This window comes from Symphodus melops, assembly GCF_947650265.1.
Source record: "Symphodus melops genome assembly, chromosome: 7".
In the NCBI taxonomy this organism is placed as follows: Eukaryota; Metazoa; Chordata; class Actinopteri; order Labriformes; family Labridae; genus Symphodus; species Symphodus melops.
Window position 1 is genome coordinate 26411196 of NC_136697.1, and position 120613 is coordinate 26531808.

Genomic DNA, 120613 nt, shown 5'->3' on the forward strand with positions numbered 1-120613 from the left:
GGACAGATGAAGAGAAGAAGAGTGAACCTTTAAAGCTGCCTTAATGTCTTGAACAAAAGCAGCAAATGCACTAAAAGATGGCATCAATGTAAGCTGCTTGGTTGATTTAAAAATAGGATCATAACTCACTGCTGCTGTTTTTAACGATGGTTTTATCGTCTCTGCTTGCTTATTTTCACATTACTCACAATTGATGTCATTTGTATTTGTTGTTTTTGTCGTCTTTTCGGTTTAATTGTACTTGCAACATCGTTATAAACGAGGGTATTTCTCATCATTTCTCATGATTAAATAAAGACTGACTTAATGAATGAATGAAACAGCCACAAACAGCTTCATCCTCATGTTTCCAAACGCAACTCCTCCAGGGAGGCAAAAAACGCCGCTGGATATTGTTCAGTTCTTCAAAATTACAGCTGATTCCAGCCGACGAAATACCAAAGTTAATGTGCAAATATCCGTGGTCCCAATCGCTTTTATTTCCCCGTGAGCCACGAGGGCGTGAAGGAGTTTTGGGTGCAGGGTGTCTTGATAGAGGGAGAAGTGAGTCTCTGCCCTCAAAAGATGGACCCAGCTTTAAGTAAACAGCCCATGATGATCTCATTTGATTTCCCTCCAAATTTCCATCCTTTATGTGCCCTTTGAGAGAGGATGTGATAAAGGAAAAATAGGGGAGGGCGTAGCAAGTGATAAAAAGAAGAAAAAAAAAAAAAGATCTGTGAAATACAATGCCGCCTCACGCCTCGAGTCTCTGAACCTGGCTGCAGATATCGTGCTCCCATGCATGATCGAAGTGTAGCTCAAAGTCTGCATGCCGAATTCCTCCCATAAACATTTATGTTGCTTTGAAGACTGTGAAGGGCAGCGAAGTTCCCTGTCAAACTTTAGAAATGTTTTTTTTCACTTATACGCCAACAGGAGGGGGGGGAGGGGCGGATTATCGTCATGGTAACACGAGAAAGGGTCGAGCGCAAACTGTCGTGCAACGCCGGAAGAACATCTTCCAAACTAGCGTTGTATGCTGAAGCGTTAAAACTAAACCTCCGTGGGGACTAGCGAAGCCCGGACAAATGTGAACTTTTGTTTATTTGATGTACACAACAGTAAGAGCATGTAGCGGGAAAAAAAACATCTTTACCCAGCAAACTGTATCTGAAGAAGAACGCTGAAAAAAAAAAAAAAAAAAGAAGCAAATAGTGAGGAAGAGCGTGAGAAGCCAGGGTTTTGTTTTCCATCTGACACTGATGGATAATTTAAGCCTGGATGAAGCAGCGTCTGGACAGTCCAGACCTCTGAGAAATCCTTTGGATTAGCTGGAGGAAAGCGCACAGCAACACCAACACGCCACCGCTCGCTCGCATCCCTGACAACACCGAACACACGGGGTGCAGCAGGAAGAAGTCTCCCGTTATATTTAGTCTGTTTGCAATACATTTAAGGATTTATTGTTTTTGGGCCGCATGTTAAACTATACCAATTTTAAAGAGCAGCCTTGTTTGAAGTTTTACCATTTATTACTTTATTCAAATAAGGGATTAAAGAGCAGACAGAGGAGAGTTTGTTCCACCTTATAAAGGCGTTTGTAATCCTTCAGTTGACCTTAAAGTCAGCATGAAATTAAAAAATGAATATTTTCAAGTTGTTTGTCATTTCTTTTCACACCATAAAACAACCATATGTAACAATAAACACCAAAATATGTGTGTATTGCATTTGTTTCGAGAGGCAAAACAACAAGAGAAAGTTACATTTCTCGCGAGTTCACGGCGCAATAAACTGAACTGAACTGTACGAAAAAACAAGTGGAAATAAAACTGAGGCGATGAAAGCGTTTTTAATTCTTTGAAATCACTTTTTTTTATGGGTCTGATTGATCGTCCTTGCATTATGTCCCGCTTTTACGGTTGCACATCAAATTAATGACGAGGCAAGATGCACGCAGCCACTTTGAAGATATGTTGTTTGCACATAAAAGTCGCTTTTCATGCAGTTTTTAAAGAATATTATAACGGCAGAGCTCCTTGAATGAAATCACTGAATCACAGTTTTTGATTTGAATCACTAATCCTTGAAAAAAAAAAAAAAGTTAAATTCCACTAAGAATGACCTCATCTCAAGGCCACAGTTTGCTTTTCATAAAGTCATGTTTTTCATAAAGAACATTTTTTTGCTGCGTGACTGTTTCACCTCGCTTTGTGTGATCAAGGTTTTTCTGCTGATAACTAGCACACAGTGGCAGACTGGAAACCAGCTTCCATGTTGGAGCGCTGTTGAAAAAAAAAAAAAAAAAAAAACCCTCCTCTGCCTCCTCACCAAGGCCTCCCATTCATGCTGCTGGAAAAGCTCCCACATGCTGTCAGTGGAAACACAAGGGATGACCGTGGGTGCCTCAAAAGAAATTTTGAAAAAAAGGGAAAAGAAAAGAAAAAGAAAAGCTACTGTCAAAGCAGGCGGGGAGAAACAAGTTTTAAATAGAGCAGCTGGGGGTTCCAACATGTACATCTTCTAGTCCCATATTAAGATCTCGCCACAGTTTGATGTGTGGTAGGCTTAAACAAATTAAATGGCACTCTGTTTGCACTCACATTTTCACTGTTGCTCCTTCAGCCAGGCAGGTTACAGTTGCACCGTAGTATTTGCAGAGAATTCCCCTCAGCGTCATCTTCAGACTGGTTTTTTTCCTACTTTTTTCTCCTTCTGGCATTTGCCCTTTTTTTAAGCGGCAGGAAATACTAGGGCAGGAGAGTGGGGATTACATGCTCCAAAAGGGCCTGGGGCTGGATTTGACCCCACAGGGCAGATGCAGCGAGGGCGTCACCTCTGCACTTCGGGCAAACTCCCTTAATACTAACACAGCTATTTATCTCAGTCTTTAAAATATAATAAGCAGCATAAACTTTAACAAACTTTAACTCTTTATTTTAAGGTTGAAGGCTTCATTGTTTACATTATAGTCATTGCACTTTGTTATAACTAAGAACATTATTTTAAATGTTTTCATTACCAAATGTCAGGCTGACATCTTACACAGTGTAAAGCCATTTAATAGTTTGAAATGTTTTTATATTACAGTTCAAATATTGAAATGGAACAAGATTTTCAGACAAAATTAGCATGCATAATCACATCAAACTTAAACAGCCATTCCAGTTTTTGCACATCTGTCCGCCAAAATATATCAGGTTTAATGGGCATCTTGGGTTTAAATATGCAGTAGACAAGGCTGAATTACCAGCTGGGAATCGTGGACCAATGGGTGCCTTCAGACTCCACAGTGGTGTCACTTATTTAAAGTCCATAATTCATGTTTTGAAGAATAAAGATCAAAAAAAGAAGATTAAAAGACATTTTTCTTTTAAAAATAAAAGATGCCATCCCAGAATGGGATCAAGGAGCACAAACTCCTGGGATGTCTTTGAAATACATTATTGCAACACTCCCATTATATTAGTCCTTGCAGATCAATAAGTCACAAATTGGTCGCAGTAGATAAAACAACAATAAATTAAAAAACGCCCAATATGAAGGCGTATAGGCTTAACAGTATTTTTAACTTGCTTGTGTAACCTGGAGAAATCACTGGGTGAAATAAAATCATCACTATGATGCAGAGATTCTATGATGAAGTGTTTCTGTTTTTGAGCAGTCTTGAGAATTGTGTATAATGAAGTAAATAAAATGCAGTACAGATTTGAAATAAGTTAAGTGGACTCTAGCCTCCCTTTTAGATAAACTGCTTAGTTTTATTTATTTCCTTTATTTGAGGTACTTTTAAAAGATTGGATATCTGGAAGAAGAAACCTGTGATCTAAACACGATCTTTTAGCGACATCTGCTGGACAAGAGATTATATTACATTCAACGTCCCATAAAAGAAGGGTTAATTTCTGACGTTTTTATAAATTCAAATCACATCATTACACAACACTTAAAATTGGAAATGTTAAATTTACATTTAAGTATTAAAATGTAATTGCCCTTCAAAAACGACCTATGTAAATCTCGGTTTGGTAACCTTAGCGACATGACGTACAGCCAATCACGTTGTGTCTTCTTCGTTGTCTTGACCAATCACAACCGAGTGTGTTTATGGGTCGATGTTCAGCTTGCGAATGTTAAAAAAAACCCAGGAGAGCATGTCCTTGTAGATTTGTATAGCAAAGAGATGCGCGTGACTGCACAGTTTATGACGTTGAAATCTGCGATTCGCGCAGTTCTTACAGCCGTTACTTACGCTCGCGACTATCCCAACGTGTCAACAGTACTTCACACACGGACAACGACCCGGCGATGCTTTACTTAAATAATGTCAACTCACTGACGACTTTTAATACATACTCTGTGTTTTTATAGCCGAACATATTTGGCTGTAGGTATTTATTAAATTATTCGACAAACTGACGACAAAATGTTTCGGCAAACGAAGACCGTGCTCCAGAAACTTCGATATGTGAGGTAAGTTAGCTAACGGGGCAGTCCATATAATCACTTATAATGTGTCTTTTAAGGGTTATTTATTTTGTTTTATTATCGCGACATTATTTATTCACTGAATGTGGAGTATGATTTGCTTTTGTGATGCACTGTGACACGTTAAGTCACAAGTTATTTTACACACGTTTTACATTTAAATCTCTAGTACTACTTGTCAATACTAAATGGACATTTTAAGTTTCATTACAGGCAGATTTAAATACCTTAAAGCTCCCTCTAACCCCTCACAATACCCATCAACATGTATATAAAACTCATCACACTTTCTCATTCATTACCCATTTTAATACATATCTTATGATTTATCTAAAATATTGACTGAAAGAAATTACAGAATAGAAAATGTGCAAAGTTTCTGACAAGCTGCTTTTAAAGAGGAAGCAATAGAAAGATTCATTCATTCATTCAACCTTTATTTAATGACCTTTAAAAAGTTCATTTTTACTCTTTAAATCTTTCAGTCATTTATAAACTGAAGACTGATGTGGGCTTGTTTTGTGCTACAGATACAGATGTGTTGGACTGTCACCTTTAAGTTCATTTTAACTGCTCAGCTTTGTTCTGTATTTATTTTAGTGTTAAATGAGGTAACGTCAGAGAAAGCTTCCTCTCACGGGGAGGATGTGACAATTAAAGAGTTACCCATTGCTGTACAGGTGAAGGCAAGACATCACTCATCATATTTTCTTGTCTTTGTTTTAGTAGTTGTGACGTCTGGTGAAGTTTTATTTTTGGCTTTACGTTGACCTTGAAGTCCTCTTTACAAAATGGTCCATGCTTTACTGATGTGCAAGACAGTGTGCATTGTTTTATTTCACCATTCAACCCTGCTAAGTTAATGTACCAGAAATCCCTCCTCTGCCTTAAATATATACCTGTGCTTCATATCAGCTGTTTAACACTGTGATACAACAAATGATCCAAACATTGATTTCAAAGATCTTCATTGGTCCTCACAAGGAGTAGTCTTACTATCAGCTGTAACCATAAACTTCTATTTTTCTTCCCAGCTTCAACGGGCAGCAGAGTACCTGGCGTCTAAAGAGCACTTCAGCGATTGACAGGGCTCGCCAGTACCAACCCGGACAGAAAATCCATGGATTCACAGTCAGAGAGGTGTGTGTTTATGTGTTTCAAATACCAGAGCCAGAGTTTCAAAACCTGGGTGGTGTATCCTCCTCCCACAGCAGTTTACTCTTCTATATTATTCAGTGTTTCTAAGTATACAGCTAAAACATTTGGTACTTTCATTGCATGCATAACAGGAAAGCGTTTCAACAGTCACACATTAATGACCTACTAAAAGTTCTTCTGACACTCGAACACTCTTTGTCTAATTATCTTTGCATTGAATTTGCTTGATTAGCAGGCCAGTTAAAAGCTTTTGAAGAAGTGTTTTATGAGCACTCGAGAGGTTGAATTAGTGGGTAAATGCTCTTCATGTAAATTTAAGTTTATTATTGTTTTATAGTTGAATGTTTCTTTATGTTTTTATTGACTTTGTTCTGCATGCAAGGTCTAATTCTCTTGCTGAGACCGTGAGCCTCCATGAAAGATAACTGGTCATGTTGTTGTTGTTTTGACAGGTTGTTACCGTCCCTGACTTGTTCCTGACCGCAGTGAAGTTGACCCATGATAAAACTGGAGCTCAGTATCTCCACGCAGCCAGAGATGATTCAAATAACCTCTTTAGGTTGGTTTTAAGTGAACACTACTTCTTTTCTTTTCTTTTTTTTTTGTAGGTTTTACCTACAAGTACCCCAAGTATGACGTTGAAATGTAAATCAGCAAACCTGCGTCTCTTAAAGAAACTTTTTTGCTCTTTTCTTTTTCAGTGTCCAGTTCAGAACGACCCCCATGGACAGCACAGGGGTCCCTCACATCCTGGAGCACACGGTGCTGTGTGGATCTGAGAAGTATCCCTGCAGAGACCCGTTCTTCAAGATGCTGACCAGGTCCCTGTCCACCTTCATGAACGCGTTCACAGGTACAGAACACTCAAGCGGTCTTAAAATGGTTAAGTTGCATCACATAGATTTACTTAATGAAAAACTAAGACGGCTAACGCTAACAGCGGGTTAGCGAACGATTATAATTCCTGTTTTAAAGATACCTCATTGGACAGTTTTACATTTGGAGGGAAAGAAACTGACAGAGAAATGTTTACAGATGAATCATAGATTTATTTTCAAAGAAGTTCAAATCTTTACATCATTACAAATAGTCGATGGTTAGCGATACAGCACAGATAAGAGAACAAAAGTCATCACTAGCACTGACAGCCTTCATGACTTAAAGGTCACATATTCTCCTCTTCAGGTTAAATCAGTGTCAGAGCTCCTCTAAACATGTGTGTGAAGTGTGTTGTTGTAAATCCACTCTGATCCTGTATTTGATCATGTCTATAAACCCCTCTATTTCAGCCCTGCTCAGAACAGGCTGTTTCTGTGTCTGTAGCTTTAAATATGTAAATGAGCTGTGTCTGACCACGCCCCCTCTCTGGAAGCAACATAGCGCCTTTCTGAATAATTAAAGACGCTTAACAAAGATGAACAAGAAAACATCACAAAGAAGAAATAATCTGAGAGAAGGAGGAAACTTCTGTTCACCTTTTTTTCTTTTGAAGACGAGTTAGAGAAGCAAGCGTGCGTGTAATGGTGAAAGGTGAACAGAATGACTACACACAGGTCCATGTCTGCTGTGGATTCAAGGAAAACGAGGGAGCTCAAAGAGACAGGTCAGAGGAAGGTCCCACGTCCACATATGATATTCAAATCTAAAAAGTCCAGAAATGTGTCTTTACTCTTTTTGTTAAAGTATCGTAGTATGTGTGAAAAGTAAAATCAACTTTCTGTAGAAACATGAAAAAAAACACAGATGTGAACACATTATCCCCTGATGACTTCTGTCTACTTCAGTTTAAACAACTCAGCAGAATCTCCAATATAACATAGCCTGAGTCCAGCATGTAGAGGCTGAGTGAATGTGGTCTGGACTCTGTGGAGGAGAGTCATGGTTTCAGAGATGTTGTAGAAGGACAGAATACCTGCTCTGTGATCCAGGTACACTCCTACTCTGGAGGACCGAGGACCTGAGACAGGAGTCCTGACATTGTTGTAACAAAAGATATAACTGTTGTTGTCACAATCTAACACCCAAGATTTGTCATTACGTCCAAACCAACATTCAACTGAGTTCCCTGCTCTCCTGATATTCTTGTATGTGACTGCTACATAAACTCTTCTTCCTCTCCACTCCACCTCCCAGTAACAACGTCCAGTCAGACTCTCTTTACTCAGGACCTGCCACCAATCAGTGAATCTGTCTGGGTGACTAGAATAAGACTGATCTTCACTCATTGTTGTTACTTTTCTGTTCCCGTTAGATAATAACAGCTGTGTGTTTGCTGTGTTTGGATCCAGTGTGATGTCACATGAATATCTTAAGAACTCAGCTCTGGTCTTGGGCTCTGGTTCTGGTTCTGGTTCTGGTTGTGACAGTAAAGCATCCACTTGAGTCAGTGTCTGTGAGATGTTTGTCCATTTGTCTGTCAGGACGTCCTGTAGTTTATCTCTGACTTCTGACACAGCTGCTGTCACGTCCTCAAAGTACCTCAGAGGACGGATCTTGATGCTGGATGAGTGTGTAGATTCACTGAGTGCTGACACTGAGGGGTAGTCCTGTAGAAACTGGTTGTGATCTTGTGTGTGTGAGAGCTTCTCCAGTTCAGCGTCTTTCCTCTTCAGCTCAGTGATCTCCTGCTCCAGCTTCTCCTGACGCTCTCTGACTCGACTCACTTCAGTTTGCTGCTGGGATCTGACCTGCTGCGTCACATCAGAGCGTCTTTTCTCCATGAGACGGATCAGCTCAGTGAACATCTTCTCACTGTTCCCCACTGTTTTATCAGCAGAGCCATTGATAGCCTCCTCCTCCTGTTGGAGCAGCTTCACATCTTTCTCTCCGTCCTGGATTCTCTGCTGGATGTTTTGTCGACTCACCTCGAGCTCTCTCTGCTTCTCGCTCCTTTCTGCTGCAGCTGAGACTGTGTCGTGACCTTTGTGTTCATCCACAGAGCAGAGATAACAGATAGACTGCTGATCAGTGCGACAGAACATCTTCATCACCTCATCATGACGAGAGCAGACGTTCTCCTGGAGCTTCTTGGAGGGCTCCACCAGCTTGTGTTTCTTTAATGGAGCTGCTTCATAATGAGGCTGGAGGTGATTCTCACAGTAAGAGGCCAGACACTGCAGACAGGACTTACAGGCTTTCAGTTTCCTCCCGGTGCAGAAATCACAGGCCACATCTTCAGGTCCAGCATAGCAGAGATCAACAGGAGCAGCTTGGAGTCCAGTCTTCTTCAGCTCCTCCACTAAAACTGCTAACATGGTGCTTTTCACCAGGACAGGCCTCGGTGTGAAGTCCTGTCTGCACTGAGGGCAGCTGTAGACTCTCTTCTCATCCTGTGTATCCCAGTGGTTTTTAATACACTTCATACAGTAACTGTGTCCACAGGGAATAGTCACCGGATCCTTCAGTAGATCCAGACAGATGGAACAAGAGAAAGCCTCCCGGTCTAGCTGAACTCCTTTCTGTGCCATTTCTCCTCCCGGTAACAACGACTGTCTGAGTTTCACTTCCTGAGAAATCAAACTAGTTTGACCTCTGATCTACACAGCATGTGTTTGTTCACAGTCTGCTCTCGCACATGTTGGTTACACCCATCCTCAAACATTAGATCTGATGTGGAGAGAAGGAGGAAATACACGTCAGAGTGGAGCTGGCTGTGTGTGAGAGCAGGAAGAAGAGGGAGGGGTTAACAAGCTGACTCATGTTTCATGCCTCTGATAGGGCCGATTCTCTACATGAATACATAACCACTCTCTGTCTCATGGAAGCAAACTCATAAGCAAACATGTAAAAATAAACTGTAGTCCCACATTTCTATCATGTAAAAAGAAGTGAATAAAACACAGAGAATAACTGAACAGGTTCTACAACTACAGTCAGAACGGAGCGACCTGTGAGCACCAGCATTACAAGCTGTCAAAACCTGAGAGACCACAGGGAGGCGTCAGAGAGCCACTGAACTTTATCTCCATTGGAAGATGTGTTTTCACTCACTGCTGGTTCACAAACTGTATTTACATTAAATACATTGAGCTGACCTTTGCTCCTTGTTTTTGTCTGTCAGATGTTCAAAGTGATGACTGAAGCAGATCATTGATATTGTCTTTAGACAAACTTCACCTCAGATTGAAGTCATGATCCTGTTTCAAAAACAAACCTGACTCCTACTGCTGCTTTAATGTACAAAGACTCCTCTTAAAACAGTCGGCTTGATTTTGTTGCGAGAGCGCGGGGATCTTTAGACTTTAGACTTTTTAGACTTTTTATTTTATTGTCCCCGAGGGGAAATTCTTTTTCACCGGTGTACAGTTTTAAGGGCAGCGCGCCGACAGAGGGTGAACACAGGGAGATACATGTGGGACAACAGGACATACAGTGACAGGACATACAGTGCATGTGGTTATGGGGGGACCGGGGATTTGGACTGAGGTGGATTTTTATTGAGGGCTGTAATGACTGCAGGCACCAGGCTTCAGCCGTATCGCGCCCTCCTGCACAACAGGGACCTGTACCTGCGCCCAGAGGGCATGATGGTGAGGTGGCATTTGAGAGGGTGGGTGATGTCCAGTGCTATTGTGTGTGCGATGCGTGTGATGGCCTTTGAATTGAGTTCTGACAGGGTGGGAGTGGGGAGACCGATTAATTTGGCTGCAATGTTTGTGACACGGGTGAGTTTGGTTTGGTTTTTGACAGTGAGTCGGTTAAAGAAGCAGGAGAGCAGGATGGGCTGGACGATGCTTTGATACAACAGGAGGAGGAGGTGGGGGGCAACATATAGTCCTTTGAGTTTCCGGATGGCGTGCAGTCTTTGGTGGCTCCTTTTTTGAATGTCCGTTGTGTGCTGGTCGAAGGTGAGATTGTTGTCTAGAGTGAGTCCGAGGTATCTGAAGCTGTCAACAGTTTCAACTGTGTCGTTGTTGATGAGGGTGGGGGGCTGGGGTGATGGGGTGCCTATTATTATTTCTTTTGTTTTGTTTACGTTGAGATGGAGGAAGTTATGCTTACACCAGTGTGAGAAGTGAGTGACGGTGTTGTGGTAGTCTGTGGTGGAGTTATTGTCTGATAGGATGGTAGTGTCGTCAGAGTACTTGAGATAGGTGGTGGTGGGAGAGGGGCTGGTGCAGTCGTTGGTGTACAGGGTGTAGAGGAAGGGGCTTAGCACACAGCCCTGGGGGGCTCCGGTGTTGGTGATGAGTGGGGGTGATGTGGATGTGCCTACCCGAACAGCTTGCCGTCTGTCGCTGAGGAAGTTGTGCAGAAGGTGGATCAGAATGGGTGGAGTGGTGAGTTTATGAAGCTTCCGGATGAGCAGGGGCCTTTGAATGGTATTGAATGCGAAACTGAAGTCCACGAAGAGGATCCTTGCGAAGGTGCCTCGGGAATCTAGGTGCTGAAGGACAAGTTGTAGCAGGCAAGCAACAGCGTCCTCTGTGCCCCTTTTTTCCCTGTAGGCAAATTGGAGACGGTCCAGATGAGGTTTCACCAAAGGGAGGATGACCTTCAGCAGCAGTTTTTCCAGGCATTTCATTAGTATGGGAGTGAGGGCAATGGGGCGGTAGTGATTGAGGTCGGAGGATCGTGGTTTCTTGGGTACCGGGATTATTGTTGCGCTTTTCCTGAAGAGGGGTATTGTAGCAGTCAGATATGACTCAGAGAAGAGGAAGTGGGCAATAGGAGCCAGTTCTGTGGCACAGGTCTTCAGCACCCTTGCTGGGATGCTGTCGGGTCCTGGGGCCTTGGATGGGTTACACCGGCTTAGCTGGTGGCGCACTTCAGCGACTGTGAAGGGGGCAGGCTCATTGGGATCTACTGGGGGGAGAGCCTTGAGAGCTTACCTGCACTCTTTGGAAAAGTCCTGTGTGTCGAAGCGGTTGAAAAAGGAGTTCAGTTCAGTGGGGGGTTGGGTGGCGTGAGATTTTGTTTTGTTGTGGGTGGGTTCGTATCCGGTGAGGGTACTTATCTCTGCTAAGTAGTTGGCGTTTTTAGGAATAAGTTTAATATCCTAGTTTGTTGCTCTTATGTACTACTTGACTTTTGAAACCTCTACTCTGCCTCACTTTGATTGGTCGGTCTGGGCCGAGTGTGAATCTCGTCAGGAGGACCAATAACTGCCTTTCATAAAGATATCGCTGCTGCCTTGAACTAGAACATCACTATTGGTTATTAGGAGCGGTTAAAGAAATACACAGTTTATTCAGCTTTTATACCTTTAAAGTTATTGAGTTATTACAGTGTTGAAGTCATTCCCCTCTATGGTCAGATCATAGGCTGTTAATACTGGAAAGGCCTCCTTCACAGCCGTTACCTGGAGGGGACTCTCCTTGGGTCTCTCACACCCTAATGGGTCCAAACCACTTTAAATCAGAGTGTCCCTCCCCAGTCTATGTTTTCCTCTCTGGTATTGGAACAATGGGGACAAAAAGCTTCTGACCTTAGTCTTCTATCCCTTTGGTCCGTCGTGGTCCAACAAGAGGAAAATATAAGATCTTAAAGGAAGAGGGTTTTTGTTGGAAAGTCCTTACAATGGAAGGTTTCCTTTTATTTTATAATAACACAATTGATGAAATACAGAGATTACAAAATAATACAAATCCTACAAAAGAGTGCTATTCTCACAGTGAGTGACTAGAGCTCAATAAAAGAGAATATAAATCAACTGATCACAGGTGCAGAACAAGTGGAGATTAACAGTCAAGTCCCAAAAAGGAAGACTGAACCAGAGAGAAGCTTTTGCTTCCCTCCTATATACTATGGCCGACTCTCAACATCTACGTCATGACAGTTTCAGTTTACATTTTGGGTTACTTCAACAAGAATGTAGCAAAAACAAGACATCTATATTTATCTGTGTGTTTCTCATGCAGCTGCAGGACACTCCCTTATCTCTAACAGGGCACTTCTACCTACCCCACTATGTGAGCAGTCCATGACCCCCAATAAGATTTACAGCCTGCACTTCCACAAGCGGTTTTATGACCGCCAACTATTCTAACACATAATAATAGGACACTCCTTACAATGTTATAAGTACACATTATGCATGCAATACATATGTCAACTTTTTATGATAAGGTTTATAAAAGTTAAAATAAGACTTTTGTGATTAGCTAAGTTCAGCCTGAACTCAGCTTGAGTGGAAATTCTCCTGTGAGGGGGTAAAAGTGTCAGCCGAGCTTTCAGCTGTTGACAATGAGCAGTCTCACTTGCTTCAGACCGGTGTGGTGAATCGTCTGGGATCTTTCAACAATGGCTTTAGCAGCGACTTTAGTCCCAAAGTTTCTGTCGAACGGAGACGGAGCTCCTCCCTGTGACAGGAGAGATCGCAATCATGTTTAACATCATCACAAATCCTGTTTCAACAACAAACAAACGTCTGAAACCACAAAAGTATATGTTACATTTTGAAGGTAAAGTGTGTGTGTGTGTGTGGGCGACCTGCTGCATGTGACCCAGGATGTTCTTCCTGCAGTCAAACACGCCGCGGCCCTCCTCCGTGTACAGCTGGTAGATGAAATCAGTGGTGAAGTTCTCGAACTCCCTGGGCATGTAGTAAGGACGGAGACCTACCGCCTGCAGCTCGATGTCTTTGCTGCACGTCGCCTCCTTCACAGTAACATGTCCATGGTGGCTCCATCTGGTGTTAATAAACAGCACGAGTCCTCCTCCTTTCCGTTAGCCGCTGCGTTTCGTGTCTCTGTCCGCTCTCACTGTAGTGAAGCCCGGTAGATCCACGTTAGCGTCCGGGCTGTTTTGAGTCAGCCAGGTTTCTGTGAGGCACATTAAACTGCACTCTCTAAATGTCCGCTTGTTCCTCACGAGAGCAGCCAGCTCGTCTGTCTTGTTGGTTAGACAGTTTACGTTCCCCATAACTATCACCAGAACCGAGGGCTTGTACCTCCATCGCTTAGCCGCTAGCCTAGCCTTTAGCTTCGCGCCGGCTCTACAGCCTCTGTACCGCCGCCTCAGCTCCTCAGGTATCGGGTGAACGATGCCGGCTTGTCCCGCTGTCCAGAGTGAGAGCAGCTTCTCCCTTGAATAAGAAAGTTTTCCGCTGCTATTTCCACGAAAACACGAAAAAGTATCCACAGGATACATAAAGTTATACACTGAAGGTGTACTATAAAAACTATGAAAGTAGAAGTTGGCACAGAGCCACAACAAACGATTCAAGCTGTGGATTCAAAGAAAACGAGGGAGCTCAAAGAGACAGGTCAGAGGAAGGTCCCACGTCCACATATGATATTCAAATCTAAAAAGTCCAGAAATGTGTCTTTACTCTTTTTGTTAAAGTATCGTAGTATGTGTGAAAAGTAAAATCAACTTTCTGTAGAAACATGAAAAAAAAAACACGGATGTGAACACATTATCCCCTGATGACTTCTGTCTACTTCAGTTTACACAACTCAGCAGAGGCTCCAACATCATAATAAAACCAGAGTCCAGCATGTAGAGGCTGAGTGAATGTGGTCTGGACTCTGTGGAGGAGAGTCATGGTTTCAGAGACGCTGTAGAAGGACAGAATACCTGCTGTGTGATCCAGGTACACTCCTACTCTGGAGGACCGAGGACCTGAGACAGGAGTCTTGACATTGTTGTACCAAAAGTCATAACTGTTGTTGTCACAATCTAACATCCAAGATTTGTCATTACGTCCAAACAAACATTCATCTGACCACCCTGCTCTGCTGATATTCTTGTACGTGACTGCTACACAAACTTCTCCTCTCCTCTCCACCTCCCAGTAACAACGTCCAGTCAGACTCTCTTTACTCAGGACCTGACAACAACCAGTGAATCTGTCTGGGTGACTAGAATAAGACTGATCTTGACTCATTGCTGTTACTTTTCTGTTCCCATCAGATAATAACAGCTGTGTGTGTGCTGTGTTTGGATCCAGTGTGATGTCACATGAATATCTTAAGAACTCAGCTCTGGTCTTGGGCTCTGGTTCTGGTTCTGGTTCTGGTTGTGACAGTAAAACATCCACTTGAGTCAGTGTCTGTGAGATGTTTGTCCATTTGTCTGTCAGGACGTCCTGTAGTTTATCTCTGACTTGTGACACAGCTGCTGTCACGTCCTCAAAGTACCTCAGAGGACGGATCTTGATGCTGGATGAGTGTGTAGATTCACTGAGTGCTGACACTGAGGGGTAGTCCTGTAGAAACTGGTTGTGATCTTGTGTGTGTGAGAGCTTCTCCAGTTCAGCGTCTTTCCTCTTCAGCTCAGTGATCTCCTGCTCCAGCTTCTCCTGACGCTCTCTGACTCGACTCACTTCAGTTTGCTGCTGGGATCTGACCTGCTGCGTCACATCAGAGCGTCTTTTCTCCATGAGACGGATCAGCTCAGTGAACATCTTCTCACTGTTCCCCACTGTTTTATCAGCAGAGCCATTGATAGCCTCCACCTCCTGATGGAGCAGCTTCACATCTTTCTCTCCGTCCTGGATTCTCTGCTGGATGTTTTGTCGACTCACCTCGAGCTCTCTCTGCTTCTCGCTCCTTTCTGCTGCAGCTGAGACTGTGTCGTGACCTTTGTGTTCGTCCATTAAACAGAGATAACAGATAGACTGCTGATCAGTGCGACAAAATACTTTCATTTCCTCATTATGACGAGAGCAGACGTTCTCCTGCAGCTTCTTGGAGGGCTCCACCAGCTTGTGTTTCTTAAAGGCAGGTAGTTCATAATGAGGCTGGAGGTGATTCTGACAGTAAGAGGCCAGACACTGCAGACAGGACTTACAGGCTTTCAGTTTCCTCCCGGTGCAGACATCACAGGCCACATCTTCAGGTCCAGCATAGCAGAGATCAGCAGGAGCAGCTTGGAGTCCAGTCTTCTTCAGCTCTTCCACTAAAACTGCTAACATGGTGTTTTTCACCAGGACAGGCCTCGGTGTGAAGTCCTGTCTGCACTGAGGGCAGCTGTAGACTCTCTTCTCATCCTGTGTATCCCAGTGGTTTTTAATACACTTCATACAGTAACTGTGTCCACAGGGAATAGCCACCGGATCCTTCAGTAGATCCAGACAGATGGAACAAGAGAAAGCCTCCCGGTCTAGCTGAACTCCTTTCTGTGCCATTTCTCCTCTCGGTAACAACGACTGTCTGAGTTTCACTTCCTGAGAAATCAAACTAGTTTGACCTCTGATCTACACAGCATGTGTTTGTTCACAGTCTGCTCTCGCACATGTTGGTTACACCCATCCTCAAACATTAGATCTGATGTGGAGAGAAGGAGGAAATACACGTCAGAGTGGAGCTGGCTGTGTGTGAGAGCAGGAAGAAGAGGGAGGGGTTAACAAGCGCTGACTCATGTTTCATGCCTCTGATAGGGCCGATTCTCAACATGAATACATAACCACTCTCGGTCTCATGGAAGCAAACTCTATAAGCAAACATGTAAAAAAAAAAAACTGTAGTCCCACATTTCTATCATGTAAAAAGAAGTGAATAAAACAGAGAGAATAACTGAACAGGTTCTACAACTACAGTCAGAACGGAGCGACCTGTGAGCACCAGCATTACAAGCTGTCAAAACCTGAGAGACCACAGGGAGGCGTCAGAGAGCCACTGAACTTTATCTCCATTGGAAGATGTGTTTTCACTCACTGCTGGTTCACATACTGTATTTACATTAAATACATTGAGCTGACCTTTGCTCCTTGTTTTTGTCTGTCAGATGTTCAAAGTGATGACTGAAGCTGATCATTGATATTGTCTTTAGACATACTTCACCTCAGAAAGATAGATAGATAGATAGATAGATAGATAGATAGATAGATAGATAGATAGATAGATAGATAGATAGATAGATAGATAGATAGATAGATAGATAGATACTTTATTGATCCCGAGGAAAATTCAAGGCATCCAGTAGCAGTATACAGACAGGCAGGACACAAGACATTAGTTACAATACACACCCGCTGTCCCCCCTCCCCTCTGTATACAATAATCCCCCGGACAAGATTTAACAGCCCCTATGTGACTAAGAGTAAATATAATTACAAGTTAAGCCTGTGCAGTTAGCATTAGCATTAGACTTAAACTTATATAGCATAATGTACATAACCTGTGAAGGACAGAAAAACATGTGCTGGTTAAAAGAGACCTGTAAACAGTTAAAGAGCCTTAGAAACAAAGTGCTGACCTTCTAGAAACTAGCTACATGTGCATGTACAGAGGTGTTTGAGGTAGTGCCAGAGGTGTGAGTACAGTCATTAAACAGTCAATGCAGGGATGCAGACTGGGCCATTAAAGTACTCAGCAACATAAAGGAGCTTTATGGATGAGCTTTATGTGTCACATTATTATTTTTTTCTTGTTGCCTCCCTCGTCAACAGCCAGCGACTACACCATGTATCCGTTCTCAACCCAAAATGGAAAAGACTTCCAGAATCTTCTCTCCGTCTATCTGGATGCGGCTTTCTTCCCGTGTTTACGAGAGCAGGATTTCTGGTGAGTTCTGACCGCTACTTCTCTCATATTGTTTTTTATATTTGTTTTATTTTACTTGATAGCATTGGGTCGCTAAAGTAAGCCGACGAATTGTAGCCGAGACCAGCTGGTGGAATTAAAACAACAACACGAGTGCTTTTTAAGACGTCGCTGACGACGTGGATCGACGTCCACATTTGCGTTCGGAGGATATCTTACAAACCAAGACCCTTCAGAAATCACTTGTTTGTAACAGTGTGTGATGAGAATCCGCTCTCTGTAATTAGTTCACTTCTGTTTGTGTGGATTCTTGCAGGCAGGAGGGCTGGAGGCTGGAGAATGAAAACCCAAAAGATCCCAACTCCCCCCTGGTGTTTAAAGGCGTGGTGTTCAACGAAATGAAAGGAGCTTTTGTAAGTCCACACTTTCCGAGTCACCGTTTTACAACATTGGGAACAAAGACGCTCAGAAAAATAAAGGCTGGGTGACACGAGGCCCTCGACAAGTTACAGATATGAGATGAACAGATTTGAGACGAATTGAATCGGTGAGTTTTTAACGTTTGCTTGTGTCTGTTTTTTTTAAAGTCCGACAACGAGCGCGTGTACGCCCAGCACCTCCAGAACAAGCTGTACCCGGACCACACGTACTCTGTGGTGTCCGGAGGAGAGCCTCTCGCCATCCCTGACCTCACCTGGGAACAGCTCAAGCAGTTCCACGCCACGCATTACCATCCCAGCAACTCCAGGTAGACACACACACACACACACACACACACACACACACGTACACCGTTAGCCCAGAAGGGACATGAAGAAATGAGAGCAGCTGTTCAACAATAATCTGTTAATATGAGACACACAGGAAACCTCGATGTGTCCTTCAGGTTCTTCACGTATGGAGATCTGCCGTTGGAGCAGCATCTGAAGCAGATCGAAGAGGAAGCCCTGTCCAAGTTTGATCGCATCGACCCGAACACGGCGGTCCCCCCCCAGCCGCACTGGAGCAGCCCTGTGAGTTTCATCAACCCGGACACGCTCCTGTAACTTCTGTTTAAACTCTGAAATGTGTTGATTAGTCATTTTGACGTCACTGTGAATTCTCAGAGAGAGGACCATGTGACCTGCAGCCCGGACGCTCTGGCCCCTGATCCGGCCCGGCAGAACACGCTGTGTGTGAGCTACCTGCTGGGAGAGTAAGATCAAAAAATATATATATTTCTTTTTTTATTCTGCAGTAAGATTAAGACGCCACAAAAGAGCCCCCCCCCCATCCTTCCTTCTCCTTATTCACGTCACGTTGACTTTACAAAAACCGAGAGTCTTCCTCAGCACGGAAAAGTTTCTGACCTGTCCCATCATTCAGAAACATCTAAAGAAAAAAATCTGTTTTGTTTTTTTCTCGCTGCAGCATCACTGACACGTTTGAAGGATTCACCCTCAGCCTGCTGTCGTCTCTCATGATCTCTGGACCGAACTCGCCCTTCTACAAGGCTCTCATCGAACCCAACATAGGAAGTGACTTCTCCTCGGTTGTAGGGTGAGGAGCAACACAGGACTCCAAAGTGACAAACTAGAGCCTCCTTTAGGCCACGACCTCCAGGATCCAGAACCACGTCTGTTTGATCCTGAGGACAGGATGAGGGAATGATGCCCCCTGGAGGATTTTTAACGTTATTGCTTCAGAGTTTGGAAACAAACAGCCCCCACATATTTTACAGCCAGCAGCGTAGATTTGAATTATTGTCAATCCATGCGACTCTTTCAATCTGTTTATTTCCTCTGACATGAATTTAAAGAGTTTTAATGACGACAGCTGGCTCCTCAAACGTCACCCAACACCAGATAAGCCAAGAGAAGAATTTACCTGCAGTAGCTGGGTTCAACCTGTAGAGGGCAGGAGGATTCATCAGTACATTAAAGGAAGAGTTGAACATCTGAGTAAACTGTTGAACTCATGTGAGGGTGAGCATCAGTCTGCTGAGCCTCGTCTGCTGCAGACGTGTGTGAGTAGAGCTTTGTGTTGTTGTGTGTGTGTGTGCAGATACGACGGCAGCACCAAAGAGGCGTCGTTCAGTATCGGACTGCAGGGGATGGCCGAGGAGGACGCCGAGAGAGTGAAGGGAATCATCAGCCAAACCATCGACGACATCATCGAGTGAGTCCCACGCTCCTCCTCTTTGTGTTGAAGGCTTTGATTAAACGTGCTCTCTCCGAGGCGTCACCTTGTTTTCATAACGCCGTCAACAAATGTGATTTTAAAAGAGATTAAAAAAATGGACTCTCTGGACTTTGTAGTCCAGAGAAATCCTCTGAAAACAACAAGAGCAGAACAGCAGTAGGGTCTGCTCACACATGAAGGATAATGAGTCGTATGGTGAGATGTGACGACTCCTCCTCGTCACCGACAGGAGCGGCTTTGAGGAGGAGAGAATCGAGGCTCTCCTGCATAAGATCGAGATCCAGATGAAGCACCAGTCCACAAACTTCGGCCTGTCTCTGGCCTCGGTGAGTTCACCAACACGTGTTTACAAACCTCCATGTGGGAGCTTTGAAAGGAGATGTTCTGATTTTCACACTTTGGAAGATGTTTGATTCTTTTTTTGTCCTCGCTTCTTTATGTGTTTTTGTTTTTAGTACATCGCATCGTCGTGGAATCACGACGGCGACCCGGTGCAGCTGCTGCAGATCAACGACAGCGTGGCCAAGTTCAAACAGACCCTGAAGGAAAACCCTGGCTTCCTGCAGGACAAAGTCAAGCACTACTTCAAGGTGCGTCACTCTGGGAGAGGACTTACAATATGTGACATTTTAGACTGAAGATGGTTTGTACCTGTCGGATCCAGACCAAGAATAAAGCTGTCACTGATGCTGCCTGAAGGCCAAATACTGGGTCTGTTCTCCAGGTCCACCTCAGCGGGTTCACATCCTTTCTGTTCCCCCTTACAGGAGAACACTCACAGACTGACCCTGTCCATGAGTCCAGACGAGGGCTACGTAGAGAAACAGGCCAAAGCTGAGAAGGAGAAGCTCCAGAGGAAGATCCAGGTTCTGTCAGACAGCGACAGGAAAGACATCTATGAAAAAGGTACAAAGTGCTGCTCCTCCTCCTCCTCCTGCTCCTCTGATCCACACTTATCAACTCATGTCTCCTCTGCTCCTCCTCCTCCTGCTGCTCCTCTGCTCCTCTGATCCACACTTATCAACTCATGTCTCCTCTGCTCCTCCTCCTCCTCCTCCTCCTCCTGCTCCTCTGCTCCTCTGCTCCACACTTATCAACTCATGTCTCCTCTGCTCCTCCTCCTCTGCTCCTCCTCCTCCTGCTCCTCCTCCTCCTGCTGCTCCTCCTCCTCCTGCTGCTCCTCTGATCCACACTTATCAACTCATGTCTCCTCTGCTCCTCCTCCTCCTGCTGCTCCTCTGATCCACACTTATCAACTCATGTCTCCTCTGCTCCTCCTCCTCCTGCTGCTCCTCCTCCTCCTGCTGCTGCTCCTCCTCCTCCTTCTTCTCCTCCTCTGCTCCTCCTCTTCCTTCTCCTCCTCCTTCTTTTCCTTCGTCTTCTCCTCCTCCTCCTCCTGCTTCTCTTTCGTCTCCTCCTCCTCTTCCTTCTTCTCCTCCTCTGCTCCTCCTCCTCCTGCTCCTCCTCCTCCTCCTGCTGCTGCTCCTCCTCCTGCTGCTCCTCTGATCCACACTTATCAACTCATGTCTCCTCTGCTCCTCCTCCTCCTGCTGCTCCTCTGATCCACACTTATCAACTCATGACTCCTCTGCTCCTCCTCCTCCTGCTCCTCCTCCTCCTGCTGCTCCTCTGATCCACACTTATCAAATCATGTCTCCTCTGCTCCTCCTCCTCCTGCTGCTCCTCCTCCTCCTGCTGCTCCTCCTCCTCCTGCTGCTCCTCTGATCCACACTTATCAAATCATGTCTCCTCTGCTGCTCCTCCTCCTCTGCTCCTCCTCCTCCTCCTCCTGCTTCTCCTCCTTTGTCTCCTGCTCCTTCTCCTCCTCTTCTTCCTCCTCCCCCTCCTTCTCCTCCTCCTTCTCCTTCTCCTCCTTTGTCTCCTCCTCCTCTTCTTCCTCCTCCCCCTCTTCTTCCTCCTCCCCTTCCCCCTCCTTCTCCTCCTCATTCTCCTTCTCCTCCTTTGTCTCCTCCTCCTCCCCCTCCTCCTCCCCCCCCCCCCTCCTCCTTCTCCTCCTTTGTCTCCTCCTCCTCCCCCCCCCCCCCCCCCCCCCCTCCCCCTCCTCCCCCTCCTCCTCCTCGGTGAAGGTCTGGAGCTGCTGGCTGCTCAGAGCAAAGCGCAGGACGCCTCCTGTTTGCCGGCGCTGAAAGTGTGGGACATCGAGCCGACCATCCCTGTAACTCGTGTTCAGATCAGCACAGCAGGTACGGCGTTTCTCCAACATGAAACTAAAGGACTGATCACCCAGGTCCACAGAGCGTGTTCAATAAATGTCTCCTCAGGCGGCGTGCCGGTCCAGTACTGCGAGCAGCCCACCAACGGCTTAGTGTACTTCCGAGCCATGTGCAGTCTGAACACGCTGCCGGAGGAGCTCAGGCTGTACGTGCCGCTCTTCTGCAGCGTCGTCACCAAGTACGTTCATCTGATGATCGGCCATGTTCTGCCTTCCTCTTTACTCCTGGACTCGTGTGACATCATTGTCTCTGTCCGTTTGACCAGGATGGGCTGTGGAGCTCTGGACTACAGACAACAGTCCCAGCAGATGGAGCTGAGGACCGGGGGAATGTCCGTCTCCACCCAGGTCGTCCCCGACTCCACCCAGCTGGACATGTACGAGCAGGTCAGTACCAGCTGCTGTAGGGAGCTGAAGGAGCTCAGGGTTCTGGACCGTGGTGGTGAGGAGGGAGCCGAGCCTGATCCGACTCTGACAGACTGTCAGAGAGAAACGTGCAGACGAAGCTCGTGGTGACGCAGGTGTCCTTCTGTTCCAGGGCGTCCTCCTGTCCTCCTCCTGCCTGGAGAGAAACCTTCCTCACATGTTCCAGCTGTGGAGCCACATATTCAACAGGCCTCACTTGGACGAGGCGGAGCGCCTGAGAGTGCTGGTGATGATGTCAGCGCAGGAGTTAGCCAACGGGATCTCGTACTCGGGCCACATGTACGCTATGACGCGCGCAGGCCGTCACCTGACTCCAGCAGGAGACCTTCAAGAGACGTTTGGCGGGATGGAGCAGGTAACCGAGACTCACGCCGTGTTGTCATGGTGATTTAAGTTTTAGTTTTTCCTCCCGCTTCATATTTGATCCGTCTTTTGTGAAACAGCCGTCTCGTGTTCTCACTTTGAACTTCAGGTGAAGTTCATGAAGCGGGTCGCTGAGATGTCCGACCTCAGCCAAGTCATCCGAACGCTCGTCAGGATCAAGAAGCACCTTCTCAACCCCGACAACATGAGGTGAGAGAGAGAGAGAGAGGTCAGAGGTCAGATTTGGGCGTGCTCTAACCACGAGACCACCGTCGTCTCCATGGTGACAGCTCTGTGTTAAAGTCCTGTCACTGCGTCGTGGTTGTCGGTCACGCTCGTCTCTTACAGGTGCGCCATAAACGCGACTCCGCAGAGAATGTCGGACACGGCAGCTCAGCTGGAGAGCTTCATGAAGGACGTGGCTGAAAACAGAAAGGAGCGCCGAGCGGTCAGGAGTGACATCATCGAGGTAAACTGTCGACGAACAAATCAGAGGGAGAAACCAGTCACAGCTCAGATTAGATGATGTGTTCTCTTTATTTCTTTATTTTCTAAAGAGGCCTCTCGACCAATCGGACGACTCGGGGCTGAGTCGGAAACTCATCTCTGTAAGTTTCTCTTCTATCATCTCTGTATCTCTGGCTCGCAGCTGTTTTCAAAAAGTCTCCTCCTCCTGCTGCTTCTCCTCCTCTTTCTCCTCCTTCTCCTCCTCCATCTGCTTCTCCTCCTCCTGCTTCTCCTCCTCTTCCTCCTCCTCCTCCTGCTTCTCCTCCTCCTCCTCCTCCTGCTTCTCCTCCTCTTCCTTCTTCTCCTCCACCTGCTCCTCCTCTTCCTCCTCCTCCTCTTTCTCCTTCTCCTCCTTCTCCTCCTCCTCCTGCTTCTCCTCCTCTTCCTTCTTCTCCTCCTCCGGCTCCTCCTCCTCTTCCTCCTCCTCCTCCTGCTTCTCTTTCTCCTCCTCCTCCTCCTCCTCCTGCTTCTCCTCCTCTTCCTTCTTCTCCTCCTCCTGCTCCTCCTCCTCTTCCTCCTCCTCCTCCTGCTTCTCTTTCTCCTCCTCCTCCTCCTCCATCTTCTTCTCCTCCTCCTCATCCTTCTTCTCCTTCTCCTCCTCCTCCTCCATCTTCTCCTCCTCCTCCTCCTGCTTCTTCTCCTCCACCTGCTTCTCCTCCTCTTCCTTCTTCTCCTCCTCCTCCTGCTTCTTCTCCTCCTCTTCCTCCTTCTCCTCCTCCTGCTCCTCCTCCTCCTCTGTCTTCTTCTTCTCCTTCTCCTCCTCCTTCGTATTCTCCTTCTCCTCCTCCTCCTGCTTCTCTTTCTCCTCCTCCATCTTCTTCTCCTCCTCATCCTTCTTCTCCTTCTCCTCCTCTTCCTGCTTCTTCTCCTCTTCCTCCTCTTCCTCCTCCTCCTCTTCCTTCTTCTCCTCCTCCTCCATCTTCTTCTCCTCCTCCTCCTTCTTCTCCTCCTCTTCCTGCTTCTTCTCCTCTTCCTCCTCTTCCTCCTCATCAGCTGTTTTCAAAAAGTCTGCACGGTGCTTTTTTTAAAACCTGTTTCCTTCATTCTGTCTCACGTGTTCAAACATTTCTCATATAAAATAAATGAAGTGAAGTTGAAGTGTCAGGAGGAGACGCGTGGTGAGTCCTGAAGCTGAAGCAGTGCTCTAAATAAATCCCTGTCGTGGTCGGCTGACATCAGATTACAAAGCAGATTAAAGACGATGAAATGATGGAAAAGACGAGGAGAGCGACACAAAAATAAACCAAGAAGGAAACTTAACAAAAACACCAAACAGTCCGTCATCGTTCACGTGCATGATGCAGTCAACACTATCGTGTGTGTGTGTGTGTGTGTGTGTGTGTGTGTGTGTGTGTGTGTGTGTGTGTTCTGGTGTTTAGTATTTGCTCACCTGCTCCTCTCAGGACTCTGCAGGTGTGTCTGCAGCTTCTCATTTGGTACAGTAAAGATGTCTCCTCCTCTTCCTCCTCGACCTCTCAGGAGCCGAGCTTCCAGTCGTGTCAGATGAAGACCTTCTTCCAGCTGCCCTTCCCCGTTCACTTCATCAGCGAGAGTATTCGCACGGTACCTTTCTGCCACCACGACTACGCCAGGTAACCTCACCTGAGTGACATCACTTCCTGCTCTTTGTTTTGACTTAGACTTCATCTTCACTGTGATGAATCCTTTTTTGTTTTTCTCTTCTAGTTTGTGCATCTTGGCGAGGATGATGACGGCTAAGTTTCTGCACGGAGAGATCAGGGAGAAGGGAGGAGCCTACGGGGGCGGGGCCAGGATGGGAGGAGGTCTTTTCTCTTTTTACTCGTACAGGTGAGAGGCAGCGACACCGCGCTCGTCACAGTGTGAAGACGCTCTTTGTCCGCCTCCATTTTAATCTGATTTGAGTTGATTTGCAGGAAGAGATTTGTTGCCAGTTTCTGAAATAAGAGCTCATTGACGAGTTTAAACACAAGACATCAGAAAGCATCATGACAGGAAAGAAGACAAACATTAAAATAGAACATTTAAAAATCTGAAAACTTAAAATATGGTCAAGTAAAAATAGTTAAAATAAAATCTGTTTTTTATTTGGATTTCATTTATTTATTTTTTATCTTTTTAAGCTGGATTTTATTTATTTATAGTGTTTTTTTAACCTGGATTTTATTTTATTTCTTTTTTTTATTTTTAACCAGAATTTATTTTATTTAATTTTTTATTATTATTATCTTTTTTTTAACCTGGATTTTATTTTATTTCTTTTTTTTATTTTTAACCAGAATTTATTTTATTTTATCTTTTATTATTATCTTTTTTTACCTGGATTTTATTTTATTTTATTTAATTTTTTTAACCTGGATTTTATGTTATTTCTTTTTTTTATTTTTAACCAGAATTTATTTTATTTTATTTTTTATTATTATTATCTTTTTTTTACCTGGATTTTATTTATTTATTTTTTTTTTTTTTAATCTGGATTTTATTTTATTTGTATTTTTTTTTTTTATTATTTCTTTTTTTCCCTGGATTTTAAAGAGCTGAGAGTTTCAGCAGACCTGCAGTTTTCTGGGAGTTTGTTCCAGATATACGGAGCATAGAAGCTGAACGCTGCTCCTCCATGTTTGGTTGGGACTCTGGGGACAGACAGCAGACCTGGACCAGACCACCTGAGCGGTGGAGTCTGAACCATGAAGCTCTTAATAAACCCGCAGCAGGATTTGAATCCATCTATAATCTCTCCTCTGACAGACTGTGTTGACCTTTTGTTTCTCGTACTTCTCTCAGGGATCCAAACTCGCTGCAGACCTTGTCTGCGTTTCGTCGAGGCGTGGACTGGGCGAAGTCGGGACACTTCAGCCAGCAGGACATCGATGAAGCTAAACTGTCCGTCTTCTCAGCCGTGGACTCTCCTGTGGCTCCGGCAGACAAAGGTCCTCCCTCACTGCTCTTATCTGTCTTCAGTTCGTGTGTCCGCCGTCGGCTCTGCTCACTCTGTGTTCGTGTTGCAGGAATGGGACGCTTCCTCAGCGGCGTCACGGATGAGATGAAGCAGAATCACAGAGAGAGACTTTTTGCTGTCACTCATCAAAGTCTGGTGGACGCGGCTGAAAGGTAACAACTCTTTACGTCTCCTCACATGTTTATTCACCACATCCAGTGTTGACTCTGTTTTCTTCCCTCCTCCCGCTGCAGATACCTCGGCGTGGGTCAGATGACGTGTGGCGTCGCCATCTTGGGTCCAGAGAACGAGGCGATTAAAAAAGATCCATCGTGGATCGTCAAATAATCCAAACTAACTTCTGAGTTTAAGACTCGACTGGACTGAACAAGCTGAAGCGCACAATATGAAGAGGACTGAGAGCTGATCTTCACTCTGTATATATTTAATGAAATATATGATCATGTTGTGTGTGTGTGTGTGTGTGTGTGTGTGTGTGTGCTCGGTTTCTCTTTTAAAAAGTGTCATCAAAACTTTCAAACTTCAGTCAGGTGTTTTTTTTTTGACTCAGAAGATTCATATCAGAGAAGTTTAGTCCAGTTCAACAAACTAAGTCTGCTGGTTTTTGTGCACGCCCCACGAAGATCTAAGCCTTCAAAATAAGAGCGTGCTAATAATGATGGTGAAAATTGAAGTTTTAACGATTATTTTTTGAAGTCTTTGAACGCCTCAGGTTAAATAAATTCACCTGTTGGAGGCTCAACTCAACAGATTTAAATCTCCTTTTCTAAACTCCTAAAGAAGTATCTGATACACGTCTTTAAATAAATACAAAAACAGCGTGACACTTTTTTTTTTTTTTTTTTTTGTTGCTCACAATAAATGCTTTATTACTCTGACAGGACGATCACATGTCACCGCCGGCACATGAAGGTAAAACATCCAAAAAAAACTTAACAGCACCAGCAGGACGCTTACTAACAAACACCACCACGAGGACGTGACACACACACACACACACACACACACACACACACACACAGAAAGCCCAGAGTGGATAGAAGCAACAACAACAACAACAACACACTCGCACACAGAAACACACACACGGCTCGTCCTGTAGGTCTGACCAATCAGGAGGGTGGACTTTTTTCTTTTTTTTTTTTTTAAAGGTGTTAGACTGACAGCGTGTGATTCTCCTCTCTCTCTCTCTCTCTTTATCAGCAGCTTTCAGGGGATTACACATAAATATATTTTTATTTATATATTGATATATTTGAAGGACGGGGCTCAAAGTGCTGCCGAAAATAAATTAAAATCAAACGAGCTCGACTTGAGATGCGAGTTCACCAAACGTTTGCTCGGCTGATTTCAGACAGACGGAGATGAAGCGACGTGTTCTTGCGTCCTGGTTCAGGACGTAACGAGGAGCGCTTGAATAGAACGTGTTAAAGTCTGGAATATCTTTGAGAAGGGATCTATAAAATACTACATCAGCTACGCTGGCTTGTTACAGAAGGAGCTCGTCTCCAAATCAGCCTCCAAGCTGAAGATTCAAACCTCCACTTTAATTCATCTGCAGTCAATCAGTCGTCGTGTGAGCAGCTGGCGCCGTTTAGTCGAGCGGCGTTCTTGTCAGAGTTGAAGCTCTCGTCTTTCAGCGGCAGTGTCGGAGGTGGCGGAGGGGGGGGAAGGGGAATGGGCGGGGCTTCAGATGGTCGCTGAGGTCTTGCTCTCTTTCGGGCGGATCCGGGTCACGTGTTCCAGCTGGCCGGAGTCGGACACGTCGTAGCTCGTCTTGTACTTGGCGAGGATTTTCATCAGAGGGCGGATCAGCTACGCTGGCTTGTTACAGAAGGAGCTCAACAAGTCTCATCAAGTCATGAATGAAAGTTTAAATTCTTTTAGAAATGTGTGTTTACCTTGTAATCACAGTAATGACGGGAACAAATAGCCTGGTACAATAGAGCCACACCTAAACAGTCCAATAAGGAGAGTGGTAGTGTCTGAAACAGTGAACACTTTTCTATATGAGACACATCTCTACCCATGTGCAGCTGTAACTCTGACTTTTTAGAAGACTAACATCCCTCCAATAAACCCTTCATTGTTTCAGTCCAATCAGTAAAAGTCTTTAAAACAAGACGTCTTCTGTCTTTTTACTCTCCACTGAAAGTCTGTTTAAAACAATCGCTCTTTAATTTCATGTCATTTTATTATTCAGACAGTTTGTTCCTTTGATTTTCTCATGCAGTGTCTTCCACATATCAGCAGCATAAAGACGTATTCTTTGTCTCTTATTTTTGCTCTGATAATATTTCCTTCAGTGTTGCGTTGTTTTTAGATGATTATACTTCATGTTTTAAAGACACCTCATTGGACAGTTTTACATTTGGAGGGAAAGAAACTGACAGAGAAATGTTTACAGATGAATCATAGATTTATTTTCAAAGAAGTTCAAATCTTTACATCATCACAAATAGTCGATGGTTAGCGATACAGCACAGATAAGAGAACAAAAGTCATCACTAGCACTGACAGCCTTCATGACTTAAAGGTCACATATTCTCCTCTTCAGGTTAAATCAGTGTCAGAGCTCCTCTAAACATGTGTGTGAAGTGTGTTGTTGTAAATCCACTCTGATCCTGTATTTGATCATGTCTATAAACCCCTCTATTTCAGCCCTGCTCAGAACAGGCTGTTTCTGTGTCTGTAGCTTTAAATATGTAAATGAGCTGTGTCTGACCACGCCCCCTCTCTGGAAGCAACATAGCGCCTTTCTGAATAATTAAAGACGCTTAACAAAGATGAACAAGAAAACAATGAAAACATCACAAAGAAGAAATAATCTGAGAGAAGGAGGAAACTTCTGTTTACCTTTTTTTTTCTTTTGAAGACGAGTTAGAGAAGCAAGCGTGCGTGTAATGGTGAAAGGTGAACAGAATGACTACACACAGGTCCATGTCTGCTGTGGATTCAAGGAAAACGAAGGAGCTCAAAGAGACAGGTCAGAGGAAGGTCCCACGTCCACATATGATATTCAAATCTAAAAAGTCCACAAATGTGTCTTTACTCTTTTTGTTAAAGTATCGTAGTATGTGTGAAAAGTAAAATCAACTTTCTGCAGAAACATGAAAAAAAACACAGATGTGAACACATTATCCCCTGATGACTTCTGTCTATTTCAGTTTACACAACTCAGCAGAGGCTCCAACATCATAATGAACCCTGAGTCCAGCATGTAGAGGCTGAGTGAATGTGGTCTGGACTCTGTGGAGGAGAGTCATGGTTTCAGAGATGCTGTAGAAGGACAGAATACCTGCTGTGTGATCCAGGTACACTCCTACTCTGGAGGACTGAGGACCTGAGACAGGAGTCTTGACATTGTTGTAACAAAAGATATATCTGTTGTTGTCACAATATAACATCCAAGATTTGTCATTACGTCCAAACACACATTCAAGTGAGTTCCCTGCTCTCCTGATATTCTTGTACGTGACTGCTACACAAACTTCTCCTCTCCTCTCCACCTCCCAGTAACAACGTCCAGTCAGACTCTCTTTACTCAGGACCTGATGATAAATAGTGAATCTGTCTGGGTGACTAGAATAAGACTGATCTTCACTCATGAATATTACTTTTCTGTTCCCATCAGATAATAACAGCCATGTGTTTGCTGTGTTTGGATCCAGTGTGATGTCACATGAATATTTTAAGAACTCAGCTCTGGTCTTGGGCTCTGGTTCTGGTTCTGGTTCTGGTCCTGACAGTAAAACATCCACTTTAGTCAGTGTCTGTGAGATGTTTGTCCATTTGTCTGTCAGGACGTCCTGTAGTTTATCTCTGACTTCTGACACTGCTGCTGTCACGTCCTCAAAGTACCTCAGAGGACGGATCTTGATGCTGGATGAGTGTGTAGATTCACTGAGTGCTGACACTGAGGGGTAGTCCTGTAGAAACTGGTTGTGATCTTGTGTGTGTGAGAGCTTCTCCAGTTCAGCGTCTTTCCTCTTCAGCTCAGTGATCTCCTGCTCCAGCTTCTCCTGACGCTCTCTGACTCGACTCACTTCAGTTTGCTGCTGGGATCTGACCTGCTGCGTCACATCAGAGCGTCTTTTCTCCATGAGACGGATCAGCTCAGTGAACATCTTCTCACTGTTCCCCACTGTTTTATCAGCAGAGCCATTGATAGCCTCCTCCTCCTGTTGGAGCAGCTTCACATCTTTCTCTCCGTCCTGGATTCTCTGCTGGATGTTTTGTCGACTCACCTCGAGCTCTCTCTGCTTCTCGCTCCTTTCTGCTGCAGCTGAGACTGTGTCGTGACCTTTGTGTTGGTCCACAGAGCAGAGATAACAGATAGACTGCTGATCAGTGCGACAAAAAACTTTCATTTCCTCATTGTGACGAGAGCAGACGTTCTCCTGGAGCTTCTTGGAGGGCTCCATCAGCTTGTGTTTCTTAAATGAAGGTGCTTTAAAATGAGGCTGGAGGTGATTCTCACAGTAAGAGGCCAGACACTGCAGACAGGACTTACAGGCTTTCAGTTTCCTCCCGGTGCAGACATCACAGGCCACATCTTCAGGTCCAGCATAGCAGAGATCAGCAGGAGCAGCTTGGAGTCCAGTCTTCTTCAGCTCCTCCACTAAATCTGCTAACATGGTGTTTTTCACCAGGACAGGCCTCGGTGTGAAGTCCTGTCTGCACTGAGGGCAGCTGTAGACTCTCTTCTCATCCTGTGTATCCCAGTGGTTTTTAATACACTTCATACAGTAACTGTGTCCACAGGGAATAGCGACCGGATCCTTCAGTAGATCCAGACAGATGGAACAAGAGAAAGCCTCCCGGTCTAGCTGAACTCCTTTCTGTGCCATTTCTCCTCTCGGTAACAACGACTGTCTGAGTTTCACTTCCTGAGAAATCAAACTGGTTTGACCTCTGATCTACACAGCATGTGTTTGTTCACAGTCTGCTCTCGCACATGTTGGTTACACCCATCCTCAAACATTAGATCTGATGTGGAGAGAAGGAGGAAATACACGTCAGAGTGGAGCTGGCTGTGTGTGAGAGCAGGAAGAAAAGGGAGGGGTGAATAAGCGCTGACTCATGTTTCATGCCTCTGATAGGGCCGATTCTCAACATGAATACATCACCACTCTCTGTCTCATGGAAGCAAACTCTATAAGCAAACATGTAAAAAAACTGTAGTCCCACATTTCTATCATGTAAAAAGAAGTGAATAAAACACAGAGAATAACTGAACAGGTTCTACAACTACAGTCAGAACGGAGCGACCTGTGAGCACCAGCATTACAAGCTGTCAAAACCTGAGAGACCACAGGGAGGCGTCAGAGAGCCACTGAACTTTATCTCCATTGGAAGATGTGTTTTCACTCACTGCTGGTTCACATACTGTATTTACATGAAATACATTGAGCTGACCTTTGCTCCTTGTTTTTGTCTGTCAGATGTTCAAAGTGATGACTGAAGCAGATCATTGATATTGTCTTTAGACATACTTCACCTCAGTCATGATCCTGTTTCAAAAACAAACCTACTGACTCCTACTGCTGCTTCAATGTACAAAGACTCCTCTTAAAACAGTCGGCTTGATTTTAAGTAATGAAAGAATTTGGATATGTGGTAAAAGTATTACACTGACCAAAGATCATTTTAAATGACCTCATACTAACAGTAAGATGTTATCAGACCACTCACTGACCAGTTACTAGCTGTAAACATAATTATCATTCTAACAAAGTTTTTGATTTGACCAAGAGCCGACCCTCAGTGTTGACATATGAAGCCAATGTTGAAGTTCAAAATCGTGACGGTGGGATTGAGGAGATCCTCGAAGTATTCCTTCCACAGTCTGACTACATCCCCAGTTGAGGTCAGCAGCTCCCCACCTCCACTGTAAACAGTGTTGGTGAAGCACTGCTTCCCCCTCCTGAGGCGACAGACGGTTTGCCAGAATTTCCTCGAGGCCGACCGAAAGTCCTCCTCAATGGCCTCCCCGAACTCCTCCCAGGCCCCAGTTTTTGCCTCCACGACCGCCCGGGCTGCGGAACGCCTGGCCTGCCGGTACCCATCAGGTCCCTCAGGAGTCCTATGCGCTAGCAACGCCCGATAGGACTCCTTCTTCAGCTTGACGGCCTCCCTTACTTCCGGTGTCCACCACCGGGTTCAGGAATTGCCGCCACGACAGGCACCAGAGACCCTGCGACCACAGCTCAGAGCAGCTGCTTTGACAATGGAGGGTGGAGAACATGGTCCACTCGGACTCAATGTCCCCAGCCTCCCCCGGGATCTGTGAAAAGCTCGTTGGGAGTTGAAGATCTCGCTAACAGAGGGTTCAGCCAGACGTTCCCAGCAGGCCCTCACTACACGTTTGGGCCTGCCGAGTCTGACCGGCTTCCTCTCCTGCCAGCGTATCCAACTCACCACCAGGTGGTGATCAGTTGACAGCTCAGCCCCTCTCTTCACCCGAGTGTCCGAGACACACGGCCGAAGGTCAGATGACACGACCACAAAGTCTATCATCGACCTCTGGCCTAGGGAGTCCTGGTGCCACGTGCACTTATGGACATCCCTGTGCTCGAACATGGTGTTTGTTATGGACAGACTGTGACTAGCACAGAAGTCCAATAACAGAACACCACTCTGGTTCAGATCAGGGAGGCCGTTCATCCCAATCACCCCACTCCAGATCTCACTGTCGTTGCCCACGTGAGCATTGAAGTCCCCCAGTAGAACAATGGAGTCCCCAGTCGAAGCACTGTCCAGCACCCCTCCCAGGGACTCCAAGAAGGCCGGGTACTCCACACTGCCGTTCGGTCTGTAGGCCGAGACGACAGTGAGAGACCTGTCCCCTACCCGAAGGCGCAGGGACACGACCCTCTCGTTCACCGGGGTGAACTCCAACACCTGGCGGCTGAGCTGTGGGGCTATGAGCAAGCCCACACCAGCCCGACGCCTCTCACCTCGGGCAACTCCAGAGAAGTAGAGAGTCCAGCCCCTCTCAAGGAGCTGGGTTCCAGAGCCAAAGCAGTGCGTGGAGATGAGCCCGACTAAATCTAGCCGGTACCTCTCAACCTCCTGCACAAGCTCAGGCTCCTTCCCCCCCAGTGAGGTGACGTTCCACGTCCCAAACACCAGAAGCTACGTCCGGGGATCGGGTCGCCGAGGCCCCCGCCGTCGACTGCCGCCCGATCCACATTGCACCTGACCCCTACGGCTTCCTCTGCGGGTGGTGAGTCCACAGGAGGACGGGCCCGCGTCATCCTTTCGGGCTGAGCCTGGCCGGGCCCCGCGGGCAAAAGCCCGGCCACCAGGCACTCTCCTGCGGGCCCCAACCCCAGGCCTGGCTCCAGGGTGGGGCCCTGGCTCCGCCATGCCGGGCGACGTCACGGTCCTTGATCTTATTTCTGTCATGGGGTTTTGTGAATTGCTTTTGGTCTGACCCGTCACCTAGGACCTGTTTGCCTTGGGTGACCCTGCTGGGGGCTCAAAACCCCCGACAACATAGCTCCTAGGGTCATTCAGGTGCTCAAACTCCCCCACCACGATAAGGTAGCAGTTCAGGGGGGAGCGTCTGGGATCTTTCAACAATTTTAAGTAATGAAAGAATTTGGATATGTGGTAAAAGTATTACACTGACCAAAGATCATTTTAAATGACCTCATACTAACAGTGAGATGTTATCAGACCACTCACTGACCAGTTACTAGCTGTAAACATAAATATCATTCAAACAAAGTTTTTGATTTGACCAAGAGCCGACCCTCAGTGTTGACATATGAAGCCAATGTTGAAGTTCAAAATCCTGCAGTCCGTCCAGGGTCCACTGGAGGCTGGATCCAGGAACACCAGAAGTCACATACACAACACATGCAACAAATAATGTTTTTACAGCCTGATTAAACATGTTTACAGCCTGCTACAAAAAAACAACTAAATAGGTCTGATAATTTACTGTCATCATCGTCACAAACTGTACGAGGGTGAATTTTTTAAGCCGGCTCTTTTTTGTCTTCATGAACGACACGTGTTATCCATAGTTAGGCATGTAACCGACATGATTGACAGGTGGGCGGGATGTAACGGAGGAAACAAGGGACAGACGTAATGCTACACTAGAGAGCTTAGAGTTTGGGGAATTCATACAAAACTATCATGAAATAGCAAACAGATGTTTGAATTAGTTTTACCTAGTGTTGTAGTCAAGATCTTCCTAACAGAGACCAAGACAAAGCAGAGATCAGACTGAGACCATAAATATGAAAAACCATCATCATGTGTTGAGGGGGCGTGTCACTCACTTTGACTGTAACACCGGGAAGGTTTCTGCAGCAACTGAGGGATAAAAATCAAGTCATGAATGAAAGTTTAAATTCTTTTAGAAATGTGTGTTTACCTTGTAATCACAGTAATGACGGGAACAAATAGCCTGGTACAATAGAGCCACACCTAAACAGTCCAATAAAGAGAGTGGTAGTGTCTGAAACAGTGAACACTTTTCTATATGAGACACATCTCTACCCATGTGCAGCTGTAACTCTGACTTTTTAGAAGACTAACATCCCTCCAATAAACCCTTCATTGTTTCAGTCCAATCAGTAAAAGTCTTTAAAACAAGACGTCTTCTGTCTTTTTACTCTCCACTGAAAGTCTGTTTAAAACAATCGCTCTTTCATTTCATGTCATTTTATTATTCAGACAGTTTGTTCCTTTGATTTTCTCATGCAGTGTCTTCCACATATCAGCAGCATAAAGACGTATTCTTTGTCTCTTATTTTTGGTCTGATAATATTTCCTTCAGTGTTGCCTTGTTTTTAGATGATTATACTTCGTGTTTTAAAGATACCTCATTGGACAGTGTTACATTTGGAGGGAAAGAAACTGACAGAGAAATGTTTACAGATGAATCATAGATTTATTTTCAAAGAAGTTCAAATCTTTACATCATTACAAATAGTCGATGGTTAGCGATACAGCACAGATAAGAGAACAAAAGTCATCACTAGCACTGACAGCCTTCATGACTTAAAGGTCACATATTCTCCTCTTCAGGTTAAATCAGTGTCAGAGCTCCTCTAAACATGTGTGTGAAGTGTATTGTTGTAAATCCACTCTGATCCTGTATTTGATCATGTCTATAAACCCCTCTATTTCAGCCCTGCTCAGAACAGGCTGTTTCTGTGTCTGTAGCTTTAAATATGTAAATGAGCTGTGTCTGACCACGCCCCCTCTCTGGAAGCAACATAGCGCCTTTCTGAGTAATTAAAGACGCTTAACAAAGATGAACAAGAAAACAATGAAAACATCACAAAGAAGAAATAATCTGAGAGAAGGAGGAAACTTCTGTTCACCTTTTTTTCTTTTGAAGACGAGTTAGAGAAGCGAGCGTGCGTGTAATGGTGAAAGGTGAACAGAATGACTACACACAGGTCCATGTCTGCTGTGGATTCAAGGAAAACGAGGGAGCTCAAAGAGACAGGTCAGAGGAAGGTCCCACGTCCACATATGATATTCAAATCTAAAAAGTCCAGAAATGTGTCTTTACTCTTTTTGTTAAAGTATCGTAGTATGTGTGAAAAGTAAAATCAACTTTCTGTAGCAACATGAAAAAAAAACACAGATGTGAACACATTATCTCCTGATGACTTCTGTCTACTTCAGTTTACACAACTCAGCAGAGGCTCCAACATCATAATAAAACCTGAGTCCAGCATGTAGAGGCTGAGTGAATGTGGTCTGGACTCTGTGGAGGAGAGTCATGGTTTCAGAGATGTTGTAGAAGGACAGAATACCTGCTCTGTGATCCAGGTACACTCCTACTCTGGAGGACCGAGGACCTGAGACAGGAGTCCTGACTTTGTTGTACCAAAAGTAATAACTGTTGTTGTCACAATCTAACATCCAAGATTTGTCATTATATCCAAACAAACATTCAAATGAGTTCCCTGCTCTGCTGATATTCTTGTATGTGACTGCTACAGAAACTCCTCCTCCTCTCCTCTCCACCTCCCAGTAACAACGTCCAGTCAGACTCTCTTTACTCAGGACCTGAGGCCAATCAGTGAATCTGTCTGGATGACTAGAATAAGACTGAGGTTTAATCATGAATGTTACTTTTCTGTTCCCATCAGATAATAACAGCTGTGTGTTTGCTGTGTTTGTATCCAGTGTGATGTCACATGAATATCTTAAAAACTCAGCTCTGGTCTTGGGCTCTGGTTCTGGTTCTGGTTCTGGTTGTGGCAGTAAAACATCCACTTGAGTCACTGTCTGTGAGATGTTTGTCCATTTGTCTGTCAGGACGTCCTGTAGTTTATCTCTGACTTCTGACACAGCTGCTGTCACGTCCTCAAAGTACCTCAGAGGACGGATCTTGATGCTGGATGAGTGTGTAGATTCACTGAGTGCTGACACTGAGGGGTAGTCCTGTAGAAACTGGTTGTGATCTTGTGTGTGTGAGAGCTTCTCCAGTTCAGCGTCTTTCCTCTTCAGCTCAGTGATCTCCTGCTCCAGCTTCTCCTGACGCTCTCTGACTCGACTCACTTCAGTTTGCTGCTGGGATCTGACCTGCTGCGTCACATCAGAGCGTCTTTTCTCCATGAGACGGATCAGCTCAGTGAACATCTTCTCACTGTTCCCCACTGTTTTATCAGCAGAGCCATTGATAGCCTCCACCTCCTGTTGGAGCAGCTTCACATCTTTCTCTCCGTCCTGGATTCTCTGCTGGATGTTTTGTCGACTCACCTCGAGCTCTCTCTGCTTCTCGCTCCTTTCTGCTGCAGCTGAGACTGTGTCGTGACCTTTGTGTTCGTCCACAGAGCAGAGATAACAGATAGACTGCTGATCAGTGCGACAGAACATCTTCATCACCTCATCATGACGAGAGCAGACGTTCTCCTGGAGCTTCTTGGAGGGCTCCACCAGCTTGTGTTTTGCATAAGCAGGTAGTTCATAATGAGGCTGAAGATGTTTCTCACAAAATGAGATCAAACAGAAGAGGCAGGACTTACAGGCTTTCAGTTTCCTCCCGGTGCAGACATCACAGGCCACATCTTCAGGTCCAGCATAGCAGAGATCAGCAGGAGCAGCTTGGAGTCCAGTCTTCTTCAGCTCCTCCACTAAATCTGCTAACATGGTGCTTTTCACCAGGACAGGCCTCGGTGTGAAGTCCTGTCTGCACTGAGGGCAGCTGTAGACTCTCTTCTCATCCTGTGTATCCCAGTGGTTTTTAATACACTTCATACAGTAACTGTGTCCACAGGGAATAGTCACCGGATCCTTCAGTAGATCCAGACAGATAGAACAGCAGAATCTCTCTCGGTCCAGTTGGTTTCCTCTCTGAGCCATTTCTCCTTTCAGTGATGATGATGGTCAAACAGTTCCTCTTTCTCTGGATAGAAACACAGTCAGAGCTCTGATGGACAACAACCGTCTGCTCTTGTTGACTTGCTGCAGTGAATGAGGTTTTTCAGTTCCAGTAATTGATAGTTTAAAGTTCACACCCATCCTCATACCTGCAGGTCTGTGAGGGGGAGGGAGGAGAGAAATATTTAAATGGGGTGAAGTTCAGGTTTGACTGCATTCCTCAAAGAGCAGCTTTTTAAAGAGACAGGGTGTGACTCAAAAACAACAAACAGTTGTATTAGTTGGACTTCAGCGAGGACACTGTTTCATTTATTAAGACAAAAGATATTTATAAAAACATTTACACAACACGGTGTGAAAAAGAAAACGGATAAATACATAAATGGAGGGTTTCCTTGAGAGCTTTCATATAAATGGGCGGAGTTTGCACCATTTGACCAATCACAGACATTGAGTGGGCTTCTAACAGCAGAGTGGTATTCTTCCCAACATAGAGAAAACCTAAATATTTTTAAATTATATAAGTTGAAAATGTTCTACTGGTATAAGAAACAATGCATCTGGAGACAGCTCCGGTTTCTGGACATTATAGCTGATACCACCCTCAGGCCTGACGTGGTCCTGATATCTGAGGAGTCTCAGCAAGTGGTTTGATAACAGACCCCTCTGCTCTGGAATCATCCACCAGTCAGGGTCCATGAGGGAAAAACACTCAGCATCAGAAACACTTTATTAATCCCAGGGGGAAATCTGGTTGTTACAGTTTCTGTTAAAGACAGAGGAAGACTAAGTCTGCACATCAAAATCTGCTCCATTTAACTTTTATTGGGAATGATCACCACATGTAACGTTTCAGGCCCTCGCCCTTCATCAGACAGGAACAAGTGAGGAGACACGCTTCCACATATACAAATCCCCCAAGGTCACCTGACAGGTCATGTGGTTGACATATCTAAATCTTCTCATCCCCTTTTATCCCAGTGGCTGTTAATACAGTTCATGCAGTAGCTGTGTCCACAGGGAACAGTCACTGTATCCCTCAGTAGATCCAGACAGATAGAACAAGAAAGGGTTTCCTGGCCCAGCTGAACTCCTTTCTGTGCCATTTCTCCTCTCTGTAACAACGACTGTCTGAGTCTCAACATGTAGATCTGAAGGGGAGGGAACCAGGAAATACAGAGTCAGAGTGGCTGGCTGTGTTTGAGAGCAGGAAGAAGAGGGAGGGTTTAACAAGCTCTGATTGGTTCCAGGAAGAGGAGCAGTGTGTGTGTGTGTGTGTGTGTGTGTGTGTGTGTGTGTGTGTGTGTGAGAGAGAGAGAGAGAGAGAGCGAGAGGGAGAGAGACTTGTTTACAACAGAGAACTTTTATCTTTTAAAAACACTTCTCATCTCAGATTGTAGAAGATGAACTCTTGTTTGAATCACATAGTTTGGAGACGGTTTTCTTGTTTCTGAAATAAGCTCTTCTTCAGTCTTTGATAGTAGGTATTTTTATGGATCGCTTCATCTTGATAAATTTGTGGATATATCTTTTAATTGTGTCAACCATGTGAGAGTCATTCTTTTAGGTTTGTGGAGCTGTAATACATACGTGTGTAAGTAATAGATCTCATTACAGTAGCAGCAGAGTTATATTTGGTTTGGAGCCAACTGTCTGTTGTTGTCTGAGAGATTTGGCTTAACATAGATGTTTGACATTTTAGTCCAGGAGATGAGTTCTTCATGTCTTATACAGAGTCAAGTATTTGTGGGCTGTCTTTCTATCAGAATATAAGGAACACTGTGAAGAAGAATACTTTGACCAGTGACTGCAGAGTCCTGGTCCAGCATGCCAGTGATTGTGAGATCCTGGTCAGAACAATGTTAGTGATTGTAAAGTCTTGGTCAAGCATGTTTGAGCAATTGTCTTTGATAGTTATGTTATTTGACCATGGCTAAATAAATCTAAGATGATCCACAAGTCTGTTTGACAATGTCCTCCTCATTCATTCAACACAGATATAGAAACCTCCACCTTACAGTCCTTAAAGTTCAGTCTGCTAAAATGAGTATCGTATTAATACAGTCCTTTAAGCCTTTTTGATCATTTAGAGTAACAGCACTTCAACAAATTCAACATGTGAGCTCATTTTCACAGTTCTGAATCCCCACAGGACCTGAATGCACCACATGATCAGGCTCTGCAGCTAACTTGTAGACTGTGAGGACTGAATGAATCTGAAAAAAAGGACACTTTAATACATGCTTATTTAGTTTAGTCACAACCATCCTACTTTAAAACTCACATTCTCCTCAAAGTATGAAGTTTGAACTTTTAATAATCAGTGTAAATACTATTCTTCTCACTTTGTAAGACAACCTAAACATCCTGATGTAAACCTAAACATGGATTCAAAGTTCAGTGACGGACACTCTTCAGCTCTAAACATCAACACATGAACAAAGTGAGTTTGACTCTACTTCAGCTTCTTACGAGAGAAGGAGGAAATACACGTCAGAGTGGAGCTGGCTGTGTGTGAGAGCAGGAAGAAGAGGGAGGGGTTAACAAGCTGTGACTCATGTTTCATGCCTCTGATAGGGCCGATTCTCAACATGAATACATAACCACTCTCTGTCTCATGGAAGCAAACTCTATAAGCAAACATGTAAAAAAAACTGTAGTCCCACATTTCTATCATGTAAAAAGAAGTGAATAAAACACAGAGAATAACTGAACAGGTTCTACAACTACAGTCAGAACGGAGCGACCTGTGAGCACCAGCATTACAAGCTGTCAAAACCTGAGAGACCACAGGGAGGCGTCAGAGAGCCACTGAACTTTATCTCCATTGGAAGATGTGTTTTCACTCACTGCTGGTTCACATACTGTATTTACATTAAATACATTGAGCTGACCTTTGCTCCTTGTTTTTGTCTGTCAGATGTTCAATGTGATGATTGAAGCAGATCATTGATATTGTCTTTAGCTGCTTTAATGTACAAAGACTCCTCTTAAAACAGTCGGCTTGATTTTGTTGCGAGAGTGCGGGGATCTCTGCCAAGTAGTTGGCGTTTTTAGGAATTAGTTTAATATCCTCGTTTGTTGCTCTTATGTACTACTTGACCTTGAAATCTCTACTCTGCCTCACTTTGATTGCTTGGTCTGTACCGAGTGTGACTCTCGTCAGGAGGACCAATAACTGCCTTTCATAAAGATATCGCTGCGGCCTTGAACTAGAACATCACTATTGGTTATTAGGAGCAGTTAAAGAAATACACCGTTTATTCAGCTTTTATACCTTTAAAGTTATTGAGTTATTACAGTTTTAAAGTCATTCCCCTCTATGGTCAGATCATAGGCTGTTAGAGCAGAGTCAGAGCAAGATGGCGCCTGTGACTGGCAGTGCCACGGCTCGCTCTCTGTTGTGTAGATTGTTGATGATTATTGTTTCACTATATGTGATCTTAGCAGCCCAGATGACAAATGGAAGTGTCCTGGCTTTACTAACCTATGATCGGGACTCTTTATTTCGTATTAAAGAGTCATTGGAGGACATGTTTCATACCTGGGACCGGTACAAACAGGCGCTTCCGCCTCCGTTTGAAATCGATCCCGACTCACCTGACTACTTGGTGCTGTATCGGGCGCCGGGTAAGACCCGCAGGAGATCCAGAAAAAGAGGCTCTCGGTCCGGTATCCAAGTAAAGCGAAGACGTGCTGCGGCGCACGGGGGCTCCGTCGTCTTCGGCTGCCGGGATCGCTCTCGGTTCCTGCGCCAGATTCCTCTCCTCGATGTGTGTGTCAGCGTGTCCTTGCTGCCACCTGCCCGCACTTCAACAAGTGTCCTGGACCCTTCACAGTGCTGGAGCCGTGGTCAGGGGTTTTCATCGCCATCGCCTACTTCCGTGTTTATGCCGGCTTTTCCAGCATGGACCAGCTGGAGCTCACGTGACCGCTGGATGTGCCTTCGTCCAGTCCCGCTCCGCAACACGGACACTACCTCCGAGACGTCAATCCACGTCGGCCTATTGAATGCTCGTTCAATTGCGAACAAGTCTCATTCACTAAACGATCTTTTTACAGGAGAAAACCTGAATATTATGTGTCTTTCAGAGACATGGCAGAGAGAGGAAGAGTTCATTCATTTAAATGATCTCTGTCCTTCTGGCTGCTCTGCTGTCGGGAAGCCCCGCCCCTGTCGCCGTGGTGGTGGCCTGGCCATTGTGCACAGGGAGGTCCAAAAATGCAAACTGATCCAGTCCCAAGATTTCTCTTCGTTTGAATCACAGATGGTTAAGATGGGTTCCTCATCCCCTTTTTACTGTGTGTTGATCTACCGTCCTCCTGGCCCTGCCGCTGTCTTCTTAAAGGATTTTAGTGACTTCTTGTCCTCTATTATAAAGCTGGACTCTGTTTTAATCCTTGGGGATTTTAACCTTCATGTTGATGACAGCTCGTCTTCCCCTGCAATGGAACTTCTAACATTGACTGAAGCTTTTTATTTTGAGCAGCATGTTTCTGAGCCCACTCACCAAAAAGGCCATATTTTAGACTTAGTTTTTACGCTTGGCCTAGACATTTTAAACCTGTCTGTAAATGATGTTCATTTGAGTGATCATAGTCTTGTTCTGTTTGATCTGCACTTTTGTCCTGAACCCAAGCCTTCAACAGTCAGGTCTCAGAGGCGTGTTATCACTGCTAATACTGCAGATAGTTTCTCTCATTTATTTGATCCTGTCTTGGTCATGAACTGTCTCGATGTGGATGATCTCACTCACTGTTTTAACAATCACTGTGTAGAATTTCTGAACCAGGTGGCTCCTGTTAAAACAAACTCCTCTACCAGGGAAAAAGCTCGCCCGTGGACTAATGAAGACATCCTAAGTCTAACGAGACTATGTCGAAAGACTGAACGCCTGTGGAAATCCACCAACCTTGAGGTGCACAGGCTCTACCTCAGGGACCTTGTGTCCTCATACAATGTGATGGTCGAAAATGCCAGATCCGAGTATATCCACCAACTGGTAGCACTAAATAAGAAAAACCCCAAAGTGTTGTTTGAAACGATAAACTCACTTGTATGTCCTGCTGCCCCAGTTACCCCCGTGTTTTGTGAAGCTGACAGCAATGCCTTTTTGAGATTCTTCACAAACAAGATAAAGATAATCAAGGACAACATCCCGCCCCCTCTTCGTGTTACCCCTGCTGTTTCTGAGCCTGTCTCCAGCTTGTGGTCCTTGTTTAGGACTGTGACGGTTGCTGATATTTCAGCAGTGGTGTCTAAGATGAAGCCCTCCTCTTGCTCATCTGACGTCCTTCCCTGTAGGCTTTTTAAAAAAGTGTTTGGGGAAATCGGCCCGTGTGTGACCAAAATGGTTAACCTGTCTTTGTTTCCTACTGCATTCAAACATGCCATAGTGGAGCCATTACTAAAAAAAGCAGGCCTAGACCAAACAAATCTTAATAGCTTTAGGCCTATTTCTAAGCTCCCTTTCATGTCAAAGATCCTTGAGAAGGTGGTCTGTAATCAGTTGACCCTTTTCCTGGATCAAAGCCGCATCCATGAACCGCTTCAGTCCGGTTTCCGTAAGCAACACTCCACGGAAACGGCCTTACTGAAAGTGTCCAACGACATTATGATGGCTGCTGATTCTGGAAAGTCCACGGTCCTGGTTCTCTTGGACCTGTCCGCAGCCTTCGACACTGTAGACCATCAGATTCTGCTGAGAAGACTGAGGGATCAAGTTGGACTGTCGGGTTCAGTTCTAAAATGGTTCTCTTCTTATCTAGCTGGACGAAGCTTCAGTGTAGCAGCCAACCAAATAAGGTCGGAGTCTGCGGACCTGCTGTGTGGAGTGCCTCAAGGTTCTGTCTTGGGTCCTGTCTTGTTTTTGCTGTATTTGATCCCTCTAGGAAAGATCATACGAAGGTTCGGTGATGTTTCTTTCCACCTATTTGCTGGCAATATCCAGCTGTACTGCTCTTTTAAGCCGTCCGAGATCCAGAAGCTGAGCTCCCTACGTCATTGTCTGATGGAAATCAAACAATGACTCAGCGAAAATTCTCTGCAGCTCAATGCAGAGAAAACAGAAACATTGATTCTCGCCCCTGATTACTCAATTCCAGGGATTAAGCAGTTCTTGGGGGACCTAGGCCAGTCCATGAAGCCTAGTCTTAGAAACTTGGGAGTTATCTCCAACAAAGACATGTCTTTAGTCCAGCACTGTAAACAGCTGTCAAGGAACTGCTTCTTTCAACTGAGGAAGATCTCCAAACTTAGAAACATGGTTTCACAGAATGATTTGGAGCTCATTATCCATGCCTTTGTGTCTTCACGTTTAGACTATTGCAATAGTTTGTTTTCTTGTCTTAACAAGAAAGAGCTCTCTAGACTGCAATTAGTTCAAAATTCTGCAGCAAGAATTCTGACCCGCACAAATAGGAGGACCCACATATCCCCTGTTCTGAAAGACCTTCACTGGCTGCCAGTGTCCTTTAGGTTCAGGTTTAAAATTCTGGTTCTGGCCTTCAGAGCCCTACATGGTCAGGCTCCCTCTTACCTTAGTGAGCTGATCCAGCCTTACGCCCCTATGCGAGCGCTGAGGTCTATGGATCAGAACCTGATGAAGGTCCCTCGAGCTCATTTTCGCACTAGAGGTGACCGGTCGTTCCAGGTCGTTGCTCCGAGCCTCTGGAATGAACTTCCATCATCCTTGCGCTCAATTGATTCAGTTGACACTTTCAAGAGTCAACTGAAAACGTTTTTATTTGTCCAGGCTTTTAATTAGTCTCTTTTAGGGCTGCTATGATCTTTGTAATGTCTGTATATTGCTTGTGATGTTTTAACCCTGTTTGTGAAGCACTTTGTGGCCTCTGCCTGCGAAAAGTGCTATATAAATAAAATGTACTTACTTACTTACTTACTGGAAAGGCCTCCTTCGCAGCCGTTACCTGGAGGGGACTCTCCTTGGGTCTCTCACACCCCAGTGGGTCCTAACCACTTTAAAGCAGAGTGTCCCTCCCCAGTCTATGTTTTCCTCTCTGGTATTGGAACAATGGGGATAAAAAGCTTCTTACCTTAGTCCTCTATCCCTTTGGTCCGTCGTGGTCCAACAAGAGAAAAATATAAGATCTAAAAGGAAGAGGGTTTTTGTTGGAAAGTCCTTACAATGGAAGGTTTCCTTTTATTTTATAATAACACAATTGATGAAATACAGAGCTTACAAAATAATACAAATCCTACAAAAGAGTGCTATTCTCCCAGTGAGTGACTAGAGCTAAATAAAAGAGAATATAAGTCAGTTGATCACAGGTGCAGAACAAGTGTAGATTAACAGTCAAGTCCCAAAAAGGAAGACCGAACCAGAGAGAAGCTTGTGCTTCCCTCCTATATACTATGGTAGACTCTCAACATCTACGTCATGACAGTTTCAGTTTACATTTTGGATTACTTCAACAAGAATGTAGCAAAAACAAGACATATATGTTTATCTGTGAGTTTCTCATGCAGCTGCAGGACACTCCCTTATCTCTAACAGGGCACTTCTACACACCCCACTATGTGAGCAGTCCAGTACCCCCAATAAGTTTTACAGCCTGCACTTCCACAAGCGGTTTTATGACCGCCAACTATTCTAACACATAATAATAGGACACTCCTTACAATGTTATAAGTACACATTATGCATGTAATACATATATCAACTTTTTATGAAAAGGTTTATAAAAGTTAAAATCAGACTTTTGTGATTAGCTAAGTTCAGCCTGAACTCAGCTTGAGTGGAAATTCTCCTGTGAGGGGGTAAAAGTGTCAGCCGAGCTTTCAGCTGTTGACAATGAGCAGTCTCACTTGCTTCAGACCGGTGTGGTGAGGTGAATCGTCTGGGATCTTTCAACAATGGCTTTAGCAGCGACTTTAATCCCAAAGTTTCTGTCGAACGGAGACGGAGCTCCTCCCTGTGACAGGAGAGATCGCAATCATGTTTAACATCACAAATCCTGTCTAAACAACAAAAACAAACATGTGAAACCACAAAAGCATATGTTACATTTTGAAGGTAAAATGTGTGTGTGTGTGTGTGTGTGTGTGTGCGCGACCTGCTGCATGTGACCCAGGATGTTCTTCCTGCAGTCAAACACGCCGCGGCCCTCCTCCGTGTACAGCTGGTAGATGAAATCAGTGGTGAAGTTCTCGAACTCCCCGGGCATGTAGTAAGGACGGAGACCTACCGCCAGCAGCTCGATGTCTTTGCTGCACGTTGCCTCCTTCACAGTAACATGTCCATGGTGGCTCCATCTGTTGTTAATAAACAGCACGAGTCCTCCTCCTTTCCGTTAGCCGCTGCGTTTCGTGTCTCTGTCCGCTCTCACTGTAGTGAAGCCCGGTAGGTCCACGTTAGCGTCCGGGCTGTTTTGAGTCAGCCAGGTTTCTGGGAGGCACATTAAACTGCACTCTCTAAATGTCCGCTTGTTCCTCACGAGAGCAGCCAGCTCGTCTGTCTTGTTGGTTAGACAGTTTACGTTCCCCATAACTATCACCGGAACCGAGGGCTTGTACCTCCATCGCTTAGCCGCTAGCTTAGCCTTTAGCTTCGCGCCGGCTCTACAGCCTCTGTACCGCCGCCTCAGCTCCTCAGGTATCGGGTGAACGATGCCGGCTTGTCCCGCTGTCCAGAGTGAGAGCAGCTTCTCCCTTGAATAAGAAAGTTTTACGCTGCTATTTCCATGAAAACACGAAAAAGTATCCACAGGATACATAAAGTTATACACTGAAGGTGTACTATAAAAACTATAAAAGTAGAAGTTGGCACAGAGCCACAACAAACGATTCAAGCTGTGGATTCAAGGAAAACGAGGGAGCTCAAAGAGACAGGTCAGAGGAAGGTCCCACGTCCACATATGATATTCAAATCTAAAAAGTCCAGAAATGTGTCTTTACTCTTTTTGTTAAAGTATCGTAGTATGTGTGAAAAGTAAAATCAACTTTCTGCAGAAACATGAAAAAAAAACACAGATGTGAACACATTATCCCCTGATGACTTCTGTCTACTTCAGTTTACACAACTCAGCAGAGTCTCCAGGAGGCCAGAAAAACCCGAGTCCAGCATGTAGAGGCTTAGTGAATGTGGTCTGGACTCTGTGGAGGAGAGTCATGGTTTCAGAGATGTTGTAGAAGGACAGAATACCTGCTCTGTGATCCAGGTACACTCCTACTCTGGAGGACCGAGGACCAGAGACAGGAGTCCTGACATTGTTGGACCAAAAGTTATAACTGTTGTCGAAACAATCTAACCTCCAAGATTTGTCATTACCTCCAAAAAAACATTCAACTGAGTTCCCTGCTCTGCTGATATTCTTGTATGTGACTGCTACACAAACTCCTTCTTCTCTGCTCTCCACCTCCCAGTAACAACGTCCAGTCAGACTCTCTTTACTCAGGACCTGTTCATAATCAGTGAATCTGTCTGGGTGACTAGAATAAGACTGATGTTCACTCATGAATGTTACTTTTCTGTTCCCATCAGATAATAACAGCAGTGTGTGTGCTGTGTTTGGATCCAGTGTGATGTCACATGAATATTTTAAGAACTCAGCTCTGGTCTTGGGCTCTGGTTCTGGTTCTGGTTGTGACAGTAAAACATCCACTTGAGTCAGTGTCTGTGAGATGTTTGTCCATTTGTCTGTCAGGACGTCCTGTAGTTTATCTCTGACTTCTGACACAGCTGCTGTCACGTCCTCAAAGTACCTCAGAGGACGGATCTTGATGCTGGATGAGTGTGTAGATTCACTGAGTGCTGACACTGAGGGGTAGTCCTGTAGAAACTGGTTGTGATCTTGTGTGTGTGAGAGCTTCTCCAATTCAGCGTCTTTCCTCTTCAGCTCAGTGATCTCCTGCTCCAGCTTCTCCTGACGCTCTCTGACTCGACTCACTTCAGTTTGCTGCTGGGATCTGACCTGCTGCGTCACATCAGAGCGTCTTTTCTCCATGAGACGGATCAGCTCAGTGAACATCTTCTCACTGTTCCCCACTGTTTTATCAGCAGAGCCATTGATAGCCTCCTCCTCCTGTTGGAGCAGCTTCACATCTTTCTCTCCGTCCTGGATTCTCTGCTGGATGTTTTGTCGACTCACCTCGAGCTCTCTCTGCTTCTCGCTCCTTTCTGCTGCAGCTGAGACTGTGTCGTGACCTTTGTGTTCGTCCATCAAACAGAGATAACAGATAGACTGCTGATCAGTGCGACAAAAAACTTTCATTTCCTCATTATGACGAGAGCAGACGTTCTCCTGGAGCTTCTTGGACGGCTCCACCAGCTTGTGTTTCTTTAATGGAGCTGCTTCATAATGACGCTGGAGGTGATTCTCACAGTAAGAGGCCAGACACTGCAGACAGGACTTACAGGCTTTCAGTTTCCTCCCGGTGCAGACATCACAGGCCACATCTTCAGGTCCAGCATAGCAGAGATCAGCAGGAGCAGCTTGGAGTCCAGTCTTCTTCAGCTCCTCCACTAAAACTGCTAACATGGTGCTTTTCACCAAGACAGGCCTCGGTGTGAAGTCCTGTCTGCACTGAGGGCAGCTGTAGACTCTCTTCTCATCCTGTGTATCCCAGTGGTTTTTAATACACTTCATACAGTAACTGTGTCCACAGGGAATAGTCACCGGATCCTTCAGTAGATCCAGACAGATGGAACAAGAGAAAGCCTCCCGGTCTAGCTGAACTCCTTTCTGTGCCATTTCTCCTCTCGGTAACAACGACTGTCTGAGTATCAACATGTAGATCTGAAGGGGAGGGAACCAGGAAATACAGAGTCAGAGTGGCTGGCTGTGTTTGAGAGCAGGAAGAAGAGGGAGGGGTTAACAAGCTGTGACTCATGTTTCATGCCTCTGATAGGGCCGATTCTCAACATGAATACATAACCACTCTCTGTCTCATGGACGCAAACTCTACAAGCAAACATGTAAAAAAACTGTAGTCCCACATTTCTATCATGTAAAAAGAAGTGAATAAAACAGAGAGAATAACTGAACAGGTTCTACAACTACAGTCAGAACGGAGCGACCTGTGAGCACCAGCATTACAAGCTGTCAAAACCTGAGAGACCACAGGGAGGCGTCAGAGAGCCACTGAACTTTATCTCCATTGGAAGATGTGTTTTACAGCCTGGTACAAAAACAAGCTCGTCATTTATCACAAAATACACAACACAAAGCCCTGATGTTTTTACGGCTGCTTCATCAGACATGAGCAACATCGCGTCCACATGAACCGTCACGTGACTGTTGAGTTTATAGGCAGAACCTGTGTAGTTTTGGTGAGGCCAAATAAAACATTAAATGAAACCAGAAATTCCCATCAAGTCAACATGTGCTAATCTAAGCTGCTTGTTGAATGTTGTGTGATAGCGACATCCCTCTCAAGGCCGACATTCAAACAAGCCAGAAGTAGATATTTCATTCAGTTTTTTCCACCTGTCTCAGTGACTGGCTCTTGAATGTCTCCCCCTTGATTTCTATCCTCAGAGGTTTTACTAAATCTACCAACACCAGCACAAGAAGTGTAGTCATTTCAACACCATCCATTACTACACAACACTTTTAAATAAAACAGTCAAACATTATTTTTCTCATAAGTTCATCCAACCAAAAGCTCATAATTTAAAAAAGGAGGTAAGCTTCTTGGTAGCCAAACACCACACAGCTCTGAACGTGTCACACCATTCAGAGCAGACGTTCCAGAGCTCCTGGGCAGCAGTCTGTTTAGTGTTTCATGTTGACCCTGCTTCAGTCATCACATTGAACATCTGACAGACAAAAACAAGCAGCAAAGGTCAGCTCAATGTATTTAATGTAAATACAGTATGTGAACCAGCAGTGAGTGAAAACACATCGTCCAATGGAGATAAAGTTCAGTGGCTCTCTGACGCCTCCCTGTGGTGTCTCAGATTTTGACAGCTTGAAATATGTCATTACTATACCAGTCTATTCTAAGAAGAACTCCGAACAAGTCAAGTGCAGAAACTTCAGAAATTAAAACCCTGTCCAACCAATCACTCTGCCCCTATTGCACCTCCACGGCCCAATGCACTCCAATCTTTACTTATTATAAAAGTGGCCCCAATTCATCTTAAACAACATGTCAGACTTGGAGTTGATCTCAGAGTTAAAGTCATTTCTTAAAGAGTCACTGAAACAAATGTTTGTCTTCTTAAGCAGGCAAGCTGCCAGCTAAGTAACAGTCCAGCATTGCCAGAGAGCCACTGAACTTTATCTCCATTGGAAGATGTGTTTTCACTCACTGCTGGTTCACATACTGTATTTACATTAAATACATTGAGCTGACCTTTGCTCCTTGTTTTTGTCTGTCAGATGTTCAAAGTGATGATTGAAGCAGATCATTGATATTGTCTTTAGACATACTTCACCTCAGATTGAAGTCATGATCCTGTTTCAAAAACAAACCTACTGATTCAAAAAAAGTCTTTGGACAAGACATCATCTGTCGTTTGACTCTCTACTGTAAGTCTTTTTTAAAACGATAGGTCTTTAATTGTTTTACATTTTATTATTCAGAGAGATTGTTTCTTTGATTTTCTGATGCAGTGTCTTCCACATATCAGAAGAATGACATTGTATTCTTCGTCACTGTTTTTGGTCTGATAGAAGGCAGACGTAGAGGTCAGAACAAACACCTAGCTGTGGGAGTGTCACCCACCTGGGGGAGGGGCTACTGCCCTTTGTGATGTCATGAAGTGAAAATCTACAAACAGCTTTGTTTGAGCACACATTGTCTGAAAAGTGGAGCAGGTAAAAGACAAAGAGGATGGATGTCCATGGATATCATTTTTTCATTACATTTATTAGCACATATTAATGAAACAATCCATCAGGAGCTTAGTAAGCTAAAAAAAAATCTTTGAGTCATAAAAAGACAAACATGTTAATCAAGAAAATTCTTTAAGAAAATAAAACATGCTAAATCAAGTCTGTCTCACCTTTCAAATAATTAAACATGCATTAGGATCCTTAATTTTCTTATTTCCAAACAATAACAATCAGAATCTAAGTTAATATCACAATTGAATCAATGTGAATTGTAGAAATTATTCAGTTCTTTAGCTTTTGTTGACAATTTAAACATTTGTTCAATATTAATTATTTAAATACCTAATTTAAATTTTTTCCACATTAACACTAAAAACTATAAAAAAGAAATCTATTTTCCAGACTTGAATTAAACCCAATTTATACATTCATTGTTCAAGTTAAAATACCCATAAAGACATAAACTAGTTTTAATAAACCAAGACGAATGAACACAATCATAACAAGGAAAACAATGTTTAACCCTCTGACTTCACCCCAAACAATATAATGTGCAGAGAACCTGACAGCAAACCTCAACTACAATGCTGCCTCACGCAGACTAATCAATCAATGAAGTACACAGCCTGCAGCACTGTTAATCAAGGATTCAATCAGACGACGATGCATCACTCTCTGAAATAAACAGGGTCAATTTAGTATATGAAATCCAACATGCTAAACAGAGCCTTAACAAAGAACACAGCATGCTTACCAACAGCATCTCTGCTGTCTTCCTGACACTGAATTGAGCCTGAAAGTGTCTCAGCCTCTCTCCTCTCTCCTCCTCACTCAGCAGGTTTACACACCTGACTCAGAAAGGTCACCTGATAGTCTGATCTGTGCTCAGTGCTGCTCTCCAGTGTTCAACACAAACGTTGATGAAAGACTGACACCAGAGATCACCTGGTTAGTAATACTAAACCTTTAAACACACAATGAACACAACTACATATGAACCAGTAAATACACCTTCAAACAAAAGTCATGGTGAGCAGTGAAAGAGTCCACGGCTAAACAGACACAGGAAGGAGCGTCACTTAAAGACACTCAAACATTTACAGAACAGACGAGAAGAGGTCAAAGTACCGCCCATAAAGTTTGATTGACAGGTGACGACCATCACATCTCAGCAACGAGCAAGAATAAAAATCAAGTTGAAGATTTGAAACACAGCAAGTTAAACATCTGTCTCCTTAATGACTTCTGTCTATTTCAGTTAACACAACTCAGCAGAGTCTCCATAATCATAAAACCAGAGTCCAGCATGTAGAGGCTGAGTGAATGTGGTCTGGACTCTGTGGAGGAGAGTCATGGTTTCAGAGATGTTGTAGAAGGACAGAATACCTGCTCTGTGATCCAGGTACACTCCTACTCTGGAAGACCGAGGACCTGAGACAGGAGTCTGGACTTTGTTGTAATAAAAGGTACATCTGTTGTTGTTACAATCTAACGCCCAAGATTTGTCATTACGTCCAAACTTGCATTCCTCTGCTCTCCCTGCTCTGATGATATTCTTGTATGTGACTGCTACACAAACTCCTGTTCCTCTCCACTCCACCTCCCAGTAACAACGTCCAGTCAGACTCTCTTTACTCAGGACCTGATCCCAACCAGTGAATCTGTCTGGGTGACTAGGATAAGACTGACGTTTACTCATCACTGTTACTTTTCTGTTCCCATCAGATAATAACAGCCATGTGTTTGCTGTGTTTGGATCCAGTGTGATGTCACATGAATATTGTAGGAACTCAGCTCTGGTCTTGGGCTCTGGTTCTGGTTCTGGTTGTGACAGTAAAACATCCACTTCAGTCAGTGTCTGTGAGATGTTTGTCCATTTGTCTGTCAGGACGTCCTGTAGTTTATCTCTGACTTCTGACACAGCTGCTGTCACGTCCTCAAAGTACCTCAGAGGACGGATCTTGATGCTGGATGAGTGTGTAGATTCACTGAGTGCTGACACTGAGGGGTAGTCCTGTAGAAACTGGTTGTGATCTTGTGTGTGTGAGAGCTTCTCCAGTTCAGCGTCTTTCCTCTTCAGCTCAGTGATCTCCTGCTCCAGCTTCTCCTGACGCTCTCTGACTCGACTCACTTCAGTTTGCTGCTGGGATCTGACCTGCTGCGTCACATCAGAGCGTCTTTTCTCCATGAGACGGATCAGCTCAGTGAACATCTTCTCACTGTTCCCCACTGTTTTATCAGCAGAGCCATTGATAGCCTCCTCCTCCTGTTGGAGCAGCTTCACATCTTTCTCTCCGTCCTGGATTCTCTGCTGGATGTTTTGTCGACTCACCTCGAGCTCTCTCTGCTTCTCGCTCCTTTCTGCTGCAGCTGAGACTGTGTCGTGACCTTTGTGTTCGTCCACAGAGCAGAGATAACAGATAGACTGCTGATCAGTGCGACAGAACATCTTCATCACCTCATCATGACGAGAGCAGACGTTCTCCTGGAGCTTCTTGGACGGCTCCATCAACTTGTGTTTTGCATAAGCAGGTGAATCATAATGAGGCTGAAGATGTTTCTCACAAAATGAGATCAAACAGAAGAGGCAGGACTTACAGGCTTTCAGTTTCCTCCCGGTGCAGACATCACAGGCCACATCTTCAGGTCCAGCATAGCAGAGATCAGCAGGAGCAGCTTGGAGTCCAGTCTTCTTCAGCTCCTCCACTAAAACTGCTAACATGGTGTTTTTCACCAGGACAGGCCTCGGTGTGAAGTCCTGTCTGCACTGAGGGCAGCTGTAGACTCTCTTCTCATCCTGTGTATCCCAGTGGTTTTTAATACACTTCATACAGTAACTGTGTCCACAGGGAATAGTCACCGGATCCTTCAGTAGATCCAGACAGATGGAACAAGAGAAAGCCTCCCGGTCTAGCTGAACTCCTTTCTGTGCCATTTCTCCTCTCGGTAACAACGACTGTCTGAGTTTCACTTCCTGAGAAATCAAACTAGTTTGACCTCTGATCTACACAGCATGTGTTTGTTCACAGTCTGCTCTCGCACATGTTGGTTACACCCATCCTCAAACATTAGATCTGATGTGGAGAGAAGGAGGAAATCCACGTCAGAGTGGAGCTGGCTGTGTGTGAGAGCAGGAAGAAGAGGGAGGGGTTAACAAGCTGTGACTCATGTTTCATGCCTCTGATAGGGCCGATTCTCAACATGAATACATAACCACTCTCTGTCTCATGGAAGCAAACTCTATAAGCAAACATGTAAAAAAAACTGTAGTCCCACATTTCTATCATGTAAAAAGAAGTGAATAAAACAGAGAGAATAACTGAACAGGTTCTACAACTACAGTCAGAACGGAGCGACCTGTGAGCACCAGCATTACAAGCTGTCAAAACCTGAGAGACCACAGGGAGGCGTCAGAGAGCCACTAAACTTTATCTCCATTGGAAGATGTGTTTTCACTCACTGCTGGTTCACATACTGTATTTACATGAAATACATTGAGCTGACCTTTGCTCCTTGTTTTTGTCTGTCAGATGTTCAAAGTGATGACAAAGTGTTCAAAGCAGATCATTGATATTGTCTTTAGACATACTTCACCTCAGATAGATAGATAGATAGATAGATAGATAGATAGATAGATAGATAGATAGATAGATAGATAGATAGATAGATAGATAGATAGATAGATAGATAGATAGATAGATAGATAGATAGATAGATAGATAGATAGATAGATAGATAGATACTTTATTGATCCCGAGGAAAATTCAAGGCATCCAGTAGCAGTATACAGACAGGCAGGACACAAGACATTAGTTCCAATACACACCCGCTGTCCCCCCTCCCCTCTGTGTACAATAATCCCCCAGACAAGATTTAGCAGCCCCTATGTGACTAAGAGTAAACATAATTACAAGTTAAGCCTGTGCAGTTAGCATTAGCATTAGACTTAAACTTATATAGTATAATGTACATAACCTGTGAAGGAGAGAAAAACATGTGCTGGTTAAAAGAGACCTGTAAACAGTTAAAGAGCCTTAGAAACAAAGTGCTGACCTTCTAGAAACTAGTTACATGTGCATGTACAGAGGTGTTTGAGGTAGTGCCAGAGGTGTGAGTACAGTCATTAAACAGTCAATGCAGGGATGCAGACTGGGCCATTAAAGTGCTCAGCAACATAAAGGAGCAGAGATTAGCATTAAGTGTTCAAAACAATAAGGTGAAACCAGGAGTGATCAGGGTGATTGCCATTAAAGTAAACATAATTATCATTCTCACAAAGTTTATGATTTGACCAAGAGCCGACCCTCAGTGTTGACATATGAAGCCAATGTTGAAGTTCAAAATCCTGCAGTCCGTCCAGGGTCCACTGGAGGCTGGATCCAGCAACACCAGAAGTCACATACACAACACATGCAACAAATAATGTTTTTACAGCCTGATTAAACATGTTTACAGCCTGCTACAAAAAAACTAAATAGCTCTGATTAGTTACTGTGTCTTGCCGATGAGCTTTATGTGTCACATTATTATTTTTTTCTTGTTGCCTCCCTCGTCAACAGCCAGCGACTACACCATGTATCCGTTCTCAACCCAAAATGGAAAAGACTTCCAGAATCTTCTCTCCGTCTATCTGGATGCGGCTTTCTTCCCGTGTTTACGAGAGCAGGATTTCTGGTGAGTTCTGATCGCTACTTCTCTCATATTGTTTTTTATATTTGTTTTATTTTACTTGATAGCATTGGGTCGCTAAAGTAAGCCGATGAATTGTAGCCGAGACCAGCTGGTGGAATTAAAACAACAACACGAGTGCTTTTTAAGACGTCGCTGACGACGTGGATCGACGTCCACATTTGCGTTCGGAGGATATCTTACAAACCAAGACCCTTCAGAAATCACTTGTTTGTAACAGTGTGTGATAAGAATCCACTCTCTGTAATTAGTTCACTTCTGTTTGTGTGGATTCTTGCAGGCAGGAGGGCTGGAGGCTGGAGAATGAAAACCCAAAAGATCCCAACTCCCCCCTGGTGTTTAAAGGCGTGGTGTTCAACGAAATGAAAGGAGCTTTTGTAAGTCCACACTTTCCGAGTCACCGTTTTACAACATTGGGAACAAAGACGCTCAGAAAAATAAGCGCTGGGTGACACGAGGCCCGAGACAAGTTACAGATATGAGATGAACAGATTTGAGACGAATTGAGTTTTTAACGTTTGCTTGTGTGTGTTTTTAAAGTCCGACAACGAGCGCGTGTACGCCCAGCACCTCCAGAACAAGCTGTACCCGGACCACACGTACTCTGTGGTGTCCGGAGGAGAGCCTCTCGCCATCCCTGACCTCACCTGGGAACAGCTCAAGCAGTTCCACGCCACGCATTACCATCCCAGCAACGCCAGGTAGACACACACACACACACACACACACACACACACACACACGTACACCGTTAGCCTAGAAGGGACATGAAGAAATGAGAGCAGCTGTTCAACAATAATCTGTTAATATGAGACACACAGGAAACCTCGATGTGTCCTTCAGGTTCTTCACGTATGGAGATCTGCCGTTGGAGCAGCATCTGAAGCAGATCGAAGAGGAAGCCCTGTCCAAGTTTGATCGCATCGACCCGAACACGGCGGTCCCCCCCCAGCCGCACTGGAGCAGCCCTGTGAGTGTCATCAACCCGGACACGCTCCTGTAACTTCTGTTTAAACTCTGAAATGTGTTGATTAGTCATTTTGACGTCACTGTGAATTCTCAGAGAGAGGACCATGTGACCTGCAGCCCGGACGCTCTGGCCCCTGATCCGGCCCGGCAGAACACGCTGTGTGTGAGCTACCTGCTGGGAGAGTAAGATCAAAAAATATATATATTTCTTTTTTTATTCTGCATTAAGATTAAGACGCCACAAAAGAGCCCCCCCCTCCTCTTCCTTCTCCTTATTCACGTCACGTTGACTTTACAAAAACCGAGAGTCTTCCTCAGCACGGAAAAGTTTCTGACCTGTCCAATCATTCAGAAATATCTAAAAAAAAATCTGTTTTGTTTTTTTCTCGCTGCAGCATCACTGACACGTTTGAAGGATTCACCCTCAGCCTGCTGTCGTCTCTCATGATCTCTGGACCGAACTCGCCCTTCTACAAGGCTCTCATCGAACCCAACATAGGAAGTGACTTCTCCTCGGTTGTAGGGTGAGGAGCAACACAGGACTCCAAAGTGACAAACTAGAGCCTCCTTTAGGCCACGACCTCCAGGATCCAGAACCACGTCTGTTTGATCCTGAGGACAGGATGAGGGAATGATGCCCCCTGGAGGATTTTTAACGTTATTGCTTCAGAGTTTGGAAACAAACATATTTTACAGCCAGCAGCGTAGATTTGAATTATTGTCGATCCATGCGACTCTTTCAATCTGTTTATTTCCTCTGACATGAATTTAAAGAGTTTTAATGACGACAGCTGGCTCCTCAAACGTCACCCAACACCAGATAAGCCAAGAGAAGAATTTACCTGCAGTAGCTGGGTTCAACCTGTAGAGGGCAGGAGGATTCATCAGTACATTAAAGGAAGAGTTGAACATCTGAGTAAACTGTTGAACTCATGTGAGGGTGAGCATCAGTCTGCTGAGCCTCGTCTGCTGCAGACGTGTGTGAGTAGAGCTTTGTGTTGTTGTGTGTGTGTGTGCAGATACGACGGCAGCACCAAAGAGGCGTCGTTCAGTATCGGACTGCAGGGGATGGCCGAGGAGGACGCCGAGAGAGTGAAGGGAATCATCAGCCGAACCATCGACGACATCATCGAGTGAGTCCCACGCTCCTCCTCTTTGTGTTGAAGGCTTTGATTAAACGTGCTCTCTCCGAGGCGTCACCTTGTTTTCATAACGCCGTCAACAAATGTGATTTTTAAAGAGATTTAAAAAAAATGGGACTCTCTGGACTTTGTAGTCCAGAGAAATCCTCTGAAAACAACAAGAGCAGAACAGCAGTAGGGTCTGCTCACACATGAAGGATAATGAGTCGTATGGTGAGATGTGACGACTCCTCCTCGTCACCGACAGGAGCGGCTTTGAGGAGGAGAGAATCGAGGCTCTCCTGCATAAGATCGAGATCCAGATGAAGCACCAGTCCACAAACTTCGGCCTGTCTCTGGCCTCGGTGAGTTCACCAACATGTGTTTACAAACCTCCATGTGGGAGCTTTGAAAGGAGATGTTCTGATTTTCACACTTTGGAAGATGCTTGATTTTTTTTTTTTTTTTGTCCTCGCTTCTTTATGTGTTTTTGTTTTTAGTACATCGCATCGTCGTGGAATCACGACGGCGACCCGGTGCAGCTGCTGCAGATCAACGACAGCGTGGCCAAGTTCAAACAGACCCTGAAGGAAAACCCGGGCTTCCTGCAGGACAAAGTCAAGCACTACTTCAAGGTGCGTCACTCTGGGAGAGGACTTACAATATGTGACATTTTAGACTGAAGATGGTTTGTACCTGTCGGATCCAGACCAAGAATAAAGCTGTCACTGATGCTGCCTGAAGGCCAAATACTGGGTCTGTTCTCCAGGTCCACCTCAGCGGGTTCACATCCTTTCTGTTCCCCCTTACAGGAGAACACTCACAGACTGACCCTGTCCATGAGTCCAGACGAGGGCTACGTAGAGAAACAGGCCAAAGCTGAGAAGGAGAAGCTCCAGAGGAAGATCCAGGTTCTGTCAGACAGCGACAGGAAAGACATCTATGAAAAAGGTACAAAGTGCTGCTCCTCCTCCTCCTGCTGCTGCTCCTCCTCCTCTGCTCCTCTGATCCACACTTATCAACTCATGTCTCCTCTGCTCCTCCTCCTCCTGCTGCTCCTTCTCCTTCTTCTCCTGCTGCTCCTCTGATCCACACTTATCAACTCATGTCTCCTCTGCTCCTCCTCCTCCTGCTGCTCCTTCTCCTCCTTCTTCTCCTCCTGCTCCTCTGATCAACACTTATCAACTCATGTCTCCTCTGCTCCTCCTCCTCCTGCTGCTCCTGCTACTCCTCTGATCCACACTTATCAACTCATGTCTCCTCTGCTCCTCCTCCTCCTCCTGCTCCTCTGATCCACACTTATCAACTCATGTCTCCTCTGCTCCTCCTCCTCTGCTCCTCCTCCTCCTGCTCCTCTGATCCACACTTATCAACTCATGTCTCCTCTGCTCCTCCTCCTCCTCCTGCTCCTCTGATCCACACTTATCAAACTGCTCCTCCTCCTCCCCCACTCTTTCTCCTCCTCCTCCTCCTCCCCTCCTTCTCCTCCTTTGTCTCCTCCCCCCCTCCTCCTCCTCCTCCTCCCCCTCCTCCTCCTCCCCCTCCTTCTCCTCCTTTGTCTCCTCCTCCTTCTCCTCCTTCTCCTCCTCCTTCTTCTCCTTCTCCTCCTCCCCCTCCTTCTCCTCCTTTGTCTCCTCCTCTTCCTTCTCCTCCCCCTCCTCCTCCCCCCCTCCTCCTCCTCCTCTTCCTTCTTCTCCTCCTGCTCCTCCTCCTCCTTCTCCTCCTCCTCCCCCTCCTTCTCCTCCTTTGTCTCCTGCTCCTTCTCCTCCTCTTCTTCCTCCTCCCCCTCCTTCTCCTCCTCCTTCTCCTTCTCCTCCTTTGTCTCCTCCTCCTCTTCTTCCTCCTCCCCCTCTTCTTCCTCCCCCCCTTCCCCCTCCTTCTCCTCCTCATTCTCCTTCTCCTCCTTTGTCTCCTCCTCCTTCCCCTCCTTCTCCTCCTTTGTCTCCTCCTCTTCCTCCTCCTCCCCATCCTCTTCTTCCTCCTCCCCCTCCACCTCCTCCTCCCCCTCCCCCCCTCCTACTCTTGTCCTTCTCCTCCCCCTCCTCCTCCTCCTCTTCCCCCCCCCCTCCTCCTCCTCCTCCTCCTCCTCCCCCTCCCCCTCCCCCTCCTCCTCCTCCTCCCCCTCCTCCTCCTCCTCCTCCTCCTCCTCCTCGGTTAAGGTCTGGAGCTGCTGGCTGCTCAGAGCAAAGCGCAGGACGCCTCCTGTTTGCCGGCGCTGAAAGTGTGGGACATCGAGCCGACCATCCCTGTAACTCGTGTTCAGATCAGCACAGCAGGTACGGCGTTTCTCCAACATGAAACTAAAGGACTGATCACCCAGGTCCACAGAGCGTGTTCAATAAATGTCTCCTCAGGCGGCGTGCCGGTCCAGTACTGCGAGCAGCCCACCAACGGCTTAGTGTACTTCCGAGCCATGTGCAGTCTGAACACGCTGCCGGAGGAGCTCAGGCTGTACGTGCCGCTCTTCTGCAGCGTCGTCACCAAGTACGTTCATCTGATGATCGGCCATGTTCTGCCTTCCTCTTTACTCCTGGACTCGTGTGACATCATTGTCTCTGTCCGTTTGACCAGGATGGGCTGTGGAGCTCTGGACTACAGACAACAGTCCCAGCAGATGGAGCTGAGGACCGGGGGAATGTCCGTCTCCACCCAGGTCGTCCCCGACTCCACCCAGCTGGACATGTACGAGCAGGTCAGTACCAGCTGCTGTAGGGAGCTGAAGGAGCTCCGGGTTCTGGACCGTGGTGGTGAGGAGGGAGCCGAGCCTGATCCGACTCTGACGGACTGTCAGAGAGAAACGTGCAGACGAAGCTCGTGGTGACGCAGGTGTCCTTCTGTTCCAGGGCGTCCTCCTGTCCTCCTCCTGCCTGGAGAGAAACCTTCCTCACATGTTCCAGCTGTGGAGCCACATATTCAACAGGCCTCACTTGGACGAGGCGGAGCGCCTGAGAGTGCTGGTGATGATGTCAGCGCAGGAGTTAGCCAACGGGATCTCGTACTCGGGCCACATGTACGCTATGACGCGCGCAGGCCGTCACCTGACTCCAGCAGGAGACCTTCAAGAGACGTTTGGCGGGATGGAGCAGGTAACCGAGACTCACGCCGTGTTGTCATGGTGATTTAAGTTTTAGTTTTTCCTCCCGCTTCATATTTGATCCGTCTTTTGTGAAACAGCCGTCTCGTGTTCTCACTTTGAACTTCAGGTGAAGTTCATGAAGCGGGTCGCTGAGATGTCCGACCTCAGCCAAGTCATCCGAACGCTCGTCAGGATCAAGAAGCACCTTCTCAACCCCGACAACATGAGGTGAGAGAGAGAGAGAGAGAGGTCAGAGGTCAGATTTGGGCGTGCTCTAACCACGAGACCACCGTCGTCTCCATGGTGACAGCTCTGTGTTAAAGTCCTGTCACTGCGTCGTGGTTGTCGGTCACGTTGGTCTCTTACAGGTGCGCCATAAACGCGACTCCGCAGAGAATGTCGGACACGGCAGCTCAGCTGGAGAGCTTCATGAAGGACGTGGCTGAAAACAGAAAGGAGCGCCGAGCGGTCAGGAGTGACATCATCGAGGTAAACTGTCGACGAACAAATCAGAGGGAGAAACCAGTCACAGCTCAGATTAGATGATGTGTTCTCTTTATTTCTTTATTTTCTAAAGAGGCCTCTCGACCAATCGGACGACTCGGGGCTGAGTCGGAAACTCATCTCTGTAAGTTTCTCTTCTATCATCTCTGTATCTCTGGCTGCAGCTGTTTTCAAAAAGTCTCCTCCTCCTCCTGCTTCTTCTCCTCCTCCTGCTTCTCCTCCTCTTCCTTCTCCTCCTCCTCCTCCGCTGTCTTCTTCTCCTTCTCCTCCTCCATCTTCTTCTCCTCCTCTTCCTTCTTCTCCTCCTCCTCCTTCTCCTCCTTCTCCTTCTCCTCCATCTTCTTCTCCTCCTCCTCCTCCTCCTCTGTCTTCTTCTCCTCCTCTTCCTTCTTCTCCTCCTCTTCCTCCTTCTTCTCCTTCTCCTCCTGCTTCTTCTCCTCCTCCTGCTTCTTCTCCTCCTCTTCCTCCTCTTCCTCCTCCTCCTCCTCCTCCTTCTCCTCTTCCTCCTGCTCCTCCTCATCAGCTGTTTTCAAAAAGTCTGCACGGTGCTTTTTTTAAAACCTGTTTCCTTCATTCTGTCTCACGTGTTCAAACATTTCTCATATAAAATAAATAAAGTGAAGTTGAAGTGTCAGGAGGAGACGCGTGGTGAGTCCTGAAGCTGAAGCAGTGCTCTAAATAAATCCCTGTCGTGGTCGGCTGACATCAGATTACAAAGCAGATTAAAGACGATGAAATGATGGAAAAGACGAGGAGAGCGACGCAAAAATAAACCAAGAAGGAAACTTAACAAAAACACCAAACAGTCCGTCATCGTTCACGTGCATGATGCAGTCAACACTATCCTGTGTGTGTGTGTGTGTGTGTGTTCTGGTGTTTAGTATTTGCTCACCTGCTCCTCTCAGGACTCTGCAGGTGTGTCTGCAGCTTCTCATTTGGTACAGTAAAGATGTCTCCTCCTCTTCCTCCTCGACCTCTCAGGAGCCGAGCTTCCAGCCGTGTCAGATGAAGACCTTCTTCCAGCTGCCCTTCCCCGTTCACTTCATCAGCGAGAGTATTCGCACGGTACCTTTCTGCCACCACGACTACGCCAGGTAACCTCACCTGAGTGACATCACTTCCTGCTCTTTGTTTTGACTTAGACTTCATCTTCACTGTGATGAATACTTTTTTGTTTTTCTCTTCTAGTTTGTGCATCTTGGCGAGGATGATGACGGCAAAGTTTCTGCACGGAGAGATCAGGGAGAAGGGAGGAGCCTACGGGGGCGGGGCCAGGATGGGAGGAGGTCTTTTCTCTTTTTACTCGTACAGGTGAGAGGCAGCGACACCGCGCTCGTCACAGTGTGAAGACGCTCTTTGTCCGCCTCGATTTTAATCTGATTTGAGTTGATTTGCAGGAAGAGATTTGTTGCCAGTTTCTGATATAAGAGCTCATTGACGAGTTTAAACACAAGACATCAGAAAGCATCATGACAGGAAAGAAGAGAAACATTAAAATAGAACATTTAAAAATCTTAAAACTTAAAATATGGTCAAGTAAAAATAGTTTAAAAAAAATCTGTTTTTTATTTGATTTTATTTGGATTTTGTTTATTTATTTTTTATCTATTTAAGATGGATTTTATTTATTTATAGTATTTTTTTTTAACCTGGATTTTATTTTATGTCTTTTTTTTATTTTTAACCAGAATTTTATCTATTTTTTATTATTATTATCTTTTTTTTACCTGGATTTTATTTTATTTTTATTTTTTTTAACCTGGATTTTATTTGTATTTTTTATTATTATTATTTTTTTTTTTTACCTGGATTTTATTTATTTATTCATTTATTTTTTAACCTGGATTTTATTTATTTTTTTTTATTTTTTTTTCCCTGGATTTTAAAGAGCTGAGAGTTTCAGCAGACCTGCAGTTTTCTGGGCGTTTGTTCCAGATATACGGAGCATAGAAGCTGAACGCTGCTCCTCCATGTTTGGTTGGGACTCTGGGGACAGACAGCAGACCTGGACCAGACCACCTGAGCGGTGGAGTCTGAACCATGAAGCTCTTAATAAACCCGCAGCAGGATTTGAATCCATCTATAATCTCTCCTCTGACAGACTGTGTTGACCTTTTGTTTCTCGTACTTCTCTCAGGGATCCAAACTCGCTGCAGACCTTGTCTGCGTTTCGTCGAGGCGTGGACTGGGCGAAGTCGGGACACTTCAGCCAGCAGGACATCGATGAAGCTAAACTGTCCGTCTTCTCAGCCGTGGACTCTCCTGTGGCTCCCGCAGACAAAGGTCCTCCCTCACTGCTCTTATCTGTCTTCAGTTCGTGTGTCCGCCGTCGGCTCTGCTCACTCTGTGTTCGTGTTGCAGGAATGGGACGCTTCCTCAGCGGCGTCACGGATGAAATGAAGCAGAATCACAGAGAGAGACTTTTTGCCGTCACTCACCAAAGTCTGGTGGACGCGGCTGAAAGGTAACAACTCTTTACGTCTCCTCACATGTTTATTCACCACGTCCAGTGTTGACTCTGTTTTCTTCCCTCCTCCCGCTGCAGATACCTCGGCGTGGGTCAGATGACGTGTGGCGTCGCCATCTTGGGTCCAGAGAACGAGGCGATTAAAAAAGATCCATCGTGGATCGTCAAATAATCCAAACTAACTTCTGAGTTTAAGACTCGACTGGACTGAACAAGCTGAAGCGCACAATATGAAGAGGACTGAGAGCTGATCTTCACTCTGTATATATTTAATGAAATATATGATCATGTTGGAAAACACAGTGTGTGTGTGTGTGTGTGTGTGTGTGTGTGTGTGCGTGTGTGTGCTCGGTTTCTCTTTTAAAAAGTGTCATCAAAACTTTTAAACTTCAGTCAGGTGTTTTTTTTTTCGACTCAGAAGATTCATATCAGAGAAGTTTAGTCCAGTTCAACAAACTAAGTCTGCTGGTTTTTGTGCACGCCCCACGAAGATCCAAGCCTTCAAAATAAGAGCGTGCTAATAATGATGGTGAAATTTGAAGTTTTAACGATTATTTTTTTGAAGTCTTTGAACGCCTCAGGTTAAATAAATTCACCTGTTGGAGGCTCAACTCAACAGATTTAAATCTCCTTTTCTAAACTCCTAAAGAAGTATCTGATACACGTCTTTAAATAAATACAAAAACAGCGTGACACTTTTTTTTTTTTTTTTTTGCTCACAATAAATGCTTTATTACTCTGACAGGACGATCACATGTCACCGCCGGCACATGAAGGTAAAACATCCAAAAAAAACTTAACAGCACCAGCAGGACGCTTACTAACAAACACCACCACGAGGACGTGACACACACACACACACACACACACACACACAGAAAGCCCGGAGTGGATAGAAGCAACAACAACAACAACAACAACACACTCGCACACAGAAACACACACACGGCTCGTCCTGTAGGTCTGACCAATCAGGAGGGTGGACTTTTTTTTTTTTTAAAGGTGTTAGACTGACAGCGTGTGATTCTCCTCTCTCTCTCTCTCTCTTTATAAGCAGCTTTCAGGGGATTACACATAAATATATTTTTATTTATATATCGATATATTTGAAGGACGGGGCTCAAAGTGCTGCCGAAAATAAATTAAAATCAAACGAGCTCGACTTGAGATGCGAGTTCACCAAACGTTTGCTCGGCTGATTTCAGACAGACGGAGATGAAGCGACGTGTTCTTGCGTCCTGGTTCAGGACGTAACGAGGAGCGCTTGAATAGAACGTGTTAAAGTCTGGAATATCTTTGAGAAGGGATCTATAAAATACTACATCAGCTACGCTGGCTTGTTACAGAAGGAGCTCGTCTCCAAATCAGCCTCCAAGCTGAAGATTCAAACCTCCACTTTAATTCATCTGCAGTCAATCAGTCGTCGTGTGAGCAGCTGGCGCCGTTTAGTCGAGCGGCGTTCTTGTCAGAGTTGAAGCTCTCGTCTTTCAGCGGCAGTGTCGGAGGTGGCAGGAGGGGGGGAGGGGAGTGGGCGGGGCTTCAGATGGTCGCTGAGGTCTTGCTCTCTTTCGGGCGGATCCGGGTCACGTGTTCCAGCTGGCCGGAGTCGGACACGTCGTAGCTCGTCTTGTACTTGGCGAGGATTTTCATCAGAGGGCGGAGCTTCAGCCACCACTGCTCCTTCGGGATCCTGTGCCTGAGGAGACGAGACGCGAGGACGCAAGGCGTTTACTTCAGCGTGAAGACGAAACAAACACAAATCTCATTTAGGTCATGAGTGATGAGGTTCCCTCTGGACCAATCAGGTGACTGCATTTTGTGAAAGGAAGCCCAAGATGTCTGCGCCCTGAACGTCTAACCCCGCCCACTTTAAAAAAAATAAGTTTTATCTTACACAAAGTCCGTCTCGTCCCTGAGCTGAGAGACGGGCTGGAAGACGAGCGCTCTGCGACGCATCCCGAGCAGGCAGGCCGTGTCCTCGGAGTTCGCAAACACTCGACCTGCACGGAAAAGAAATGGAGTCAGCCTCTCTGAGCGCACACACACACACACACACACACACACACACACACACACACACACACACACACACACACACACACACACCTCCTTTGTAAGAGTACTTGAGCGTCCTCGTGATCCACTGGACGGCTTTAGCAGCGACTTTAGTCCCAAAGTTTCTGTCGAACGGAGACGGAGCTCCTCCCTGTGACAGGAGAGATCGCAATCATGTTTAACATCATCACAAATCCTGTTTCAACAACAAACAAACGTCTGAAACCACAAAACAAATGTGAGCACATGTTACAGTGTGTGTGTAAGAGTGTGTGTGTGTGCACGACCTGCTGCATGTGACCCAGGATGTTCTTCCTGCAGTCCAACACGCCGCGGCCCTCCTCCGTGCACAGCTGGTAGATGAAATCAGTGGTGAAGTTCTCGAACTCCCTGGGCATGTAGTAAGGACGGAGACCTACCGCCAGCAGCTCGATGTCTTTGCTGCACGTTGCCTCCTTCACAGTAACATGTCCATGGTGGCTCCATCTGGTGTTAATAAACAGCACGAGTCCTCCTCCTTTCCGTTAGCCGCTGCGTTTCGTGTCTCTGTCCGCTCTCACTGTAGTGAAGCCCGGTAGGTCCACGTTAGCGTCCGGGCTGTTTTGAGTCAGCCAGGTTTCTGGGAGGCACATTAAACTGCACTCTCTAAATGTCCGCTTGTTCCTCACGAGAGCAGCCAGCTCGTCTGTCTTGTTGGTTAGACAGTTTACGTTCCCCATAACTATCACCGGAACCGAGGGCTTGTACCTCCATCGCTTAGCCGCTAGCCTAGCCTTTAGCTTGGCGCCGGCTCTACAGCCTCTGTACCGCCGCCTCAGCTCCTCAGGTATCGGGTGAACGATGCCGGCTTGTCCCGCTGTCCAGAGTGAGAGCAGCTTCTCCCTTGAATAAGAAAGTTTTACGCTGCTATTTCCATGAAAACACGAAAAAGTATCCACAGGATACATAAAGTTATACACTGAAGGTGTACTATAAAAACTATAAAAGTAGAAGTTGGCACAGAGCCACAACAAACGATTCAAGCTGTGGATTCAAGGAAAACGAGGGAGCTCAAAGAGACAGGTCAGAGGAAGGTCCCACGTCCACATATGATATTCAAATCTAAAAAGTCCAGAAATGTGTCTTTACTCTTTTTGTTAAAGTATCGTAGTATGTGTGAAAAGTAAAATCAACTTTCTGCAGAAACATGAAAAAAAAACACAGATGTGAACACATTATCCCCTGATGACTTCTGTCTACTTCAGTTTACACAACTCAGCAGAGTCTCCAGGAGGCCAGAAAAACCCGAGTCCAGCATGTAGAGGCTTAGTGAATGTGGTCTGGACTCTGTGGAGGAGAGTCATGGTTTCAGAGATGTTGTAGAAGGACAGAATACCTGCTCTGTGATCCAGGTACACTCCTACTCTGGAGGACCGAGGACCAGAGACAGGAGTCCTGACATTGTTGGACCAAAAGTTATAACTGTTGTCGAAACAATCTAACCTCCAAGATTTGTCATTACCTCCAAAAAAACATTCAACTGAGTTCCCTGCTCTGCTGATATTCTTGTATGTGACTGCTACACAAACTCCTCCTCCTCTCCTCTCCACCTCCCAGTAACAACGTCCAGTCAGACTCTCTTTACTCAGGACCTGTTCATAATCAGTGAATCTGTCTGGGTGACTAGAATAAGACTGATCTTCACTCATGAATGTTACTTTTCTGTTCCCATCAGATAATAACAGCAGTGTGTGTGCTGTGTTTGGATCCAGTGTGATGTCACATGAATATTTTAAGAACTCAACTCTGGTCTTGGGCTCTGGTTCTGGTTCTGGTTGTGACAGTAAAACATCCACTTCAGTCAGTGTCTGTGAGATGTTTGTCCATTTGTCTGTCAGGACGTCCTGTAGTTTATCTCTGACTTCTGACACAGCTGCTGTCACGTCCTCAAAGTACCTCAGAGGACGGATCTTGATGCTGGATGAGTGTGTAGATTCACTGAGTGCTGACACTGAGGGGTAGTCCTGTAGAAACTGGATGTGGTCTTGTGTGTGTGAGAGCTTCTCCAGTTCAGCGTCTTTCCTCTTCAGCTCAGTGATCTCCTGCTCCAGCTTCTCCTGACGCTCTCTGACTCGACTCACTTCAGTTTGCTGCTGGGATCTGACCTGCTGCGTCACATCAGAGCGTCTTTTCTCCATGAGACGGATCAGCTCAGTGAACATCTTCTCACTGTTCCTCACTGTTTTATCAGCAGAGCCATTGATAGCCTCCACCTCCTGTTGGAGCAGCTTCACATCTTTCTCTCCGTCCTGGATTCTCTGCTGGATGTTTTGTCGACTCACCTCGAGCTCTCTCTGCTTCTCGCTCCTTTCTGCTGCAGCTGAGACTGTGTCGTGACCTTTGTGTTCGTCCATTAAACAGAGGAGACAGATAGACTGCTGATCAGTGCGACAAAATACTTTCATTTCCTCATTATGACGAGAGCAGACGTTCTCCTGCAGCTTCTTGGAGGGCTCCACCAGCTTGTGTTTCTTTAATGGAGCTGCTTCAAAATGAGGCTGGAGGTGATTCTCACAGTAAGAGGCCAGACACTGCAGACAGGACTTACAGGCTTTCAGTTTCCTCCCGGTGCAGACATCACAGGCCACATCTTCAGGTCCAGCATAGCAGAGATCAGCAGGAGCAGCTGGGAGTCCAGTCTTCTTCAGCTCCTCCACTAAAACTGCTAACATGGTGTTTTTCACCAGGACAGGCCTCGGTGTGAAGTCCTGTCTGCACTGAGGGCAGCTGTAGACTCTCTTCTCATCCTGTGTATCCCAGTGGTTTTTAATACACTTCATACAGTAACTGTGTCCACAGGGAATAGTCACCGGATCCTTCAGTAGATCCAGACAGATGGAACAAGAGAAAGCCTCCCGGTCTAGCTGAACTCCTTTCTGTGCCATTTCTCCTCTCGGTAACAACGACTGTCTGAGTTTCACTTCCTGAGAAATCAAACTAGTTTGACCTCTGATCTACACAGCATGTGTTTGTTCACAGTCTGCTCTCGCACATGTTGGTTACACCCATCCTCAAACATTAGATCTGATGTGGAGAGAAGGAGGAAATACACGTCAGAGTGGAGCTGGCTGTGTGTGAGAGCAGGAAGAAGAGGGAGGGGTTAACAAGCTGTGACTCATGTTTCATGCCTCTGATAGGGCCGATTCTCAACATGAATACATAACCACTCTCTGTCTCATGGAAGCAAACTCTATAAGCAAACATGTAAAAAAACTGTAGTCCCACATTTCTATCATGTAAAAAGAAGTGAATAAAACACAGAGAATAACTGAACAGGTTCTACAACTACAGTCAGAGCGGAGCGACCTGTGAGCACCAGCATTACAAGCTGTCAAAACCTGAGAGACCACAGGGAGGCGTCAGAGAGCCACTGAACTTTATCTCCATTGGAAGATGTGTTTTACAGCCTGGTACAAAAACAAGCTCGTCATTTATTACAAAATACACAACACAAAGCCCCGTTGTTTTTAACGGCTGCTTTATCAGACATGAGCAACACCAGCACTAGAAGTGTAGTCATTTCAACACCACCCGTTACTACACAACACTTTTAAATAAAACAGTCAAACATTATTTTTCTCTTAAGTTCATCCAACCAAAAGCTCATAATTAAAAAAAAGGAGGAAAGCTTCTTGGTAGCCAAACACCACACAGCTCTGAACGTGTCACACCATTCAGAGCAGACGTTCCAGAGCTCCTGGGCAGCAGTCTGTTTAGTGTTTCATGTTGACCCTGCTTCAGTCATCACATTGAACATCTGACAGACAAAATCAAGGAGCAAAGGTCATCTCAATGTATTTAATGTAAATACAGTATGTGAACCAGCAGTGAGTGAAAACACATCTTCCAATGGAGATAAAGTTCAGTGGCTCTCTGGCGCCTCCCTGTGGTGTCTCAGATTTTGACAGCTTGAAATATGTCATTACTATACCAGTCTATTCTAAGAAGAACCCCAAACAAGTCAAGTGCAGAAACTTCAGAAATTAAAACCCTGTCCAACCGATCACTCTGCCCCTATTGCACCTCCACGGCCCAATGCACTCCAATCTTTACTTATTATAAAAGTGGTCCCAATTCATCTTAAACAAAATGTCAGACTTGGAGTTGATCTCAGAGTTAAAGTCATTTCTTAAAGAGTCACTGAAACAAATGTTTGTCTTCTTAAACAGGTAAGCTGCCAGCTAAGTAACAGTCCAGCATTGCCAGAGAGCCACTGAACTTTATCTCCATTGGAAGATGTGTTTTCACTCACTGCTGGTTCACATACTGTATTTACATTAAATACATTGAGCTGACCTTTGCTCCTTGTTTTTGTCTGTCAGATGTTCAAAGTGATGATTGAAGCAGATCATTGATATTGTCTTTAGACATACTTCACCTCAGATAGATAGATAGATAGATAGATAGATAGATAGATAGATAGATAGATAGATAGATAGATAGATAGATAGATAGATAGATAGGTCTGATTAGTTACTGTGTCTTGTCGATGAGCTTTATGTGTGACATTATTATTTTTTTCTTGTTGCCTCCCTCGTCAACAGCCAGCGACTACACCATGTATCCGTTCTCAACCCAAAATGGAAAAGACTTCCAGAATCTTCTCTCCGTCTATCTGGATGCGGCTTTCTTCCCGTGTTTACGAGAGCAGGATTTCTGGTGAGTTCTGACCGCTACTTCTCTCATATTGTTTTTTATATTTGTTTTATTTTACTTGATAGTATTGGGTCGCTAAAGTAAGCCGACGAATTGTAGCCGAGACCAGCTGGTGGAATTAAAACAACAACACGAGTGCTTTTTAAGACGTCGCTGACGACGTGGATCGACGTCCACATTTGCGTTCGGAGGATATCTTACAAACCAAGACCCTTCAGAAATCACTTGTTTGTAACAGTGTGTGATAAGAATCCGCTCTCTGTAATTAGTTCACTTCTGTTTGTGTGGATTCTTGCAGGCAGGAGGGCTGGAGGCTGGAGAATGAAAACCCAAAAGATCCCAACTCCCCCCTGGTGTTTAAAGGCGTGGTGTTCAACGAAATGAAAGGAGCTTTTGTAAGTCCACACTTTCCGAGTCACCGTTTTACAACATTGGGAACAAAGACGCTCAGAAAAATAAACGCTGGGTGACACGTGGCCCGAGACAAGTTACAGATATGAGACGAACAGATTTGAGACGAATTGAATCGGTGAGTTTTTAACGTTTGCTTGTGTGTGTGTTTGTTTTGTTGTTTGTTTTTAAAGTCCGACAACGAGCGTGTGTACGCCCAGCACCTCCAGAACAAGCTGTACCCGGACCACACGTACTCTGTGGTGTCCGGAGGAGAGCCTCTCGCCATCCCTGACCTCACCTGGGAACAGCTCAAGCAGTTCCACGCCACGCATTACCATCCCAGCAACGCCAGGTAGACACACACACACACACACACGTACACCGTTAGCCTAGAAGGGACATGAAGAAATGAGAGCAGCTGTTCAACAATAATATGTTAATATGAGACACACAGGAAACCTCGACGTGTCCTTCAGGTTCTTCACGTATGGAGATCTGCCGTTGGAGCAGCATCTGAAGCAGATCGAAGAGGAAGCCCTGTCCAAGTTTGATCGCATCGACCCGAACACGGCGGTCCCCCCCCAGCCGCACTGGAGCAGCCCTGTGAGTTTCATCAACCCGGACACGCTCCTGTAACTTCTGTTCAAACTCTGAAATGTGTTGATTAGTCATTTTGACGTCACTGTGAATTCTCAGAGAGAGGACCATGTGACCTGCAGCCCGGACGCTCTGGCCCCTGATCCGGCCCGGCAGAACACGCTGTGTGTGAGCTACCTGCTGGGAGAGTAAGATCAAAAAATATATATATTTCTTTTTTTATTCTGCATTAAGATTAAGACGCCACAAAAGAGCCCCCCCTCCCCTTTCTTCTCCTTATTCACGTCACGTTGACTTTACACAAACCGAGAGTCTTCCTCAGCACAGAAAAGTTTCTGACCTGTCCCATCATTCAGAAATATCTAAAAAAAAAAATCTGTTTTGTTTTTTTTCTCGCTGCAGCATCACTGACACGTTTGAAGGATTCACCCTCAGCCTGCTGTCGTCTCTCATGATCTCTGGACCGAACTCGCCCTTCTACAAGGCTCTCATCGAACCCAACATAGGAAGTGACTTCTCCTCGGTTGTCGGGTGAGGAGCAACACAGGACTCCAAAGTGACAAACTAGAGCCTCCTTTAGGCCACGACCTCCAGGATCCAGAACCACGTCTGTTTGATCCTGAGGACAGGATGAGGGAATGATGCCCCCTGGAGGATTTTTAACGTTATTGCTTCAGAGTTTGGAAACAAACATATTTTACAGCCAGCAGCGTAGATTTGAATTATTGTCAATCCATGCGACTCTTTCAATCTGTTTATTTCCTCTGACATGAATTTAAAGAGTTTTAATGACGACAGCTGGCTCCTCAAACGTCACCCAACACCAGATAAGCCAAGAGAAGAATTTACCTGCAGTAGCTGGGTTCAACCTGTAGAGGGCAGGAGGATTCATCAGTACATTAAAGGAAGAGTTGAACATCTGAGTAAACTGTTGAACTCATGTGAGGGTGAGCATCAGTCTGCTGAGCCTCGTCTGCTGCAGACGTATGTGAGTAGAGCTTTGTGTTGTTGTGTGTGTGTGTGCAGATACGACGGCAGCACCAAAGAGGCGTCGTTCAGTATCGGACTGCAGGGGATGGCCGAGGAGGACGCCGAGAGAGTGAAGGGAATCATCAGCCAAACCATCGACGACATCATCGAGTGAGTCCCACGCTCCTCCTCTTTGTGTTGAAGGCTTTGATTAAACGTGCTCTCTCCGAGGCGTCACCTTGTTTTCATAACGCCGTCAACAAATGTGATTTTTAAAGAGATTTTAAAAATGGGACTCTCTGGACTTTGTAGTCCAGAGAAATCCTGTGAAAACAACAAGAGCAGAACAGCAGTAGGGTCTGCTCACACATGAAGGATAATGAGTCGTATGGTGAGATGTGACGACTCCTCCTCGTCACCGACAGGAGCGGCTTTGAGGAGGAGAGAATCGAGGCTCTCCTGCATAAGATCGAGATCCAGATGAAGCACCAGTCCACAAACTTCGGCCTGTCTCTGGCCTCGGTGAGTTCACCAACATGTGTTTACAAACCTCCATGTGGGAGCTTTGAAAGGAGATGTTCTGATTTTCACACTTTGGAAGATGCTTGATTTTTTTTTTTGTCCTCGCTTCTTTATGTGTTTTTGTTTTTAGTACATCGCATCGTCGTGGAATCACGATGGCGACCCGGTGCAGCTGCTGCAGATCAACGACAGCGTGGCCAAGTTCAAACAGACCCTGAAGGAAAACCCTGGCTTCCTGCAGGACAAAGTCAAGCACTACTTCAAGGTGCGTCACTCTGGGAGAGGACTTACAATATGTGACATTTTAGACTGAAGATGGTTTGTACCTGTCGGATCCAGACCAAGAATAAAGCTGTCACTGATGCTGCCTGAAGGCCAAATACTGGGTCTGTTCTCCAGGTCCACCTCAGCGGGTTCACATCCTTTCTGTTCCCCCTTACAGGAGAACACTCACAGACTGACCCTGTCCATGAGTCCAGACGAGGGCTACGTAGAGAAACAGGCCAAAGCTGAGAAGGAGAAGCTCCAGAGGAAGATCCAGGTTCTGTCAGACAGCGACAGGAAAGACATCTATGAAAAAGGTACAAAGTGCTGCTCCTCCTCCTCCTGCTCCTCCTCCTCCTCCTGCTCCTCTGATCCACACTTATCAACTCATGTCTCCTCTGCTCCTCCTCCTCCTGCTGCTCCTCCTGCTGCTCCTCTGATCCACACTTATCAACTCATGTCTCCTCTGCTCCTCCTCCTCCTGCTCCTCCTCCTCCTCCTGCTCCTCTGATCCACACTTATCAACTCATGACTCCTCTGCTCCTCCTCCTCCTGCTCCTCTGATCCACACTTATCAACTCATGTCTCCTCTGCTCCTCCTCCTCCTCCTGCTCCTCTGATCCACACTTATCAACTCATGTCTCCTCTGCTCCTCCTCCTCCTCCTGCTGCTCCTCTGATCCACACTTATCAACTCATGTCTCCTCTGCTCCTCCTCCTCCTGCTGCTCCTCCTCCTCCTCCTGCTCCTCTGATCAACACTTATCAAATCATGACTCCTCTGCTCCTCCTCCTCCTGCTCCTCCTGCTGCTCCTCTGATCCACACTTATCAACTCATGACTCCTCTGCTCCTCCTCCTCCTGCTCCTCCTGCTGCTCCTCTGATCCACACTTATCAACTCATGACTCCTCTGCTCATCCTCCTCCTCTGCTCCTCCTGCTGCTCCTCTGATCCACACTTATCAACTCATGTCTCCTCTGCTCCTCCTCCTCCTCTGCTCCTCCTCCTCCTGCTGCTCCTCTGATCAACACTTATCAACTCATGACTCCTCTGCTCCTCCTCCTCCTCTGCTCCTCCTCCTCCTGCTGCTGCTCCTTCTTTTCCTTCGTCTTCTCCTCCTCCTCCTCCTGCTGCTCCTCCTCCTCCTGCTGCTCCTCCTCCTGCTGCTCCTCTGATCAACACTTATCAAATCATGTCTCCTCTGCTCCTCCTCCTGCTGCTGCTCCTCCTCCTCCTTCTCCTCCCCCTCCTTCTCCTCCTTTGTCTCCTCCTCCTCCTCCCCCTCCTCTTCTTCCTCCTCCCCCTCCTCCTCCTCCCCCTCCTCCTCCCCCTCCTCCTCCTCCCCCCCCCTCCTCCTCCTCCTCCTCCTCCCCCTCCTCCTCCTCCCCCTCCTCTTCTTCCTCCTCCCCCTCCTCCTCCTCCTCCCCCTCCTCTTCTTCCTCCTCCCCCCTCCTCCTCCTCCCCCTCCTCCTCCTCCTCCTCCTCCTCCCCCTCCCCCCCCCCCCTCCCCCTCCTCCTCCTCCTCCTCCTCGGTTAAGGTCTGAGCTGCTGGCTGCTCAGAGCAAAGCGCAGGACGCCTCCTGTTTGCCGCGCTGAAAGTGTGGGACATCGAGCCGACCATCCTGTAACTCGTGTTCAGATCAGCACAGCAGGTACGGCGTTTCTCCAACATGAAACTAAAGGACTGATCACCCAGGTCCACAGAGCGTGTTCAATAAATGTCTCCTCAGGCGGCGTGCCGGTCCAGTACTGCGAGCAGCCCACCAACGGCTTAGTGTACTTCCGAGCCATGTGCAGTCTGAACACGCTGCCGGAGGAGCTCAGGCTGTACGTGCCGCTCTTCTGCAGCGTCGTCACCAAGTACGTTCATCTGATGATCGGCCATGTTCTGCCTTCCTCTTTACTCCTGGACTCGTGTGACATCATTGTCTCTGTCCGTTTGACCAGGATGGGCTGTGGAGCTCTGGACTACAGACAACAGTCCCAGCAGATGGAGCTGAGGACCGGGGGAATGTCCGTCTCCCACCCAGGTCGTCCCCCGACTCCACCCAGCTGGACATGTACGAGCAGGTCAGTACCAGCTGCTGTAGGGAGCTGAAGGAGCTCAGGGTTCTGGACCGTGGTGGTGAGGAGGGAGCCGAGCCTGATCCGACTCTGACAGACTGTCAGAGAGAAACGTGCAGACGAAGCTCGTGGTGACGCAGGTGTCCTTCTGTTCCAGGCGTCCTCCTGTCCTCCTCCTGCCTGGAGAGAAAACCTTCCTCACATGTTCCAGCTGTGGAGCCACATATTCAACAGGCCCTCACTTGGACGAGGCGGAGCGCCTGAGAGTGCTGGTGATGATGTCAGCGCAGGAGTTAGCCAACGGGATCTCGTACTCGGGCCACATGTACGCTATGACGCGCGCAGGCCGTCACCTGACTCCAGCAGGAGACCTTCAAGAGACGTTTGGCGGGATGGAGCAGGTAACCGAGACTCACGCCGTGTTGTCATGGTGATTTTAGGTTTTAGTTTTTCCTCCCGCTTCATATTTGATCCGTCTTTTGTGAAACAGCCGTCTCGTGTTCTCACTTTGAACTTCAGGTGAAGTTCATGAAGCGGGTCGCTGAGATGTCCGACCTCAGCCAAGTCATCCGAACGCTCGTCAGGATCAAGAAGCACCTTCTCAACCCCGACAACATGAGGTGAGAGAGAGAGAGAGAGGTCAGAGGTCAGATTTGGGCGTGCTCTAACCACGAGACCACCGTCGTCTCCATGGTGACAGCTCTGTGTTAAAGTCCTGTCACCGCGTCGTGGTTGTCGGTCACGCTCGTCTCTTACAGGTGCGCCATAAACGCGACTCCGCAGAGAATGTCGGACACGGCAGCTCAGCTGGAGAGCTTCATGAAGGACGTGGCTGAAAACAGAAAGGAGCGCCGAGCGGTCAGGAGTGACATCATCGAGGTAAACTGTCGACGAACAAATCAGAGGGAGAAACCAGTCACAGCTCAGATTAGATGATGTGTTCTCTTTATTTCTTTATTTTCTAAAGAGGCCTCTCGACCAATCGGATGACTCGGGGCTGAGTCGGAAACTCATCTCTGTAAGTTTCTCTTCTATCATCTCTGTATCTCTGGCTCGCAGCTGTTTTCAAAAAGTCTCCTCCTCCTCCTGCTTCTCCTCCTCTTTCTCCTCCTTCTCCTCCTCCATCTTCTTCTCCTCCTCCTCCTCCTCCTCCTTCTTATCCTCCTCCTCCTCCTCCTGCTTCTCCTCCTCTTCCTCCTGCTCCTCCTCTTCCTCCTCCTTCTCCTTCTCCTCCTTCTCCTCCTCCATCTTCTTCTCCTCCTCTTCCTCTGTCTTCTTCTCCTCCTCCTTCTTCTCCTCCTCCTCCTCCTCCTGCTTCTCTTTCTCCTCCTCCATCTTCTTCTTCTACTCCTCCTCATCCTTCTTCTCCTTCTTCTCCTCCTCCTGCTTCTCCTCCTCCTGCCTCTTCTCCTCCTCATTCTTCTTCTCCTTCTCCTCCTCCTCCTGCTTCTTCTCCTCCTGCTTCTTCTCCTCCTCTTCCTCCTCCTCCTCCTCCTCCTCCTGCTTCTTCTCCTCCTCTTCCTCTTCCTCCCCCTCCTCCTCCTCCTTCTCCTCCTCCTCCTGCTGCTCCTCCTCTTCCTTCTCCTCCTCCTCCTTCTCCTCCTCCTCTTCTTCTTCTCCTCCTCCTGCTTCTCCTCTTCCTTCTTCTCCTCCTCTGCTCCTCCTCCTCTGCTCCTCCTGCTTCTCTTTCTTCTCCTCCTCCGTCTTCTTCTCCTCCTCCTCCTGCTTCTTCTCCTCCTCATCCTTCTTCTCCTTCTCCTCCTCCTCCTCCTTCTCCTCCTCTTCCTCCTCCTTCTCCTCCTCCTCCTTCTCATCCTCCTGCTTCTTCTCCTCCTCCTCCTCCTCTTCCTCCTCCTCCTCTTCCTCCTCCTCCTCCTGCTCCTCCTCATCAGCTGTTTTCAAAAAGTCTGCACAGTGCTTTTTTTAAAACCTGTTTCCTTCATTCTGTCTCACGTGTTCAAACATTTCTCATATAAAATAAATAAAGTGAAGTTGAAGTGTCAGGAGGAGACGCGTGGTGAGTCCTGAAGCTGAAGCAGTGCTCTAAATAAATCCCTGTCGTGGTCGGCTGACATCAGATTACAAAGCAGATTAAAGACGATGAAATGATGGAAAAGACGAGGAGAGCGACACAAAAATAAACCAAGAAGGAAACTTAACAAAAACACCAAACAGTCCGTCATCGTTCACGTGCATGATGCAGTCAACACTATCCTGTGTGTGTGTGTGTGTGTGTGTGTGTGTGTGTGTGTGTGTTCTGGTGTTTAGTATTTGCTCACCTGCTCCTCTCAGGACTCTGCAGGTGTGTCTGCGGCTTCTCATTTGGTACAGTAAAGATGTCTCCTCCTCTTCCTCCTCGACCTCTCAGGAGCCGAGCTTCCAGCCGTGTCAGATGAAGACCTTCTTCCAGCTGCCCTTCCCCGTTCACTTCATCAGCGAGAGTATTCGCACGGTACCTTTCTGCCACCACGACTACGCCAGGTAACCTCACCTGAGTGACATCACTTCCTGCTCTTTGTTTTGACTTCATCTTCACTGTGATGAATCCTTTTTTGTTTTTCTCTTCTAGTTTGTGCATCTTGGCGAGGATGATGACGGCTAAGTTTCTGCACGGAGAGATCAGGGAGAAGGGAGGAGCCTACGGGGGCGGGGCCAGGATGGGAGGAGGTCTTTTCTGTTTTTACTCGTACAGGTGAGAGGCAGTGACACCGCGCTCGTCACAGTGTGAAGACGCTCTTTGTCCGCCTCCATTTTAATCTGATTCGAGTTGATTTGCAGGAAGAGATTTGTTGCCAGTTTCTGAAATAAGAGCTCATTGACGAGTTTAAACACAAGACATCAGAAAGCATCATGACAGGAAAGAAGAGAAACATTAAAATAGAACATTTAAAGATCTTAAAACTTAAAATATGTTCAAGTAAAAATAGTTAAAATAAAATCCGTTTTTTATTTGATTTTATTTGGTTTTTGTTTATTTATTTTTTATCTTTTTAAGCTGGATTTTATTTATTTGTAGTTTTTTTTTTAACTGGATTTTATTTTATTTTTTTATTCTTTTAATCTGCATTTTATTTTATTATTATTTTTTTTTAACCTGGATTTTATTTTATTATATATATATATATATATATATATATATATATATATATATATATATGAAATAAAATCAGTTTTTTTATTTGATTTTATTTGGTTTTTGTTTATTTATTTTTTATCTTTTTAAGCTGGATTTCATTTATTTATAGTATTTTTTTTTTGCCTGGATTATATTTTATTTTTTTATTTTTTTTTACCTGCATTTTATTTTTTTATTTTTTTTTTTTTAACCTGGATTTTATATTATTTTATTTTTTTACCTGGATTTTATTTTGTTTTTTATTTTATTTTAACCTGGATTTTATTTTATATATTTTTTTTACCTGGATTTTATTTTATTTTTTTATTTTTTTAACCTGGATTTTATTTTATTTTATTTTTTTATTATTATTTCTTTTATTTTTTTTACCTGGATTTTAAAGAGCTGAGAGTTTCAGCAGACCTGCAGGTTTCTGGGAGTTTGTTCCAGATATACGGAGCATAGAAGCTGAACGCTGCTCCTCCATGTTTGGTTGGGACTCTGGGGACAGACAGCAGACCTGGACCAGACCACCTGAGCGGTGGAGTCTGAACCATGAAGCTCTTAATAAACCCGCAGCAGGATTTGAATCCATCTCTAATCTCTCCTCTGACAGACTGTGTTGACCTTTTGTTTCTCGTACTTCTCTCAGGGATCCAAACTCGCTGCAGACCTTGTCTGCGTTTCGTCGAGGCGTGGACTGGGCGAAGTCGGGACACTTCAGCCAGCAGGACATCGATGAAGCTAAACTGTCCGTCTTCTCAGCCGTGGACTCTCCTGTGGCTCCCGCAGACAAAGGTCCTCCCTCACTGCTCTTATCTGTCTTCAGTTCGTGTGTCCGCCGTCGGCTCTGCTCACTCTGTGTTCGTGTTGCAGGAATGGGACGCTTCCTCAGCGGCGTCACGGATGAGATGAAGCAGAATCACAGAGAGAGACTTTTTGCCGTCACTCACCAAAGTCTGGTGGACGCGGCTGAAAGGTAACAACTCTTTACGTCTCCTCACATGTTTATTCACCACGTCCAGTGTTGACTCTGTTTTCTTCCCTCCTCCCGCTGCAGATACCTCGGCGTGGGTCAGATGACGTGTGGCGTCGCCATCTTGGGTCCAGAGAACGAGGCAATTAAAAAAGATCCATCGTGGATCGTCAAATAATCCAAACTAACTTCTGAGTTTAAGACTCGACTGGACTGAACAAGCTGAAGCGCACAATATGAAGAGGACTGAGAGCTGATCTTCACTCTGTATATATTTAATGAAATATATGATCATGTTGGAAAACAGTGTGTGTGTGTGTGTGTGTGTGTGTGTGTGCTCGGTTTCTCTTTTAAAAAGTGTCATCAAAACTTTTAAACTTCAGTCAGGTGTTTTTTTTGACTCAGAAGATTCATATCAGAGAAGTTTAGTCCAGTTCAACAAACTAAGTCTGCTGGTTTTTGTGCACGCCCCACGAAGATCCAAGCCTTCAAAATAAGAGCGTGCTAATAATGATGGTGAAAATTGAAGTTTTAACGATTATTTTTTTGAAGTCTTTGAACGCCTCAGGTTAAATAAATTCACCTGTTGGAGGCTCAACTCAACAGATTTAAATCTCCTTTTCTAAACTCCTAAAGAAGTATCTGATACACGTCTTTAAATAAATACAAAAACAGCGTGACACTTTTTTTTTTTTTTTGCTCACAATAAATGCTTTATTACTCTGACAGGACGATCACATGTCACCGCCGGCACATGAAGGTAAAACATCCAAAAAAAACTTAACAGCACCAGCAGGACGCTTACTAACAAACACCACCACGAGGACGTGACACACACACACACACACACACACACACACACACACAGAAAGCCCGGAGTGGATAGAAGCAACAAAGACAACAACAACACACTCGCACACAGAAACACACACACGGCTCGTCCTGTAGGTCTGACCAATCAGGAGGGTGGATTTTATTTTTTATTTTTTTTTAAAGGTGTTAGACTGACAGCGTGTGATTCTCCTCCCTCTCTCTCTCTCTCTTTATAAGCAGCTTTCAGGGGATTACACATAAATATATTTTTATTTATATATCGATATATTTGAAGGACGGGGCTCAAAGTGCTGCCGAAAATAAATTAAAATCAAACGAGCTCGACTTGAGATGCGAGTTCACCAAACGTTTGCTCGGCTGATTTCAGACAGACGGAGATGAAGCGACGTGTTCTTGCGTCCTGGTTCAGGACGTAACGAGGAGCGCTTGAATAGAACGTGTTAAAGTCTGGAATATCTTTGAGAAGGGATCTATAAAATACTACATCAGCTACGCTGGCTTGTTACAGAAGGAGTCTAGTCAAGTCTCATCAAGTCCTGAATGAAAGTTTAAATTCTTTTAGAAATGTGTGTTTACCTTGTAATCACAGTAATGACGGGAACAAATAGCCTGGTACAATAGAGCCACACCTAAACAGTCCAATAAGGAGAGTGGTAGTGTCTGAAACAGTGAACACTTTTCTATATGAGACACATCTCTACCCATGTGCAGCTGTAACTCTGACTTTTTAGAAGACTAACATCCCTCCAATAAAGCCTTCATTGTTTCAGTCCAATCAGTAAAAGTCTTTAAAACAAGACGTCTTCTGTCTTTTTACTCTCCACTGAAAGTCTGTTTAAAACAATCGCTCTTTCATTTCATGTCATTTTATTATTCAGACAGTTTGTTCCTTTGATTTTCTCATGCAGTGTCTTCCACATATCAGCAGCATAAAGACGTATTCTTTGTCTCTTATTTTTGCTCTGATAATATTTCCTTCAGTGTTGCGTTGTTTTTAGATGATCACACTTCATGTTTTAAAGATACCTCATTGGACAGTTTTACATTTGGAGGGAAAGAAACTGACAGAGAAATGTTTACAGATGAATCATAGATTTAATTTCAAAGAAGTTCAAATCTTTACATCATTACAAATAGTCGATGGTTAGCGATACAGCACAGATAAGAGAACAAAAGTCATCACTAGCACTGACAGCCTTCATGACTTAAAGGTCACATATTCTCCTCTTCAGGTTAAATCAGTGTCAGAGCTCCTCTAAACATGTGTGTGAAGTGTGTTGTTGTAAATCCACTCTGATCCTGTATTTGATCATGTCTATAAACCCCTCTATTTCAGCCCTGCTCAGAACAGGCTGTTTCTGTGTCTGTAGCTTTAAATATGTAAATGAGCTGTGTCTGACCACGCCCCCTCTCTGGAAGCAACATAGCGCCTTTTCTGAATAATTAAAGACGCTTAACAAAGATGAACAAGAAAACAATGAAAACATCACAAAGAAGAAATAATCTGAGAGAAGGAGGAAACTTCTGTTCACCTTTTTTTCTTTTGAAGACGAGTTAGAGAAGCAAGCGTGCGTGTAATGGTGAAAGGTGAACAGAATGACTACACACAGGTCCATGTCTGCTGTGGATTCAAAGAAAACGAGGGAGCTCAAAGAGACAGGTCAGAGGAAGGTCCCACGTCCATATGTGATATTCAAATCTAAAAGGTCCAGAAATGTGTCTTTACTCTTTTTGTTAAAGTATCGTAGTATGTGTGAAAAGTAAAATCAACTTTCTGTAGAAACATGAAAAAAAAAACACAGATGTGAACACATTATCCCCTGATGACTTCTGTCTACTTCAGTTTACACAACTCAGCAGAGCCTCCAAAGATATCAAACCCAAGTCCAGCATGTAGAGGCTGAGTGAATGTGGTCTGGACTCTGTGGAGGAGAGTCATGGTTTTAGAGATGCTGTAGAAGGACAGAATACCTGCTCTGTGATCCAGGTACACTCCTACTCTGGAGGACCGAGGACCTGTGACAGTGGTCCTGACATTGTTGTACCAAAAGTAATAACTGTTGTTGTCACAATCTAACATACAGGATTTGTCATTATATCCAAACACACATTCAAGTGAGTTCCCTGCTCTTCTGATATTCTTGTATGTGACTGCTACAGAAACTCCTCCCCTCCTCTTCACCTCCCAGTAACAACGTCCAGTCAGACTCTCTTTACTCAGGACCTGATGATAAACAGTGAATCTGTCTGGGTGACGAGAATAAGACTGATGTTTTCTCATTACTGTTACTTTTCTGTTCTCATCAGATAATAACAGCTCTGTCTGTGCTGTGTTTGGATCCAGTGTGATGTCACATGAATATCTTAAGAACTCAGCTCTGGTCTTGGGCTCTGGTTCTGGTTCTGGTTCTGGTTGTGACAGTAAAACATCCACTTCAGTCAGTGTCTGTGACATGTTTGTCCATTTGTCTATCAGGACGTCCTGTAGTTTATCTCTGACTTTTGACACAGCTGCTGTCACGTCCTCAAAGTACCTCAGAGGACGGATCTTGATGCTGGATGAGTGTGTAGATTCACTGAGTGCTGACACTGAGGGGTAGTCCTGTAGAAACTGGTTGTGATCTTGTGTGTGTGAGAGCTTCTCCAGTTCAGCGTCTTTCCTCTTCAGCTCAGTGATCTCCTGCTCCAGCTTCTCCTGACGCTCTCTGACTCGACTCACTTCAGTTTGCTGCTGGGATCTGACCTGCTGCGTCACATCAGAGCGTCTTTTCTCCATGAGACGGATCAGCTCAGTGAACATCTTCTCACTGTTCCTCACTGTTTTATCAGCAGAGCCATTGATAGCCTCCTCCTCCAGTTGGAGCAGCTTCGCATCTTTCTCTCCGTCCTGGATTCTCTGCTGGATGTTTTGTCGACTCACCTCGAGCTCTCTCTGCTTCTCGCTGATTTCTGCTGCAGCTGAGACTGTGTCGTGACCTTTGTGTTCGTCCATTAAACAGAGATAACAGATAGACTGCTGATCAGTGCGACAAAATACTTTCATCTCCTCATTATGACGAGAGCACACGTTCTCCTGGAGCTTCTTGGAGGGCTCCACCAGCTTGTGTTTCTTAAAGGCAGGTAGTTCATAATGAGGCTGGAGGTGTTTCTCACAGTAAGAAATCAGACACTGCAGACAGGACTTACAGGCTTTCAGTTTCCTCCCGGTGCAGACATCACAGGCCACATCTTCAGGTCCAGCATAGCAGAGATCAACAGGAGCAGCTTGGAGTCCAGTCTTCTTCAGCTCCTCCACTAAATCTGCTAACATGGTGCTTTTCACCAGGACAGGCCTCGGTGTGAAGTCCTGTCTGCACTGAGGGCAGCTGTAGACTCTCTTCTCATTCTGTTTGTCCCAGTGTTTTTTAATACACTTCATGCAGTAGCTGTGTCCACAGGGAATAGTCACCGGATCCTTCAGTAGATCCAGACAGATGGAACAAGAGAAAGCCTCCCGGTCTAGCTGAACTCCTTTCTGTGCCATTTCTCCTCTCTGTAACAACGACTGTCTGAGTTTCACTTACTGAGAAATCAAACTAGTTTGACCTCTGATCTACACAGCATGTGTTTGTTCACAGTCTGCTCTCGCACATGTTGGTTAAACCCATCCTCAAACATTAGATCTGATGTGGAGAGAAGGAGGAAATACACGTCAGAGTGGAGCTGGCTGTGTGTGAGAGCAGGAAGAAGAGGGAGGGGTTAACAAGCTGTGACTCATGTTTCATGCCTCTGATAGGGCCGATTCTCAAGATGAATACATAACCACTCTCTGTCTCATGGAAGCATACTCTACAAGCAAACATTTAAAAAAAACTGTAGTCCCACATTTCTATCATGTAAAAAGAAGTGAAAAGAACAGAGAGAAAAACTGAACAGGTTCTACAACTACAGTCAGAACGGAGCGACCTGTGAGCACCAGCATTACAAGCTGTCAAAACCTGAGAGACCACAGGGAGGCGTCAGAGAGCCACTAAACTTTATCTCCATTGGAAGATGTGTTTTCACTCACTGCTGGTTCACATACTGTATTTACATGAAATACATTGAGCTGAACTTTGCTCCTTGTGTTTGTCTATCAGATGTTCAAAGTGATGACTGAAGCAGATCATTGATATTGTCTTTAGACATACTTCACCTCAGATAGATAGATAGATAGATAGATAGATAGATAGATAGATAGATAGATAGATAGATAGATAGATAGATAGATAGATAGATAGATAGATAGATAGATAGATAGATAGATAAATAGATAGATAGATAGATAGATAGATAGATAGATAGATAGATAGATAGATAGATAGATAGATAGATAGATAGATAGATAGATAGATAGATACTTTATTGATCCCGAGGGGAATTCAAGGCATCCAGTAGCAGTATACAGACAGGCAGGACACAAGACATTAGTTACAATACACACCCGCTGTCCCCCCTCCCCTCTGTATACAATAATCCCCCAGACAAGATTTAGCAGCCCCTATGTGACTAAGAGTAAACATAATTACAAGTTAAGCCTGTGCAGTTAGCATTAGACTTAAAACTTATATAGTATAATGTACATAACCTGTGAAGGAGAGAAAAACATGTGTGCTGGTTAAAAGAGACCTGTAAACAGTTAAAGAGCCTTAGAAACAAAGTGCTGACCTTCTAGAAACTAGTTACATGTGCATGTACAGAGGTGTTTGAGGTAGTGCCAGAGGTGTGAGTACAGTCATTAAACAGTCAATGCAGGGATGCAGACTGGGCCATTAAAGTGCTCAGCAACATAAAGGAGCAGAGATTAGCATTAAGTGTCCAAAACAATAAGGTGAAACCAGGAGTGATTAGGGTGATTGTCATTAAAGTACCCAACTATTGAGGAGCAGATTAGCATTAAGTGTCAAAGTCAATAGAGTGAAACTTGACCTAGTTAGGGTGATCATGTCAACCCTTACAGATGTAGCATAACACAACAGTAGGATTAGTAGTAGTAGATTAAAGTCATGATCCTGTTTCAAAAACAAACCTACTGACTCCTACTACTTCTTTAATGTACAAAGACTCCTCTTAAAACAGTCGGCTTGATTTTAAGTAATGAAAGAATTTGGATATGTGGTAAAAGTACTACACTGACCAAAGATCATTTTAAATGACCTCATACTAACAGTGAGATGTTCTCAGACCACTCACTGACCAGTTACTAGCTGTAAACATAATTATCATTCTAACAAAGTATTTGATTTGACCAAGAGCCGACCCTCAGTGTTGACATATGAAGCCAATGTTGAAGTTCAAAATCCTGCAGTCCGTCCAGGGTCCACTGGAGGCTGGATCCAGGAACACCAGAAGTCACATACACAACACATGCAACAAATAATGTTTTTACAGCCTGATTAAACATGTTTACAGCGTGCTACAAAAAAACAACTAAATAGGTCTGATTATTTACGGTCATCATCGTCACAAACTGTACGAGGGGGAATTTTTTAAATCGTCTCTTTTTTGACTTTATGAACGACACGTGTTATCCATAGTTAGGCATGTAGCTGACATGATTGACAGGTGGGCGGGATGTAACGGAGACAACAAGGGACATACCTCATTGGACAGTTTTACATTTGGAGGGAAAGAAACTGACAGAGAAATGTTTACAGATGAATCATATATTTATTTTCAAAGAAGTTCAAATCTTTACATCATTACAAATAGTCGATGGTTAGCGATACAGCACAGATCAGAGAACAAAAGTCATCACTAGCACTGACAGCCTTCATGACTTAAAGGTCACATATTCTCCTCTTCAGGTTAAATCAGTGTCAGAGTGTCAAATCTAAAAAGACCAGAAATGTGTCTTTACTCTTTTTGTTAAAGTATCGTAGTATGTGTGAAAAGTAAAATCAACTTTCTGCAGAAACATGAAAAAAAACAGATGTGAAAACATTATCCCCTGATGACTTCTGTCTACTTCAGTTTACACAACTCAGCAGAGGCTCCAAAGATATCAAACCCAAGTCCAGCATGTAGAGGCTGAGTGAATGTGGTCTGGACTCTGTGGAGGAGAGTCATGGTTTTAGAGATGTTGTAGAAGGACAGAATACCTGCTCTGTGATCCAGGTACACTCCTACTCTGGAGGACCGAGGACCTGAGACAGCAGTCCTGACATTGTTGTAACAAAAGATATATCTGTTGTTGTCACAATATAACATCCAAGATTTGTCATTATATCCAAACTCACATTCATCTGACCTCCCTGCTCTGCTGATATTCTTGTATGTGACTGCTACATTAACTCCTCCTCTCCTCTCCACCTCCCAGTAACAACGTCCAGTCAGACTCTCTTTACTCAGGACCTGATGAAAACCAGTGAATCTGTCTGGGTGACTAGAATAAGACTGATGTTCTCTCGTTACTGTTACTTTTCTGTTAAAATCAGATAATAACAGACGTGTGTTTGCTGTGTTTGGATCCAGTGTGATGTCACATGAATATTTCAAGAACTCAGCTCTGGTCTTGGGCTCTGGTTCTGGTTCTGGTTCTGGTTCCGGTTGTGACAGTAAAACATCCACTTGAGTCAGTGTCTGTGAGATGTTTGTCCATTTGTCTGTCAGGACGTCCTGTAGTTTATCTCTGACTTCTGACACAGCTGCTGTCACGTCCTCAAAGTACCTCAGAGGACGGATCTTGATGCTGGATGAGTGTGTAGATTCACTGAGTGCTGACACTGAGGGGTAGTCCTGTAGAAACTGGTTGTGATCTTGTGTGTGTGAGAGCTTCTCCAGTTCAGCGTCTTTCCTCTTCAGCTCAGTGATCTCCTGCTCCAGCTTCTCCTGACGCTCTATGACTCGACTCACTTCAGTTTGCTGCTGGGATCTGACCTGCTGCGTCACATCAGAGCGTCTTTTCTCCATGAGACGGATCAGCTCAGTGAACATCTTCTCACTGTTCCCCACTGTTTTATCAGCAGAGCCATTGATAGCCTTCACCTCATGTAGGAGCAGCTTCACATCTTTCTCTCCGTCCTGGATTCTCTGCTGGATGTTTTGTCGACTCACCTCGAGCTCTCTCTGCTTCTCGCTCCTTTCTGCTGCAGCTGAGACTGTGTCGTGACCTTTGTGTTGGTCCACAGAGCAGAGATAACAGATAGACTGCTGATCAGTGCGACAGAACATCTTCATCACCTCATCATGACGAGAGCAGACGTTCTCCTGGAGCTTCTTGGAGGGCTGCACCAGCTTATGTTTCTTAAATGAAGGTGCTTTAAAATGAGGCTGGAGGTGATTCTCACAGTAAGAGGCCAGACACTGCAGACAGGACTTACAGGCTTTCAGTTTCCTCCCGGTGCAGACATCACAGGCCACATCTTCAGGTCCAGCATAGCAGAGATCAACAGGAGCAGCTTGGAGTCCAGTCTTCTTCAGCTCCTCCACTAAATCTGCTAACATGGTGCTTTTCACCAGGACAGGCCTCGGTGTGAAGTCCTGTCTGCACTGAGGGCAGCTGTAGACTCTCTTCTCATTCTGTTTGTCCCAGTGTTTTTTAATACACTTCATGCAGTAGCTGTGTCCACAGGGAATAGTCACCGGATCCTTCAGTAGATCCAGACAGATGGAACAAGAGAAAGCCTCCCGGTCTAGCTGAACTCCTTTCTGTGCCATTTCTCCTCTCTGTAACAACGACTGTCTGAGTTTCACTTACTGAGAAATCAAACTAGTTTGACCTCTGATCTACACAGCATGTGTTTGTTCACAGTCTGCTCTCGCACATGTTGGTTAAACCCATCCTCAAACATTAGATCTGATGTGGAGAGAAGGAGGAAATACACGTCAGAGTGGAGCTGGCTGTGTGTGAGAGCAGGAAGAAGAGGGAGGGGTTAACAAGCTGTGACTCATGTTTCATGCCTCTGATAGGGCCGATTCTCAACATGAATACATAACCACTCTCTGTCTCATGGAAGCATACTCTACAAGCAAACATTTAAAAAAAACTGTAGTCCCACATTTCTATCATGTAAAAAGAAGTGAAAAGAACAGAGAGAAAAACTGAACAGGTTCTACAACTACAGTCAGAACGGAGCGACCTGTGAGCACCAGCATTACAAGCTGTCAAAACCTGAGAGACCACAGGGAGGCGTCAGAGAGCCACTAAACTTTATCTCCATTGGAAGATGTGTTTTCACTCACTGCTGGTTCACATACTGTATTTACATGAAATACATTGAGCTGAACTTTGCTCCTTGTGTTTGTCTATCAGATGTTCAAAGTGATGACTGAAGCAGATCATTGATATTGTCTTTAGACATACTTCACCTCAGATAGATAGATAGATAGATAGATAGATAGATAGATAGATAGATAGATAGATAGATAGATAGATAGATAGATAGATAAATAGATAGATAGATAGATAGATAGATAGATAGATAGATAGATAGATAGATAGATAGATAGATAGATAGATAGATAGATAGATACTTTATTGATCCCGAGGGGAATTCAAGGCATCCAGTAGCAGTATACAGACAGGCAGGACACAAGACATTAGTTACAATACACACCCGCTGTCCCCCCTCCCCTCTGTATACAATAATCCCCCAGACAAGATTTAGCAGCCCCTATGTGACTAAGAGTAAACATAATTACAAGTTAAGCCTGTGCAGTTAGCATTAGACTTAAAACTTATATAGTATAATGTACATAACCTGTGAAGGAGAGAAAAACATGTGTGCTGGTTAAAAGAGACCTGTAAACAGTTAAAGAGCCTTAGAAACAAAGTGCTGACCTTCTAGAAACTAGTTACATGTGCATGTACAGAGGTGTTTGAGGTAGTGCCAGAGGTGTGAGTACAGTCATTAAACAGTCAATGCAGGGATGCAGACTGGGCCATTAAAGTGCTCAGCAACATAAAGGAGCAGAGATTAGCATTAAGTGTCCAAAACAATAAGGTGAAACCAGGAGTGATTAGGGTGATTGTCATTAAAGTACCCAACTATTGAGGAGCAGATTAGCATTAAGTGTCAAAGTCAATAGAGTGAAACTTGACCTAGTTAGGGTGATCATGTCAACCCTTACAGATGTAGCATAACACAACAGTAGGATTAGTAGTAGTAGATTAAAGTCATGATCCTGTTTCAAAAACAAACCTACTGACTCCTACTACTTCTTTAATGTACAAAGACTCCTCTTAAAACAGTCGGCTTGATTTTAAGTAATGAAAGAATTTGGATATGTGGTAAAAGTACTACACTGACCAAAGATCATTTTAAATGACCTCATACTAACAGTGAGATGTTCTCAGACCACTCACTGACCAGTTACTAGCTGTAAACATAATTATCATTCTAACAAAGTATTTGATTTGACCAAGAGCCGACCCTCAGTGTTGACATATGAAGCCAATGTTGAAGTTCAAAATCCTGCAGTCCGTCCAGGGTCCACTGGAGGCTGGATCCAGGAACACCAGAAGTCACATACACAACACATGCAACAAATAATGTTTTTACAGCCTGATTAAACATGTTTACAGCGTGCTACAAAAAAACAACTAAATAGGTCTGATTATTTACGGTCATCATCGTCACAAACTGTACGAGGGGGAATTTTTTAAATCGTCTCTTTTTTGACTTTATGAACGACACGTGTTATCCATAGTTAGGCATGTAGCTGACATGATTGACAGGTGGGCGGGATGTAACGGAGACAACAAGGGACATACCTCATTGGACAGTTTTACATTTGGAGGGAAAGAAACTGACAGAGAAATGTTTACAGATGAATCATATATTTATTTTCAAAGAAGTTCAAATCTTTACATCATTACAAATAGTCGATGGTTAGCGATACAGCACAGATCAGAGAACAAAAGTCATCACTAGCACTGACAGCCTTCATGACTTAAAGGTCACATATTCTCCTCTTCAGGTTAAATCAGTGTCAGAGTGTCAAATCTAAAAAGACCAGAAATGTGTCTTTACTCTTTTTGTTAAAGTATCGTAGTATGTGTGAAAAGTAAAATCAACTTTCTGCAGAAACATGAAAAAAAACAGATGTGAAAACATTATCCCCTGATGACTTCTGTCTACTTCAGTTTACACAACTCAGCAGAGGCTCCAAAGATATCAAACCCAAGTCCAGCATGTAGAGGCTGAGTGAATGTGGTCTGGACTCTGTGGAGGAGAGTCATGGTTTTAGAGATGTTGTAGAAGGACAGAATACCTGCTCTGTGATCCAGGTACACTCCTACTCTGGAGGACCGAGGACCTGAGACAGCAGTCCTGACATTGTTGTAACAAAAGATATATCTGTTGTTGTCACAATATAACATCCAAGATTTGTCATTATATCCAAACTCACATTCATCTGACCTCCCTGCTCTGCTGATATTCTTGTATGTGACTGCTACATTAACTCCTCCTCTCCTCTCCACCTCCCAGTAACAACGTCCAGTCAGACTCTCTTTACTCAGGACCTGATGAAAACCAGTGAATCTGTCTGGGTGACTAGAATAAGACTGATGTTCTCTCGTTACTGTTACTTTTCTGTTAAAATCAGATAATAACAGACGTGTGTTTGCTGTGTTTGGATCCAGTGTGATGTCACATGAATATTTCAAGAACTCAGCTCTGGTCTTGGGCTCTGGTTCTGGTTCTGGTTCTGGTTCCGGTTGTGACAGTAAAACATCCACTTGAGTCAGTGTCTGTGAGATGTTTGTCCATTTGTCTGTCAGGACGTCCTGTAGTTTATCTCTGACTTCTGACACAGCTGCTGTCACGTCCTCAAAGTACCTCAGAGGACGGATCTTGATGCTGGATGAGTGTGTAGATTCACTGAGTGCTGACACTGAGGGGTAGTCCTGTAGAAACTGGTTGTGATCTTGTGTGTGTGAGAGCTTCTCCAGTTCAGCGTCTTTCCTCTTCAGCTCAGTGATCTCCTGCTCCAGCTTCTCCTGACGCTCTATGACTCGACTCACTTCAGTTTGCTGCTGGGATCTGACCTGCTGCGTCACATCAGAGCGTCTTTTCTCCATGAGACGGATCAGCTCAGTGAACATCTTCTCACTGTTCCCCACTGTTTTATCAGCAGAGCCATTGATAGCCTTCACCTCATGTAGGAGCAGCTTCACATCTTTCTCTCCGTCCTGGATTCTCTGCTGGATGTTTTGTCGACTCACCTCGAGCTCTCTCTGCTTCTCGCTCCTTTCTGCTGCAGCTGAGACTGTGTCGTGACCTTTGTGTTGGTCCACAGAGCAGAGATAACAGATAGACTGCTGATCAGTGCGACAGAACATCTTCATCACCTCATCATGACGAGAGCAGACGTTCTCCTGGAGCTTCTTGGAGGGCTGCACCAGCTTATGTTTCTTAAATGAAGGTGCTTTAAAATGAGGCTGGAGGTGATTCTCACAGTAAGAGGCCAGACACTGCAGACAGGACTTACAGGCTTTCAGTTTCCTCCCGGTGCAGACATCACAGGCCACATCTTCAGGTCCAGCATAGCAGAGATCAACAGGAGCAGCTTGGAGTCCAGTCTTCTTCAGCTCCTCCACTAAAACTGCTAACATGGTGCTTTTCACCAGGACAGGCCTCGGTGTGAAGTCCTGTCTGCACTGAGGGCAGCTGTAGACTCTCTTCTCATCCTGTGTATCCCAGTGGTTTTTAATACACTTCATGCAGTAGCTGTGTCCACAGGGAATAGTCACCGGATCCTTCAGTAGATCCAGACAGATGGAACAAGAGAAAGCCTCCCGGTCTAGCTGAACTCCTTTCTGTGCCATTTCTCCTCTCGGTAACAACGACTGTCTGAGTTTCACTTCCTGAGAAATCAAACTAGTTTGACCTCTGCTCTACACAGCATGTGTTTGTTCACAGTCTGCTCTCGCACATGTTGGTTACACCCATCCTCAAACATTAGATCTGATGTGGAGAGAAGGAGGAAATACACGTCAGAGTGGAGCTGGCTGTGTGTGAGAGCAGGAAGAAGAGGGAGGGGTTAACAAGCTGTGACTCATGTTTTATGCCTCTGATAGGGCCGATTCTCAACATGAATACATAACCACTCTCTGTCTCATGGAAGCAAACTCTATAAGCAAACATGTAAAAAAACTGTAGTCCCACATTTCTATCCTGTAAAAAGAAGTGAATAAAACAGAGAATAACTGAACAGGTTCTTCAACTACAGTCAGAACGGAGCGACCTGTGAGCACCAGCATTACAAGCTGTCAAAACCTGAGAGACCACAGGGAGGCGTCAGAGAGCCACTGAACTTTATCTCTATTGGAAGATGTGTTTTCACTCACTGCTGGTTCACATACTGTATTTACATGAAATACATTGAGCTGACCTTTGCTCCTTGTGTTTGTTTATCAGATGTTCAAAGTGATGACTGAAGCAGATCATTGATATTGTCTTTAGACATACTTCACCTCAGATAGATAGATAGATAGATAGATAGATAGATAGATAGATAGATAGATAGATACTTTATTGATCCCGAGGGGAATTCAAGGCATCCAGTAGCAGTATACAGACAGGCAGGACACAAGACATTAGTTACAATACACACCCGCTGTCCCCCCTCCCCTCTGTATACAATAATCCCCCAGACAAGATTTAGCAGCCCCTATGTGACTAAGAGTAAACATAATTACAAGTTAAGCCTGTGCAGTTAGCATTAGCATTAGACTTAAAACTTATATAGTATAATGTACATAACCTGTGAAGGAGAGAAAAACATGTGTGCTGGTTAAAAGAGACCTGTAAACAGTTAAAGAGCCTTAGAAACAAAGTGCTGACCTTCTAGAAACTAGTTACATGTGCATGTACAGAGGTGTTTGAGGTAGTGCCAGAGGTGTGAGTACAGTCATTAAACAGTCAATGCAGGGATGCAGACTGGGCCATTAAAGTGCTCAGCAACATAAAGGAGCAGAGATTAGCATTAAGTGTCCAAAACAATAAGGTGAAACCAGGAGTGATTAGGGTGATTGTCATTAAAGTACCCAACTATTGAGCAGCAGATTAGCATTAAGTGTCAAAGTCAATAGAGTGAAACTTGACCTAGTTAGGGTGATCATGTCAACCCTTACAGATGTAGCATAACACAACAGTAGGATTAGTAGTAGTAGATTAAAGTCATGATCCTGTTTCAAAAACAAACCTACTGACTCCTACTGCTGCTTTAATGTACAAAGACTCCTCTTAAAACAGTCGGCTTGATTTTAAGTAATGAAAGAATTTGGATATGTGGTAAAAGTATTACACTGACCAAAGATCATTTTAAATGACCTCATACTAACAGTGAGATGTTATCAGACCACTCACTGACCAGTTACTAGCTGTAAACATAATTATCATTCTAACAAAGTTTTTGATTTGACCAAGAGCCGACCCTCAGTGTTGACATATGAAGCCAATGTTGAAGTTCAAAATCCTGCAGTCCGTCCAGGGTCCACTGGAGGCTGGATCCAGGAAAACCAGAAGTCAGATACACAACACATGCAACAAATAGTGTTTTTACAGCCTGATTAAACATGTTTACAGCCTGCTACAAAAAAACAACAAAGTAGGTCTGATAATTTACTGTCATCATCGTCACAAACTGTACGAGGGGGAATTTTTTAAATCGTCTCTTTTTTGACTTCATGAACGACTTGTGTTATCCATAGTTAGGCATGTAGCTGACATGATTGACAGGTGGGCGGGATGTAACGGAGACAACAAGGGACAGACGTAACGCTACACTAGAGAGATTAGAGTTTGGAGAATTCATACAAAACTATCATGAAATAGCAAACAGATGTTTGAATTAGTTTTACCTAGTGTTGTAGTCAAGATCTTCCTAACAGAGACCAAGACAAAGCAGAGATCAGACTGAGACCATAAATATGAAAAACCATCATCATGTGTTTAAGGGGCGCGTCACTCACTTTGACTGTAACACCGGGAAGGTTTCTGCAGCAACTGAGGGATAAAAATCAAGTCATGAATGAAAGTTTAAATTCTTTTAGAAATGTGTGTTTACCTTGTAATCACAGTAATGACGGGAACAAATAGCCTGGTACAATAGAGCCACACCTAAACAGTCCAATAAGGAGAGTGGTAGTGTCTGAAACAGTGAACACTTTTCTATATGAGACACATCTCTACCCATGTGCAGCTGTAACTCTGACTTTTTAGAAGACTAACATCCCTCCAATAAACCCTTCATTGTTTCAGTCCAATCAGTAAAAGTCTTTAAAACAAGACGTCTTCTGTCTTTTTACTCTCCACTGAAAGTCTGTTTAAAACAATCGCTCTTTAATTTCATGTCATTTTAATATTCAGACAGTTTGTTCCTTTGATTTTCTCATGCAGTGTCTTCCACATATCAGCAGCATAAAGACGTATTCTTTGTCTCTTATTTTTGCTCTGATAATATTTCCTTCAGTGTTGCCTTGTTTTTAGATGATTATACTTCATGTTTTAAAGATACCTCATTGGACAGTTTTACATTTGGAGGGAAAGAAACGGACAGAGAAATGTTTACAGATGAATCATAGATTTATTTTCAAAGAAGTTCAAATCTTTACATCATTACAAATAGTCGATGGTTAGCGATACAGCACAGATAAGAGAACAAAAGTCATCACTAGCACTGACAGCCTTCATGACTTAAAGGTCACATATTCTCCTCTTCAGGTGAAATCAGTGTCAGAGCTCCTCTAAACATGTGTGTGAAGTGTGTTGTTGTAAATCCACTCTGATCCTGTATTTGATCATGTCTATAAACCCCTCTATTTCAGCCCTGCTCAGAACAGGCTGTTTCTGTGTCTGTAGCTTTAAATATGTAAATGAGCTGAGTCTGACCACGCCCCCTCTCTGGAAGCAACATAGCGCCTTTCTGAATAATTAAAGACGCTTAACAAAGATGAACAAGAAAACAATGAAAACATCACAAAGAAGAAATAATCTGAGAGAAGGAGGAAACTTCTGTTCACCTTTTTTTCTTTTGAAGACGAGTTAGAGAAGCAAGCGTGCGTGTAATGGTGAAAGGTGAACAGAATGACTACACACAGGTCCATGTCTGCTGTGGATTCAAGGAAAACGAGGGAGCTCAAAGAGACAGGTCAGAGGAAGATCCCACGTCCACATATGATATTCAAATCTAAAAAGTCCAGAAATGTGTCTTTACTCTTTTTGTTAAAGTATCGTAGTATGTGTGAAAAGTAAAATCAACTTTCTGTAGAAACATGAACAAAACACAGATGTGAACACATTATCCCCTGATGACTTCTGTCTACTTCAGTTTACACAACTCAGCAGAGTCTCCATAACTATAATATAGCCTGAGTCCAGCATGTAGAGGCTGAGTGAATGTGGTCTGGACTCTGTGGAGGAGAGTCATGGTTTCAGAGATGCTGTAGAAGGACAGAATACCTGCTCTGTGATCCAGGTACACTCCTACTCTGGAGGACCGAGGACCTGAGACAGGAGTCCTGACATTGTTGTAATAAAAGTCATAACTGTTGTTGTCATAATATAACATCCAAGATTTGTCATTATATCCAAACCAACATTCATCTGAGTTCTCTGCTCTGCTGATATTCTTGTATGTGACTGCTACACAAACTCCTCCTCCTCTCCTCTCCACCTCCCAGTAACAACGTCCAGTCAGACTCTCTTTACTCAGGACCTGAAAACAATAACCAGTGAATCTGTCTGGGTGACTAGAATAAGACTGATCTTCTCTCATTAATGTTGCTTTTCTGTTCTCATCAGATAATAACAGCCATGTGTTTGCTGTGTTTGGATCCAGTGTGATGTCACATGAATATTTTAAGAACTCAGCTCTGGTCTTGGGTTCTGGTTCTGGTTCTGGTTCTGGTTGTGACAGTAAAACATCCACTTGAGTCAGTGTCTGTGAGATGTTTGTCCATTTGTCTGTCAGGACGTCCTGTAGTTTATCTCTGACTTCTGACACAGCTGCTGTCACGTCCTCAAAGTACCTCAGAGGACGGATCTTGATGCTGGATGAGTGTGTAGATTCACTGAGTGCTGACACTGAGGGGTAGTCCTGTAGAAACTGGTTGTGATCTTGTGTGTGTGAGAGCTTCTCCAGTTCAGCGTCTTTCCTCTTCAGCTCAGTGATCTCCTGCTCCAGCTTCTCCTGACGCTCTCTGACTCGACTCACTTCAGTTTGCTGCTGGGATCTGACCTGCTGCGTCACATCAGAGCGTCTTTTCTCCATGAGACGGATCAGCTCAGTGAACATCTTCTCACTGTTCCCCACTGTTTTATCAGCAGAGCCATTGATAGCCTCCACCTCCTGTTGGAGCAGCTTCACATCTTTCTCTCCGTCCTGGATTCTCTGCTGGATGTTTTGTCGACTCACCTCGAGCTCTCTCTGCTTCTCGCTCCTTTCTGCTGCAGCTGAGACTGTGTCGTGACCTTTGTGTTCGTCCATTAAACAGAGATAACAGATAGACTGCTGATCAGTGCGACAAAATACTTTCATCTCCTCATTATGACGAGAGCAGACGTTCTCCTGCAGCTTCTTGGAGGGCTCCACCAGCTTGTGTTTCTTAAAGGCAGGTAGTTCATAATGAGGCTGGAAGTGATTCTGACAGTAAGAGGCCAGACACTGCAGACAGGACTTACAGGCTTTCAGTTTCCTCCCGGTGCAGACATCACAGGCCACATCTTCAGGTCCAGCATAGCAGAGATCAGCAGGAGCAGCTTGGAGTCCAGTCTTCTTCAGCTCCTCCACTAAAACTGCTAACATGGTGTTTTTCACCAGGACAGGCCTCGGTGTGAAGTCCTGTCTGCACTGAGGGCAGCTGTAGACTCTCTTCTCATTCTGTGTATCCCAGTGGTTTTTAATACACTTCATACAGTAACTGTGTCCACAGGGAATAGTCACCGGATCCTTCAGTAGATCCAGACAGATGGAACAAGAGAAAGCCTCCCGGTCTAGCTGAACTCCTTTCTGTGCCATTTCTCCTCTCGGTAACAACGACTGTCTGAGTTTCACTTCCTGAGAAATCAAACTAGTTTGACCTCTGATCTACACAGCATGTGTTTGTTCACAGTCTGCTCTCGCACATGTTGGTTACACCCATCCTCAAACATTAGATCTGATGTGGAGAGAAGGAGGAAATACACGTCAGAGTGGAGCTGGCTGTGTGTGAGAGCAGGAAGAAGAGGGAGGGGTTAACAAGCTGTGACTCATGTTTCATGCCTCTGATAGGGCCGATTCTCAACATGAATACATAACCACTCTCTGTCTCATGGAAGCAAACTCTACAAGCAAACATGTAAAAAAAACTGTAGTCCCACATTTCTATCATGTAAAAAGAAGTGAATAAAACAGAGAGAATAACTGAACAGGTTCTACAACTACAGTCAGAACGGAGCGACCTGTGAGCACCAGCATTACAAGCTGTCAAAACCTGAGAGACCACAGGGAGGCGTCAGAGAGCCACTGAACTTTATCTCCATTGGAAGATGTGTTTTCACTCACTGCTGGTTCACATACTGTATGTACATGAAATACATTGAGCTGACCTTTGCTCCTTGTTTTTGTCTGTCAGATGTTCAAAGTGATGACTTAAGCAGATCATTGATATTGTCTTTAGACATACTTCACCATAGATAGATAGATAGATAGATAGATAGATAGATAGATAGATAGATAGATAGATAGATAGATAGATAGATAGATAGATAGATAGATAGATAGATAGATAGATAGATAGATACTTTATTGATCCTGAGGGAAATTCAAGGCATCCAGTAGCAGTATACAGACAGGCAGGAAACAAGACATTAGTTACAATACACACCCGCTGCCCCCCCTCCCCTCTGTATACAATAATCCCCCAAACAAGATTTAGGAGCCCCTATGTGACTAAGAGTAAACATAATTACAAGTTAAGCCTGTGCAGTTAGCATTAGCATTAGACTTAAACTTATATAGCATAATGTACATAACCTGTGAAGGAGAGAAAAACATGTGTTGGTTAAAAGAGACCTGTAAACAGTTAAAGAGCCTTAGAAACAAAGTGCTGACCTTCTAGAAACTAGTTCCATGTGCATGTACAGAGGTGTTTGAGGTAGTGCCAGAGGTGTGAGTACAGTCATTAAACAGTCAATGCAGGGATGCAGACTGGGCCATTAAAGTGCTCAGCAACATAAAGGAGCAGTGATTAGCATTAAGTGTCCAAAACAATAAGGTGGAACCAGGAGTGATTAGGGTGATTGCCATTAAAGTACCCAACTATTGAGGAGCAGATTAACATTAATTGTCAAAGTCAATAGAGTGAAACTTGACCTAGTTAGGGTGATCATGGTACAAAAACAACTAAATAGGTCTGATTAGTTACTGTGTCTTGCCGATGAGCTTTATGTCTGACATTATTATTTTTTTCTTGTTGCCTCCCTCGTCAACAGCCAGCGACTACACCATGTATCCGTTCTCAACCCAAAATGGAAAAGACTTCCAGAATCTTCTCTCCGTCTATCTGGATGCGGCTTTCTTCCCGTGTTTACGAGAGCAGGATTTCCGGTGAGTTCTGACCGCTACTTCTCTCATATTTGTTTTATATGTTTTATTTTACTTGATAGCATTGGGTCGCTAAAGTAAGCCGACGAATTGTAGCCGAGACCAGCTGGTGGAATTAAAACAACAACACGAGTGCTTTTTAAGACGTCGCTGACGACGTGGATCGACGTCCACATTTGCGTTCGGAGGATATCTTACAAACCAAGACCCTTCAGAAATCACTTGTTTGTAACAGTGTGTGATAAGAATCCACTCTCTGTAATTAGTTCACTTCTGTTTGTGTGGATTCTTGCAGGCAGGAGGGCTGGAGGCTGGAGAATGAAAACCCAAAAGATCCCAACTCCCCCCTGGTGTTTAAAGGCGTGGTGTTCAACGAAATGAAAGGAGCTTTTGTAAGTCCACACTTTCCGAGTCACCGTTTTACAACATTGGGAACAAAGACGCTCAGAAAAATAAACGCTGGGTGACACGTGGCCCGAGACAAGTTACAGATATGAGATGAACAGATTTGAGACAAATTGAATCGGTGAGTTTTTAACGTTTGCTTGTGTGTGTGTTTTTTTTTAAAGTCCGACAACGAGCGCGTGTACGCCCAGCACCTCCAGAACAAGCTGTACCCGGACCACACGTACTCTGTGGTGTCCGGAGGAGAGCCTCTCGCCATCCCTGACCTCACCTGGGAACAGCTCAAGCAGTTCCACGCCACGCATTACCATCCCAGCAACGCCAGGTAGACACACACACACACACACACACACACACACACACACGTACACCGTTAGCCTAGAAGGGACATGAAGAAATGAGAGCAGCTGTTCAACAATAATCTGTTCATATGAGACACACAGGAAACCTGGATGTGTCCTTCAGGTTCTTCACGTATGGAGATCTGCCGTTGGAGCAGCATCTGAAGCAGATCGAAGAGGAAGCCCTGTCCAAGTTTGATCGCATCGACCCGAACACGGCGGTCCCCCCCCAGCCGCACTGGAGCAGCCCTGTGAGTTTCATCAACCCGGACACGCTCCTGTAACTTCTGTTTAAACTCTGAAATGTGTTGATTAGTCATTTTGACGTCACTGTGAATTCTCAGAGAGAGGACCATGTGACCTGCAGCCCGGACGCTCTGGCCCCTGATCCGGCCCGGCAGAACACGCTGTGTGTGAGCTACCTGCTGGGAGAGTAAGATCAAAAAATATATATATTTCTTTTTTTATTCTGCATTAAGATTAAGACGCCACAAAAGAGCCCCCCCTCCTCTTCCTTCTCCTTCATCACGTCACGTTGACTTTACAAAAACCGAGAGTCTTCCTCAGCACAGAAAAGTTTCTGACCTGTCCCATCATTCAGAAACATCTAAAAAAAAATCTGTTTTGTTTTTTTCTCGCTGCAGCATCACTGACACGTTTGAAGGATTCACCCTCAGCCTGCTGTCGTCTCTCATGATCTCTGGACCGAACTCGCCCTTCTACAAGGCTCTCATCGAACCCAACATAGGAAGTGACTTCTCCTCGGTTGTAGGGTGAGGAGCAACACAGGACTCCAAAGTGACAAACTAGAGCCTCCTTTAGGCCAACGACCTCCAGGATCCAGAACCACGTCTGTTTGATCCTGAGGACTTTGAGGGTCAGCACAGGATGAGGGAATGATGCCCCCTGGAGGATTTTTAACCTTATTGCTTCAGAGTTTGGAAACAAACATATTTTACAGCCAGCAGCGTAGATTTGAATTATTGTCAATCCATGCGACTCTTTCAATCTGTTTATTTCCTCTGACATGAATTTAAAGAGTTTTAATGACGACAGCTGGCTCCTCAAACGTCACCCAACACCAGATAAGCCAAGAGAAGAATTTACCTGCAGTAGCTGGGTTCAACCTGTAGAGGGCAGGAGGATTCATCAGTACATTAAAGGAAGAGTTGAACATCTGAGTAAAGTGTTGAACTCATGTGAGGGTGAGCATCAGTCTGCTGAGCCTCGTCTGCTGCAGACGTGTGTGAGTAGAGCTTTGTGTTGTTGTGTGTGTGTGTGCAGATACGACGGCAGCACCAAAGAGGCGTCGTTCAGTATCGGACTGCAGGGGATGGCCGAGGAGGACGCCGAGAGAGTGAAGGGAATCATCAGCCGAACCATCGACGACATCATCGAGTGAGTCCCACGCTCCTCCTCTTTGTGTTGAAGGCTTTGATTAAACGTGCTCTCTCCGAGGCGTCACCTTGTTTTCATGAAGCCGTCAACAAATGTGATTTTTAAAGAGATTAAAAAAATGGGACTCTCTGGACTTTGTAGTCCAGAGAAATCCTCTGAAAACAACAAGAGCAGAACAGCAGTAGGGTCTGCTCACACATGAAGGATAATGAGTCGTATGGTGAGATGTGACGACTCCTCCTCGTTACCGACAGGAGCGGCTTTGAGGAGGAGAGAATCGAGGCTCTCCTGCATAAGATCGAGATCCAGATGAAGCACCAGTCCACAAACTTCGGCCTGTCTCTGGCCTCGGTGAGTTCACCAACATGTGTTTACAAACCTCCATGTGGGAGCTTTGAAAGGAGATGTTCTGATTTTCACACTTTGGAAGATGCTTGATTTTTTATTTTTTTTTGTCCTCGCTTCTTTATGTGTTTTTGTTTTTAGTACATCGCATCGTCGTGGAATCACGACGGCGACCCGGTGCAGCTGCTGCAGATCAACGACAGCGTGGCCAAGTTCAAACAGACCCTGAAGGAAAACCCTGGCTTCCTGCAGGACAAAGTCAAGCACTACTTCAAGGTGCGTCACTCTGGGAGAGGACTTACAATATGTGACATTTTAGACTGAAGATGGTTTGTACCTGTCGGATCCAGACCAAGAATAAAGCTGTCACTGATGCTGCCTGAAGGGCAAATACTGGGTCTGTTCTCCAGGTCCACCTCAGCGGGTTCACATCCTTTCTGTTCCCCCTTACAGGAGAACACTCACAGACTGACCCTGTCCATGAGTCCAGACGAGGGCTACGTAGAGAAACAGGCCAAAGCTGAGAAGGAGAAGCTCCAGAGGAAGATCCAGGTTCTGTCAGACAGCGACAGGAAAGACATCTATGAAAAAGGTACAAAGTGCTGCTCCTCCTCCTCCTGCTGCTCCTCCTCCTGCTCCTCTGATCCACACTTATCAACTCATGTCTCCTCTGCTCCTCCTCCTCCTGCTGCTCCCCCTCCTCCTCCTCCTCCTCCTCGGTTAAGGTCTGGAGCTGCTGGCTGCTCAGAGCAAAGCGCAGGACGCCTCCTGTTTGCCGGCGCTGAAAGTGTGGGACATCGAGCCGACCATCCCTGTAACTCGTGTTCAGATCAGCACAGCAGGTACGGCGTTTCTCCAACATGAAACTAAAGGACTGATCACCCAGGTCCACAGAGCGTGTTCAATAAATGTCTCCTCAGGCGGCGTGCCGGTCCAGTACTGCGAGCAGCCCACCAACGGCTTAGTGTACTTCCGAGCCATGTGCAGTCTGAACACGCTGCCGGAGGAGCTCAGGCTGTACGTGCCGCTCTTCTGCAGCGTCGTCACCAAGTACGTTCATCTGATGATCGGCCATGTTCTGCCTTCCTCTTTACTCCTGGACTCGTGTGACATCATTGTCTCTGTCCGTTTGACCAGGATGGGCTGTGGAGCTCTGGACTACAGACAACAGTCCCAGCAGATGGAGCTGAGGACCGGGGGAATGTCCGTCTCCACCCAGGTCGTCCCCGACTCCACCCAGCTGGACATGTACGAGCAGGTCAGTACCAGCTGCTGTAGGGAGCTGAAGGAGCTCAGGGTTCTGGACCGTGGTGGTGAGGAGGGAGCCGAGCCTGATCCGACTCTGACAGACTGTCAGAGAGAAACGTGCAGACGAAGCTCGTGGTGACGCAGGTGTCCTTCTGTTCCAGGGCGTCCTCCTGTCCTCCTCCTGCCTGGAGAGAAACCTTCCTCACATGTTCCAGCTGTGGAGCCACATATTCAACAGGCCTCACTTGGACGAGGCGGAGCGCCTGAGAGTGCTGGTGATGATGTCAGCGCAGGAGTTAGCCAACGGGATCTCGTACTCGGGCCACATGTACGCTATGACGCGCGCAGGCCGTCACCTGACTCCAGCAGGAGACCTTCAAGAGACGTTTGGCGGGATGGAGCAGGTAACCGAGACTCACGCCGTGTTGTCATGGTGATTTTAGGTTTTAGTTTTTCCTCCCGCTTCATATTTGATCCGTCTTTTGTGAAACAGCCGTCTCGTGTTCTCACTTTGAACTTCAGGTGAAGTTCATGAAGCGGGTCGCTGAGATGTCCGACCTCAGCCAAGTCATCCGAACGCTCGTCAGGATCAAGAAGCACCTTCTCAACCCCGACAACATGAGGTGAGAGAGAGAGAGAGAGGTCAGAGGTCAGATTTGGGCGTGCTCTAACCACGAGACCACCGTCGTCTCCATGGTGACAGCTCTGTGTTAAAGTCCTGTCACTGCGTCGTGGTTGTCGGTCACGTTGGTCTCTTACAGGTGCGCCATAAACGCGACTCCGCAGAGAATGTCGGACACGGCAGCTCAGCTGGAGAGCTTCATGAAGGACGTGGCTGAAAACAGAAAGGAGCGCCGAGCGGTCAGGAGTGACATCATCGAGGTAAACTGTCGACGAACAAATCAGAGGGAGAAACCAGTCACAGCTCAGATTAGATGATGTGTTCTCTTTATTTCTTTATTTTCTAAAGAGGCCTCTCGACCAATCGGACGACTCGGGGCTGAGTCGGAAACTCATCTCTGTAAGTTTCTCTTCTATCATCTCTGTATCTCTGGCTCGCAGCTGTTTTCAAAAAGTCTCCTCCTCCTCCTGCTTCTCCTCCTCTTCCTCCTCCTCCTTCTCCTGCTTCTCCTCCTCTTCCTCCTTCTCCTCCTCCTGCTCCTCCTCCTTCGCCTCCTCCTCCTGCTCCTCCTCCTGCTTCTCCTCCTCTTCCACCTGCTCCTCCTCCTGCTTCTCCTCCTCCTCCTCCTGCTTCTCCTCCTCCTCCTCCTCCTCCTCCTCCTGCTCCTCTTCCTCTTCCTTCTCCTCCTCCTCCTCCTCTTCCTTCTTCTCCTCCTCCGGCTCCTCCTCCTCTTCCTCCTCCTCCTTCTCCTCCTCCTCCTGCTCCTTCTCCTCTTCCTCCTCCTGCTTCTCCTCCTCCTCCTTCTTCTCCTCCTCTGGCTCCTCCTCCTCTTCCTCCTCCTCCTTCTCCTCCTCCTCCTGCTCCTTCTCCTCTTCCTCCTCCTCCTCTTCCTCCTCCTCCTTCTCCTCCTCCTCCTGCTCCTTCTCCTCTTCCTCCTCCTGCTTCTCCTCCTCCTCCTTCTTCTCCTCCTCCGGCTCCTCCTCCTCTTCCTCCTCCTCCTTCTCCTCCTCCATCTTCTTCTCCTCCTCCATCTTCTTCTCCTTCTCCTCCTTCTCCTCCTCCATCTTCTTCTCCTCCTTCTGCTCCTCTTCCTTCTTCTCCTCCTCCTCCTGCTTCTTCTCCTCCTCCTCCTCCTCCTCTTCCTCCTTCTCCTCCTCCTTCTCCTCCTCCTCCTCCTCCTCCTCCTGCTCCTCCTCATCAGCTGTTTTCAAAAAGTCTGCACAGTGCTTTTTTAAAACCTGTTTCCTTCATTCTGTCTCACGTGTTCAAACATTTCTCATATAAAATAAATAAAGTGAAGTTGAAGTGTCAGGAGGAGACGCGTGGTGAGTCCTGAAGCTGAAGCAGTGCTCTAAATAAATCCCTGTCGTGGTCGGCTGACATCAGATTACAAAGCAGATTAAAGACGATGAAATGATGGAAAAGACGAGGAGAGCGACACAAAAATAAACCAAGAAGGAAACTTAACAAAAACACCAAACAGTCCGTCATAGTTCACGTGCATGATGCAGTCAACACTATCGTGTGTGTGTGTGTGTGTGTGTGTGTGTGTGTGTGTGTGTGTGTGTGTGTGTGTGTGTGTGTGTGTGTGTGTGTGTGTGTGTGTGTGTGTGTGTGTGTGTGTGTGTGTGCGTGCGTGCGTGCGTGCGTGTGTGTGTGTGTGTGTGTGTTCTGGTGTTTAGTATTTGCTCACCTGCTCCTCTCAGGACTCTGCAGGTGTGTCTGCAGCTTCTCATTTGGTACAGTAAAGATGTCTCCTCCTCTTCCTCCTCGACCTCTCAGGAGCCGAGCTTCCAGCCGTGTCAGATGAAGACCTTCTTCCAGCTGCCCTTCCCCGTTCACTTCATCAGCGAGAGTATTCGCACGGTACCTTTCTGCCACCACGACTACGCCAGGTAACCTCACCTGAGTGACATCACTTCCTGCTCTTTGTTTTGAGTTAGACTTCATCTTCACTGTGATGAATCCTTTTTTGTTTTTCTCTTCTAGTTTGTGCATCTTGGCGAGGATGATGACGGCTAAGTTTCTGCACGGAGAGATCAGGGAGAAGGGAGGAGCCTACGGGGGCGGGGCCAGGATGGGAGGAGGTCTTTTCTCTTTTTACTCGTACAGGTGAGAGGCAGCGACACCGCGCTCGTCACAGTGTGAAGACGCTCTTTGTCCGCCTCATTGACGAGTTTAAACACAAGACATCAGAAAGCATCATGACAGGAAAGAAGAGAAACATTAAAATAGAACATTTAAAAATCTGAAAACTTAAAATATGGTCAAGTAAAAATAGTTGAAATAAAATCTGTTTTTTATTTGATTTTATTTGGATTTCATTTATTTATTTTTTATCTTTTTAAACTGGATTTTATTTATTTATATTTTTTTTTTAACCTGGATTTTATTTTATTTCTTTTTTTTATTTATAACCAGTATTTATTTAATTTAATTTTTTATTATTATTATCTTTTTTTTACCTGGATTTTATTTATTTATTTATTTATTTTTTAACCAGAATTTATTTAATTTTATTTTTTATTATTATCTTTTTTTTTACCTGGATTTTATTTTATTTATAAAAAAAATTTTAACCTGTATTTTATTTGTATTTTTTATTATTATTATTTCTTTTTTTTACCTGGATTTTATTTATTTATTATAAATTTTTAACCTGGATTATATTTGTATTTTTCATTATTATTATATCTTTTTTTACCTGGATTTTATTTATTTATTTATTTATTTTTTTACCTGGATTTTAAAGAGCTGAGAGTTTCAGCAGACCTGCAGTTTTCTGGGAGTTTGTTCCAGATATACGGAGCATAGAAGCTGAACGCTGCTCCTCCATGTTTGGTTGGGACTCTGGGGACAGACAGCAGACCTGGACCAGACCACCTGAGCGGTGGAGTCTGAACCATGAAGCTCTTAATAAACCCGCAGCAGGATTTGAATCCATCTATAATCTCTCCTCTGACAGACTGTGTTGACCTTTTGTTTCTCGTACTTCTCTCAGGGATCCAAACTCGCTGCAGACCTTGTCTGCGTTTCGTCGAGGCGTGGACTGGGCGAAGTCGGGACACTTCAGCCAGCAGGACATCGATGAAGCTAAACTGTCCGTCTTCTCAGCCGTGGACTCTCCTGTGGCTCCCGCAGACAAAGGTCCTCCCTCACTGCTCTTATCTGTCTTCAGTTCGTGTGTCCGCCGTCGGCTCTGCTCACTCTGTGTTCGTGTTGCAGGAATGGGACGCTTCCTCAGCGGCGTCACGGATGAGATGAAGCAGAATCACAGAGAGAGACTTTTTGCCGTCACTCACCAAAGTCTGGTGGACGCGGCTGAAAGGTAACAACTCTTTACGTCTCCTCACATGTTTATTCACCACATCCAGTGTTGACTCTGTTTTCTTCCCTCCTCCCGCTGCAGATACCTCGGCGTGGGTCAGATGACGTGTGGCGTCGCCATCTTGGGTCCAGAGAACGAGGCGATTAAAAAAGATCCATCGTGGATCGTCAAATAATCCAAACTAACTTCTGAGTTTAAGACTCGACTGGACTGAACAAGCTGAAGCGCACAATATGAAGAGGACTGAGAGCTGATCTTCACTCTGTATATATTTAATGAAATATATGATCATGTTGGAAAACACAGTGTGTGTGTGTGTGTGTGTGTGTGTGTGTGTGTGTGTGTGTGTGTGTGTGTGTCACCAAAACTTTCAAACTTCAGTCAAGTGTTTTTTTTTTTGACTCAGAAGATTCATATCAGAGAAGTTTAGTCCAGTTCAACAAACTAAGTCTGGTGGTTTTTGTGCACGCCCCACGAAGATCCAAGCCTTCAAAATAAGAGCGTGCTAATAATGATGGTGAAAATTGAAGTTTTAACGATTATTTTTTTGAAGTCTTTGAACGCCTCAGGTTAAATAAATTCACCTGTTGGAGGCTCAACTCAACAGATTTAAATCTCCTTTTTTAAACTCCTAAAGAAGTATCTGATACACGTCTTTAAATAAATACAAAAACAGAGTGACACTTTTTTTTTTTTTTTTTTTGCTCACAATAAATGCTTTATTACTCTGACAGGACGATCACATGTCACCGCCGGCACATGAAGGTAAAACATCCAAAAAAAACTTAACAGCACCAGCAGGACGCTTACTAACAAACACCACCACAAGGACGTGACACACACACACACACACACACACACACACACACACACACACACACACAGAAAGCCCGGAGTGGATAGAAGCAACAACAACAACAACAACACACTCGCACACAGAAACACACACACGGCTCGTCCTGTAGGTCTGACCAATCAGGAGGGTGGATTTTTTATTTTATTTTTTAAAGGTGTTAGACTGACAGCGTGTGATTCTCCTCCCTCTCTCTCTCTCTTTATAAGCAGCTTTCAGGGGATTACACATAAATATATTTTTATTTATATATAGATATATTTGAAGGACCGGGCTCAAAGTGCTGCCGAAAATAAATTAAAATCAAACGAGCTCGACTTGAGATGCGAGTTCACCAAACGTTTGCTCGGCTGATTTCAGACAGACGGAGATGAAGCGGCGTGTTCTTGCGTCCTGGTTCAGGACGTAACGAGGAGCGCTTGAATAGAACGTGTTAAAGTCTGGAATATCTTTGAGAAGGGATCTATAAAATACTACATCAGCTACGCTGGCTTGTTACAGAAGGAGCTCGTCTCCAAATCAGCCTCCAAGCTGAAGATTCAAACCTCCACTTTAATTCATCTGCAGTCAATCAGTCGTCGTGTGAGCAGCTGGCGCCGTTTAGTCGAGCGGCGTTCTTGTCAGAGTTGAAGCTCTCGTCTTTCAGCGGCAGTGTCGGAGGTGGCTGGGGGGGGCGGGGGAAGGGGAGTGGGCGGGGCTTCAGATGGTCGCTGAGGTCTTGCTCTCTTTCGGGCGGATCCGGGTCACGTGTTCCAGCTGGCCGGAGTCGGACACGTCGTAGCTCGTCTTGTACTTGGCGAGGATTTTCATCAGAGGGCGGAGCTTCAGCCACCACTGCTCCTTCGGGATCCTGTGCCTGAGGAGACGAGACGCGAGGACGCAAGGCGTTTACTTCAGCGTGAAGACGAAACAAACACAAATCTCATTTAGGTCATGAGTGATGAGGTTCCCTCTGGACCAATCAGGTGGCTGCGTTTTGTGAACGGAAGCCCTGAACGTCTAACCCCGCCCACTTTTGGGAAAAAAAGAAAGAAAAAGTTTTATCTTACACAAAGTCCGTCTCGTCCCTGAGCTGAGAGACGGGCTGGAAGACGAGCGCTCTGCGACGCATCCCGAGCAGGCAGGCCGTGTCCTCGGAGTTCGCAAACACTCGACCTGCACGGAAAAGAAACGGAGTCAGCCTCTCTGAGCACACACACACACACACGCACGCACGCACGCACACACACACACACACACACACACACACACACACACACACACACACCAGTAGTAGAAGCTGAGGTTTTGTTTTTTTACATCCTTTGAGCGTAAACAACAAACAAACGTCTGAAACCACAAAACACATGTGAGCATATGTTACAGTGTGTGTGTAAGAGTGTGTGTGTGTGTGTGTGGGCGACCTGCTGCATGTGACCCAGGATGTTCTTCCTGCAGTCCAACACGCCGCGGCCCTCCTCCGTGTACAGCTGGTAGATGAAATCAGTGGTGAAGTTCTCGAACTCCCTGGGCATGTAGTAAGGACGGAGACCTACCGCCAGCAGCTCGATGTCTTTGCTGCACGTTGCCTCCTTCACAGTAACATGTCCATGGTGGCTCCATCTGGTGTTAATAAACAGCACGAGTCCTCCTCCTTTCCGTTTGCCGCTGCGTTTCGTGTCTCTGTCCGCTCTCACTGTAGTGAAGCCCGGTAGATCCACGTTAGCGTCCGGGCTGTTTTGAGTCAGCCATGTTTCTGTGAGGCATATTAAACTGCACTCTCTAAATGTCCGCTTGTTCCTCACGAGAGCAGCCAGCTCGTCTGTCTTGTTGGTTAGACAGTTTACGTTCCCCATAACTATCACCGGAACCGAGGGCTTGTACCTTCATCGCTTAGCCGCTAGCCTAGCCTTTAGCTTGGCGCCGGCTCTACAGCCTCTGTACCGCCGCCTCAGCTCCTCAGGTATCGGGTGAACGATGCCGGCTTGTCCCGCTGTCCTGAGTGAGAGCAGCTTCTCCCTTGAATAAGAAAGTTTTCCGCTGCTATTTCCACGAAAACACGAAAAAGTATCCGTAAGATACATAAAGTTATACACTGAAGGTGTACTATAAAAACTATGAAAGTAGAAGTTGGCACAGAGCCACAACAAACGATTCAAGCTGTGGATTCAAGGAAAACGAGGGAGCTCAAAGAGACAGGTCAGAGGAAGGTCCCACGTCCACATATGATATTCAAATCTAAAAAGTCCACAAATGTGTCTTTACTCTTTTTGTTAAAGTATCGTAGTATGTGTGAAAAGTAAAATCAACTTTCTGTAGAAACATGAAAAAAAAACACAGATGTGAACACATTATCCCCTGATGACTTCTGTCTACTTCAGTTTACACAACTCAGCAGAGTCTTCATAACTATAATATAGCCTGAGTCCAGCATGTAGAGGCTGAGTGAATGTGGTCTGGACTCTGTGGAGGAGAGTCATGGTTTTAGAGATGTTGTAGAAGGACAGAATACCTGCTGTGTGATCCAGGTACACTCCTACTCTGGAGGACCGAGGACCTGAGACAGGAGTCCTGACATTGTTGGACCAAAAGTCATAACTGTTGTTGTCACAATCTAACCTCCAAGATTTGTCATTACCTCCAAACACACATTTATGTGAGCTCCCTGCTCTGCTGATATTCTTGTATGTGACTGCTACATAAGCTCCTCTTCCTCTCCACTCCACCTCCCAGTAACAACGTCCAGTCAGACTCTCTTTACTCAGGACCTGCCAACATAAATCAGTGAATCTGTCTGGGTGACTAGAATAAGACTGATCTTCTCTCATTAATGTTACTTTTCTGTTCCCATCAGATAATAACAGACGTGTGTGTGCTGTGTTTGGATCCAGTGTGATGTCACATGAATATTTTAAGAACTCAGCTCTGGTCTTGGGCTCTGGTTCTGGTTCTGGTTCTGGTTGTGGCAGTAAAACATCCACTTGAGTCAGTGTCTGTGAGATGTTTGTCCATTTGTCTGTCAGGACGTCCTGTAGTTTATCTCTGACTTCTGACACAGCTGCTGTCACGTCCTCAAAGTACCTCAGAGGACGGATCTTGATGCTGGATGAGTGTGTAGATTCACTGAGTGCTGACACTGAGGGGTAGTCCTGTAGAAACTGGTTGTGATCTTGTGTGTGTGAGAGCTTCTCCATCTCAGCGTCTTTCCTCTTCAGCTCAGTGATCTCCTGCTCCAGCTTCTCCTGACGCTCTCTGACTCGACTCACTTCAGTTTGCTGCTGGGATCTGACCTGCTGCTCCACATCAGAGAGTCTTTTCTCCATGAGACGGATCAGCTCAGTGAACATCTTCTCACTGTTCCCCACTGTTTTATCAGCAGAGCCATTGATAGCCTCCTCCTCCTGTTGGAGCAGCTTCACATCTTTCTCTCCGTCCTGGATTCTCTGCTGGATGTTTTGTCGACTCACCTCGAGCTCTCTCTGCTTCTCGCTCCTTTCTGCTGCAGCTGAGACTGTGTCGTGACCTTTGTGTTGGTCCACAGAGCAGAGATAACAGATAGACTGCTGATCAGTGCGACAGAACATCTTCATCACCTCATCATGACGAGAGCAGACGTTCTCCTGGAGCTTCTTGGAGGGCTCCACCAGCTTGTGTTTCTTAAATGAAGGTACTTTAAAATGAGGCTGGAGGTGATTCTCACAGTAAGAGGCCAGACACTGCAGACAGGACTTACAGGCTTTCAGTTTCCTCCCGGTGCAGACATCACAGGCCACATCTTCAGGTCCAGCATAGCAGAGATCAGCAGGAGCAGCTTGGAGTCCAGTCTTCTTCAGCTCCTCCACTAAAACTGCTAACATGGTGTTTTTCACCAGGACAGGCCTCGGTGAGAAGTCCTGTCTGCACTGAGGGCAGCTGTAGACTCTCTTCTCATCCTGTGTATCCCAGTGGTTTTTAATACACTTCATACAGTAACTGTGTCCACAGGGAAGAGCGACCGGATCCTTCAGTAGATCCAGACAGATGGAACAAGAGAAAGCCTCCCGGTCTAGCTGAACTCCTTTCTGTGCCATTTCTCCTCTCGGTAACAACGACTGTCTGAGTTTCACTTCCTGAGAAATCAAACTAGTTTGACCTCTGATCTACACAGCATGTGTTTGTTCACAGTCTGCTCTCGCACATGTTGGTTACACCCATCCTCAAACATTAGATCTGATGTGGAGAGAAGGAGGAAATACACGTCAGAGTGGAGCTGGCTGTGTGTGAGAGCAGGAAGAAGAGGGAGGGGTTAACAAGCTGTGATTCATGTTTCATGCCTCTGATAGGGCCGATTCTCAACATGAATACATAACCACTCTCTGTCTCATGGAAGCAAACTCTATAAACAAACATGTAAAAAAAAAACTGTAGTCCCACATTTCTATCATGTAAAAAGAAGTGAATAAAACACAGAGAATAACTGAACAGGTTCTACAACTACAGTCAGAACGGAGCGACCTGTGAGCACCAGCATTACAAGCTGTCAAAACCTGAGACACCACAGGGAGGCGTCAGAGAGCCACTGAACTTTATCTCCATTGGAAGATGTGTTTTCACTCACTGCTGGTTCACATACTGTATTTACATGAAATACATTGAGCTGACCTTTGCTCCTTGTTTTTGTCTGTCAGATGTTCAAAGTGATGACTGAAGCAGATTATTGATATTGTCTTTAGACAAACTTCACCTCAGATTAAAGTCATGATCCTGTTTCAAATACAAACCTACTGACTCCTACTGCTGCTTTAATGTACAAAGACTCCTCTTAAAACAGTCGGCTTGATTTTGTTGCGAGAGCGCAGGGATCTTTAGACTTTAGACTTTTTAGAGTTTTTATTTTATTGTCCCCGAGGGGAAATTCTTTTTCACCGGTGTACAGTTTTAAGGGCAGCGCGCCGACAGAGGGTGAACACAGGGAGATACATGTGGGACATACAGTGACAGGACATACAGTGCATGTGGTTATGGGGGGACCGGGGATTTGGACTGAGGTGGATTTTTATTGAGGGCTGTAATGACTGCAGGCACCAGGCTTCAGCCGTATCGCGCCCTTCTGCACAACAGGGACCTGTACCTGCGCCCAGAGGGCATGATGGTGAGGTGGCAGTTGAGAGGGTGGGTGATGTCCAGTGCTATTGTGTGTGTGATGCGTGTGATGGCCTTTGAATTGAGTTCTGACAGGGTGGGAGTGGGGAGACCGATTAGTTTGGCTGCAATGTTTGTGACACGGGTGAGTTTGGTTCGGTTTTTGACAGTGAGTAGGTTGAAGAAGCAGGAGGAACAGTAGAGCAGGATGGGCTGGACGATGCTTTGATACAACAGGAGGAGGAGGTGGGGGGCAACATATAGTCCTTTGAGTTTCCGGATAGCGTGCAGTCTTTGGTGGCTCCTTTTTTTGAATGTCCGTTGTGTGCTGGTCGAAGGTGAGATTGTTGTCTAGAGTGAGTCCGAGGTATCTGAAGCTGTCAACAGTTTCAACTGTGTCGTTGTTGATGAGGGTGGGGGGCTGGGGTGATGGGGTGCCTATTATTATTTCTTTTGTTTTATTTACATTGAGATGGAGGAAGTTATGCTTACACCAGTGTGAGAAGTGAGTGACGGTGTTGTGGTAGTCTGTGGTGGAGTTATTGTCTGATAGGATGGCAGTGTCGTCAGAGTACTTGAGGTAGGTGGTGGTGGGAGAGGGGCTGGTGCAGTCGTTGGTGTACAGGGTGTAGAGGAAGGGGCTTAGCACACAGCCCTGGGGGACTCCGGTGTTGGTGATGAGTGGGGGTGATGTGGATGTGCCTACCCGAACAGCTTGCCGTCTGTCGCTGAGGAAGTTGTGCAGGAGGTGGATCAGAATCGGTGGAGTGGTGATTTTATGTAGCTTCCGGATGAGCAGGTGCCTTTGAATGGTATTGAATGCGGAACTGAAGTCCACAAAGAGGATCCTTGCGAAGGTGCCTCGGGAATCTAGGTGCTGAAGGACAAGTTGTAGCAGGCAAGCAACAGCGTCCTCTGTGCCCCTTTTTTCCCTGTAGGCAAATTGGAGACGGTCCAGATGAGGTTTCACCAAAGGGAGGATGACCTTCAGCAGCAGTTTTTCCAGGCATTTCATTAGTATGGGAGTGAGGGCAATGGGGCGGTAGTGATTGAGGTCGGAGGGTCGTGGTTTCTTGGGTACCGGGATTATTGTTGCGCTTTTCCTGAAGAGGGGTATTGTAGCAGTCAGATATGACTCAGAGAAGAGGAAGTGGGCAATAGGAGCCAGTTCTGTGGCACAGGTCTTCAGCACCCTTGCTGGGATGCTGTCGGGTCCTGGGGCCTTGGATGGGTTACACCGGCTTAGCTGGTGGCGCACTTCAGCGACTGTGAAGGGGGCAGGCTCATTGGGATCTACTGGGGGGAGAGCCTTGAGAGCTTACCTGCACTCTTTGGAAAAGTCCTGTGTGTCGAAGTGGTTGAAAAAGGAGTTCAGTTCAGTGGGGGGGTGGGTGGCGTGAGATTTTGTTTTGTTGTGGGTGGGTTCGTATCCGGTGAGGGTACTTATCTCTGCTAAGTAGTTGGCGTTTTTAGGAATAAGTTTAATATCCTAGTTTGTTGCTCTTATGTACTACTTGACTTTTGAAACCTCTACCCTGCCTCACTTTGATTGGTCGGTCTGGGCCGAGTGTGAATCTCGCCAGGAGGACCAATAACTGCCTTTCATAAAGATATCGCTGCTGCCTTGAACTAGAACATCACTATTGGTTATTAGGAGCGGTTAAAGAAATACACAGTTTATTCAGCTTTTATACCTTTAAAGTTATTGAGTTATTACAGTGTTGAAGTCATTCCCCTCTGTGGTCAGATCATAGGCTGTTAATACTGGAAAGGCCTCCTTCACAGCCGTTACCTGGAGGGGACTCTCCTTGGGTCTCTCACACCCTAATGGGTCCAAACCACTTTAAATCAGAGTGTCCCTCCCCAGTCTATGTTTCCTCTCTGGTGTTGGAACAATGGGGACAAAAAGCTTCTTACCTTAGTCTTCTATCCCTTTGGTCCGTCGTGGTCCAACAAGAGAAAAATATAAGATCTAAAAGGAAAAGGGTTTTTGTTGGAAAGTCCTTACAATGGAAGGTTTCCTTTTATTTTATAATAACACAATTGATGAAATACAGAGATTACAAAATAATACAAATCCTACAAAAGAGTGCTATTCTCACAGTGAGTGACTAGAGCTCAATAAAAGAGAATATAAATCAACTGATCACAGGTGCAGAACAAGTGGAGATTAACAGTCAAGTCCCAAAAAGGAAGACCGAACCAGAGAGAAGCTTGTGCTTCCCTCCTATAAACTATGGCCGACTCTCAACATCTACGACATGACAGTTTCAGTTTACATTTTGGGTTACTTCAACAAGAAAGTAGCAAAAACAAGACATATATGGTTATCTGTGTGTTTCTCATGCAGCTGCAGGACACTCCCTTATCTCTAACAGGGCACTTCTACCTACCCCACTATGTGAGCAGTCCATGACCCCCAATAAGATTTACAGCCTGCACTTCCACAAGCGGTTTTATGACCGCCAACTATTCTAACACATAATAATATGACACTCCTTACAATGTTATAAGTACACATTATGCATGCAATACATATCTACTTTTTATGATAAGGTTTATAAAAGTTAAAATAAGACTTTTGTGATTAGCTAAGTTCAGCCTGAACTCAGCTTGAGTGGAAATTCTCCTGTGACGTGGTAAAAGTGTCAGCCGAGCTTTCAGCTGTTGACAATGAGCAGTCTCACTTGCTTCAGACCGGTGTGGTGAATCGTCTGGGATCTTTCAACAATGGCTTTCGCAGCGACTTTAGTCCCAAAGTTTCTGTTGAACGGAGACGGAGCTCCTCCCTGTGACAGGAGAGATCGCAATCATGTTTAACATCCTCACAAATCCTGTCTAAACAACAAAAACAAACATGTGAAACCACAAAAGTATATGATACATTTTGAAGGTAAAGTGTGTGTGTGTGTGTGTGTGGGCGACCTGCTGCATGTGACCCAGGATGTTCTTCCTGCAGTCTAACACGCCGCGGCCCTCCTCCGTGTACAGCTGGTAGATGAAATCAGTGGTGAAGTTCTCGAACTCCCTGGGCATGTAGTAAGGACGGAGACCCACCGCCAGCAGCTCGATGTCTTTGCTGCACGTTGCCTCCTTCACAGTAACATGTCCATGGTGGCTCCATCTGGTGTTAATAAACAGCGCGAGTCCTCCTCCTTTCCGTTTGCCGCTGCGTTTCGTGTCTCTGTCCGCTCTCACTGTAGTGAAGCCCGGTAGATCCACGTTAGCGTCCGGGCTGTTTTGAGTCAGCCAGGTTTCTGTGAGGCACATTAAACTGCACTCTCTAAATGTCCGCTTGTTCCTCACGAGAGCAGCCAGCTCGTCTGTCTTGTTGGTTAGACAGTTTACGTTCCCCATAACTATCACCGGAACCGGGCTTGTACCTCCATCGCTTAGCCGCTAGCCTAGCCTTTAGCTTGGCGCCGGCTCTACAGCCTCTGTACCGCCGCCTCAGCTCCTCAGGTATCGGGTGAACGATGCCGGCTTGTCCCGCTGTCCTGAGTCAGAGCAGCTTCTCCCTTGAATAAGAAAGTTTTCCTCTGCTATTTCCATGAAAGCACGAAAAAGTATCCGTAAGATACATAAAGTTATACACTGAAGGTGTACTATAAAAACTATGAAAGTAGAAGTTGGCACAGAGCCACAACAAACGATTCAAGCTGTGGATTCAAGGAAAACGAGGGAGCTCAAAGAGACAGGTCAGAGGAAGGTCCCACGTCCACATATGATATTCAAATCTAAAAAGTCCAGAAATGTGTCTTTACTCTTTTTGTTAAAGTATCGTAGTATGTGTGAAAAGTAAAATCAACTTTCTGTAGAAACATGAAAAAAAACACAGATGTGAACACATTATCCCCTGATGACTTCTGTCTACTTCAGTTTACACAACTCAGCAGAGGCTCCATAACCAACACTGAGTCCAGCATGTAGAGGCTGAGTGAATGTGGTCTGGACTCTGTGGAGGAGAGTCATGGTTTCAGAGATGCTGTAGAAGGACAGAATACCTGCTCTGTGATCCAGGTACACTCCTACTCTGGAGGACCGAGGACCTGAGACAGGAGTCTGGACTTTGTTGTACCAAAAGTCATATCTGTTGTGGTTACAATCTAACATCCAAGATTTGTCATTACGTCCAAACCAACATTCATCTGACCACCCTGCTCTGCTGATATTCTTGTATGTGACTGCTACATTAACTCCTCCTCCTCTCCTCTCCACCTCCCAGTAACAACGTCCAGTCAGACTCTCTTTACTCAGGACCTGACACCAATCAGTGAATCTGTCTGGGTGACTAGAATAAGACTGATGTTCACTCATTAATGTTACTTTTCTGTTCTCATCAGATAATAACAGATATGTGTTTGCTGTGTTTGGATCCAGTGTGATGTCACATGAATATCTTAAGAACTCAGCTCTGGTCTTGGGTTCTGGTTCTGGTTCTGGTTGTGACAGTAAAACATCCACTTCAGTCAGTGTCTGTGAGATGTTTGTCCATTTGTCTGTCAGGACGTCCTGTAGTTTATCTCTGACTTCTGACACAGCTGCTGTCACGTCCTCAAAGTACCTCAGAGGACGGATCTTGATGCTGGATGAGTGTGTAGATTCACTGAGTGCTGACACTGAGGGGTAGTCCTGTAGAAACTGGTTGTGATCTTGTGTGTGTGAGAGCTTCTCCAGTTCAGCGTCTTTCCTCTTCAGCTCAGTGATCTCCTGCTCCAGCTTCTCCTGACGCTCTATGACTCGACTCACTTCAGTTTGCTGCTGGGATCTGACCTGCTGCGTCACATCAGAGCGTCTTTTCTCCATGAGACGGATCAGCTCAGTGAACATCTTCTCACTGTTCCCCACTGTTTTATCAGCAGAGCCATTGATAGCCTTCACCTCCTGTTGGAGCAGCTTCACATCTTTCTCCCCGTCCTGGATTCTCTGCTGGATGTTTTGTCGACTCACCTCGAGCTCTCTCTGCTTCTCGCTCCTTTCTGCTGCAGCTGAGACTGTGTCGTGACCTTTGTGTTCGTCCATTAAACAGAGGAGACAGATAGACTGCTGATCAGTGCGACAAAATACTTTCATTTCCTCATTATGACGAGAGCAGACGTTCTCCTGGAGCTTCTTGGAGGGCTCCACCAGCTTGTGTTTCTTAAATGAAGGTACTTTAAAATGATGATGGAGGTGATTCTCACAGTAAGAGGCCAGACACTGCAGACAGGACTTACAGGCTTTCAGTTTCCTCCCGGTGCAGACATCACAGGCCACATCTTCAGGTCCAGCATAGCAGTGATCAGCAGGAGCGGCTTGGAGTCCAGTCTTCTTCAGCTCCTCCACTAAATCTGCTAACATGGTGCTTTTCACCAGGACAGGCCTCGGTGTGAAGTCCTGTCTGCACTGAGGGCAGCTGTAGACTCTCTTCTCATCCTGTGTATCCCAGTGGTTTTTAATACACTTCATACAGTAACTGTGTCCACAGGGAATAGTCACAGGATCCTTCAGTAGATCCAGACAGATGGGACAGCAGAATCTCTCTCGGTCCAGTTGGTTTCCTCTCTGAGCCATTTCTCCCTTCAGTGATGATGATGGTCAAACAGTTCCTCTTTCTCTGGATAGAAACACAGTCAGAGCTCTGATCGACAACAACCGTCTGCTCTTGTTGACTTGCTGCAGTGAATGAGGTTTTTCAGTTCCAGTAATTCACAGTTTAAAGTTCACACCCATCCTCATACCTGCAGGTCTGTGACGGGGAGGGAGGAGAGAAATATTTAAATGGGGTGAAGTTCAGGTTTGACTGCGTTCCACAAAGAGCAGCTTTTTAAAGAGACAGGGTGTGACTCAAAAACAACAAACAGTCGTAATAGTTGGACTTGAGCGAGGACACTGTTTCATTTATTAAGACAAAAGATATTTATAAAAACATTTACACAACAAGGTGTGAAAAAGAAAACGGATAAATACATAAATGGAGGGTTTCCTTGAGAGCTTTCACATAAATGGGCGGAGTTTGCACCATTTGACCAATCACAGACATTGAGCGGGCTTCTAACAGCAGAGTGGTATTCTTACCAACGTAGAGAAAACCTAAATATTTATAAACTATAAAAGTTAAAAATGTTCTACTGGTATAAGAAACAATGCATTTGGAGACAGCTCAGGTTACTGGACACTATAGCTGATACCACCCTCAGGCCTGACGTGGTCCTGATATCTGAGGAGTCTCAGCAAGTGGTTTGATAACAGGCCCCTCTGCTCTGGAATCATCCACCAGTCAGGGTCCGGGAGGGAAAAACACTCAGCATTAGAAACACTTTATTAATCCCAGGGGGAAATCTGGTTGTTACAGTTTCTCTTAAAGACAGAGGACGACTAAGTCTGCACACCAGAATCTGCTCCATTTAACTTTTACTGGGAATGATCACCACATGTAACGTTTCAGGCCCTCGCTCTTCATCAGACAGGAACAAGTGAGGAGACACGCTTCCACATAGAGAGAGAGAGAGAGCGAGAGAGATTTTTTTGATTTTGCAAAGCACTTTATTTACACATTTAAAATGTTACAATTCAATAAAAAAAGTGCAAATGCATTAAAATTCCTTTTAAAAAAAAAACATCTTGACATAACAACAAAAAAACCATCATTAATGTCGTCATAGCAACACAAACAACAGCTGATATTAAATCAGACACAAGAACCAGACATGAAGACAGCAGTCAGAGGTACAAAGATATAAATCATGTTTTTCATTTTTTAAGTCTTTTTCTTTTTTTCAGTCTGCCACTGATGGTGACACTGGCCTTTTCTATGTGTTTTCTCAGTCTGTAGACGTCTGATATAGATAAATAACTTCCCCCCCCCCTTCCTGTCCTTCCTTGTCAGAGGCCTGGCTGACCTCACAAATAATTTCAGGTCAGGGAAATACTTCTTCAAGTCCGGCTCCCTGAGTCCAAACGTCTCATCCAAATAATGCTTGATGTACTCCTTGGCCATTTCTCCTCTCGGTAACAACGACTGTCTGAGTTTCACTTCCCAAGAAATCAAACTAGTTTGACCTCTGATCTACACAGCATGTGTTTGTTCACAGTCTGCTCTCGCACATGTTGGTTACACCCATCCTCAAACATTAGATCTGATGTGGACAGGAGGAGGAAATACACGTCAGAGTGGAGCTGGCTGTGTGTGAGAGCAGGAAGAAGAGGGAGGGGTTAACAAGCTGTGACTCATGTTTCATGCCTCTGATAGGGCTGATTCTCAACATGAATACATAACCACTCTCTGTCTCATGGAAGCAAACTCTATAAGCAAACATGTAAAAAAAACTGTAGTCCCACATTTCTATCATGTAAAAAGAAGTGAATAAAACACAGAGAATAACTGAACAGGTTCTACAACTACAGTCAGAACGGAGCGACCTGTGAGCACCAGCATTACAAGCTGTCAAAACCTGAGAGACCACAGGGAGGCGTCAGAGAGCCACTGAACTTTATCTCCATTGGAAGATGTGTTTTCACTCACTGCTGGTTCACATACTGTATTTACATTAAATACATTGAGCTGACCTTTGCTCCTTGTTTTTGTCTGTCAGATGTTCAAAGTGATGACTGAAGCAGATCATTGATATTGTCTTTAGACAAACTTCACCTCAGATTGAAGTCATGATCCTGTTTCAAAAACAAACCTACTGACTCCTACTGCTGCTTTAATGTACAAAGACTCCTCTTAAAACAGTCGGCTTGATTTTAAGTAATGACAGAATTTGGATATGTGGTAAAAGTATGACACTGACCAAAGATCATTTTAAATGACCTCATACTAACAGTGAGATGTTATCAGACCACTCACTGACCAGTTACTAGCTGTAAACATAATTATCATTCTCACAAAGTTTTTGATTTGACCAAGAGCCGACCCTCAGTGTTGACATATGAAGCCAATGTTGAAGTTCAAAGTCCTGCAGTCCGTCCAGGGTCCACTGGAGGCTGGATCCAGGAACACCAGAAGTCACATACACAACACATGCAACAAATAATGTTTTTACAGCCTGATTAAACATGTTTACAGCCTGCTACAAAAAAAACAACTAAATAGGTCTGATAATTTACTGTCATCATCGTCACAAACTGTACGAGGGTGAATTGTTTAAAGTGGCTTTATTGTTTTTTTTGTCATCAACTTTTTATTTATTTATTAATTTTCAAACAATAGAACATCAACAATACAAACCAAATACACTGAGCACACAGAGCAACCCTCCCCATCCCACCTCCCCAACTCCCACGAAGCACACAGAGCAACCCTCCCCATCCCACCTCCCCAACTCCCACGGAGCACACAGACCAACATAGAAATGTTTGCAAAATCAAAATTAAATCAATTGAATAGAATAAAGTAATAAACAGGATTACAAGTCAGACATACAGTGCTACCACAGATGCCACCTTAAAAATATCATTGTTTTCGCTGTCGTCATGCCAGCCAACCAGAGTTTACGTTTTACCTTAGTGATCTTGAACCTGGAGTCATCATTTAAAAGGAGTAGTGCCGGTTCCAGTGGGAGTTTCCTCCCTATCAGATCAGACACCTTATCCACAACTTTAACCCAGAACCTTTGCACATCTGGACACTCCCACAAGACATGCATTAATGTACCCAGAACACCCTGATTACAGAATGTGCAGTAGGGATTGGGGGCCAAGCCCATCAGATGCCTCTTACGTGGAGTTAAGTAGGTCCTATGACAGATTTTGTGGTGGATTAACTGGTGATTTGGATTTTTAGACGATTGAAAGACATTTCCCCATAAAGCATCCCAGTCAATGGTCTCTGTTCCTAGATGTACAGTTGTGCTCATAAGTATTTATACCCCTTGCATCGTTTTGCTATTGCTTGTGCAATTCTTTGCAAAATTCATTTATTCTCCAACTAATTACATAAAAAGGTTGAAATAGGCTTTCACACATATGACATATGTCTTGCTGACAAATTTCATTCTTATTTCAGCTTTATTTAACAAATTGGCAAAAAATGTCATGTTCAGAGGTATTCATACCCCTGTTTCTAACATGATTTAATAATCAATGACATAGCCTTTGTTTGCTATCACAGATTCAAGTTGTCTCCTGTAGTTTACTACGAGGTTCCGGCATGTTTCCACTGGGATTTTGGCCCACTACTCCTTTGAAATTCTCTACAGGTCCTGCAAATTGGTTGGTTTTCTTGCTTTGACCTTCATCTTGAGTTGCCTCCACAGATTTTC

At 45.2% G+C, this 120613-nt stretch overlaps 13 protein-coding genes, 3 long non-coding RNA genes and 1 pseudogene across 17 annotated transcripts in view; 5 read left to right on the forward strand and 12 right to left on the reverse strand.

Annotated features, from left to right (window-relative positions):
* The window catches only part of LOC306826823 (ATP-dependent 6-phosphofructokinase, platelet type-like), a 371729-nt gene extending 358516 nt beyond the window's left edge, over positions 1-13213 (reverse strand). The window contains exons 1-2 of the mRNA XM_079348368.1: positions 13060-13213; positions 12374-12929 (exon numbers count right to left, since the gene is read on the reverse strand). Coding sequence (XP_079204494.1) covers positions 12801-12929; positions 13060-13170 — 240 coding nt within the window. The 5' untranslated portion in view covers positions 13171-13213 and the 3' untranslated portion in view covers positions 12374-12800. The remainder of the gene's footprint in view (positions 1-12373; positions 12930-13059) is intronic.
* On the forward strand, positions 4107-26925 carry LOC306826825 (presequence protease, mitochondrial-like). Its single transcript, XM_079348370.1, has 26 exons — positions 4107-4455; positions 5505-5610; positions 6081-6187; positions 6330-6481; positions 16964-17078; positions 17374-17470; positions 17645-17805; positions 17944-18070; positions 18164-18252; positions 18468-18596; positions 19101-19214; positions 19468-19564; positions 19694-19828; positions 20006-20144; positions 21326-21442; positions 21521-21650; positions 21738-21858; positions 22010-22252; positions 22370-22470; positions 22609-22729; positions 22818-22868; positions 24247-24359; positions 24454-24576; positions 25531-25676; positions 25755-25857; positions 25939-26925. The coding sequence occupies exons 1-26, from the start codon at positions 4409-4411 to the stop codon at positions 26030-26032; spliced, it is 3078 nt and encodes a 1025-aa protein (XP_079204496.1). The 5' UTR covers positions 4107-4408; the 3' UTR covers positions 26033-26925.
* Positions 7404-15700, reverse strand: LOC306827155 (uncharacterized protein; the record flags this gene model as incomplete). The annotated part of the gene is made up of 4 exons (XM_079348824.1): positions 7404-9095; positions 10316-11403; positions 11460-11479; positions 14013-15700. The coding sequence occupies 4 exons, from the start codon at positions 15698-15700 to the stop codon at positions 7404-7406; spliced, it is 4488 nt and encodes a 1495-aa protein (XP_079204950.1).
* A 1180-nt stretch (positions 26926-28105) lies between the features above and the next one.
* Positions 28106-37048, reverse strand: LOC306826265 (uncharacterized protein; the record flags this gene model as incomplete). Its single annotated transcript, XM_079347465.1, has 3 exons — positions 28106-30609; positions 33465-33534; positions 35358-37048. The coding sequence occupies 3 exons, from the start codon at positions 37046-37048 to the stop codon at positions 28864-28866; spliced, it is 3507 nt and encodes a 1168-aa protein (XP_079203591.1). The 3' UTR covers positions 28106-28863.
* Positions 37049-44192: 7144 nt separating this feature from the next.
* On the reverse strand, positions 44193-45338 carry LOC306826832. Its single transcript, XR_013779518.1, has 2 exons — positions 45143-45338; positions 44193-45001 (listed from the first exon to the last, which is right to left on the reverse strand). It is a non-coding gene; the product is annotated as an uncharacterized lncRNA (long non-coding RNA).
* A 585-nt stretch (positions 45339-45923) lies between these two features.
* On the reverse strand, positions 45924-47797 carry LOC306826805 (tripartite motif-containing protein 16-like). Its single transcript, XM_079348344.1, has one exon. It carries the CDS (start codon positions 47777-47779, stop codon positions 46091-46093), a length of 1689 nt encoding a protein of 562 aa, XP_079204470.1. The 5' UTR covers positions 47780-47797; the 3' UTR covers positions 45924-46090.
* A 3036-nt stretch (positions 47798-50833) lies between these two features.
* Positions 50834-52817, reverse strand: LOC306826802 (tripartite motif-containing protein 16-like). The gene has a single exon (XM_079348341.1). The coding sequence runs from the start codon at positions 52800-52802 to the stop codon at positions 51126-51128; it is 1677 nt and encodes a 558-aa protein (XP_079204467.1). The 5' UTR covers positions 52803-52817; the 3' UTR covers positions 50834-51125.
* Positions 52818-54356: 1539 nt separating this feature from the next.
* Positions 54357-62995, forward strand: LOC306826826 (presequence protease, mitochondrial-like). Its single transcript, XM_079348371.1, has 22 exons — positions 54357-54541; positions 54837-54933; positions 55097-55257; positions 55400-55526; positions 55620-55708; positions 55921-56049; positions 56545-56658; positions 56915-57011; positions 57147-57281; positions 57459-57597; positions 58806-58922; positions 59001-59130; positions 59218-59338; positions 59490-59732; positions 59850-59950; positions 60091-60211; positions 60300-60350; positions 61208-61320; positions 61415-61537; positions 62364-62509; positions 62588-62690; positions 62772-62995. Exons 1-22 carry the CDS (start codon positions 54372-54374, stop codon positions 62863-62865), a joined length of 2721 nt encoding a protein of 906 aa, XP_079204497.1. The 5' UTR covers positions 54357-54371; the 3' UTR covers positions 62866-62995.
* A 303-nt stretch (positions 62996-63298) lies between these two features.
* On the reverse strand, positions 63299-65179 carry LOC306826821 (ATP-dependent 6-phosphofructokinase, platelet type-like). Its single transcript, XM_079348366.1, has 4 exons — positions 65036-65179; positions 64800-64899; positions 64588-64693; positions 63299-64389 (listed from the first exon to the last, which is right to left on the reverse strand). The coding sequence occupies exons 1-4, from the start codon at positions 65144-65146 to the stop codon at positions 64233-64235; spliced, it is 474 nt and encodes a 157-aa protein (XP_079204492.1). The 5' UTR covers positions 65147-65179; the 3' UTR covers positions 63299-64232.
* A 637-nt stretch (positions 65180-65816) lies between these two features.
* LOC306826784 (tripartite motif-containing protein 16-like protein) lies at positions 65817-67672 on the reverse strand (the record flags this gene model as incomplete). The annotated part of the gene is made up of 2 exons (XM_079348320.1): positions 65817-67063; positions 67217-67672. 2 exons carry the CDS (start codon positions 67670-67672, stop codon positions 65984-65986), a joined length of 1536 nt encoding a protein of 511 aa, XP_079204446.1. The 3' UTR covers positions 65817-65983.
* Positions 67673-69203: 1531 nt separating this feature from the next.
* Positions 69204-77265, forward strand: LOC306826827 (presequence protease, mitochondrial-like; annotated as a pseudogene). The gene is made up of 19 exons (XR_013781750.1): positions 69204-69446; positions 69742-69838; positions 70028-70188; positions 70313-70439; positions 70533-70621; positions 70836-70964; positions 71460-71573; positions 71828-71924; positions 72055-72189; positions 72367-72512; positions 73726-73839; positions 73918-74047; positions 74135-74261; positions 74409-74652; positions 74771-74871; positions 75010-75130; positions 75219-75269; positions 76620-76732; positions 76821-77265. The product of XR_013781750.1 is annotated as a presequence protease, mitochondrial-like (transcript).
* A 445-nt stretch (positions 77266-77710) lies between these two features.
* LOC306826831 lies at positions 77711-79022 on the forward strand. Its single transcript, XR_013779517.1, has 3 exons — positions 77711-78164; positions 78243-78345; positions 78427-79022. It is a non-coding gene; the product is annotated as an uncharacterized lncRNA (long non-coding RNA).
* Positions 79023-80893: 1871 nt separating this feature from the next.
* On the reverse strand, positions 80894-86853 carry LOC306826266 (uncharacterized protein; the record flags this gene model as incomplete). Its single annotated transcript, XM_079347466.1, has 3 exons — positions 80894-82702; positions 84455-84524; positions 85163-86853. The coding sequence occupies 3 exons, from the start codon at positions 86851-86853 to the stop codon at positions 81011-81013; spliced, it is 3453 nt and encodes a 1150-aa protein (XP_079203592.1). The 3' UTR covers positions 80894-81010.
* A 2419-nt stretch (positions 86854-89272) lies between these two features.
* Positions 89273-96162, reverse strand: LOC306826267 (uncharacterized protein; the record flags this gene model as incomplete). The annotated part of the gene is made up of 3 exons (XM_079347467.1): positions 89273-90985; positions 93116-93149; positions 94469-96162. 3 exons carry the CDS (start codon positions 96160-96162, stop codon positions 89273-89275), a joined length of 3441 nt encoding a protein of 1146 aa, XP_079203593.1.
* A 1832-nt stretch (positions 96163-97994) lies between these two features.
* LOC306826768 (presequence protease, mitochondrial-like) lies at positions 97995-105720 on the forward strand. Its single transcript, XM_079348286.1, has 21 exons — positions 97995-98120; positions 98298-98458; positions 98599-98725; positions 98819-98907; positions 99119-99247; positions 99759-99872; positions 100127-100223; positions 100359-100493; positions 100671-100809; positions 100943-101059; positions 101138-101267; positions 101355-101475; positions 101627-101869; positions 101988-102088; positions 102227-102347; positions 102436-102486; positions 103870-103982; positions 104077-104199; positions 105089-105234; positions 105313-105415; positions 105497-105720. Exons 1-21 carry the CDS (start codon positions 98106-98108, stop codon positions 105588-105590), a joined length of 2469 nt encoding a protein of 822 aa, XP_079204412.1. The 5' UTR covers positions 97995-98105; the 3' UTR covers positions 105591-105720.
* A 2899-nt stretch (positions 105721-108619) lies between these two features.
* On the reverse strand, positions 108620-116921 carry LOC306826268 (uncharacterized protein; the record flags this gene model as incomplete). Its single annotated transcript, XM_079347468.1, is given in 3 exon segments — positions 108620-110386; positions 110392-110479; positions 115243-116921. Coding segments are annotated over 3 exon segments (3534 nt in total).
* On the reverse strand, positions 111068-114384 carry LOC306826838. Its single transcript, XR_013779523.1, has 3 exons — positions 114294-114384; positions 112965-114157; positions 111068-111089 (listed from the first exon to the last, which is right to left on the reverse strand). It is a non-coding gene; the product is annotated as an uncharacterized lncRNA (long non-coding RNA).
* Positions 116922-120613: the final 3692 nt, after the last annotated feature.

Bases quoted from the DNA above. Each gene is read 5' to 3' on its own strand.
- LOC306826825 (XM_079348370.1), top strand. From the start codon at position 4,409: ATGTTTCGGCAAACGAAGACCGTGCTCCAGAAACTTCGATATGTGAG. The intron at 21,651-21,737 runs GTACGTTCATCT...CCGTTTGACCAG, and splicing joins TTCTGCAGCGTCGTCACCAA to GATGGGCTGTGGAGCTCTGG. The intron at 22,869-24,246 runs GTAAGTTTCTCT...TCGACCTCTCAG, and splicing joins TGAGTCGGAAACTCATCTCT to GAGCCGAGCTTCCAGTCGTG.
- LOC306826805 (XM_079348344.1), bottom strand. From the start codon at position 47,779: ATGGCACAGAAAGGAGTTCAGCTAGACCGGGAGGCTTTCTCTTGTTCC.
- LOC306826802 (XM_079348341.1), bottom strand. From the start codon at position 52,802: ATGGCACAGAAAGGAGTTCAGCTAGACCGGGAGGCTTTCTCTTGTTCC.
- LOC306826826 (XM_079348371.1), top strand. From the start codon at position 54,372: ATGAGCTTTATGTGTCACATTATTATTTTTTTCTTGTTGCCTCCCTCG. The intron at 59,131-59,217 runs GTACGTTCATCT...CCGTTTGACCAG, and splicing joins TTCTGCAGCGTCGTCACCAA to GATGGGCTGTGGAGCTCTGG. The intron at 59,951-60,090 runs GTGAGAGAGAGA...GGTCTCTTACAG, and splicing joins CTCAACCCCGACAACATGAG to GTGCGCCATAAACGCGACTC.
- LOC306826821 (XM_079348366.1), bottom strand. From the start codon at position 65,146: ATGCCCAGGGAGTTCGAGAACTTCACCACTGATTTCATCTACCAGCTG. The intron at 64,694-64,799 runs GTGTGTGTGTGT...TTTTCCGTGCAG, and splicing joins CAAGTACTCTTACAAAGGAG to GTCGAGTGTTTGCGAACTCC. The intron at 64,390-64,587 runs GTAAGATAAAAC...TCGTCTCCTCAG, and splicing joins AGGGACGAGACGGACTTTGT to GCACAGGATCCCGAAGGAGC.
- LOC306826768 (XM_079348286.1), top strand. The intron at 100,494-100,670 runs GTGCGTCACTCT...TCCCCCTTACAG, and splicing joins AAGTCAAGCACTACTTCAAG to GAGAACACTCACAGACTGAC. The intron at 100,810-100,942 runs GTACAAAGTGCT...TCCTCGGTTAAG, and splicing joins GAAAGACATCTATGAAAAAG to GTCTGGAGCTGCTGGCTGCT.